Source organism: Symphalangus syndactylus, chromosome 11 (assembly GCF_028878055.3).
Source record: "Symphalangus syndactylus isolate Jambi chromosome 11, NHGRI_mSymSyn1-v2.1_pri, whole genome shotgun sequence".
Taxonomy (NCBI): domain Eukaryota; kingdom Metazoa; phylum Chordata; class Mammalia; order Primates; family Hylobatidae; genus Symphalangus; species Symphalangus syndactylus.
Window position 1 is genome coordinate 21,475,355 of NC_072433.2, and position 144,179 is coordinate 21,619,533.

Genomic DNA, 144,179 nt, shown 5'->3' on the forward strand with positions numbered 1-144,179 from the left:
TTACAGTTTTCATTGTACAAGTCTTTTACTGCCTTGGTTAATTCCCAGGTATTTGTTTATTTTTGATGCTATTATAAATGAAATTATTTTTATAATTTCCTTTTCAGATTATTAATTGTTGTTATGTAAACCTGCAACTCATTTTTGTGTGTTGACTTTGTATCCTGTTACTTTGCTGAATTCATTATTAGTTCTACCAGGCTTTTTTTTTGGGGGGGGGGGGATGGTCTGTAGACTCTTTAGGGTTTTTTACATATAAGATCTGTGAACACAGATAATTTTACTTCTTCCTTTCCAATTTGAATCCCTTTTATTTCTCTGTCTTGCCTAATTGCTCTGGCTAGAACTGCCAGTACGATGCTGAATAGAAGTGGCAAAGTAGATGTTCTTGCCTTATTCCTGATCTTAGAGGAAAAGCTTTCAGTCTTTCACCATTGAGTACAATGTTTATTCTGGGTTTTTCATATGTGGTTTTATTATGCTGAGGTAGTTTCCTTCTAATCCTCATTTTTTGAATGCTTTTTAAAAAAATTCATAAAAGAGTGTTGTTGTAACCATTTCTTTTTAATATCAGCTGTTCGAACTACTTTTTAGGAACTCAATTCCTTGGTTATTTCTTAACAAATTATAGGCAGGCAACACTCAGTTTCCCTGCCCTTCCTCCTGTCTTTAGAGAAACTGAACTTCTCTAAGTCCATTCCCTGTACTCAGCCAGGTCTTCTGCCTGGCTGGGCTGTCAAAGTCAGATGGCTGGGTAATATGTCGATGTTTTTCTGGCTCTGCTACCAATTGGCTCTCCATAACTGACTACCTGCTTTGCTCTGGTGTAATCACTCCACAGGAAGTGAAAGATAACTTTGGAAAGATGTACAACATTCAAAGAAACCAGAGATTGTCATTTTGGCCAACATATACGAAATATTTTGGTAAATTATAGAGATAAAATCCCTTTCTAGTATACTAGGCTGGGGATTTTAATGGCCTTGAACTTTAGTTTGAATAAAGTAAGCCACAGGCTAGATTAGTACTAGACTTTTCAATCTTTGTTTTCTCTAGAAAACAAACCCATATTCTAAACCACATGGGGGAACATAGTTCAAAGAGCTTAAACAGACAACAACTATCATAACAGAAACTACCAGAGATGCCTGTCACTCCTAGCTCACACTGCATTTCTGGAACTGCCCTTCCCAAGTTCTGTCAGGGGCATCCTATGTAACATGTTAGTGTTCCTATTAGCAGTGAATTTGCTTGGCCTTTATTAGACCCAGGAAGAATATTGAAGAATCATTGTTAACCAGTGGGTTTCTTCCTTCACTTTTACTGCCCCCCTCAGAAGTGTAAGATCTTTCATTTCTTTCTCTTATATTAATATTACCCTAGTAGTGAGTTGTCTCCACTTCCTATAGACTAGAAATATAAATTCTAGACATGTACTCAGTTTAACAAAATCCTACCAGAATAAACTATTAGCTGTCCTTGGAGTTTGTCATAATGGAATTTCACTTGTATTGAGGTGGCTGGGGAGGAAAATAAAATTGTTAGAAGGAGGAATGGAATGTGGAGCCCGGTGGTGGGGTGGGGGCAGGTGGTGTGCTCTTGCTCCCGCATTTGGAAAATACAGCCCTTACTGCTCTTCCTTTCTTTGGGGTCTCAGGATTACTTCCTTTTTGGAGTTTTTAGACTTTCTCTTTTTAAGTTTCGGATAGTAATGGAAAGAAAAAAAAAGGAGCTACTTATCACTTTTGTTGGTTTAAAAACAAATCCAGAAGCTTGCATTGGGGATTATGGCTTCCCCATATATGGAAGAGACCAATATCTCTTACAATCCAGAGAAAACAGGATGAGCATGTTGCTGGGGGATTGTGGGGCAGAAATGTCTGCAAGACACCAAGAGCTCACCACAACTGCTGTGCTCATGCTCATGTCTTTATTTCAGAGTTTGGGCCTGGAGATGGTAGTATGGTTCTAAAGCTCACTCCATGGCAGGAAGTGGACAAAACTCAATAAAAGTTAGTGCCTTGCAAAATAGGCTGGGACCGTGATATATTCCTGTAAGAGCTGATCCAGGTCAAGAGAGAGGGAGGGCTGGGAACTCACTGTCCTCTGAAGAAACACGCGTGGAAATGCTGCTCAGGGTTAGATGTGGATTCTAGCAATACGAGGAACCTGAGGGAACAGGGAGGAAATGAGAGTTTTGATTGGAGGAGAAATTAACGAGGTGATTCCTCAAGGGCTGGCTGCATGGCCAGGCAGCTCTGCCGCAGGGTGACTTCTTGCCTCTGGGGTAACATGGAGTTTACAGGTGGCAGGAAAGGTGGCTGTGGACCCAGGCTGGGTAGGTGGCTGGGGTGCTCTTACAGGGTTTCCAGACATAGAAGGAAGATACCACTTCTACCTGTTCCCTAAAAATGGGCCTGGGTCAGGGGAGGGGACAGGTCTGAGATGTGAGGCACTTGGGTATGCTTCAGATGTTCTTAGATCAGAAGGGGTCTTAATTTGCCTCCTCCCTTTACAGATGTGAAAACAATGATCTTTGGTCCAAATTAGCTAAGAAAATGACTTGAGGTCAGAAAAGGCCTATTTTCTTCTTCTTACTTGAATTCTCAATCCAGTGATTTAAAGAAAAAAAACACACTTTTTTTTTTGACAAATGGCAGATATACCTGGGCAGTGAGGCATCCCGATGTACTTGGTGAGGTCCATTCTTTGACCCACATCCTGGGGCAACCCCTTCCAGCCCAAGGCGCTGCACACTTTCTCCCTCTGTGTGGACTCCGTTCTGCTCAGGCCTAGGGCTTTGGTGCATAGCCTTGTGTTCTCAGCTTTCGTCTTCTTCTCTTCTATCTCCTTCTTCAGCTTCTTGTTTTCCTGCTGCAGGTGGACGATTACATTGTGGAGGTGGCTGTGGGAAGGAGAGGAAGGACAGGTTGTGTGGGGCTGCTGGCTCTGCTTGGTTCCCTGCTAGAAAGGACAGATAAAGGTGTCACAGGGAAGACAGCACAGATGCCCAGGTCTGTTCAGAGCTGGCCTGTTACACATGCTCTGTAGAAATGGAGGCCTATGTGTGTCCTGTGAAAGAAGCCCAGGCCTGGGGTCCGAGTGGACCAGGAGCTGGTACTCCTGCCCAACTCTGCCAGCTCTGGGCCTGTTTTCTTATCTGTCAGACGGGGACAGTCAGGCCTGGCCTGACTGATGGGATTCATACGAGGATCTGGTTTGATAAATGATAGAAATTTGACTTGAAGAGCCAGAAGGCTGGTCGCGACAACTGTGAGCATGTGTCATCGGGTTCTCATGGCCGTGCCTTGGAAACACTCTCACCCAGCACCAATGCCAAAGCCCGCGTTCTCTCTGCTTCCCTTCGCTGAAGAGTCGGGAGCACAGGAGATCCCAGCTCTGTCAAGAACTTGGGTAAGTTACTTATCCCATTTTACAGATGAGGAAATGGAGGTTGCTATGTAGAGGAGGGGAAAGATAATTTAGCGCATTCCCTGTGGTTCAATAAATGGCAACTTTTATTATCACTGTTGTGTGTCTCCAAACTAATGTTAAGGGCAGTGGGTGAAAGTGGGCTCTGAAACCAGACTTCCCACGTTGGAAGTCACGTTGTGACTCTGCCACTGATTAGTTTTGAGACCAAGGGCAAGTTACTCAGTTTCCCAGGTCCTCTCTTTCCTCATCCATAAATGGGGATCACGACTATACTGAATGCAGGAGGTCTTATGAAGATGAAATGAGCTCGTATGTGTCAACACTTAGTACCTCACACACAGCAAATAATATGTATTAGTTGAGCTACTATCATCATTAAAAGATGGTTTTCTTTCAAATAAGAATAGGAAACCTCAAGAGTGAGTTCTTTGTGAAAGAGAACTTCCTGGACTTGGCACAATAGAAGACAAAGACTGAAGTTATCTGTTACCTTCAGAATCTGACAACTTTTCTTTTAGTTACACCCTGGTAAAAAGTTTCATGGTCTTTTCTAGAGGAAATCAAGTAGAGAATTCATCCTCAACCTCTTCTCTGGGCATATGCTCTACTCTTTTGCTCTCTACAAAGCCGGCCAACCTTAAGGACGCCTCTTCCCCCACCCAGTAGCCCCTCACTCCCAGTGCTGCTGGGTCTGGAGAGGGGGTCTCAGCAGTGCCCTCCTTCCCTGGCTCTCTGGCTCCCTCCTGTCAGCGTCCCCAAAGCCTTCAATATCCCATACAGCTCATCCATATCCTGGCTTCTCAATTCATTGGCCTCCTTATTCCAAAGGTCTCATCCTTCTCTTCAACTCAGCCATGTACCTAAGACCAAAGCCTAGAATAGGGCTTTCCACCTGGGGTGCCACGAATGGATTCCAGGTGTTCAGAGATGTCCACAGCCCTTGGGGGCAGGCTCTGAGGCAGCCACTGCTTGGTCAGCTTTGTCACAAGTATGCCAAACAAATGTGGTTACTTTTATCCTTTTTTATAGACGGGGTCTCATTCTGTCACCCAGGCCAGAGTACAGTGGTGTGAACATAGGTCACTGCAGCCTCAACCTCTTGGGCTCAAGCAATCCTCCCACCCAGCCGCCCAATTAGCTGAGACTGTACGTGTGCACCACCATGCCTAGTTAGGCTAATTTTTAAATTTTTTGTAGAGACAGGGCCCTGCTGTCGCCCAGGCTAGTCTTAAACTCCTGGCCTCAAGTGATCCTAAACTGTGGTCATTTTCTTTTTCACTTTTATTTTATTTTCACTTTTATTTTAGGTTCAGGGGTACATGTTACATCAGTAAACTCATGTCACAGGAGTTTGTTGTACATATTATTTCATCACCCAGGAATTAAGCCCAGTACCCAATAGTTATCTTTTCTGCTCCTCTCCCTCCTCCCACCCTCCACCCTCAGACAGACCCCAGTGTCTGTTGTTTCCTTCTTTGTGTTCATAAGTTCTCATCATTTAGCTTCCACTTACAAGTGAGAACATGTGGTACTTGGTTTTCTATTCCTGTGTCAGTTTGCTAAGGATAATAGCCTCTAGCTCCATCCATATTCCCACAAAGACATGACCTCATTCTTTTTGATAGCTGCATAATATCCATGGTGTTACGTAAGGCATGGTCGTTTTCTAAGTGTTCCCTGAGAAAAGGTTGGGAAGTGCTGTCCTAAGGCTTGTTGTTACTTGTTACTTTGCCACCTCCAAAATCTCAGTTTTAGACCTTCATACCTTCACCTCCATTCTCAAACTGGGAACAATCCTTACATACCTCCCTCTTAGTGGACCCAGCTTTGACCATGAGGGGAAGCAAGACCACAGGCCCCCAGATGACCAGGTGGAAGAGAAGGGCTTCTCCAACCTGGCCTGCTCACCTGATGACTTCATGAAGAGATGTTCCTTGTTTGTTCCTTCACTTGGGATCTGTTAGAACATGTCAGCCCCTGCCCTAAATAATTCAGTCTGCCTTTCAGTGCCTGTTCCCTGCTTAGCACCCTTGACCTCTGAGAACCATGAGAGCAGGAAGGAGCAAAAAGACTACTAAACTCCCCTTGGATTTTTGGTGAGAGAACTAACACCCTGAGAGGTCAAGTGATATGCCCAAGGTCACATAGATGCAGATTCGGGACCTGGGGGTCTTTCCAAAGCACCAGGCCTTTCCTGGGCTGATCCCCCTATCAAGGGCTAAAGCCAGCCCTGGCTCCCTGCTGACCCTTCTTGTCAGCTCCCAGGAAGCAGCCAGGGTGGTGTAAGATGACTTACTCCTTTTCACCACTCAGCTTGGCGATGTATTTCATCTGCTCTTGGAGCTTGTTTTCTAGTTTCTCATTGGCGACCCTATAATAAAATCACAGGAGAAAAGAGCAGCCAGTCGCCAGCCTCCCATAAGCAAGGGTGCAGCTGGCTGTATGGGATGCTTGGTTCTCAGCAAGACTGCTGCTGCATCCCAGGTCCCCCACGCATCACCCTGTCCCCAGAGCTAGGGCCTTCCTAGCACCTGGGAATTCAGAGGACTCTCTGAACTCAACTCCTATGCAAAATCCCTGTGAGCCCCAGGTGAGTTCAAGGGAAGGAGTTCAAGTTGGCCAGGCAGTGAAGCTGGATCCCAGGACGGGAGGAGGACATCTGAGCCAATGTCCCCCTTCCTTCTTGCTGCTGAGCAAAGCACCCCTTCCTTCTTGCCGCCGCTGTTTCCAGGTCAGCAGAGGGCTTTCCAGACCTGCCTGAAGGGTTGAGCCCTCCTCTCCATCTTATTTCCATCCCTTGGGTGTGGGCTGAGACTGGATCTGTTTTCCAGGAGTGCAGGGGTGTGTGTGACTAATCTTTGGCACCCATGTGGCTCCTCGGCTCAGTCCAGGCCTCGGACTCTGCCTTTCTTTTTCCTCCCATACTCACTTCTGCTGTTTTGCCCATTGCTCCAAGTTGGTCATAATCTGATCGTTCTCTCGGTAGAGCCTACAGGTGTCTTTGGGCACAGACTGCTGGGGCAGGCAGCAGGGCTTGGGTACAAGAAGAAAACGAGACAGTCAGAAGTGGGAGCACAGGTCTGTCACCCCTCCTTCCGAGTCAGGCCTCCTCTATCTTCCTGGGAAAAGAAAACTTGACTCTGCTGTCCAACCCGAGGCCAGAGTTGTGGAGTTGCCACTAGGCCTCCCCCTCTGGCTTGTGCGGGTGGCATCTCACACAAAGGTGACATCTCTGAGAAGGCACCATTTATGGCAGAGACAGATTTGTATACTTATAATCACGGTTTTCAATGTGAAGTCATTAAAGTGACACCTAAAAAAGAAGTATGCTAAGCCAATTTTCTAACAGATGGAAGAAAAACATCTGGAGGAAGAGGAAGAGATGCCTTCTTTTTCTCTCTCTCTTCTTTTTTTTTTGACAGTCTTGCTCTGTCATTCAGGCTGGAGTACAGTGGTGTGATCACAGCTCACGGCAGCTTAACCTCCCCCCGGCTCAAGCTATCCTCCCACTCAGCCTGCCGAGTAGCTGGGACCACAGGCATAGGCCACCATGCCCAGCTAACATTTAAACTTATTGTAGAGATGAGGTCTTGCTATGTTGCCCAGGCTGGTCTCAAACTCCTGGACTCAAGCGATCCTCCTGTCTTGGCCTCCCAAAGTGTAGGGATTGCAGGCGTGAGCCACTGTGCCTGGCCTAAGATGCCTTCTTTGTAATTTGAGCAAAGGCCCAGTGGCCACCTGAGCTGTCCAGTGGCTTCCTGCCATGAACTTCACTGCTCAGGGAGGTGGGCCTGGGACAAGCCCAGAAGGTCACTTAGCCCATTCTACTGTAGGGTCCAGGGCTGCCAAAAGTGTCAGGATGTACTCTGGAAGGGCACCCAGTGGACTAGGTCAGGGGTAGCTGGTGTACCTGACAGTCTCTTCTCTAGAATGGGGCCTTCGCTCTGCTCAGTATCTATCAACAAAGCCACAAGAACACAGGTGGGTTGAACCAGCAGCTGTGGCCCTTGCTTTGTGCTAAATGGAGGGGGTGAACTTTCCTTTGCTTCCAGGCTCTCCCACCCCCACCAAGGGCTGTCTGGCATTTGGGTGGTCATAGGATGTGCCTGGAGGCACTGAGAGGAGGCACGCAGAAGCCGAGGCATGCCCACCTCCTTATCATCCTCAAGGAGGTTCTCTTTCAGGGCGGCCATCTCCTCCTGGAACTCCCTGAGCTGCTTGTCTTTGGCTGCCAGCATCTTGAGGTCATTCTGGTGTTGCTTCTGCCACTGCAGCACCTGGCAGCTCATCTCCTCTAGCTTCTTGTCGAAGGCGTGCACCTACTCAGGAGAGCAAAGTGAGGAGGGGGACTCCAGCTGGCCTCCCTGACCCCAGGACCCACAAGGCCAGAGGGTGCTTCCTGGGCGTTGGCAGACGTGTTGGGGGTATTTTCTTCCCAGCGGCCAGCAGAGGGCACCCATGCTCCGATCTTTGCTGTAGCTGAAGTTCAGGGAGCCAAGAAAGTGGAGGGAACCTATCACCCCAAGGTAATGGCTTAGTGCTAACTAATTCTGGATGCAAGAGATGACCTTCTGGACCCCTACCAGGAAGGCAGCCCAAGCCCCTGGCAGCTCCTCACCTCCAGCTCACTCTCCTGGTGGAAGCCCCGCAGTTTTCTTAATTCCGTATTGAGCTTTTTCATCCTTTCCTGATAAGCAATGATTTCCTTTTCCAGCTGAGCTTTCTTCTCTTGGGTCTGTGTCAAGCTTTGCTGCAGGCTCTTTGTCTCTGAGGTCACATGATTGAGCTTCCGGGAAAGACAAAGAGGACGAATGGCTGTCAGAGCCTTTGACCCTCTCTGCTGAGTCCTGAATGGAGGAAGGTTCCAGTCCCTTCCTGTCCTCTGCCCAGGGTGACACAGACGGTCACCTTGTCTAGTCTCCCAGAGAGGGGTGGGAAATGGCAGTGGTTGGTTTTCTGCACCGTGCTTTCTCCTCCCTACCCACTCCCTCCATTTCTTCTCTTTCCAACCCCATGAATGGATGGGCCAGCCATGATCAGCACAGGATGGGGCATGAATTTCCCTGACAATCCAGACTTTGGGAAAACCTTGCCCTCGAGTCACCCATGGGCAGAAAGGCTTGCTAGATTTGGTTTTGATCTTTGTCCTCTTCCTCCGCCCTCCACCCAACTCCAAGCCTCACAAAGAGGAAGCAGGCCTTCTCTGCACAGACATCCCAGCCCACACAAGGGTTTGAGATGGCCCCATTGACAGTCAATAGGCAGGAAATTGACTCCTGTGCCTCTCCTGCTACCTTGACATTTCCTTGCCTGAAAACAGCCCTGGAGACTAGAGGGTGTGGCCTCACCTTCTCGAGGGCTGCTGTCAGGTCGTCCTGGCAGGCGGCTGACTTCCGGGATAACGCATCATAGGCTTCTTTGGTAATGGTGGTCTGGAGATAGTGCTTCTCCTTCTGCAGAGCTTTGTCCAGCTGGGCCTGCAGGCTCATTAAGGACTCCTTCTGAAGGGCTATCTTTAAGGAGGGAGAGCAGAACTGTCAGGGTGCCAGCTCAGGGTCATAGAGGCATTCTCTGTGCCTACAGGAAATGAACAAGAGCTAGGCTCTCTCCTGTCTGCAGCAACCTGCAGAGTCCGTGTTAACACTCACATCTTCACTTCACCACTGTAAAAGGTAGAGCTGTCTTTCCAGGCTCTTTTGCACCCCCAGCCACATTTCCCTTTCTAGTTAGCATTTCCCTCAAACACCAGGAGTACCAGCGGTGCTGGGGCATGATATGCCAAGTACACAAAAAAGTCCCTTTCACATACTCTGCAGCCTTTGATAAAGACCTGGAATCTGATTTGAGGTTAGTGGACATGATAACAACGTTTCCTTTGTGTTTTATGCCTCACTTAGTTCCTGATGTAATTCACCAGACTTGATGTGCCATGAAAGCAGGACTGTTCCTGTGTTTTGTTTCCTGCTGTTTTCCCATTACTGTAATTCAGGGCATGGCATGTGACAGAGGTTCAGGAAATGCTCAAAAATGGTCTTTGTTCTGTCACGTGAAATATTGCATTTTTGGAGTTAGGGATCAATTGATCAACATGTTAGGGAACATGTAGTTCTGGTAGAAGTGTGTTTAAAAACTGAAGTCTGTTTTCAACTTCATAATGAGTATTCATGGTATAGTTAAAAGGAAGTTGAGATCTGGAGTCAGAAAAATCTGGGTTGAGGTCCAGGTTCTATCATTTACTTATTTCTCCGGCCCCAGTTTCTGCTTCCACAAATTGAAATCATTTGAACTGTTTCATGGAGTTTTTATGATGATCAAATGAGGTGATATGTGTAAAAAGGGCTTTGTTTTACTATACGACTATGAGTTATTGTCATAGACACACAGAGAAACTAGCCTTCTTATATACTTTAAGTACAGGACAGAGATCTGCTTCTGAGTCTGGAAGCCGGAGGGAGACCTCAGAAATTCATATGCCTGACTTGTATTCTTTGGTATGCTAGCACAACTGCATCTGAAAGTGGCCATGAACACAGAAACACATTCTTTTGGGTTTTCTTGTTTTATCTCCAGTAACTGTTCAGTGCTGCAAGTTTACTACTTTCTCAGATAGAATTTTGAGTACCTTTGGCCCTGGGAATTAGTGAGATGAAAAGTGGTAGATTGGACTTCTGACTCTACATTTTACGTGCCCTGGTGGTGAAACTATTCCTAAAGGTGAAATAATTTGGTCTTCTGAAAACAGAAGTGCATCTTTTCTGGGGACTTCTGAAAAACATGGAGTCAGCATGGTCTGCCCAGTAAACCAGAGGAATCACTGGAGAAACTATAATTCACTGTCAGTGCTTGGTAAGTGATGGCTGAACTGAGAAATGCCAGTATAAAGGTAAGACACTAAAACTGACGATGGTGAAAAAAAATTACAGTGAAGCTAGAAGCTAAAATGGAAGCTTTAAAAATTTTTGCTAACATGAGTGGTTTAGCTTGGAGAAAGATTCTAAAAATCTACATATAGACATATGTAAATTATAGAACCAAGAAGTTCTAGTAAAAGTTCTAACAAAAGACCTACTCTCTCTGCTGTCAATGGTATTAGGTCTAGATGGTTTTATAGGTGAATTTCATGAAGTCATCATTGATTCCTCACTTTCTCTCACATTCATTCCATCAGCCAGACTGGTCAATTCTAGCTAGACCTCCAAAACACATCCTGAATTTGCTCCCTTCCTTCTTCACTGATACCACTCTAGCCTGGACAGCAATAGCTTCCTAAATAGTCTCTTCACTTCCATACCTACCACTCCCTCCAATCCATTTCCACACAGTAGTCAAAGTTATATTTTGAAAACTTAGATCAAATCACCTCCCCTGTCCCTTTGAGGAAATCCATCAATGGCTTTCTGTTGCTTTTAGAATAAAACCCCAGATTTCTTAACAGAGGCCATAACGTCTGTCTCTGCTTCCTTTCTAATCTCATTCTATACCAATATCTCCCTTGATCAATGCATTCCTATCATACTGACCTTATTTCACTTCTTAGAATGTGCCAAATGTTATATTAAAAGAATGAGACATGATGCACAATCAGGACTCATACTAGGAATGCAAGGGTAGGCCAAAATCAGGATCAATTACTTAATTTTATTCACCACATTATTTATTTAACTTATTTCCCATTTTCCCCAAGAATACTGCACTAGCAGGAGCTGCACTTTTTTTTCGTTCTAAATGGGAAGTGGGTTAAGAAGGATGATATAATCATCTAATAGTTTTTTTTAAAAAGCATTTGATAAAATTCAACATCCATATTAATAAAACTCTTAGTAATGTGGAACTGAAAAAAACCTGCTAAAGGCAGCAACAAGAAGACTACAGGGAATATCATACTAAAAAGGAGGCATTCCTTTAAGTTAAGATCCAGAAAAAAATGCCTGCTAACACTGCTGCTGTTGAACATCAAACTGTAGGTACTGTCCAATGCAATAAGGCAAGAAAAAGTAAGTAAATATAAATATTGCAAGGAATACTTGCAATATTTATTGCAGTATTCCTTGTTGTTGTTGTTGCTTGCAAATAATATAATCATCTACTTAAAAAAATCCATGAGAGGTAACTAAAAAACAATTACAACTTATAAGTGAATTCAATAAAATGTCCAAATACAGACTGAATACGTAAAAAATAAATGAGCTTTCCTATTATTGAAAGTAATTAATTTATAAAATACTGTGGAAATATTCTAGAATCAAAGAGATGAAAAAGATATCAAGGTATATTGCCTTGGCTTCAGATGGAAAGTTTTAAAATTAAAATATGGAATATTAATGAATGGAAGTGCATTCTAGAAAAAAAAAAAGAAGCTTCTTTCTAATGGCTGTTTCAATTAATTAAGTTTTCCATATGTGAGGTATGCTTTTTAAAAGTTGAAGATGCTTATACACACACACACACACACACACACACACACACACACAAATCCCTTAGCTTTGGCAAATATGACAACAGGTCCATACTAAACACATAGGAATCTGAGTATCCCATATATTCATGGAGGTTCCTTAGGGATCTCAGTGACTCAGACTTCAACTCTGGATCACACTCAAGGAGAGATTATTATCTCTGGAGGACAACGCTGAGAACATCAGTGGCTTAGGCCTATGCTGTATAATATAGTAGCCACTAGCCACATGAGGCTATTTACATTTAAACAAGCTTAACATTAATTACAATTACAAATTCAGTTCCTCAGTTATACTAGGCCATATTCTAATCACTCAATGGCCACATGTAGTACTGGCAGCTCAGACATACAACTTTTCCATCATCACAGAAAGGCAGCAAGTTCTACTGGCCAGTGCTATTTTTACACTTAGAAAAGTCATACTACTTTAAGATTTATTTTTTTATTATGAGGGAATAAGGGCTGCTTGGCCTTTCATTTGTAGCCCAAGAGACCATCTACCAAGGTGTTATATTTTTCTCTTACCCAGAAAGATGGAATGGATTTAGCTGGAGAAAGTATGGCTGCTTATGATGAGGGAGAAAGGGAACAGGTGTTAGAGCTGGATAATTCAGGTTCAAATAGTGGTTCTTCCCATCACTTGCTGGTCAGTGACTTTGGCCCACCATCTTTCTTTCCTCTATCATATCTCTCTTTTTGGCAGTAAAGCAGATGGAAGCCATGCAAAGAGCTTAAGTGGATGATAAATAAATGATGACTGAATTCAAGCACAGTGCTTAGCATATGTCAGATGCTATTTACTCCTTTCTGTCATTTTTACTTGTGTAATGAAAAATAACTGTCCCCCCTTTCATCTCCTTTTTGGGCTTTGTGATAAGTTTTGGAAGTGTTCCCTAGCAAATTGCCCCCCAAAATGGATTCACTCAACTCTGGTCTAAAATGTAACATTGGAAGACTTGATGCCAAAGCCCAAATAGCTTGGGGCTCCGCCAGATGTGAGATGAGACCTTCCAAATATGGAAGAAACATTTCTCTGGCTCAGCAACCAGGTGCCAATGGGGAGGGAAGTAGGGTTGCAGGTGGCCTGGGATCCGCAGTTGGCTGAGCAGTTAGCTGCATTTCTGTGTGGAGGAGAGGTGGGTACAGATTTCAGGTCAAGGATCACAGGGCTCAAATTCCTCACTCCCTTGGGGTTCCTATCTACTCACCTCTTTATTAAAGCCTTGGATGACTTGCTGGCTGGTGTTGTATTTGTTGAGAAAGGATTCCAGTTGTGTAGAACAACACTGTAGCTCTGCTCGGAGATTCTCATTTTCTTCCTCCAACTTTCTGGAATTCTCTTTCAACTGTTCCCTCATTAAAGAACAAAGCACAGCAAAGAGGTGTTAATCTCAGGTAACTATAAAAGCCCCACTTCACCCTCTCTCTCCCCCAGCTCTATCTCCACCCTGCGGGAGCTCAGGCCTTCTTGCTCCCCTCCTCGCTGGCCTTTCCCACAGTCCCCTTTCCTAAGCTCTTAGCATCCAGGGCCTCTGCATCCCCCCAGGCCCGGGTGGGGTCATGTCCCGCTCTGGATTCCTGACCCAGCTCTCCTGGGATTCTCCCACTCACCGTCTTGTCTTTCTTTTTAAATTCCTGCAGCAAAGCTTCAAGTTCTTCCTCCATCAGCTTCTCATGGTCTTTGCTCTTCTTCAACTGCTCCCGTTTGTCCTCCAGAAGCTTTGTGGCCTTCTGAAGATCTTCTTCTAACTTGCATTTGATAGAGCCTTGCTCCCTGTGCTGAAAAAATAAAGACTGAGCTGAAAGACTGTCTTAGACTATATTATATTTGGGGGAAAAATACAGACAATTGCACACAGGGCATGGCTGAGATGAAGAAGAAGACAATTCCTTAGTTATATAGCATATGTAAAATAAAAGGTTTCCTCCAACACCTGTAACATTTTTTCTTTGTTCAGTCAGGTATACCAATTTATTTTATTTATTGATCCAATTCCTAAGCACCAGCTTTCTCTCCCACTTTCTCACCAATTCTTCCCAAAGATTAGGAAGATTCCAAATCTTTATCAAAAACCTTTTTGAATGAAGTTTAAAAAATCTTAGAAGAGCACAAAAAGAGTAACTCAGAGACCAAAGACTTTAAATTGACTGACAATTATCTCCTGCTGCTGGGCACTACTTAAAAAATAAATAAATTGATAAGAATAGCTTTTGAATCCTAGAAAGAACAACATTGTCGTTAGATTAATTTTAAGGTTAACCACTGAAAATGCTTCTTACTGGTAATGGGAGCTGGTGCTGAGTGGCTGGCTTAGCATACTAACACAATTCTGGTCAGTTAATTTGCATGGATTGGTGGTGACATCTTCCCAAATAATGACGGATATATTTAATCTTCTTTTTTTTGAGACAGGGTCTCACTCTGTCACCTAGGCTGTAGTGCAGTGGTGCGATCACAGCTCACTGAAGCCTCAATCTCCCAGCCTTAAGGGATCCTCCCACCTCATCCTCCCAAGTAGCTGGGGCTACAGGCATGTGCCATTATGCCCTGATCGTGTTTGTATTTTTTTTTTTTTGTAATGCAGGGTCTTGCTATGTTGCCCAGGCTGGTCTGGAACCCCTGGGCTCAAGTGATCTGCCTGCCTTGGCCTCACAAAGAGCTGGGATTACAGGTGTGAGCCACTGCTCCTGGCATGTGTTTTATCTTAAGCAGAGCAAGCGCTTGAATGGGCCATCTGCCTGCCCATCATACCTGGTGCTGGATACGATCAAGCATGTCATTCATTTTCATATCCTGCTCAGCCACTGTCTTCTGAAGCTGCCTCTTTTCCTTGTCTGAATTTTCAAGCTTCCTCAGGGCTTCAGAGAGTTCTGATGACAGCTCCTCCACCCGTTTTCTAAAGCAAAATAACAGCCACAGGAGGACAGACTTCAGTGCCCATGTGGGCAGATTGTGGAGCTGACCCAATGGGAAGTCCTTGCTCTCCCACGCCTGGGCAGCTGCCCAGAGAGGGCCCGGCTGGCTCAAGAGGGACAGAACCTCTCTCTGGAGGTGAGCCTGGGCACCTGTTGGAGGTTTGTTCCTTCTCAGCCATCGAGGACTCCTTCTGTAGCGTCTGAAGTTCTCTCTGTAGTTCCTGGATGGTGTCTGCCTTCTGCTTGTCCAGGAGGAGGCCATTCTGCAGTTTCCTCTGGGTGTCCTCCAGGTGACAGCCTGCCAGCGCAGCCTCTTCTTTGCACTGGGCTGCTTGCTGAGCTGCAGAAGCAGGGAGATGGCCATGTGAGAAGGGAGGGTGTATGAAGATCACACTCTTATCAGCCTGGCTGAAGAGTTTTTCCTTTCATTTTGTGCCCTACTTCAATTCCCAGTCTGTCCTCATTTCTCTCCATTTCACGATCAGTCCTAAAGAGCTCTATTAAATTATCTGTCTTTGTCTCAGATGTGGACACCTTCTGGACTAAAATTAAACAAATTGGTAGAAATTTATCAGTAACTCCTGTGCGACTCATTCTGTCACTGGGGACAAATCCTGACCCTCCTGGAGTTTAGAGGCTCCTGAGGGAGGCTTACCAGCCCACCATCCTAGAGAACACTGTCATGTTAAACTTACACCAACTAGGCTCAGGAAGAGAGATCCACATGGGTTAGAACGCTTGGAGATGGATGAGTGGAGGAACAGAAGCTGAGATGTAGAAAAAGAAGTGGGAGGAAGGGAATTCCAGGGGCGGGGATTGTTAGAGCAGATGCCTGTTGAGGAGAATGGGGAAGGTGTGTGGGAGGAGGGTAGAAGACATCAGTTTGACTGGAAAGGGAAGTGAGGAGGAATGGTGGGCGATAGAGTTGAGTAAGTGGATGGATGAGGGGGGCTTTGGAGGACTTTGGAAGCCTAAGAGAAATGCTTAGATGTGGTTTAGTGGGTTCTTGAGCAGGAATCTGACATAAAAGAAAAACTGCTTCAGGAAAATTGGAATACATTAGAATGGAGAAAAACTTCCAGCAATATCCTTCTAGCCCACGCCTTTGCCTCCACTGGGTATGAGGGGAAGGCAGCTACAAAGTTAGAGCTGGGGCTTGAAGTTTTGGAGTTACCTGTAGAGAAAGGGAGCTACACAGAGGAGGGAGCTCACTGAGGAACGAGTAAGAAGGGGAGGAGAGTCTCTAGATGACTACAGTCAGAGCAGGAGAGAAAAGAGAACAATGGGGAGGTTTGTGGGAGAAAGACGGACCCGTGATGTCTCCAAAGCTGAGAAACAAACTTTGAGGCATAAGTAGCCAACAGCATCAAGGAACACAGCATTAAAGGAGGGTGAGGAAGGAAGCCAAGCTTGGATCTTATCTTATAAATTGATAAGTAATTCATATAACATAAATTTAGCCCCTCCCCCCCACTTTTTATGAGACAGAGTCTCACTCTATTGCCCAGTCTGGAGTGCACTGGTGTAATCTCAGCTCACTGCAACCTTGACCTCTCAGGCTCAAGTGATCCTCCCACCTCAGCTTCCCAAGTAGCTGGGACTACAGGTGCCCATCACCATGCCTGGCTAATTTGTGTATGTTTTGTAGAGAAAGTTTTGCCATGTTGCCCGGGCTGGTCTTGAACTCCTGGGCTCAAGTGATCTGCCCACCTTGGCCTCCAAAAGTGCTGGGTTATAGGCGTGAGCCACCGTGCCTGGCAAATTCACCCTTTAAAAGTATACAATTCAGTGTTTTTTTGGATAATCACAAAGTCATGCAACCATCACCAATATCTAATTCCAGAGCATTTTCATCACCCCCAGAGAAACCCTGTACCCAAGGCAAGAAGTTATTGGTGACCTCTGAGAGAGCAGGCTCTGTGGAGGGACAAGGACATCATCCACAGTGCAAGCTGCACAGAAAAGAATGTATTTGGGGGCAAAAAGGAGAAAGGGAATAAAAAGCCAGGGAAAGGTGAAGCGAATTGTGTGATGAGGGCCTGGAGAAGATGGAGAGGAATGTGGTGCAAAGGACAGAGCCCTGCCTCCCTGTGGCCAGGAAGGGCCAGGGTCTTCAGGCAAGACTGCTGGGAGAATGGTGGGTGGGTGACTACAGAGGGCAGGTGAGCTCGGGAGTGGGTGAAGGAATTCAAGAGGGCAGTGGCCACTGCTGTGAGGTATAGGATGAGGCCCTGAGAAGGTCTGCAGTGAGACACTGGAGGAGGGCGAGGGGAAGTGGCCACTGGGAGAGAGAAGGTGGCTGCTCTAGGGCTGCTCTAGCCCCAGAAAAGTGTGGTGGGGACAGCACCTGCAGGGGCCTCACCAGCCAGCCTCTGCTGCTGCTTGGCCTCTTCGAGACTGTTCTTCAGCTTCTGGACCTCAGCCTGCAGGGCCTTGCACTCCACCTCCTTGGACTTGTCCTGCGTAGCCTCCTTGACTGTCATTTTGAGTTCTGTGGCTATGCACTGCTGCTTCTCCAGCTCCTTCTCCTTTTTCAGGAGGCTGTTCTGAACCTGTGTCAGTTTCTTCTCCAGCTCGTGCAGCATCTCATCTTTCTCTTGGAGGAACTGAAGACAGCAAAATGCAAATGCTGGGAAAGGTCTGAGCAGCGGTGGGTGAAGGCAATGAAAGGTTGTCTCAAGCCCTCATCCAAGCCACTGGCATCCCCTGCCTGGACATTGCACGAACCTCCCTGCCTCCACTCCTGTTTCCCTCAGGCTATTCTCCAGGCAGTCGAGAGAGAGAGTCTTTATTATTATTATTGTTATTGTTTTTGAGGCTGGAGTGCAATGGCACGATCTTGGCTCACTGCAACCTCCTGTGTTCAAGCCATTTTCCTGCCTCAGCCTCCCAAGTAGTTGGGATTACAGGTGTCCCCCACCGCGCCTGGCGAATATTTGTATTTTTAGTAGAGACAGGGTTTCACCATGTTGGCCAGGCTGGTCTCAAACTCCTGACTTTAAGTGATCCACCTGCCTTGGCCTCCCAAAGTGTTGGGATTACAGGTCTGAGCCACCGTGCCCGGCCTTTTATTATCTTAGTTTAGTTTTAGTTTTTGAGGTAGTCTCACTCTGTTGCTCAGGCTGGAGTGCAGTGGCATGATCGTAGCTCAATGCAGCTATAACCTCCTAGGCTCAAGTGATCCTCCCACCTCAGCCTCCCTGTTACAGCAGGTAGCTAGTCAGGTGTGAGCAGGACAGGAGAGGGCTCCCCTGCCACATACACCAGGGTTGTCGGGCGACCATCAGGTGATGGTCAGGAGGTTGTTAATTGTCACTCTAAAGTAATAATTGGTCACGGCCGGTGCCAGGGAAAGAAAGGGTCCTAATAGATAGAAAACACCTGAAATGGTGATCAGCCGATTCCTGGGTAAGGTCTCAGGAATTGGGAGAGTGGTGAGAAGTAATGCAGGACCCCAGAAGTATGCAGGCCGAGGCAGGTGGATCACTTGAAGTTGGGAGTTAGAGACCAGCCTGGCCAACATGGTGAAACGCTGTCTCTACTAAAATACAAATATTAGCCGGGCATGGTGGCGGGCCCCTGTAATCCCAACTACTTGGGAGGCTGAGGCAGGAGAATTGATTGAACCTGGGAGGTTGCAGTAAGAAAACCCCAAGTCAAGAGGTCAAACGGCACATTTGGTCTCTCAAGTCGCCTGCTTGGCCCTCTTCCAAGTGTATCCTTTCATTACTGCTCTAAGGCTTTTAAAAAACGTTCACTCCTGCCTGCTCTAAAACTTGCCTCAGTCTCTCCTTCTGCCTTCTGCCCCTCGGTCAAATTCTTTCTTCTGAGGAGGCAAGATCTGAGGTTGCTACAGACCCATATGGATAACTACCACTGCTAACATCCTGAGTAGCTGGGACTACAGGGGTGTGCCACCACACTCAGCTAGTTTAAACATTTTTTTTTTGCAGAGGTGGGGTCTCGCCATGTTGCCCAGGCTGGTCTCAGATCCTGGGCTCAAGTGATCCTCCTAAAGTTCTGAGATCACAGGCATGGAGCCACTGCACCCAGCTAGAGAGGGGGATCTTAAAAGTGCAAGTCAGATCTTTCGCCTCAGCTCAAAACCCTCCACTGGCTTCCATCTCTTACAAAAAGGAGGGAGTCCTTACAATCACCCCATGGTCTGGTCCTAGGCTACCTGTCTGACCTCACCCCTTGCCACCCCCACCACTTTCTGCCTTCGCTGAGCTCCTGGAACACTCCAAGCAGACCCCACCTCAGGGCCTTTGCATTTGCTATTCCCTCTGCCTGGAAAATTCTCCCTCCAGACCTCTACCTGGGTGGCTCCCTCACTTCATTCAGATCTCTGCCTGAATGTCACCTTATCAGAAAGGACTTCTCTGATCACCCTGTGTAAAACTGCCACCAAGCTGTTGGAGGGATTTATCAGTGTCTGACTTGGGTATATCAGTATTATATATTAATTTTGTTTACCGGCTGTCTCCGCACACAGGAGTGCAAGCTCCATGAGAAGAGGCATGTTGCAGGTTTTGTGATATTCTTAGTGACTAGGATGGTGCTTGGCATATCCTAGGGCTCAAAAATATTTGTGGAGTGAATATACGAATGACTCAAAGCTGTTTACCCAGACTCCGTGCCTTGTCATCATCTCTCCAAATGCCTGTGTTTTGACCGGCATATCTCCTCTGTGCCTTGAAACAGGAGGTTTTCATGACTAGCCAGTCTATCAACTGGATGATGATGATGATGATTATTATTATTTGAGACAGAGTCTTGCTCTGTTGCCCAGGCTGGAGTGCAGTGGTGCAATCTTGGCTCACTGCAACCTCCCCTCCTGGCTTCAAGCCATTCTCCTGCCTCAGCCTCCCAAGTAGCTGGGATTACAGCTGTGCACCACCATGCCCGGCTAATTTTGTGTTTATTTTATTTTATTTTATATTTATTTATTTATTTATTTTAGTAGAGACGGGGTTTCACCCTGTTGGTCAGGCTGGTCTTGAACTCCTGACCTCAAGTGATCCACCCACCTCGGCCTCCCAAAGTGCTGGGATTGCAAGTGTGGGCCACCGCACCCGGCCCTCAGCTGGATTATTTTTAACAGCTCTGACGGAAGTTCAGAGTCGGAATAGTACTGATTACAAAAGCTTGCATTGGTTTCACAACCTTTCTGTTCTTGGTTCCATTTCTAGGCTTTTCCAAGAACTTGATTTATGTTGGCAGTAACAGTTCTTTTACGGCACAGCTCCATTAATATTTTCAAACTGCCTATATACATATTCATAAGACATTTGTAATTTTTATGTTTTTTTGTTTTTTTTTCTGGTTTTTTTTTTTTTTTTTTTTTGACACAGGGTCTCATTCTAGTGTCCAGGCTGGAGTGCATGGCATGATCACGACTCACTACAACCTCCACCTCCTGGGCTCAAGGGGCTCATGTGATCCTGTGACTTGAGCCTCCCAAGTAGCTGGGACTACAAGCGCACACCACCATGCCCAGATAATTTTTGTATTTTTTGTAGAGACAGGGTCTCATCATGTTACCCAGGCTGGTCTCAAACTCCTGGGCTCAAGAGATCTCCCCACCTCGGCCTCTTAAAGTGCTGGGATTACAGGCGTGAGCCACCATGCCCAGGCCGATATTTGTAATTTTAAAAGTGAAATTCACTTGAAATTCTTAGTAAGGCTATCTATTATTTTATATCATTTCCTTCCACTATCAAGCATAAAAAGAATATAAGGGAACAATGCAAGTAAGCGTGTCCCAAATGCTCTTGCTACCTTGCGGGGCTTGGGAAGAGTCAGTGCCTCTGTTTTGGTCCCTGCATAATCAGATTCATTTATTATGTGTGATGAGAAATACCAAAGAAGTGCTTAGAGTTGCGCCTGGGCCTGAAGAGCCACCGTCTCACTGTGCTTGTGTTGAGGCTCCCAAAGCAATCATGGTGGGTGAAGGCAGAACCGGTTCATGCCAGGGCATGGCCTCACACCTGCCCCACTGGGAACCCCAACCAGAGTTCCTCACTTTACCTTGTCTTTCCTCAAAGCGAGCTTTTGGGTCTCGGTGAACTCCAGCTGCAGCTCCTGCAGCCGGCACTGCAGGATAGCGATGTCCTTATCCTTCCTCTCAATGTGGGCAGATGTCTCCTCCCGCAGTCCGTGCAGGTCCAGCTCCAGCTTCATCATGTCTACCATGGGGCGGGACAGAGTCTATGCTCAGGGGAGAGTTAGGCTTCCTTCTGGCTCCCCTGCCACAGCCTGCAGCCCCGGTTTACCCTTCATGATGTTTTTCTTCTGTTCTGACACGGCCTCTAGTTCCATGTGCAGATCCTTCACCAGGTTCTGTGACTCCTCCACATGCAGGCACTGGCTGTCTTTCTGCTCCTGCAAGTGCTTCAGTATCTGGCAGATGGAAGAACAGGGCAGGATGAGGAGATGAGAGAGAATGGAGAGTGCTTTCTAAAATGCCCAGCGTCCACGCTCAACAGTAAGTAGGGACAGAGTAGTAGAGTAATGGTTGCTGGGGGCCAGGGGATGGGTGTGCGGAGTGACTGGGTTTCTTCTGGGGTGACACAAATGTTCTGGAATTAGGTAGTGGTGATGATTGCCCAACCTTGTGAATAGACTAAAAACCAATGGTGAATTTTATAATTTGTCCATTGTATCCCAATTAATTTTTTTTAAAAAAGAGAATAAAACAAAAGGATATTGCAGACTTCTCAGGCTCACACGGAATACACATAAAAGCAGCCATCCCTGTATCCCTTCCTCCCTGAGACAGACAGTTGTTTATGGAGAATCTACTGTGTGCCCGGCACTGTCCTGGGTGCTGGGCATGGCTCCATTAATATTTTCAAAGCAAATAATGTGGAGCAAAAGACACAGACAAATCCTTGTCCCCACAGAGCTGACCTAGTGGGGTGAGATGAAGAGCATAATAAGTAGTGACTTACAGAAAATGTTAACAGTGGATAAGTGCTATGGGGGAAACAGAAAAGCGAAGGGGAATGGAGGGGCATGGACGGGGGAGGCACATGTTGCAATTTTAAGTAGGAGGATGGGCTGGCCTCCCTGCGAAGGTGGCCTCTCAGCTGAGACTTGCTGGAGGTGAGCTTTCAGGCGTGGAGACTAGCCAGAGACAAGGCCTGTGGAGGGAACATGGAGGAGGCAAGTGTGGCTGGCACGGAGCAGGCAATGGGGAGAGCTGGAGGAGATGAGGTGAGGAGATGGGTGGTCACATCACCTGGGGCTTGGGTTACTTCTGCAAGACTTTTGGCTTCTACCCTGAAGGAGAGGGGATGCCTTCCTCACCAAGAGAAGGCAGGAGCATGTGGCTGGGAAGGAGCAATTTGTTGCCTGGGCATCAGGGATGTTGGGGAGAGTTATTTGTGTGATTTCAGAGCTGCTAGGAGGGAGGGCAGCAGCAGGAAGCCAGGAGGTGACAGCTGGAGAGATTCAGGGCAGCCACTGCTGGACCCAGGAGTGGGCACTGCAGGGACTCAAAGCCCCACACTGTGCCACACTGGCCGAGGGGAGGAGAGGCCTGCTGGAAAAAGCTGGCGTGGGTCTCTCGTTCCTAATGGAGCCCCAGGAAGCATAAGGGCTTTGGAAAGGAAACATAATGCAGTGGAGGAAGGTGTATTCTGCTTCTTGGGGAAGTTTGTATCACTAAAAAAATGGAGTCTTATGAGATTTTTGCTCTAGGTCAGGATGTGAATAACATGGAACTGATCTTTAAAATAAATATTGACAGATGTCCAAGGAAGAACTACAAAGTTCAATATTGATCCCTTGTTCAACCAACTTTCTGGGATTGGAAAGTCCTGGAAAGAGGAGTGTCTCCTCCTCCCCCACTAGAGAACTCCTTGGGGAGCTGACATGTGTTGTTTACTCCCTCTGCCACAACACTTTGCCTCCATTTCGGCATCAGTCTTGGGGCATGCAGGCATGCCAGCACCTGCCCAGCATGGCCTCCTGTGGCTGGCTTTGCCAGGTACCAAATTCAGTCATGGCTGACTTAACAGGACCTCACCTAAGAGGACACCTGGCCATGTTTTAACTTCTGGTTCACCAACTTTTATTTATTTATTTATTTATTTATTTATTTATTTATTTATTTAGAGATGGAGTCTCATTCTGTGGCCCAGGCTGGAGTGCAGTGGCGCGATCTCAGATCACTGCAACCTCGACCTCCTGGGTTCAAGTGATTCTCCTGCCTCAGCCTCCCTAGTAGCTGGGACTACAGGCACCCGCCACCACACCTGGCTAATTTTCATATTTTTAGTAGAGATGGGGTTTCACCAAGTTGGCCAGGTGGGTCTTTAACTCCTGACTTCAAGTGATCTGCTCACTTTGGCCTCCCAAAATTCTGGGGTTACTGGCATGAGCCACCACACCTCGCCACTCAATTCTTGCTATTTGTTTACATGGTTTAACTGCGTATTTATTATTAGAATCAACTTTTGATACTGCTTTGAATTTTGCAAACACAGAGTTCTCAAAAAAAAAAAAAAAAAAGCAGGGGGAATAAATTTGGATTAATAATCTTTCCTAAATTAGCTACTTTTCAACTCCAGCCAGACATTAGCAGGCTAGATGGTCCTTTTGAATCTGGCAAGGCAACAGAAGTATTGTCTTGTTTAGGTGTACTGTTAGAAGTGGGTTAAGAGACAGGTGCAATTCCAAAATTGAATGCTGCCTGTCTTTTGGGTTTGGCATACATTATACACAGTATCCTTGTGGCAGGGCCAACCAAGCTCGCACAGATATAAAATAAAATATAAACTATCATATGAAAATAAAAAATAAGTAGGAAAGCCCAGAATCAAACCCAGCTCAGCCCAATCCCAGTAGGCACAGATCAGCAAATTTCTCCTACCTTTTTGATGTCTTCACACTCTTCTGAGGAGCTAGGAGGGTATCTGTGGGTGGCTGTATAGGAAGCAAAATCGGCTTGTAGTTTTATCAAAGTCTTTTCACGCTCCAGAACCTGCAAATAAGCTTAGATCAGTTATGCTGGATGATCAATGGAATGTGCTTGTTACCATGACTATTATTTCAGAGTGTTCCTTTCTGCAGCATAAGTTTGTTGCAGAATTATACAATTCATCAGGCATTCCCTGTGGGGTAGGTAGGGAGAAGGAATTAAGCTCCCCATCTTACATCAAGGTTCTCTAAGGCATATGTGATCTGTCTCAAGTTCATCAATGCCCACCCTTGGACTCTCTCCTAAACCTCTGTTTGGTCCATTTGATGAGGCAGAAGAAGGTTCTTCAGGGGCTGTGATGGAGACATATACCTACTCTATCAGAGGACAGGATACAAAGTTTGAGAATTAAAGAAGGAAGTTCCTTATGGAGTGTGTGATTGTGTGCGTAATTTTTTTTCAAAAAATATAAAACATGAAATTTTGGTTTTAATTTTATGCTTTTTTGAATTTGTGGAAAATAATTCAAATAAGACCAAAACATGGAAAAGTGAAACCCCCTCTTCACTTATTCTCCCCTCTCTCACTTCCACTAAGGGAGAGGACGGTATTGAAAATTCAGTTTGTACTTATATATTGGTATTATCATTAGAGATAAAACAAAAGTCGCACTGAACTATACATGGAATTCTGCAACTTATTCTTGACAATAAGTCACAAAGCGCCTTCCATGCAGCTCTTACAGATGTGCTTAGTCCTTTTTACTGGCTGCATATTATTCCACAATAGGGATATCTCTTTAATTCTTTCTCTTAATCTCTTTAACCATTTCCCCACTGTTAGGCATTTAGGTTGCTGTGTGAGAGATTTTAAGATTCTTTAGAATCTCAAACTATGTGGGTGGGGAGAAGCATTACCATGGAGAATATGAACAAAGTGGGGGGGGGGGGCAAGTATATATCAGACATTTGAGGATTCTTGGTGAAAAAGATTAATTTAGGTGACTCTTTTTCCCTCCTTTCTCTCCCCATGTCTTGATTGAGGGTCTCCCAGAGACATGTTCTAGAAGAAGGCACTTACCAAAGCATTACTGCAGGCCAGCTTATTTCGAAGTTCTTGAATGAGATCATCCTGTTGAGAGACCTTTTGCCAGAATTCAGACAGTCGTTTCAGGGTCTCCTGATGCTCTTGAATCATGCAAGGAGAAGTGTATATCCGTACCATTGAATGATCACCGTTGTTCTCAGGCTCCTGAGAGATTTAAAAATAATGGGTTGGTTTTGCTTACAGTTTGTGAGTTACTTCAGAATTCCATGAGCATGGAAAATCTCTAGACCTATATTCTAAAGGTATATGTTCATATATGGAAATCATGGTTTCCTTAACAAAAGAAAAAATATTAACTAGTGTATATACACGGTAAAAAGTCCAAATGGTTCACAAGAGAAGACACTGAAAGATGAGTCTTCCTCCATCCTAACTATGACTCAGGTGTCCTTTTTGATGACAATCCATGTTACCAGCTTTTTGCATATCATTCAGGAATATTTTATGCATATTTGCATAAAAATAACTTTTTTTCTTACACAAATGAGTCTTTTTGTTTTTTTTTTTTTTGAGATGGAGTCTCACTCTGTCGCCCAGGCTGGAGTGCAGTGGCACTATCCTGGCTCACTGCAACCTCCGCCTTCCAGGTTCAAGCGATTCTCCTGCCTCAGCCTCCCAAATAGCTAGAATTACAGGCATGTGCCACCATGCCGGGCTAATTTTTTTGTATTTTTAGTAGAGACAAGGTTTCACCATGTTGGCCAGGCAGGTCTCAAACTGCTAACCTCAGGTGATTCACCTGCCTCAGTCTCCCAAAGTGCTGGGATTACAGGCATGAGCTACCACACCCGGCGGACAAATGAGTGTTTTATACAGTATTTAAACATTGTGTTTTCACTTGACAATTTATTTAAGATAGTTTTCATATTGTTACTTGTTGATCTATCTTACTTCTCTTTTAAAATTAATTTCAAATTACACAAGTAATTATATTCATATTGTCTCTCTAAAACATTGTAACACTACAGGCAGATCTGAATTTTTCTTCAACCATCACTTCTAATTTCATTATCTCTCTACTTTCCAGAGATGACAGTCTGTGCATATTCTAGAACTTTATACTATATTTACATAATATAAATGAATCTGTGCAATATAAATTATGTTGGCTTTTTAAAACATAAAAAATGTTTTTTTACTCAGCAAGATGTGTTAGAGATTTATCAATGCTAGTACATGTGCTTCTATCTTGTTCTTTTAAATTGCTTTTAAATGTGTTGATCTGGTCTGGTTTCCTACTGATGAGAATATAGATTGTTTCCATATTTTTTTTTCTGAAACAAAGCTGAAATAAATACTTTTGTACATAAATCTTTGAGTATTTATTCTGGTAATTGTGTAAATTAAATTCATAGAAGTAGGACTCCCAGACCATATTTAAAATTGGATATTGTACTATTGTCCTTCAAAGAAATTAACACCTAACACTGTCATCAACATGAGTATGGCTATTTTCCTTGAACCATGTTTGTTTTAAATGTCTTTCCCTAGATCGTTTGAAATCATGCATGAAGGTTACTGCCCTCTTATTGGTTCACAATCATAAGGGGGTAAACTGATATACATGGTGAAAAAAAAAAAAAGCAAAGCATTCTAGTTTAGATGGTAGATCCTTTCCCCATTAAACTTGTCTCCCTAACTGGGCTTTTTCAGGCAAAGTTGGGAATACTTCATGTTCAGTGAGCATGAAAGCCTTCTGCGAGCAAGCTGCAGGAAGGCCAGGCAGAAATCTAAAATTGACTGTAAATAATGTTCATGTAGATCATGCAGAGTCTACAGGGGCAAATGACTGGAAAACATAACAGAAAAGCTAACAAGGAAGAAGATATCTACATATCTTCTTAATACTATGGGATGAAAAATGGAAATTAATTTAGAAGGAATAGGAGAAATATTCCCTGAAGTGAAGAAAAATGTAGATCTTCAGACCAAAAGGGTTAGTGAAATGTTGAATGGCTTAACACCCCGAGCCTAAAAACCTCCAGTGTTCAAAGAGATAAAATAGGTAGTCTACGAACAATGAGAAACACATTGACATCTAACAATGCATCTCTAATACTGGGTGGTACAAGGAAATGCAGCAGTATCTTTGAAGACTTAAGGGAAGACGCTTTTGAAAGTTTGTATATCCAGCCAAACTAGCATTCGAGGATGATGACAAAACAAACCTTGCTCAGACATGGAAATATTGAGAAATTGTGCCACCCGCAATTATTTCTGAAAGAATTAAGAAGGAATTATTTACAGCAAAAGGAAAACTCCAAGAATGCAGAAGAGGTGAAGGGACTGCAGAGCACAGTAATGAGAAACAGTTGGGTTTATTTGTAATATTAAAGAAATAGATATTTCCTATGTTATATAAACAGTTCCAGAGATTTAAAAGAAGGTAAAAAGCTTTCCAGCTCATTATATTAGGATGGCATAATCTAGACACCAATATGCGAGGAAAGCACAAAAATTTAGGCCATCAAATTAATCTCATTTCTGAAAATAGATGAAAAAAATTAACTTTTAACAAATTTAGTAAAGTTCACTAAAATTATTAATAATATATTATGATCAGGTAGGGTTTATTCCGGGAACATAAAGAATGTTCTATATATGAAAATCTATTCGTGTAATGTGCTTCATTGATGGATAGATGCTAATAAAAACATCTGATAAAATTTAACATTCATTCCTAATAACAATTCTTGATAAGCTAAATATAGACAGTCATACTTACAATTTGAGAAAGGATATTGAAAAGAAGCCAAGAACAGCATTATACTTAATAGTGAAATACTAGAATTACTTCCTTTAAAGTGAGGAGCAAGGCAAAGAGGCTACAATTCCGCTTTGCTCTAGAGATGTTGGTCAATATGATAAGGTGGAAAATAAGTTGTGTAAATTTTGAAAGGGAAAGCAATTTAGGAAAATCCAAGACAGCCAAGTGAAAATCTGGTAAGAGAGCTCAGTAAGGTGGCAGGATAAGAGAGAAGTTTTCCTATACATCAGTAATAATACAATTAGGCCGGGCGTAGTGGCTCACACCTGTAATCCCAGCACTGTGGGAGGCTGAGGTGGGCAGATCACTTGAGGTCAGGAGTTCAAGACCAGCCTGGCCAACATGGTGAAACCCTGTCTCTGCAAAAATAACAAAAATTAGCTGTCTGTGGTGGCACATGCCTGTAGTCCCAGCTACTTGGAAGGCTGAGGCAGAAGAATTGCTTGAACCCAGGAGGTGGAGGTTGCAGTGAGCAGAGATTGCCTCATTGCTCTCTAGACTGGGTGACAGAGTGAGACTCCAACTCAGAAACAAAAAAAAAAATGGCTGGGCGTGGTGGCTCACGCCTGTAATCCCAGCACTTTGGGAGGCCAAGGTAGGCAGATCACCTGAGGTCAGGAGTTCGAGGCCAGCCTGACCAACATGGAGAAACACCCGTCTCTACTAAAAATACAAAATTAGCCAGGCCTGGTGGTGCATGCCTGAAATCCCAGCTACTCGGGAGGCTGAGGCAGGAGAATCGCTTGAACCTGGGAGGCGGAGGTTGCAGTGAGCCGAGATTGCACCATTGCACTCCAGCCTGGGCAACAAGAGCGAAACTCCATCTCAAAAAAAAAAAAAAAATTGATAAAATTAAATGTATAAAAGATCCCATTTATAAAACCAATAACAACTGAAATATGTCTAGGAATAAACATAGCAAGAAATATGTGAGATCTACAGAGAAAAGTATAAAATCTTACTGAAGGACACACGAGAAAACTTGCATAAAAGTAAAAATATGTCATATTCCATAGGGCATGCTAATTTCCCCCAAATTAGTACATAATTTGAAAGTCAGTCAACATAAATCTAAATTTCATTAAGAGAAGAAATTAAAAAACGGCCAAGAAAAAATAGAAAGTGTAGAAGAGTGAAGGAGGACCTGTCCTAACAGGATCTATTAAAACAAGCTACCAGTTAAAGTCACTAAAAAACTCTTGACACTGGCACAGGAACTGGCAGAAAGATAAAAAGAATACAGAGTCCAGAGAAGGTCTCCTGTACAGAAGCATTGGTCTGTGAGCTAGTACCTGAACCAGTGTGGAAGGCTTAGGATGTTCAATAAATGGTTTTGAGGCCACTGGATATCCATTTAAATAATAAAATTAGAGCCTTATGTCATTATACATATAAAATATATATTCCAGATGGACTAAAGATAAAAACATAAAAATGCAAAATTATAAAAGTGCTAAAGAAAATACACAATAAACTTTTATAATCCTGAAGGTAGTGAAGGCCTTTCTAAGCAAGACATAAAACCTAGAATTTATAAAGGACTGACAGATTCAACTCCATAAAAATTAAAATCTTCTGGCATTACATAATGGTAAAGTGATCAATGCAACAAGAAGAGCTAACTATCCTAAATATATATGCACCCAATAGAGGAGCACCCAGATTCATAAAGCAAGTTCTTAGAGACCTACAAGGAGACTTAGACTCCCACACAATAATAGTGGGAGACTTTAACACTCCACTGTCAATATTAGACAGATCAACGAGACAGAAAATTAACAAGGATATCCAGGACTTGAGCTCAGCTCTGCACCAAGCGGACCTAATAGACATCTACAGAACTCTCCACCCCAAATCAACAGAATATACATTCTTCTCAGCACCACATCGCACTTATTCTAAAATTGATCACATAATTGGAAGTAAAACACTCCTCAGCAAATGTAAAAGAACAGAAATCACAACAAACTGTCTCTCAGAACACAGTAAAATCAAATTAGAACTCAGGATTAAGAAACTCACTCAAAACCGCACAACTGCATGGAAACTGAACAACCTGCTCCTGAGTGACTACTGGGTAAGTAATGAAATGAAGGCAGAAATAAAGATGTTCTTTGAAACCAATGAGAACAAAGACAAAGCATACCGGAATCTCTGGGACACATTTAAAGCAGTGTGTAGAGGGAAATTTATAGCACTAAATCCCACAAGAGAAAGCAAGAAAGATCTAAAATCGGCACCCTAACATCACAATTAAAAGAACTAGAGAAGTAAGAGCAAACAAATTCAAAAGCTAGCAGAAGACAAGAAATAACTAAGATCAGAGCAGAACTGAAAGAGATAGAGACAGAAAAACCCTTCAAAAAATCAATGAATCCAGGAGCTGGATTTTTGAAAAGATCAACAAAATAGATAGACTGCTAGCCAGACTAATAAAGAAGAAAAGAGAGAAGAATCAAATAGATACAATAAAAAATGATAAAGGGGACATCACCACCGATCCCACAGAAATACAAACTACCATCAGAGAATACTATAAACACCTCTATGCAAATAAACTAGAAAATCTAGAAGAAATGGATAAATTCCTGGACACATACACCCTCCCAAGACTAAACCAGGAAGAAGTTGAATCTCTGAATAGACCAATAACAGGTTCTGAAGTTGAGGCAATAATTAATAGCCTGTCAACCAAAAAAGTTCAGGACCAGACAGATTCACAACTGAATTCTACAAGAGGTACAAAGAGGAGCTGGTACCATTCCTTCTGAAACTATTCCAATCAATAGAAAAAGAGGGAATCCTCCCTAACTCATTTTAAGAGGCCAGCATCATCCTGATACCAAAACCTGGTAGAGACACAACAAAAAAAGAGAATTTTAGACCAATATCCCTGATGAACATTGGTGTGAAAATCCTCAATAAAATACTGGCAAACTGAATCCAGCAGCACATCAAAAAGCTTATCTACCATGATCAAGTCGGCTTCATCTTCGGGATGCAAGGGTGGTTCAACACACACAAATCAATAAACATAACCCATCACATAAACAGAACCAATGACAAAAACCACATGATTACCTCAATAGATGCAGAAAAGCCTTCGACAAAATTCAACAGTGCTTCATGCTAAAATCTCTCAATAAAATAGGTATTGATGGAACGTATCTCAAAATAATAATAGCCATTTATGACAAACCCACAGCCAATATCATACTGAACGGGCAAAAACTGGAAGCATTCCCTTTGAAACCCAGCACAAGACAAGGATGCCCTCTCACCACTCCTATTCAGTATAGTATTGGAAGTTCTGGCCAGGGCAATCAGGCAAGAGAAAGAAATAAAGGGTATACAATTAGGAAAAGAGGAAGTCAAATTATCTCTGTTTGCAGATGACATGATGGTATATTTAGAAAACCCCATCGTCTCAACCCCAAATCTCCTTAAGCTGATAAACAACTTCAGCAAAGTCTCAGGATACAAAATCAATGTGCAAAAATCACAAGCATTCCTACACATCATTAACAGACAAACAGAGAGCCAAATCATGAGTGAACTCCCATTCACAATTGCTACAAAGAGAATAAAATACCTAGGAATCCAACTTACAAGGGATGTGAAGGACCTCTTCAAGGAGAAGTACAAACTACTGTTAAGGAAATAAAAGAGGACACAAACAAATGGAAGAACATTCCATGCTCATGGATAGGAAGAATCAATATCATGAAAATGGCCATACTGCCCAAAGTAATTTATAGATTCAATGCTATCCCCATAAAGCTACCACTGAGTTTATTCACAGAATTGGAAAAAACTACTTTAAATTTTATATGGAACCAAAAAAGAGCCCGCATAGTCAAGACAATCCTAAGCCAAAAGAACAAAGCTGGAGGCATCACGCTACCTGACTTCAAACTATATTACAAGGCTACAGTAACCAAAACAGCATGGTACTGGTACCAAAACAGATATATAGACCAATGGAACAGAACAGAGGCCTCAGAAATAACACCAGACATCTACAACCCTCTGATCTTTGACAAACCTGACAAAAACAACCAATGGGGAAAGGATTCCCTATTTAATAAATGGTGCTGGGAAAACTGGCTAGCCATATGCAGAAAGCTGAAACTGGATCCCTTCCTTACACCTTATACAAAAATTAACTCAAGATGGATTAAAGACTTAAATGTAAGACCTAAAACCATATAAACCCTAGAAGAAAACCCAGGCAATACCATTCAGGACATAGGCACGGGCAAAGACTTCATGACTAAAACACCAAAAGCAATGGCAACTAAAGCCAAAATAGACAAATGGCATCTCATTAAACTAAAGAGCTTCTGCACAGCAAAAGAAACTATCAGTGGAGTGAACAGGCAACCTACAGATTGGGAGAAAATGTTTGCAATCTATCCATCTGACAAAGGGCTAATATCCAGAATCTACAAAGAACTTAAACAAATTTACAAGAAAAAAACAACCCCATCAAAAAATGGGCAAAGGATATGAACAGACACTTCTCAAAAGAAGACATTTATGTAGCCAAGAAAGATATGAAAAAAAGTTCATCATCACTGGTCATTAGAGAAGTGCAAATCAAAACCACAATGAGATACCATCTCATGCCAGTTAGAATGGTGATCATTAAAAAGTCAGGAAACAACAGATGCTGGAGAGGATGTAGAGAAATAGGAACACTTTTACACTGCTGGTGGGAGTGTAAATTAGTTCAACCATTGTGGAAGACAGTGTGGTGATTCCTCAAGGATCTAGAACTAGAAATGCCATTTGACCCAGCAATTCCATTACTGGGTATATACCCAAAGGATTATAAATCATTCTACGATAAAGACACAGGCACACGTATGTTTACTGCCACACTGTTCACAATAGCAAAGTCTTGGAACCAACCCAAATGCCCATCAGTGTGGACCAGATAAAGAAAATGTGGCACATATACACCACGGAATACTATGCAGCCATAAGAGTTCATGTCCTTTGCAGGGACATGGATGAAACTGGAAACCATCATTCTTGGCAAAGTAACACAAGAAGAGAAAACCAAACACCGCATGTTCTCACTCATAAGTGGGAGTTGAACAATGAAAACACATGGATGCAGGGCAGGGAACATCACACACGGGGGCCTGTCGGGTGGTGGGAGGCTGGAGGAGGGATAGCATTAGGAGAAATACCTAATGTGAATGACAAGTTGATGGGTGCAGCAAACCAACATGGCACATGTTTACCTATGTAACAAACCTGCACGTTGTGCACATGTGCCCCAGAACTTAAAGTATAATAATAAAAAATAAAAAAAGTTAAAATCTTTTGTATGGTGAAAAATACCATTAATAAAGTAAAACGAAAAGTTACAGACTGGGAGAAAACATTTGCCACATATGTAATGAAGCATTATTGCCTGTAATATATTAAGAAGCTCCTATATACCAATGCAAAAAAAGACTAAAAACCCAGTAAAAAAATGAGTTAACAAGTAATGCATAAAACAGAAATCCATATGACCAATATGCTTATGAATAGTGCTCAATCCTTCATAAGCGTGGTGGAGACTGTGCTGGGCCTTCCAGATCCCCTTTGGCAATGAAGGACTTAATTGCCCTTTTGAGGGATTGTGTAGGCTGAAGAAAACTGCTTTGCCCAAGGCCAAGCACCTCTCCCTATGGGGCCCACGTCTCATAACTGATGATGACATGGAGGCTTAAAGGCCAGCTCCCTTCCCTTCAATTTAGCAAGGCTCTGAAGGTTCATCCAGCTCTGTGGGGTTGGCTGAGGCCTTTGTTGCGACTACGTCGCAGCTCGACTTCTTCCTTCGCCCAAACTTGCTTTCCTCTCCTTCCTTTCACTGGTGTTAATACCAAGAGCTCTCCCTAAAAACGTCCTGCACGCTACTCTATCTTAGAGTTGGCTTCCTGGAACCCAACCTGCAACTATTAGAACTAAGGAAATGAAAATTGTAACCAGTAAACATTATCTCCCTACCCATCAGCATTTAGCACAGCTTTAAAAGAATGAAAATGTGCAGTGTGGATGGGTGTGGGGAAATACACTCTCTTAATTATTGCTGGTAAAAGTGTAAACTGGTAGAACCTTTTTGGTATATAATTTAGAAGTATCTTTAAACAATAAAAATAAGCATATCCTTTGACCCAGCAATCACACTTCAAGAATTATCCAAAAGAAATAAGGAAGTTACAGCTCGTTTGTAAAAAAGAGGAAAAAACAGGTCAATAGGTAGTACATCCCTACTACAGAATACAAGGTAGTAAGTAAAATAAATTGTTAAGATGTGCATTTTAGGCTAGGCATGGTGGCTCACGCCTGTAATCCTAGCACTTCGGGAGGCTGAGGTGGGTGGATCACATGAGGTCAGGAGTTCGAGACCAGCCTGACTAACATGGCGAAACCATGTCTCTACTACAAATACAAAAACTGACTGGGCATGGCGGCGCGTGACTGTAGTCCCAGATACTCTGGAGGCTGAGTCAGGAGAATCGCTTGAACCTGGGAGATGGAGGCCTCAGTGAGCCGAGATTGCACCACTGTCTCAAAAAAAAAAAAATGTGCATTTTGAGAGTAAGTTTTAAAACCACATTGATAACCACTTAGGTAAAAATAACCACCTGCCTATTTACGTATGTAACTGTATATAGCACAAGCCCCGAGAGGATTCTCAACACATGATTCAAGTAATTACCTAAGAAGAGGAGGAGAATGATGGGGAAGAGGTTGAAGGCAGACTTTCATATTTAATCTCCGTACTTCTGTCTAGAGAGCCTATAATAATTGTATTACTTGTGTAATTAAAAGCAGCAGTTAAAAGAAAAAAGAAACAAATCAGGTGTTTTGACTTTTCTTTCCCATGTTTCATAGCTTTTTCCTCCTATTTGATCCTGAAGTTGTGGTTTGCATGAGTCCTGTGGCCTAGCAGAGCCCCCTGCCTGACCCCCATGAGAACTAACAAAAGATTGGACATTGTTAGGGAGAGCAGTTGGTATTAACACCTGTGAAAGGGAGCGGAAGGAAGCAGGGTTGGGCAGAGGGAGATGAGCTGTGATGCAATCTCAACAAAGGCTCAGCCAACCCCACAGGGAACTGCGGGGCTGGAGCTTATTTGGTAATTCTCTTTTGGCCTTATTTGAAGTGGTGGCTCTTTATGTTAATTAAAGAGACTCAAAATTGTGAAGAAGTGATCTTATAGGATATGTGAAAGCTGGAGGTTCAAAAGCTGAGGGCTACAAAATCAAGGGCAGGAAGTGACATCTGGGTAAAGGTTTCGGTTTCCAGTGGAGTAGGCTGGGACTGTCTGAGGGGACCACCTGGGAGCACGTGCACTTGCCTGGATTGAATGGCCTGGCTTAAGTCCTACCTGACCCATGATCCCGCCGAGCTCCCCCTGCAACATCTTCACTTGGCATTCTAGTAACTCGATGTTGCTCAGGGAAGACTGGTATTTATCCCTGTAGAGGTTTAAGCTCCTCTCTAGGAAGGCGATCTTGTCCCAGGCCAAGGCGAGTTGCTCCTGTGCCAAATGGAGCTTCTCCCCTGTGTTCTCGTTGTGATTTCCCATTTCCTCCTCATAGAGAATCACCTGTAGGTGTAGGAATAAATCCACATTGAGCCCATGGAAGCACGTAATGAGGAAAGGATGCGGTTGTAAGATTCCCTGCAGAGAAGTCTTGTATCTAAATCAGAAGACCAGATGAACAGAAGAGAGGCTGCACAGATCTAAAAGATACAGTATGTAATATCAAGATGTTAATGATTGGAAATAAAAAAAGGTGGCCCTAGTTAAGCTCCTTCAAGGCAGGACCATATCCATTTCCCATTCTGCCCGGCATGTGGCAGGAACTCAATAAATACTTGCTAGTTGATTAATAGGAATGAATTTGTATAGCTCTGTTTTTTAAGGGCTTGAAATGCTGGTATTTTTTCCTTCCCAGGCATTCTCTAGAGGTTGAACTTAGAAAATGTAGGCTTCCTCCTGCACACAGGACTATGTCAGGAAAGTTCCCAAGAGATAGGTGGGGAACATGACCCAAAGTTCCTCTGGGATTTGCACAATCCTTGTTTAGATTTATTTTCTTCCTCATCAAGTAATTAGTCAACCAACTGACAGATATTTATTGAAAGCTCATGAGCATTGTGTTAAGTGCAGAGGGGATATATACATATTAGACATATGCTCACCCCTCAAAGAGTTTAAAACTTTCACAATCTTGGGGACGTAAGATTTAAAATGAATAAACAGCTGTAGGTAGTTGAGTGTGCTAAATTGTATGGCTCGAATTTGATGTGTTGAAGGAATTAACAGCAGAAGAGTCATCAAGGATGGCTTTATATTAGTTTAAATAATCTAATGTAGAATGCTGATAGAACATGTTCCATTAGTTTAAGCTCATTATACTTGCTGCCTGTCATTTGAGATTCTTCTTAGGAAAGGATAACTTTGTGTAAGATGTCTACTATGTAAGGAGAAGAGGATAGGAATATTTTATATCCAAATATTTGTAACCGAAGCTGTCAGTGGCCAGCCCATATCCCCTGGGCACTTGCTATTTCTTTGCAAGTTAACCCCATTCCCACTGCAAGCATATTCAACTTTGCCTGAGGGCTTCTCTGATACCAGGAGCCCATTCAACCAGAGAGGCAAGACAGGGTAGGTTAGAAGTGCTGGGGAGTTAACGCCCTCAGGGGCAGCCCTCAACCAATGACTGGGGGGATGTTGGTGGGTTCACTCTGAGGCATGTTCTACACTATCTCCCAGAGTTCCCCAGAGGGACCAAGCAAGCAGTCTACTCAATACCAGTGTCCTTTATGGGCTTCCGGTCCTTCTTTGACTCACTTGCTCATGTGCATGCAGGAATCACTTCCAGAATTAGTTACTTGAATTCATATCCTCGTTCTAGGGTCTGCTGTTGAGTGAACCCAACCTTAGACAGAAGTTTGATGAGGCTGTGCAACAAGACATTGGGGGAACTTGGCAGAATGTCTAAAATAATTTTTTCAATGCTTTCTCGGTTTGGGATCTTTGACAGTGACTGTTATTTGCCGAGTCCTGTATGTATTCTCCCGCTCTTCCTTAATAATAGAACCTTGACTCTACTGGGGGCAGCAATGCACCTCCTAAAACACCACATTTCCTAGGCTTCCTAGAAACTAGCTGTTGCCACGTGACTAATTCTGGCCAGGGATATTTAAGTGAAGCTGTTGTAGCTTCCGGAAAGTGTCCTTAAAAGGAGGGGAGTGTGCCTTTCCCTTCCACCCTTGTCACCTGGTCCTCTGCCCATTTATCTGGATTATTTGGAACAAGGATGTGGCCAGGTATGGTGACTCAAGCCTGTAATCCCAGCACTTCGGGAGGCCAAGATGGGCGGATCACCTGAGGTCAGGAGTTCAAGACCAGCCTGGCCAACATGGTGAAACCCCGTCTCTACTAAAAATACAAAAATTAGCCGGGTTTGGTGGTGCGTGCCTGTAATCCCAGCTACTCAGGAGGCTGTGGCAGGAGAGTCACTTGAACTTGGGAGGCGGATGTTGCAGTGAGCCGAGATCGGGCCAAAGCACCCCAGCCTGGGCGACAGAGTGAGACTTCATCTCAACAAAAACAACGACAACAACAACAACAAAAAAGGATGTGATGGTTGAAGCTCCAGCAGGCACCTCAGGTGACTTAGAGAATGGAAGCCCTGAGCTGATGCTGGTGGAACCCAAGGATAGACCCTTAGACCTGATGACACACGCAGTTGCCATAACAGCAACAGACCACCTGTCTCTGACCTTTTTAAATATGACACAGAAATCAACTAGCTTATTTATTTTCTGTTATATGCTGCTAAATAGAATCCCAACTCATTCAGGTCGCTTTATCCAGGCTGGACCCTTTTGTTTAAGTTGTAGTGAACCAGTAAGTTTTAACACAGCCCTGTGCTATCTTTTTAAAACTATGTGTTTCTGCACAGGCTTAGTCACAGATTATATTTGTAGGATTAGAATAACCTTTCTCTGTTCCTCTCACTCTCAATTCTTTTCAGCAGATTTTCACTAAGTGACAATATTCCCTTTTTAAAAAGTCTACGGTCTTTAAGGTCCTTCCTAAAGTCCTTGAAGTTAGTCCTTAAGCAACAGCAGCATCCAAAACGCTCTTTGAAATTTTTTTTTCTTCTCCGTCCTTCCAATAGAACCTAACTCCTTGAAATTTTATCTTTAAATCTAAAGAAAGAAAATGCCAGGGGAAACCCCAGGATGGAAGAGTGTGTCTGTCCCATCACTTAGAACCCACAGTTTACTGCAGCTAGTGCTATCCTGCTCAAGTGGTTTTAGTGCTGCAGCTTTGGATCCTTGGAATTTACTTGGGAGTCTACAGGGGTGCTACTCTTTGGCTTAGAAAATACCACCCTGGAACATGAATGGGAATTAATGTCCTGAATATACTTAAGTGAAGTCTATATGACCTAAAACTCCAGTCTGAAAAAATTACCTGGTACTCTCAATGATTGACTCCCACTCAATGTCTGGTTGTCTTATCTTGTGTACAGGTGCCAGGAATTTATATATTATCAAGACTTTATTTTTCTAAAAATGGTGGATTTAATGGACCTTATACCTCTTTTATAACCCTCAGAGACCTACAGTCTTTTGCATTTAAATTGCAACGCTAATAGAATGGAGAAGATGGACTTACACACACACACACACACACACACACACGCCTGCACACGCACTCCACATATTCCACATGCATGAATACTGACGCTCTCACCGAGTTGTGCCATTCAGTTTAGTTTCCTTCTGCTCAGCTTCAAAAAGATCAAGAATTAAAGTGGGAAGGTTTATAAAACCTGCTTGGGATGTTGCAAAGCTCTCCTAAGTCCAGCGTCTGCTTTCTAGTGGGCTTGGTCTGATTTCTGCAGGTACCTAAGAATGTGGGTTATTTCCATGGTTAATCTGTCTATACCTCATCTTCTTTCAGTTTGCAGTGATGGTGCAGAAGAACCAGGTCAGAAGTCTGCTTCTCTAGGATGGACTGATACTGGCAGAGAGAACAGTAAGAAGTCTGCAACTCCTCTGTGCGAAACTCCAGTTCTTGTTGAAGGGTCAGCAATTTTTTCTTCAGTTGCTGGAATTGTCTCAGATGACACTGTTTACTGGACCCAAATTCCACCTCTGACTCCTCGAATGCTAATGCCTGTGCTTGCTTCTTGTTCTACCATAGAGACAGGATATACAGAAAAGGCTTTAGATCATCACTAACGATGTATTCATTCCAGGATTTTTTTTCATTTGTTCAATCATTCACATCCATCTATCCATCTTTTTATCTTTTCATCTACAGAGATCTTATTAAATATTTCACTCTATTCATAAGGAAATGTATCACTTAGTATTCCCACTCAGTAAGAAGAATCCAATAGAAGAAAAAAAATGGTTCTTATCCACAAAAATCTTATTATTTAGGTCAGAAGAAAAAATATACACATAAAGGACCTAGGGAGATATGTGTAATAATATGCTGAGGTGTTGCCTTCCCATATAAAGATAACACTAGTGACTTGGAAGGAAATGGATTTCTGGCCATGGTTCTTGGACTAAATTTGGTATTAAAAACACCTGGGTAAAGGAGCATTGCAATGAGTCAAGGGTGAATTCTTGGGGATTTTGAAATGCTGAAAAATGAGAGCCAGAGATATTGTTCAGGTACATCTGGGCACTGACTCTGTCTCCTTCTCCTGAAGGAAGATGTGACCTTGCGGATGCTGACTCTGTGTGCGTGTGTGTGTGTGTGTGTATGTGTGTGTATGTATGTGTGTGTGTGTGTGTATGTGTGTATATGTGTGTGTGTGGTGGGATCTCTTCTTGCTAATCCACAATCTACCTGAAATGCTGCTAGTCTCATCCTACATTTTCATTCATTCATTCATTCATTCATTCAACAGACACAGGCTAAGCACCTATGTTTTACCAGGTATTCTGCTGGTAGGATACATCCCTGAGTTGCTGATGCTTCTATATTTCCTATATTTTCCAGCATCCCTTATGACAATGACATGTGAGGGAAAGGTGGATAAAGAGGGTAGCCTGTGGGCAGTCCTTAGCATCCAACCCTGCTTATTTTCCTCCTACTCATTCTTTAAGATTCTGTTTAAATCCTGCTCTCCTTCCTGTTTTTTCCTTGCAAAGCTGTCTTTGCACCAGTACCACAGACTTTGTTAGCATGTCCTTAATGCGCTATTCTGTATTCTGTCTGTAATTATTTCTGTGCATTTTAACTTCTAATTAGATTATAAACTCCTGGAAGGCAGGGCCATGTTCGCTATTATGGGGCCTAGATTAGAGATTCATACGTATCTATGTATTGAATGAAAGAAATGAAAATAGGGTCCAAGCAATCTCATTGGCTCCTGAGGGGTTGAGCTTGAGGCCTTGGCCTCATTAACAGAGTACTTCTAATACAGTGGCTTTCAAATTTTTAAATTAACTTTTTGAAAACAGATTTATTGAGGTATACTTTGCATATCATGAAATGCAACCATTGTTAAGTGTGCAACTCAATGACTTGTAATAAACTTATAGAATTGTGTGACCATCATTACAATCCAGTTTTAGAACATTTCTCTCAACCCCCCACGTTTCCTCATGCCCATTTTCAGTCACTCCTGCTCCTTCCTCCAGCTCCAGGCAACCACAAATCTGCTTTCTGCCTCTACGGATTTTCTGCCTTTTCTAGACGTTTCACATATGGAATTGTATAATATGTCATTTTCTGGCTTCTTTAATTTAGCATATGTATATTTTGAGACAGAGTCTCGCTTTGTCACCCAGGCTGGAGTGTAGTGGTGTGATCTTGGCTCGCTGCAACCTCCACCTCCCCAGTTCAAGCGATTCTCATGCCTCAGCCTCCCAAGCAGCTGGGATTACAGGTGTGTGCCACCACACCCAGCTAATTTTTGTATTTTTAGTAGAGATGGGGTTTTGCCATGCTGGCCAAGTTGGTCTCGAACTCCTAAGCTCATGTGATCTGCCCGCCTTGACTTCCCAAAGTGCTGAGATTACAGGTGTGAGCCACTGTGCCTGGCTGCATAATGTTTTTGAGGTTCATCTAGGTTGCAGCAAGAATCAGTATTGGAGGCCAGCCGCAGTGGCTCACGCCTGTAATCCCAGCACTTTGGGAGGCCGAGGTGGGTGAATCATGAGGTCAGGAGATTGAGACCATCCTGGCTAACACAGTGAAACCCTGTCTCTACTAAAAATACAAAAAATTAACCAGGTGTGGTGGCAGGCACCTGTAGTCCCAGCTACTCAGGAGGCTGAGGCAGGAGAATGGCATGAACCCAGGAGGTAGAGCTTGCATTGAGCTGAGATCGCGCCACTGCACTCCAGCCTGGGTGACAGAGTGAGACTCTGTCTCAGAAAAAAAAAAAAAAAAAAAGAATCAGTATTTGATTCCTTTTTATTGCTGGATAGTATTCCATTGTATAAATATACCGTATTTGGTTTACCTGTTCACCAGTTGATGGATATTTGGGTCGTTTCAGTTTTTGGCAATTACGAATATTGCTGCTATGAACATTAACCATATTAGCCTTTGTGTGGGTATGATATTTTCATTTAATTAATGTGCTCAGCAAATGATGTGGTACACCTACTATATCAAGCATTACACTAGGTAATGGGGATATAGCAGTACATAAAATGGACAAAATTGGCTGGGGGCGGTGGCTCACGCCTGTAATACCAGCACTTTGGGAGGCCAAGGCGGGCACATCACGAGGTCAGGAGATCGAGACCATCTTGGCTAACACGGTGAAACACCGTCTCTACTAAAAATACAAAAAAAATTAGCCGGGCATGGTGGCGGGCGCCTGTAGTCCCAGCTACTTGGGAGGTTGAGGCAGGAGAATGGCGTGAACCTGGGAGGCAGAGCCTGCAGTGAGCTGAGATCGCACCACTGCACTCCAGCCTGGGTGACACAGCGAGACTCCGTCTCAAAAAAACAAAAACAAAAACAAAAACAGACAAAATCCCGACTTTGTGGAGTTTGCATCTAGTATGGGGAGAGAGAAAACTAAGCAAGTATATATGTAGTGTATTAGAAGGACAAAATGCAATAGGGCAGAGTAAAACGGGAGGAAGATGAGGAATGCCAGGATGGAAGAGGTTACATTTTTGAATTAAATGTTTGCATGGAGGACCACATTGAGAAGCTGACATTTGAACCAAAACTTGAAGGGGCAAAAGAAGGCATCTGGAATGCTCCAGGGAGAGATGGCCTTGGAGGTGGAAGCATGCCTGGTGGTATTTGAGGAGCCCCAGGGGTTGCAGTCACTTTTTTTTTCTGGCTGGAGCAGAGACAGTAAGGGGGAAAGTTGTGCCTGATGGAGTGAGATAGGAAAAGGAGGTGAGGTCTTTAGGATCGTATAGCCATTCTCGAGACTTTAACTTCTTTTGGGGAGATGAAAGGCCTTTGGAGGGTACTGAGCAGAGGAGCAACATGATCTCACTGAGCTTTTATGAAGAACACACTGGCTGTTTATTGGAAATCAACTCTAGGCAGGCAAAGACAGAAAGACCAGATAGGAGGCTACTGCAATAATCCAGACAAAGGATGATGGCGTGGACCAAGATGGTAGCAATGGAGGGTGGGAGAAGTGGTTGGGTTCTAGATGTATCTTGAAATGACAGGACACAGGATTTGCTGCTGGGTTACAGGTTAGATGGTGGGACATGATGGTCATCCATAACAGATGATGCCAGGGTTTTGGTCTGAGTAACTGGGGGGATGGAATTTTAATGAGATTAATTCAGTAACAGCTGGGACCTGAAAGACAAAAAAACTCTACTGAGAGTGGTGGTGGCAGCACAGAGAAGGTAAAGGAGGCTCAACCCAGTCCAGAACCAGAAAGATGATAGCTGATTGTGTCAGTGCAATCCAAATGACCCTTTCCAGGCTCTCTTGGAAGTGTCACATCCTAAGTGCCTCAGAATTGAGAAGACAGAGAAAACGGACCCACTATGGTCACCAGGCAAAAGAAATCCCAGGCAAAGACACGCCAGTATATGTGGCTGGAGGAAAGTTGATGAGACCTCTTTTCTAAGTTGTTCTAAGTTGGACAAAGCTAAATTTTGTATTTACTCTGTGTAGGTATAATTGCCAGTAATTATATTAAATATTGTTGTTAAGGGCTTTCATTCTTTTCAAGATAAAAACACTGCTATTCTCACAACTCATCTATGAATGAGGTTTGGAGAGAAGAGAGTTAGGAGTAGCGTGTGTGGTGTGCTCATGTATGTGTGTGTACATGCACATACATGGATAGAGGGGCTTCTGAAGAGCCTGAGTCCTCCTGCTTACACAGTAAGTTAGGAGGGTGGGGAGCTACCTGGAAAAAAACATGATCACAAATAAGTACTTAAGGTGGACAGAATTAATGCAAAGGAGTGAACATCCTGTGGTAGGGTTAATTCAGAAGGGCTTATTTTAGTATAAATCAATAAAATTCTTATCAGGGCAGGCATGGTGGCTCATCCCTATAATCCCAGCACTTTGGGAGGCCAAAGTGGGTGAATGGCTTGAGATGAGGAGTTCAAGACCAGCCTGGGCAACATAGCGAGACCACCATCTCTATAAAAAAATAAAAAAATTAGCCATGCATGTTGGCACGTGCCTGTAGTCCCAGCTACTTGGGAGGCTGAGGCAAGAGAATCACTTGAGCCCTGGAGTTTCAGGCTTCAGTGAGCTATGATCACACCACTGCACCTCAGCCTGGGCAACAGAGCAAGACACTGTCTCAAAAAATATCCTTATCAGATTTTGCCAAAATCCTTTTTCTTTTGGCTTCGTAAGCATCTGTCCACTGCTGAGTGTGTATGACCCTGCTGAAAACTAACCGTGGTCTCCTTCATTCTTTGCTTCTCTTTCCTTCCACGTCCCTATTTTTTCTTCACTGCCCAGAAGAATGAGAGAAATGCTCTTCTTTTAAAAGAAGTCAAACTCTCTGTCTCTTTAGGGCTTCCCCTCTAGTACTCGGTACCCCCATCTATACTTAGGTGTGCTCAGAATTGCTCTTTGGCCTTAAATCTTCCAATGGGAAATAAATGCCTTTTTCTAAATGATGTGTATAAAGCTTAGCAGCCTGGCAGGGATACTGGTGAAATGTCAATGCTTTATCTTCCCTAGAGGTCATCTTGGATCTTCTGGGTTTAATTTTGGTCTGAGGCAACATGATGGGCTAGCCAGATGATGAGATTTTATGCAACTCTTCCAGTACAGGACAAATATAGGACCCAACCTAATTTGCCTGGTTATAAAGATCCAAGGAGTGCTTCTATCTGCAGAGAAACTAGAGTTCTTTGGATAGGAATTTTAAACATTTGCACACTATAGACATCAATGGGTTTAGGGGAATCAAATTTCAAAGACTTGGAGAAATGCCTAGACTTATTTGAGACCTATTAAATTTCTACTTATTTATCCTTATGCATTCAAAAGTTTATTCTTCTAAATTCTAAAGGAATAGAAAAAGACACACTATGGATGAAGCCTACATTTCACTTACAAATGTGCTGAAGAGCAGTATCACAAAGGCACCAACTTATTTCCTATTGCTTCTTTGTCTTTTTTTTTTTTTAAAAAAAAAAACATTCTTCCTAATGAAGACATAGATATTTTATTAGAGTCTTCTATGACTTTTAAACTGAGATCTGACGAAAATAAGCACGTTGGAAATGATTTTACAGAGGTAAGACTAGTTCTTAAAATGACCATCTGGAGTGAGATGTGATTCTGGAGGCCATCTGGTGTACCAGGTTTCTCAGCTGGATTTCTATCCAGGTCTCAGCTGCTTGAAAAGATGGGGACTGCTGGCTGTCCATAGGAACCTGTTTCCATATTTAGTCAACCTTTCAGCCCTACTTGTGGTCAAAGAGATTATAGCTATTGCTCCTTCCTTGCCTATGTGGCCACTTGATCACAGAAGGAAATTAATTGGCCTGGCACGATTTGCCTTTTGAAAAGTCACGTTGGTTTCCACCCAATACTTTATGCTTTTCAAGTTGATGCTAATTGATTGATGTTAAGTTCTGTATTTTCCTTGTATTGAAGTTAAGCTGACAGGTCTATAATTACTGGGATTGTCCTTTTTCCCTTTTTAAAAAGATGAGCACTTCATTTACCCTTTTTCAGTCTACAGGGACTTTCTTTATACTTTTGAGTTCTCAAAAATAATCACTAGCAGCTATGTAATAACACCTGCCAATTCCTTAAGTACTCTTCGAAGTATGTCATCAAGCCCTGCTGATTTGCCTAAAGCTGGCTTTTCAAATAGTTTTTAACCATTTTATTCCCTGTTCTAGTTTGCGCTGACTAGGTTGGCATTGTTCTGATAACCGAATCCCTAATGATTTTTTTTTTTTCATTTAAGAACAAAAAGTCTCACTATCTTTTTTTATTGGAGATTTTTTTTCTTTATTGAGAAACTTAAGACTTGGATACATCAAACCGAATTAATTTCCTGGGGAGAGGACCAAAACCCACAATAGAAAAAGGAAGTTAACACTGTCCAGGCCATAGCAGAACCCAGAGAATACATTTGTATAGTTGAAAAATTCTCAGTGCTTCATATTTGACGTTTTGATACAGCATGATCTATTAAATTTGTGATATGTATTCTTGGTGTTGAGGTCCATAGAACAATCTAGGAAGTTTTCAAACTTTGAGCTGAATTGCATGAGGGGTTATTTGGCTTTTGAATCAGTTTCTCCTTGTTCACAAGGTAGCAGCAGCAACCACTAGCACCGATGAGGACTAACTCACTTTTTCAGTCATTGTCATCAACTTCTTTCCCTATCTTTGAGGTAGGTGAGATACTTCCTTTGAACTCTAGTTTAGCCTTATATCACTGGATGGGTTTATCTGTTGCTTTTTTTTTTTTTTTTTTATTTGAGCTGGAGTCTCACTCTGTTGCCGAGGCTGGAGTGAAGTGGCATGATCTCAGCTCACTGCAACCTCTGTCCCCTGGATTCAAGCAATTCTCTTGCCTCAGCCTCCCAAGTAGCTGGGATTATAGGCGCCTGCTACCATGCCTGGCTAATTTTTGTATTTTTAGTAGACATGGGGTTCATCATGTTGGCCAGGCTGGTGTCAAACTCCTGACCTCAGGTGATCCACCCGCCTCAGCCTCCCAAAGTGCTGGGATTACAGGCATGAGCCACCGTGCCCAGACTTATCTGTTATTTTTTATGTCTTCTACAAATTGCATTTCTTGTACTTCCTTGTACTAGTAGAGCATAGAACTGTGTGTTTAAGTGACATGAATTAATTTTAGATGCATCTTTCTGATGCTGACATTCTTCTCACTAGTGACTTCTGCTTGCCTGAGATTCACTTTAAAAAAAGTATTTTAGAATAATTTTTGATTTACTGAAAAATTGCAAAAGTAGCCCAGAGAGTTCCCATATGTTCTTCATACAGCTTTCCCTAAGGTTAACTTCTTAAATAACTGGGTACATCTGTCTAAACTAAGAAATTAATGTTGGAAGATTATTATGAACTATACTTTATTGGATTTCACCAGTTTTTCCACTAATGTGGTTTTTTCTGTTCCAATATCCAATCCAGGATTTCACATTGCATTTAGAAGATTCAGTGAAGTATTTTTTTCATTCCCAATGATTCAAAACGATACTGTGTAATAATGCCCATCAAGATTCTACTAATCTTTACATCTTCAACAAATTACTTTTATCCGCAGGAATCAAACTTGCCTTATATAGTTTTATGCTAAAAATAGTGTCCTCTGTACACTTCAAAGATGAGTTTGGCACTCTGAGCTCTACTGAATCTCAGGGCATGCACCCTATGCCACCATCAGGGAATGGAGCCTGGGAAAATTGCTCAAAAGGCCCTTTCTTTTCTGGTTTGATCATTTTATTATGATATCTCTGTTGTTCTTTTCTCCTTTCACTTTGAGATGCTCTTTTGATTCCTGGGCAGGGCCAGGACTACAGCGAGGCAAGTGAGGTGCAAATTTAAGGAGGCACTCAGTCTCAGGGTGGAGCACATGCAGGTTGGCACCTGAAGAGCTTGTGCCCATGAATTTTGCACCTTAGCCCCCTCATTTGCTTCACCCTATTTCCTGCTCTGTTCCTGGGATTGGGAGCATAACGTAGTTTTGATTTGCAAGGTCATGCCATTTTCTTTTCTATCACTTGCCCCTTCCCTGCCGCTCCTTTTGTTATACATGACATCTAATGTAACATTTTAATCTTCTTGGATAATTGTGGTTGTAAACTATGACCTCCTGCTTGTTTCCCCAGCTCCTTGTTAGAGAGTAGTCAGAATTTCAGAAAGTCTTGGTTTCCCTTTTGTTCCCATATTACATTTCCATGTGGAAGGCAGATCTTAAAGGGATTTTCCGAGCCGATGAGTGTAAGTCTACATCTAATTGTGTATTTGTATGCGTAGTCTGCTATTTAAATTCTGCACTAAGTGCTAGGGGAAAAAAGAGCCCGCTTTAAAGCTTGTTTCAAGCTGTTAGACCTTCTTCTGGGCAATTAGAATAATAAAATGCAATTTAATGCCTTTCTCCTTCCAAGTTGCCAGGTACCTTTATAAGCCACATGGCTTTTCCTGACTGGGGGAATAAGTAAACTCATGACAGCAATGGTGAAAATATCCTAAAATGTTAATATTTAGAAAGAAGTAAATTATGATAATCTTCTTCCTGAGATCCATTTAGGAAACCAGTGGATTTTTCTCTATTTGTGACTTCCTGAGGAAAGCAATGCTTACAAGATGAAGTAGAAATGCTTTGTTGGTAGTATTTTTAGGGCAGTGCAGAGGAACAATTTGTGGTTTCAATAGTGAGGTGGTAAGTCCTGGGAGAACTCTAATAGATGCAATGAAAAGAGGCCAGATCCTTGACCACAAACAGTGAAGAACACAGTGGCGGCTTCACAGCCTCCCAGAGGCTAAATTTGGGTGTCCAGCAACAGGTCTGTGCAGCTAGGACCTTCTTTATGTTTACTGAGAACTCAAGTCACTAAATGGAAATGAAGACCGCAAGTAAAGAATTCTTGGAAACCCAAAGTGTTAGGGAGCTGTGGGAAAATATCTCCCAGCTGGCTCCCCAGCTTATGTGGATAAATTTAGAGACTGACTTAAAGACCTTAGATTTAGAGCTTCCAAAGAAAGCAAACCTCAGGCTAAAATGAAATTACCTCAGCTGATGAACAGCCTAGACTCTAGATAAGTATTAGTTGAAAATCACAGTCTCAAGAAAGATGCTCATGCCAGGAGGTCTGCATGTTCACACATGTGTAGGATCAGTGCTACTGAGTGTCTTGACTTGGGCACCCCTGAAAGCAGGCTCTGTGACAAGGAACTGAGGGTCAAGTAGTAGTTGATGTGGGAGGTGGTCTTAGGAAACTCTGGTTGGGGAGTGGGAGACTGAAACAAGGAAGGGAAGGAAGCAGATAAAAGGTGTGTCCACTCATTGGTTGACGGGCATTTGACTGGTTCCATATTTTCGCATGTGGTATATATATACAATGGAATACTACTCAGCCATAAAAAGGAATGAATTAACGGCATTCACAGCAACCTGGATGGAACTGGAGACTATTATTCTAAGTGAAGTAACTCAGGAATGGGAAACCAAACATCATATGTTCTTACTTATAAGTGAGAGCTAAGCTATGAGGATGCAAAGGCATAAGAGTGAAACAATGAACTTTGCGGACTCTGGGGAAAGGGTGGGGGGGGTGAGGGATAAAAGACTACAAATTGGGTTCAGTGTATACTGCTTGGGTGATGGGTGCACCAAAATCTCACAAGTCACCACTAAAGAACTTACTCATGTAACAACAACAACAACAACAACAAAAACAACATTGGGTTAAAAAAAAAAAGGTGTGTCATCAAGTCAGGTACCACTGTGAGCAACTGGGCTCAGGTCCATTGAGGAAGTCTGTGAGACAGCATGCCTCGGGTTACCTCTGATTAGGGAGAAAGGAAGGTGGGAGATGTAATCTACCATCTCCCCATCTGACATTGCTTGAGGGTTGCTTCTAGGGGCATTAACTCTTGAGAACCTGAGCTTGTCCTATGATCAGTTTCCTGCATCCAGAAGAAAAGCTTGCAGGCAGTGAGACACAAGTGCAGCAATAAAGATCCCTTGCTACCCCGATGGCCACTGATACCTTAGAGCAGGTGTGATGGTTTTTATTTTCATGGTTGACTTAGAAGTTTGTCTGAGATCCACAGCAGATGCTGCTCCCCCTGTATCACTATGATCTGATATTTTCAGGGCAATGAGCTGTAAATACAGGTGTGAAAGGCCAGATAAGGAAAACATTGTGCCTAGGATGTACATGACCGTGGAGATAAATGGAAAAGTCCTGAAGGCAGGACTGGCATTTTCCATGTGTATGCGTGTTGCGGTGTGCGTGTTTAATTCTCTTAACTCTCTCTCATTGCTTGCTTAATAAGTACTCTTGAATGAACAGTGGAAGAACTTTCTATTATTCCTGCCCAAGGGAGCAGAGGCAGAAGTCAAGGGAGCAGGGGTGAGCGGCTGCTGCCAAGTCCCTTACGTGACTGCTGTTCATTGCCTCCTCCACGCAGAGCTGATTGTCCTGCAAGGTCTTCCTCTGTCTCTTGCAGACATCGTGCAGATTCTTGATGTCAAGCAGGCTTAACAGCTTGCTGTTCAGGCTGCTCACTTCTCTGTCTCTCTCCCCTGCCTAGGCAGCCAGAAAAACAAAAGCATCAATTATAAGCTATCAAGAAAGTGCTGCTTTCGTTCACTTAACAGGTTGACAGAGACTTGAAATTTGCTGGAAATTTGTCCATCAGCCGTTAGCTGTTATTACTCATCCTGTGTAACATTTACACAGTTTCCAGTTGCCAGGTGTCTGAGCGCTCTGCATTATTCAGACAATTACTGATTTATATTAATTAATCTTCACCACACTGTTGGGGGTGCACAACAGACAATTCCCCTGTTTTTCAAGAGGAAGCCAGTGCCTAGAATAATTCTAGGCACCTAGTGGACTGTCTATAAATATTAATGGCTCTGCCACTGATGAACATATTGAGATGTCAAATGAACTTGTCAAGACAAGTATAGTGAATCCATGATGGGCTTGATATGGGATTGTGAAGTCTCTCACCTTTCTCTTCTACCCACTAGACCAAAAGATCTCCCTCACCTATAAACCCAGTGCTTTTCTTTTCTTTTCTTTTGAGATGGAGTCTCGCTCTATTGCCCAGGCTGGAGTGCAGTGGTGCAATCTAGGCTCACTGCAAGCTCCGCTTCCTGGGTTTACTTAAACCATTCTTCTGTCTCAGCCTCCCGAGTAGTTGGGACTACAGGCACCTGCCACTACGCCCGGCTAAATTTTGTATTTTTAGTAGAGACAGGGTTTCACCGTGTTAGCCAGGATGGTCTTGATCTCCTGACCTCGTGATCTGCCCACCTTGGCCTCCCAAAGTGCTGGGATTACAGGCATGAGCCACCATGCCTGGCCAACCCAGTGCTTTTCTTTAGAGGCATTCACAATGGGAACAAAAGTGAAATCCCTGGGCTGGTGGTGTAAGATTTCTGTCTTTGATTATGAGTAAAAAGAATTAGCTAATTGTTGCTAGATGGGGGTGGAAAGTAGTGATTGAGATATAAATAGAATGTGTGGGGCATAGTAACTTGGGTGGGGGTGCAGGTGCAGAGCTGTTGTAGGAGGGTGGGGCTTTATCACACCAGGATGCCACCTCCACTCCCAGAGTTGTGGGTGGCAATGGTGTGAAAAGGAAGATGGAAGAAGTCCTGTGTGAACCTGTGTAGTGCTTCAGTTCTGTCACTGTGCTGGCTTTCTACAACAGTTGTGAGCACAGATGTTACCATTGCTGAGTTTTAAATCTAGGAACTGAGGCTGGCTCCTTCATGGTAAATACATAGTTTGGCTCTGTGTCCCCAACTAAACCTCATCTCAAATTGTAATCTCCACGTGTTGAGGGAGGGACCTGGTGGGAGGTGATTGGGTCATGGGGGTGGTTTCTCCCATGCTGTTCTTGTAACAGTGAGTGAGTTCTTACGAGATCTGATAGTTTAAAAGTGTGGCACTTCCCCTCTCTCTCTCCCTCCTGCTGCCATGTAAGATGTGCCTTGCTTCCCCTTTGCCTTCCGCTATGATTGTAAGTTTCCTGAGGCCTCCCCAGCTATGTGGAACTGTGAGTCAGTTAAACCGCTTTTCCTGATAAATTACTCAGTCTCCAGTAGCTCTTTATAGCAGTGTGAAAATGGGCTAATACAGTACCTATCTCTTAGGTTAGATTACTGAGAGGGTTCTTAAGTGAGGATTCATGGCATCTATTAAAGAAACACTCCCAAGAAAAACCAGCATGGAAGAGGGGGAAGCAGGACAGGGAAGGGGTAAAAACCAAGTATAGGTACATTTTCAGAGAGTCCTGTTGTCAGTAATTTTAGCCTGCTCATACAGGAAACTCTGAAATATGAGCTACATCTTAGATTCTGTCTTGATTGGTGTCAATGAAAGCTGGGCTGTCAAACTCAGCATCAGCCAGTCAATGGCCAATGGCCACCCCATGGGTTATAAGCTCCTAAGAACTTCCAGCTCTCTGCCCCTGTAGGCAAAGTGACTTCAATAGTCTAAAGGCAATCCTTCTAAGAGAGTTACAGCTGCAAAAGTGCATAGTAGGCAGGGGATAGGTGCATGGAAATAGTGAAGGGATCTAAGCCACAGTGTCCAAGGTCTCACATCTGGTTAGCAGTAGGGCCAGGAGAGCACATTCTTCCTGACCCTGTAGCCAGTGCTCTGCCATCATATCCGACTGACTGGCCTGTCTTTTGAAATATATGAGCTGCATAACACACATTCCCAGAGGAACTGGAGACCTGATATGGACATCGTAAATCAAATCTTACTGGACAGGTCAGTTTAAAGGACCCCTGCACAAGGCCAAGGGGGGCCAGAGGACAACGGCGAGAATTGGACATTGCAATGTCAGAGTATTTGGAATTCAGAAGGTTTCCCAGAACTGCTGCTGTCTCCGCTGATTTATTTCTTCATTTCCATTTAGTACCTGGACTTTTTTTTTTAACCACTTTACAGTTTAATTAGGTTAATGGCATGGCTCTGTCATTAAAAGGATTTCATTATCTCAAAACTCTCCCTCCTCCTCTCTTGCTCCTATCCTTCGTTCCTCACTTCCAGAAAAATAACAGTGGATGTCAACTGCCCCAAGCGTGTAATTACCATTAAGACAATTACCGGGGACTCTCTTAAGAGAATATGTGTAGAGTGGCCTTAAAAAATGGTGTACAGACACTGTTTTCTAACTTGGAAACAAAATCCATAACTCGATAAAGAGTGGTAGTTTGATTCTGGTGCTTTGGATCCCTTTCCTGTGGTTACCACACTGGGAATAGGGTAATGGAACCTCTCCAGGAAGTGGGACCCTAAGGAGCCTCTCCACTCTGACCACAGGACTGTCTTTCTTTGGCATCTATGAGCAGGTTAGGTGGCAACAAGATGCCTCCTCCACAGGAGAGCCAAATACCCTATACTCTTGCCTTGGTGCTGAATATATGCATCTTAAGGCAGGGACCCTGACACCAGATTGTTCCCCGTGGAGACTAGCACACTGAAGGCTCACTAACAAAATACCAATGATACACACTTGAGTCTCTCTAAATTAAAAGTTAAGTGCTGTCTCTCAGGCCAATAAAAATATCCTTTCTCCCTCCAGTTTTGGATGTCCTCTGAGTAGAAGACCTGACAGCCCAATTCTTTTGCACCACCAGAAGTTCAGAATTGTATCTTCAATATAGATGATCTCATCTAATTTGTACATTTAGCATTGGCTCAGAGTCTCTGAGAAAATGTCTTCATTCATGAAACAAGGTTTGGAATAAATCATCTTTCTTTGAATATTCCTTAAACCAGTTGAATAACAAATATGTTTTGATGGATGTCAAGTGAAATTTACTTTTGAAACAAAACTTAACCATTCACTCCTGAAGACCAAATTATAAAGAGGTTTTGATGCATCAGAAAAGGAGTAAAAATGCTGGGAGAGTGATCAGGTGATTTCCAGAATGATGTTCGATTTTTAATTATAGGAAGTTATTAGAAAAGGCTGTGCTCACATCAGAACCCCAGAAAAGCCAATGTTTCTGGGGTCTCAGTGAACCTAATTTCTTGCTAGTATCTCTCACAGATATTAGCTGTAAACTATAATCCTATCTACTTTATGAAGGCTAAATTCCAGGCAGATGCCTTTTGAGTATCAACATGCAATAGGGATAGATTTAATCTGACATTTCATCAATCATAGCTCTGTAACCATTACTGGGGCATGAGATGAACTGAGAGTCATAATGCTGACCCTCAGGCACCATCTGATCTTGTCCTGGATCTGAAGTCATTAACAATGGCTGAAATCACAAGTCTCCACTGCTAGGTGAGTTTTCATTTACCTAAGTCATGTACTTAGATACCCGGTTTCTCTTATATAAGGTTGGAACATGGTCACTCTGCTTTGAAACATATAACAGCAGCAGCAGCTATCAACCCACAGGCAAAATGATGAGTGCTGATACTGCAGTTGCTACCATATTCATGATAACTATTGGAAAATAGGTTATTTACTGAAGCAAATTTTCTGTAGTAATTAAATGTGTCTTTTGTCAAAAAGCATGGTATCTCAAACATGTATTTCAAAATAGGAGAAGACATTTTGTTCTAGGTTTCCAAGTATTAACAGTCTCAAGCTTCTTCTTGGGGGAAGCTAATGTTAAATTGAAGCTCGTGATTCAGTAGCATTTTCAGAGCCCAAGAGCATTGCAAAGATTCAAAATGGCAGCATTCCCAGGGATTTGGCATTCCAACATGAAAATCCGAGTAATTTTGGATTCAACCAATAACACCATAAAGGTCATCATATTTAGGATATTATCTTATTTGTCTGAGGATGAGGACAAATCTTCAATAATCAATGGGAAACCACTTTTAACCACCACTAATATCACAACCATTCAATTTATGGTGAGAGTTATGCCTTAAGAATCATGAAACCTTAAAAACTAACATTGATTCAGGAATTTTTACATTTCACTTGTGTAATAGTAGAGTTTACAGTTGTCTACAGTAATTTTAAACACTATTATTGATATTACTGACTTGATTCCCAAGTTGACTTTCCCATTTATAGAAATATTACAGTTTTTGCATTACTTATGAATGAAATTAATGGGTACTTATACAAGGTTTTGCCTGTGAACAAAAATTTAGAACCAATTATGTGCATATACTGAAGAGTGACTATATTTTATGGTGTTCTAAATTCTTTAAAAATTGGTGTATACTTATGTAACAAACCTGCACATTCTGCACATGTATCCCAGAACTTAAAGTATAATACAAAAGATTTAAAAAATAAAGAAAACATTATGAAATATAATAAGGCTAAACACACACACACACACACACACACACGCACACTTAGATTAACAAAAAAGATAGCTGAGAGATCCCCTTATCAGCTGTGTATTCAAGCACAAGTTATTTAACTTCTGTGCCTACATTTCCCCATGTATAATATAGAGATAATTATGTTTTTCTTGAGGTTGTTGCGAGGATTAAATGCATTGGTAAATACAGTGTACTTAGAACACTGTCTGACACATATCGTGGAAGGCTAGATTAGTGTTCGCCATAAAAACAAAATTGGCACACCCTGTAAGTATACAGTCTAGGATACATACATATGACATATGGTAGAGATCAGCCACCTATGGAACGTGGGCTGATTTTTATTGGCACCTGGGCAATTTTCACAGACTTTTCACTATCATATCATTTGAGAAATTATTCTACTAAGAAGGTAAGCTCCATGAGAGTAGAGATCTTTGTCTATTTTGTTCACTGCTTTATTCCCAGCTCCTAGAACAATGAATGCCTGGCACATTGAAGGTGCTCCAAAGATATAAATTAAATGAAGGAAGAGCCTTCTAGAAAATCCATACCAGATCCTTGTTCACCACAGAACTGGTATCAAGTTCTGTACGGCTCCAGTAATGCAGCAGGAAAGGAGTGGACTGCCTGTTTCAGAATATGCTCACCTCTTGGTAGGAGGTCTGTTAAAAAGCATATGGTACGTGGGACAATCCTTTACTCATCAAAACAGTCCCCTTAAATCCTTTCTGGAACAAGGTAGGGCATACATAAACATAGTTTGCTGCTGTTGTTGTTGTTTTTGAGACAGGGTCTTTGTCGCCCTGGCTGGAATGCACTGGTGTGATCATGGTTCACTGAAGCTTCAACCTGCCAGGCTCAGGTGATCCACTTGCCTCAGCCTCCTGAGTGGCTGGGACCAAAAGAGCATGCCACCACACCTGGCTAATTTTTTTAAATTTTTGTAGAGACAGGGGTCTTACCATGTTGCCCAGGCTGGTCTTAAACTCTTGGGCTCAAGCGATCCTCCTGCCTTGGCCTCCCAAAGTGCTGGGATTACAGGTTTGAGTCACTGCGCCTGGCCCCATAAACACAGTTTGACCAAAATATTAAACTAATCAGACACTCCATTTTCATATCATTCCAGATAAAGAGAGAATGTTAGCAACAATAGTTAATATCGATTAAGTGCTTTCTACATGCACTACCTTTGTTAATCCTCATATCGAGTCTTTGGAATCGGTGATCACCATTCATATTTTCTAGATACAGCAAAGGAAACTTGGAGTAGGTGATCATAATTCATATTTTCTAGATAAGGCAAAGGAAACTTAGAGTAGGCAACAAACTCAGTATCATACTGCTGGTAGATATGGACCCAGACCCACCCAGCTCGAGTCTGGGCTCTTAAACACGATGCTCTGCTGCCCACCTCTGTCCATGATATTTTTTGATGCTTATTACTGGAATTTTGAATCATAAAACAAGAAAAAAGTCCCTTGTAATGAATATTCAACTCCACGCATGTAGAGGAGTTAGGAGCCTTACCTCATCTTTCATTTCCTTGGCAGCTCTCAATTCTCCTTTAACCTTTAGTATTTTCTGAGCCTTGTTATAAACCTGAAAAAGTCCAAGTATTTAAGATGGAAAAAGTATAAATGAGCCTCTGCCCTTTAAAGATTTTCCCAGCTGGATCTATGCCCTCAGCAAGAGGTTTGGAAAATTTTCCTGAACTGTTAGCAATACCCACTTGCTTACCCATCTGTTTGTGTTTTCAAAAGGGTGTTAAAACCTCCAGATGGCAGGACCATGGTTTTACATCTTTTCCAGAAAACCACTACTTGGTGAACCAAACAGTTTCTGAATTTACCCTTCTTGGAAAGCAAAAAGTCTGAATCGAGTTTACTTTTTAGATTTCTATGTACTCTATGGCTCAGATATAGCTAATATTATGTACTTATTATGAACCAGACATGATGTGCATGACCTAATTTCATTCTCACATGAACCCTGGGAGGGAGGGACTACGACTATCCTTATTTAAAGATAAGGAAACTGAGGCCCAGAGAGGCTAAGTGACTTACCCAGGGTCACAGAGGCTGTCTTACTACTCTATGAGGAGCTTCCATTAATTTTGTAACTATTCAATGAAATATCTGATGATGTGATGTTTTTGAAGCATCAGCTTGCCAAAATGTTGATGCTCATAAAGTTAGGAAACATGTGAAGTGCTGAGACTTATCTAGCTAGAAAGCCTCCCAGGAAACCAAAGATCTTTGCATGTGTATGTGCCTGTAAGTACAGGATGATGCATTTGAGGTCATAATGCACTGAGCTTATTAAAATCATCTCATTCATTCTGTTTTTAACCCTAAGAATAGAGGTATTTCCACCAGGAACTTACCTGAGGAATAGTTCAAGGAATGAGAAGCTATCAAAATACTCATCCTTTGTAATAAACCACATCCCCTATCCCTAATATAAGCCAAGAGGAAGAAAGAATGTTGGTGATATGTGGAATCTGGAACGTTTTATGGAGCTGAATTCTGATTTCCTGCATTGGGTACCCTCTGAAGTCTTCATGCACAGAGGTGCATCATGGGAATGGAGGTGTGGCTCAGGCTCACCTGGTGGGGACAGGCTAGGTGATGGTGTAGTAACAAACAACCCCCAAGTCTCAGTGGCTTACAACCGTGAAGGTTTATTTTTTACTCATCTACATATCCTTTATGAGTCAGCTGGGGCTCTGCTCCACATTGTCCTCAATATCCTCGTAGTCCTCAGCTAGTGAACTTCTATTATCTAGTATGTTGCCTGTTGCCATGGCAGCAGAAAGGGAACTTGGTGAATCACCTACTGGTTCTTAAAGTGGAAGTGAAACACTTTGCTTCTGCTCACATTTCATTAGCCAAAACAAGTCACATGGCCATGCCTAACTTCTTCATTACCTCCTCAAAGAAATATAGGCATATGTCAGAGAGATTGCGGGTTTGGTTTCTGACCACCAAAATAAAGCGAATATTACAATGAGGCAAGTCACACAAATTTCTTGGTTTCTCAGTGCATAGAAAACTTATGATTACACTATACTGTGGTCTACTAAGTGTGCAATAGTATTATGTCTAAGAAAATAAGGTGCATAACTTAATTAAAAATACTTTGTTGCTAAAAAAATGCTGATGTGGACACAAGGCAGCACATGCTGTTGGAAAAATGGCGCCAATAGACTTGCTTGATGCAGGATTGCTACAAACCTTCAATTTGTTAAAAATGCAGTATCAGTGAAGCACAGTAAAGTGAAGAGCAGTAACACGAGGTATGCCTGTGCTGGCGAACATCACAAATGACTTCCACACTAGTCAAGCAAGAAGATTAAAAATAGCGTGGCATAAAAGAACACTCAACAGGGTTCTAGGCCACCAAGCTTCTAAACCTGGTTCAGCACCTCACTGGAGGAGTGGCCTTTGGAAAGGCCTTCATATCTCTGAGCCTTCATTTCTGCTGCTGTAAACTAGGAAGCTATAATAAGTGGCCTTTAGAAGTCTTTCCTAGCTTTAAAGTTCACTGATTCAGTGCTCTACCACGATGGACACCTTTCTTTAGGAGGAACTATGAACTCACTCAAATATCATACAAAAAGTTGTAATGGAACAAATGTACCCTTGAGAATCATACTTCTTTGCAGGCAAGCCCACTGGATTGTCAGGAGATGATTCTGAAATCAGATGAAATCTTGTCCAAAAGACAGAAAATGATTTTCTAGATTATGATGGTTTCATCCACTATGGAGTTACACAGCTGTAGTTGCAACGGCCAAGAGTGTTTCGAAGGAAAAGTAGAAGGCATAGGTTCTAACGTTTGCATGAAAATATACTGAAATTTACTAAGTAAGGTAAGCAGGAAGAAAAAAAGAGAGCTGGAGTTTGTTCCATGAAGGAGACGTCAGAATCTAGAGTCATTAACAATAGCAGTGGGCAGTTTGGAAGGGCTTATGACGAAAAAACTGGAAGTGCTATATGGTAAGTTTTTGATACATTTGACAGTAATGTTTGCCAGATGGATAGGGAAGAGTGCTTTGGGGGAGCCCCATAGGCTTTATGAAATGCCATGTGAACCTTCACAGTGCTGTCTGACTGAGGAGTATGGCTGGACAGATATTTTGTGGAGGAAGGGCTCATCCCAGAGGGAGGGACTCTCTACCAGATCCCCGGCTACTGACTCTCTGAAGCCAGGACTTTGCTCATGTCTCTCTCTTCTCGAACCCTTGTTCTTACATATTCCGTTCTGCCTCCTGCGTCTCTGTTGAGATCTTCATTTCTTCATGCCTTATCTGCTGCCATCTGCCCAGGCAACTCCTTTCTTGTATTCAAAACTCCTGCCATCCGCTTTTCAAAGTAGGCCTTCTCTTGGTGACAGCTGTGCCTAAAAAAATGATTGTAGTGAAAACAAAAACTTGGTCAGACCTTCTAGTGATGTTTTGTGCCTTCCCTCAGTCCACTCTCAGAGTACCTTGCAGATTCCCAAGAAACACCTAACACCACACCTCAAATGGGTGACTAAGGTAGCAAGTATCAAGTTAGGTGTGCAAAAAGAGAAAGTAACTCTTTCTATTACTCAGTGTTTTTGTTTAGCCCCATTTTCACCAAATGGCAGAAAACATAATCTTAGTTATTTCTGAGAAAGCACCATGACTTTCAGGTTAAAAATGAATCAGTTCATGATTCCCTCACAGTTCATGATTCTCTCAACCTCTTTAAGTCCTCTCCAGAGTCTGCCTAAGATTTTGAGGTCCCAGTTTGGATCCTGGCACCAGGGGAAGCTTGTGGTCCATGGTCATGGGCATCTCTCCCAGGTAGAGTATGCCGAGGTGTCATTGTCCTGGTCAGTAGGCCACATGTACTAATATTAGTCTGTTCTCACATTGCTATATGGAAATACCCGAAACTGGGTAATTTATAAAGAAAAGAGGTTTAATTGACTCACAGTTCTGCATGGCTGGGGAGGCCTCAGGAAACTTAAAATCATGGCAGACAGCACCTCTTCACAAGGCGGCAGGAGAGAGAATGAGTGCCAGCATGGGAAATGCCAGATGCTTATAAAACCATCAGATCTCGTGAGAACTCATTCACTATCATGAGAACAGCATGGGGGAAAACATCCCATGATTCAATTACCTCCCACCAGCTCCCTATCACAACACATGGGGATTGTGGGATTACAATTCAAGATGACACAGCCAAACCATATCACCTTATATCCTGTGTCTTCCTCATCCTAAGGGCTTTGGGTCGCCTGGCCCTTCCTCATCCTTTGAAGATGTTCCTCCCGTTTCCCATGAAGACACAAACACATGCATACACACAGACCATATGAGAATAGTTTCAGACTGTCTCTTAGACCTGTCCTATCAGCATTCTATCTTTTAACTTGAAAGGTATTGAGAGAAAGAGGACAGGATGCTCACTTTCCTGGTTTTGATCAAAAGTCCCTCTGCCCTTGGATTGCTAAACCTATGTGGGAATCTATTGTTTTCCCTCCCTTCTGCCCCATCTCATAGATCTCACCAGGGTCTAATTCTCTTGCTTATGTTCCAGTTACCCTATTCCTCCTCTTTCCTAACTCAAAGGGTCTTTGTGTGGTTTTGGAGAGAGGAAGGAAAAGGGGCATAAGTGAACAAGTTCTCAGAAATGCAGTTTTAGCAGGCCAGGATGTGAAACACATCAGTTAGTACTTCACATACCACCTGCCCACATTAGGTTACACAAATGCCGTAATCACAGATTGCTAATTTTGACTCCCTCCCCAAGGAACTGGTAGCTGCCTGGGTATATGGTTGACTCCTGGCCTTGCAGCAACCTTGTTGCTCTAAGGAACACTGACTATTCCTTTTCCTTCATGGCCTGGATGGAAGAAAATCAAGGGTCTGTTTTTCCTAATCTAAAACATGTTTCTGGGTTTTCAAGGAAAGAGATGCTTTTTTGGTTTAAAATTAAAGCTATCTTTGTGGGATAATACAAACTAACTTAGGCTTAGCTATACTAAGCCATAAGTCTTTCCTTTACTTATGCTGGGCTTTAGATTTTTCTCCAATGTTCTACCTCCTACCAATGAAAAAGAGTGTGATGAATCTTAGAGCTCTTAATTATTGAAACAATGAGAGGGAGCTAAACATTTTCTCTATTTTTAAAAATAAGTGAGCCCCATGAACAGACAGGGATACTTATTGTATACTAAATTATTTCTACCCAGAATGTACGATTGGAGCCAGTGTGCAGAGGCTTGGCGTGCAGAGGCTTGGCATGCAGAGAGTTCACCTTTTTGAATCCAAACCCGGTTCTAAAGGAGAAAATCCCTGGTAGTGCAGGGCATAACTGGTAGGGGGAGATGATGTTGGAGAATGGTTTTGCCAGGGTTTGGGGTTCTGCAGAGTAACAGTGAATAGGAACCTGACACCAATGTCACTGACTGAGCCATAGTCCAATTCCAGGACTGGAGTTCTTCTGGAGAGAAAGTAGGGCTAGTTGGATCTCCCCAGAAAGAGGCTTTTGAATGACAGAAGAAATCAGGGGCCAGGAGGAGCAGAAGAAGGAATCCAGGATTTATGAGATTCACTGTCCTAGATGAAAATGTCTCCCCCTGGCTCTCTTCTTTGCTACCTTTCACAGAGGCTGTTTGTTGTTTGTTCCAACATCCATACTCTTTATTTTCCTTAGTAACAGATGCTCATTTTATGGGGATGTGCATGCACTCATCTAAAGGACTCTATCTCCTAGCCTCTCTTGAGCTAGGTATGATTATGTGTCTAAGTTTTGGTCAATGAGACATAAAAGGAAGTATTGTGGGGACTTCCATGAAATCTTCTGAAAGAGAAGTAGTGCACAGCTCTTTGTTCTTCCCACCTTTCTAATGGCTTGCAATGCTGATTTAATGCCTGATGTTCCACCAGCCATCTGGAACACGAGGCCTTAATGCTATGGAACTACCATTGCCAGCCCTGGATAGAAAGAGCAATTTCTATCTTGCTTAAGTAATGATTTTGTTTTTAATTTTTCTGTTTCACACACCTGAATCTAATGCAAGCTGACACTGACAAAACACCCTTATTTAAGTTACTCTGAGAGATCTCTCTTTACAATTCACTCACCATTTCTAGCACCTCCACTAGTTGCTTATACTCTACATTTTGGAACCCCTGTTTCATTGTGGACCAGCTCTTCGGTGATTCCACAGATATGTTTCTCAAATGCCCCTTCCCTTTCTCGATTTGCCTTGGTTTTCTCTTGAGATATCAGTTCTTTGTGTTCACTTTCTCCTTCTCCACTTGCTGTATGGAGTAGAAAGAGCCAGGGTCAGGGAGAGAAGAACATCTCAGCCTTCCTACTGCCACCACCATTACTCCCATGCCATTTTGGAAAATTTCCCACTTTGAAGTACACAGTCCACCTAGTCTTTGTTGCCATTATCACTGACTGACATGGAGAAAATTCTCCCACTTGGTTGCTCTTTCTTTCTTTATGAGATATATTCTTTCTGCCTGTCAAAAGTCACACATCTTCAAGACCCAACCCAATTGCCATTTCTTTCAACTTCCCTAAACTACATGTCATATTAACTCTTGTATGGCAGCTACTATGTGCCAGGCAGTGTTCTGAACATAAAATAATAGAGCTAATCCTCACAGCAGCCTTGCCAGATGTGTACCCTTCCCCCCTTACAGCCCTTTTCCTGTACCTCTTTTAACACAATGATCTGCCTTTATTATGGTTGTTTGTGATTTGCTTTGTCTCTCCCCAAAGGTAGAAGTGATCTATTCTGGTGAAAGAACAGGAACACACAGACCTTTTTGAAATAATTTTAGATTTCCAGAAAAGTTGCAAAAATAGTGCAGAGAGTTCCTGTATACCCTTTCCCCAGTTTCCCCGATAGTAACGTCTTACACGATGATACGATGATCGAAATTAAGAAATTAACATGGGTCCAAAACTATGAACAAAACTACATACTTTGTTAGGATGTCACCAGTTTTTTCACTAATGTCCTTTTTCTGTTCTAGGATCTGACTCAGTATTCCACATTGCATTTAGTTGTTTTATATCTTTAGACTCCACTAATCTATGATAGTTCCTTAGTCTTTCCTTGTCTTCCATGACTTGGACACTTTTAAACAGTATTGGAAAGTTATTTCATAGAATGCCCCTCGATTTGAATTTGCCTGATTTTTTTTTTCCTTTTTGAGAAAGAGTCTTACTTTGTTGCCCAGGCTGGAGTGCAGTGGTGTGAACACAGCTCACTGCAGCCTCGACTTCCCAGGCTCAAGCAATCCTCCCACCTCAGCCTCCCAAGTAGCTGGGACTACAGGCACTCACCACCACGCCTGGCTAATTTTTGTACTTTTTTGTAGAGACAGGGTTTCACCATGTTGCCAAGGCTAGTCTCAAACTCCTGAGCTCGAGCAATCTGGCTGCTTTGGCCTCCCAAAGTGCCTGATGTTTCTCTGTGCTGAGATTGAGGCTATGCATTTTGGGCAAGTGTGTCATACACCTTCTTAGTCTGTCATGTTAGGGGATACATGATATCAATGCATCTTATCCCTGATGATGTTGACCTTGGTCACTTGGTTATGCTGGTGTCTACTGGGTTTATCTACTATAAAGTTATTACTTTTCCCCATTATAATTAATAAATATATTAAGGGAGATACTTTAAGAGCATACAAATATCCTGTTTTTCTTCAAACTGTCACCTGCTATCTTTAGCAAGGTGGATCTCATTTGCAGTAATTATTACAGTAGTATTCTAATGAGGGTCTTCTTTTTCCTTTATTTCTTCTACATTTATTCACTGGAACTCTTCTGTAAGAAAGAGCTGCTCTTTCTCACCCATTTAATTAATGTATCATTTACATCACTATGAACTCATGGATATCTATTATATGAGCTATAATCTAATACTGTTACTTATTTTGTTGCTCAAATTTTCCAGCTTTGGCCAATGGGAGCTCTTTCAGTTTGGTTCCTGAGCCCTTTCAACAATACCCATTCTTTTTTTTTTTTTTTTTTTTTTATTATACTTTAGGGTTTTAGGGTACATGTGCACAATGTGCAGGTTTGTTACATATGTATCCATGTGCCATGTTGATTTCCTGCACCCATTAACTCGTCATTTAGCATTAGGTGTATCTCCTAATGCTGTCCCTCCCCCCTCCCCCCTCCCCCCACCCCACAACAGTCCCTGGAGTGTGATGTTCCCCTTCCTGTGTCCATGAGTTCTCATTGTTCAATTCCCACCTATGAGTGAGAACATGCGGTGTTTGGTTTTTTGTCCTTGCGATAGTTTACTGAGAATGATGTTTTCCAGTTTCATCCATGTCCCTACAAAGGACACGAACTCATCATTTTTTATGGCTGCATAGTATTCCATGGTGTATATGTGCCACATTTTCTTAATCCAGTCTATTGTTGTTGGACATTTGGGTTGGTTCCAACTCTTTGCTATTGTGAATAGTGCCGCAATAAACATACGTGTGCATGTGTCTTTATAGCAGCATGATTTATAGTCCTTTGGGTATATACCCAGTAATGGGATGGCTGGGTCAAATAGTATTTCTAGTTCGAGATCCCTGAGGAATCGCCACACTGACTTCCACAATGGTTGAACTAGTTTACAGTCCCACCAACAGTGTAAAAGTGTTCCTATTTCTCCACATCCTCTCCAGCACCTGTTGTTTCCTGATTTTTTAATGATGGCCATTCTAACTGATGTGAGATGGTATCTCACTGTGGTTTTGATTTGCATTTCTCTGATGGCCAGTGATGATGAGCATTTCTTCATGTGTTTTTTGGCTGCATAAATGTCTTCTTTTGAGAAGTGTCTGTTCATGTCCTTTGCCCACTTTTTGATGGGGTTGTTTGTTTTTTTCTTGTAAATTTGTTTGAGTTCATTGTAGATTCTGGATATTAGCCCTTTGTCAGATGAGTAGGTTGCAAAAATTTTCTCCCATTCTGTAGGTTGCCTGTTCACTCTGATGGTAGTTTCTTTTGCTGTGCAGAAGCTCTTTAGTTTAATTAGATCCCATTTGTCAATTTTGGCTTTTGTTGCCATTGCTTTTGGTGTTTTAGACATGAAGTCCTTGCCCGCGCCTATGTCCTGAATGGTATTGCCTAGGTTTTCTTGTAGGATTTTAATGGTTTTAGGTCTAACATATAAGTCTTTAATCCATCTTGAATTAATTTTTGTATAAGGTGTAAGGAAGGGATCCAGTTGCAGCTTTCTACATATGGCTAGCCAGTTTTCCCAGCACCATTTATTAAATAGGGAATCCTTTCCCCATTTCTTGTTTTTGTCAGGTTTGTCAAAGATCAGATAGTTGTAGATATGCGGCATCATTTCTGAGGGCTCTGTTCTGTTCCATTGATCTATGTCTCTGTTGTGGAACAATACCCATTCTTAAGCACATCCTTACTTTCGGGTACAAGATGCTCCAGGTTCATCTTATCCTTTTCGCTGCCTCAGCCACTTCTTCATGGAGTCAGGGCTCACATTTTGACTCAGGTTAACTTCTCTGAGTCTCAATTTCCCCATTTGGAAGCAACAGGAACAATAATACCTACCTTACAGGATCGTTATGGGGATTAAATAAATAATGTAATGGGGTAATATTCAGACATTTTTAATGGGCATTTTTTCTTTGCCCTCTCCAACATAAACTCTCCAACACAGACTCTGCTTCTTGAGTTGCCCTGGGCTGCTACTATGCAACAAGACTCTTGTCTTAAGAAAAGATTTTCCAAATTCCTTTATCTTCTCTCCCCAACCCAGCCCTCCTCTACCTCCTCCCAGGTTTCAAAGGACTCAACAAAATAGTCAAGGCCTTTTGAGGGCGATATTATCAATTGGCATTCTCAGAGGTGCCTGCTCTCCAGCAGGAGAAGGGTTAAATGCTTTGTGATAACTTCAGCTCTGAACTGCCAAGTCTCTTAGGTTCAGCTCAGCAATCAAACTGCATAACCTAATAGAGCCCCTGGTGCTATGGGAAACACAAGACACTGATTTATATTTTAATATCAGTAATTTCCACAAGAGCAACATTTCTGAGTGTCATTTTACAATTTCTGTCAAACACCAGCTCAGTTTTTCTTAATTCTGTTTATTGTGTCTGAATTTGCAACCTCATCCGCAATGCAGATTCTTGACTCCCAAGAGAGAAGAACATTTCCATCTTTCTCTAGAGTGGGAGGGATGAGGATGAGGGGCAGAAATGGGCTGATAAGATAATTGAAAATGTAAATTAAGTACTGTTTATTAAGAAATGATTGTGAAGTATTTTTGTTAAAAAAAAAAAAAAAAAAAAGGCAGTCCTGAACAAACTTAGCAAAAAATGACAAACAAAAGAGACGTTTCAGATCCAAACTGGAATCTTTCCCTCCAGAAGGAAAAACTGTGTGTATACTGCAGAATCGAGAGGAGAGAACCAGTACGGGGAATATTTGGCCATGTTTACTGTACGATCGTTGCTATGGCCATTAGCACTACAGCAGGTTGTAAAGTGCTTTGGGATCCTTAAGGATCAAAGGTGCCTAGCTACATAAATGCCAGATGTTGCCATTAGGAAGAAGGAGCCTGGTTCTCTCCTGTATTCTTTGAACATCTAATAAAAGAACAAAGCTGGTGCTGCTGGCACCAAACCACTTCTCCTACATGGTGTGTTCAAGGGGTGGGGGAGCTTCCCAAAACCACTGGCTGCAGATACCTATCCTTGCATGCCCAGTCTGTCCACTAGTTCCCTGAAGGCCTGCAGCTCCAGTTTCTACATGGGTCCTTTCCCGCATAGTACATAAGCAACCTCCTGTAAGCGCTCAACATCATGGTCTTCTTTGAGGGCTGAAATGTAGCTTTGCTAGCGGGTACCTTTCCCATGGTTGCTGCAGAAAGCCAGCTAAGAGTAGGAAGCAAGGCACTTAGAGGCCAGGGAAGCTTCTGGTGCATACTCTGGGCCCTTCCTACATGGGACTGTTGTTAGTCTCCACAATCCTGATTTTCTGCAAAGCCACAGCTCTTGTAGATTGTAGTGAGCCCAGAGCCACTTGTTCTGCCTCCACTAGTGTTAAGACCTCATACTTTTCACAAGCATCCTTCAGTTTCATACACTCTAAATCCAACATCATGTCTCATTGCCAAACCTCTGGCAGAAGCCGTGTTGAGTTTCTCAGTGGAGCTATCGACCACATTGACTGAAGCCGCAGCAACGTGTTTCTCCCCATCCAAAAGGGTAAAAATAACAGGAACAAGTTGTCGGAAATGAAATTTCAATTCATCCACGCCCTTTCTACACTTCTGCTGCGACTCCCAAGCAGGGATCGATAGTGTTTAGACAGCCAAGGAGATTTTTTCCCCTCTTAAAGCACCAGATCAATAGTAAAAAAAAAAAAAAAAAAAAAAAAAAAAATTCTCCAGCCCTCTGTATGTGTTGTAGTAAATGTGAACAAATCAGAGGCCTTTGGCTAAACAGATTGACTGAAGGCAGCAGCAGTCTGGTGCTTTGTAACTAAGAGCACATCAACTGCACAAGTGGCAATGAGGGAGGAAACCCCAGTGCTCCCATGGTCCCGGTAACCAGGAGCCTTCAAAGGGAATGTCTCTCCCCAAAAATAGTGGAAGAAATGAAAAGATTCCTGTGCACTGCAGCATTTGGGTGTGACTTTTTTAAAAAAATTAAATACTCGCCGGGTGCGGTGGCTCACGCCTATAATCCCAGCACTTTGGGAGGCCAAGGCGGGAGGATCACGAGGTCAAGAGATCGAGACCATTCTGGCCAACATGGTGAAATCCCATCTCTACTAAAAATACAAAAATTAGCTGGACGTGGTGGCGTGTGCCTGTAATCCCAGCTACTCAGGAGGCTGAGGCAGGAGAATCGCTTGAACTCAGGAGGCAGAGGTTGCCGTGAGCCCAGATCGAGCCACTGCCCTCAAGCCTGGCGACAGAGCAAGACTTCATCTCAAAAAAAAAATTTTTTTTAATTAAATTAAATTCTCGATAAGGATTATGGGCCATCACAGAAGAGTATTTTATTGGAAGACATTTTGGACCTTGGGATACTGCACACTTCGTTTCCATTTTGTCTTTTGCCTCTTTTATTTTTACTTTTAAAAAAGTTCTTAGCTATCTATGGCTTTTTCTCATTGCTTCACAAGTTTTCTCCCTATACTACTGACCACTTTTCAAACATCTGAGAGTCAACTCAAACACTGAGTCCCAATCCAGGGTCTCAAAAGACTATCATGAAGCTAGCCCTTCCTTGTGGGATTAAAAAATTATTCAGGTTGCAAAACCCAAAGGTGAACTGCGACGAATATGTGAACATCGTCCTTCATTATAAAAGACTTGTTATTCTTATCAATGAGTATGGTGCTGACTTCCTTAATGAATTGATTATATTCGTTATAAAATAAAGCCTTGGCTGAATCTAGCATAGAAGCATATAAGAAGATATCATGCCAACATGTATTAGTTTAGATAATATAGTCTTTGTAGTAGGTTTAGTTAAATAAGTGTTTATAATCACAGATAAAAGAAATGATTCTTACCGATTGTGCTGTGTTTACATTTCTGTTTACAGGGGTGTCCAGTCTTTTGGCTTCCCTGGGCCACACTGGAAGAAGAAGAATTGTCTTGGGCCACATGTAAAATACACTAATGATAGCTGATGAGCTAAAAAAAAAAAAAAAAAAATCACAAAAAAATCACCTAATGTTTTAAGAAAATTTATGAATTTCTGTTGGGCCACATTCGAAGCTGTCTTGGGCTGCATGTAGCCCATGGGCCGCAGATTAGACAAGCTTGGTTTAGAAGCTTCTCATGGAGTCACTTTGCTTCGTATGAGCCCATAGTTTAGACCAGACCTATTCTCCTGGTCACTGGCATATCTCACAGGTATTCTAGAAGAGAGGTGCACCTCAGTCACTTCAAAAGTCAAGAGGTGGCTTACACCTGTAATCCCAGCACTTTGGGAGGCTAATGTGGGCAAATGGCTTTGAACTCACAAGTTCAAGACCAGCCTGGACAACATGGCAAAACGCTATCTCTACTAAAAATACAAAAGTGAGCCAGGCGTGGTAGTGCACACCTGTAATCCTAGCTACTTGAGAGGCTGAGGCACGAGAATCACTTGAGCCTGGGAGGCAGAGGTTGCAGTGAGCTGAGATCATGGCACTGCACTCCAGCCTGAGCAACAGAGTGAAACTCCTTCTCAAAAAAAAAAAAAAAAAAAAAAAAAGGCCAAGAGGTTAGGGGATAGCAGGAAATGTCTCTCTCAATGATTATTTCCAAAGATGAAAGGAGAAACAGAGACTATAAATATGAACTTACTTATTAATTCAAAAGTGCTGAGAACCCAGTATGCGTCGGGTGAAGCAGAAATGTACCATGAGAAGTGTAACTCCAAAAATACCGGTGCCCTATAATGAGCTACCTTGTGCTGTGGCCTCTCCCTCTCCAGTGGTTCTTCTTATTACCATGTTAACGTTTCAACATTTGAATATGTAACAGTCCTGTTGGTTTCAAAATGTGATAAGGAGTTGGGCTGGGTTTTCCTTTGCCCCTCACATACTCTCTGCCTCTCTCCCCTCCGCTCTGTGCCCCATGAGCTGCATCAACCAGCTCTCTTGCCCTCTGCTCTCTGGCCCCTGCTTGGTTGACCAGTGTGGAACATCAGCAGGAAGGTCAGTGGGGGAGGGGACTGGATCCTCAGATTCTGCCCTGCCAGGTCCCCAGAGGGTCTTGGGGCCTTCTCCGCTCTCCATTTCAGGTCTGCTCCCTCCCCTGGCCCCTGAGGCTTGGAGGTGGTCAAGGCCTACCCTTACTACACCTGGGCACTGCATGCCACCTTGTAGCTTCCTTATACCATGGCCACACTTTTATGCCTAGTCCCTCTATGAAGTAGTCCACAAATTACTCAGCTCGAGCATGCCATCTGCTTCCTGATGGGATCTTAGTTTATAAGGTAAATATCAGGAAGTCTCATTTGCAGGCATATTAGTTGCCTAGGGCTACTGTAACAAAATACCACACTCTAGGTGGCTCTGGAGGCTGGGAGTCCAAGATCAAGGTGTTGGTGGGGTTGGTTCCCTCTAAGGGCTGTGAGGAGAATTGGTTCCATGTCTCTCTGCTAGCTTCTGGCAGTTTGCTGGCCATCTTTGGTGCTCCTTGGCTTCTACACTCATCATCCCAGTCTCTGCCTTCATCTTTGCACGGTGTTCTCCCTATGTGCATCTCTGTCTCCAAATTTCCCTTTTATAAGGACACCAGTCATATTGGATTAGGGGGCCACCCTATTCCAGGTTGACTTCATCTTAACTAATTACATCTGCAATGATGCTGTTTCCAAATAAGCTCACATTCTCAGGTTCTGGGGGTCAGGATTTTAACATATGAATTGGGGTGGGGGCAACCCAACTAAACCCGTAAGAGTAGTTACCTATGAGCAAGTATCTTCTATTATACTGGGGAAAAAATCCTCTCCTGCCCTCCTCCAGCTACCGTCTTCTCTCTCCTCTCTGCCCCTCACTTCTCATCTTCATGGATGAATTGTTCACATTTGCTGCCTCTTGATATTTCCTCTATCCCCCTTTCCCCATATTCACCTTGTCACCCCTACCCTGGTGGCAGCAACTCTGAATGGCCAAAGTCAAAGTTTTGGTTGTCAACTCCAGGGGGCCCTTTTTGGTCCTTATTGTATCTCACAAACTTGACATCAGGGGCTACCTCTAGAAATATTTTCTAGAAGCACTTTCTCCTTCTAGAAATGCTTTCTGTCCTTGGTTTCTGAGACTCTCTCCCAGATTTCCTCCTGCTCTTCTGATGGCTCCTTCGCTTCCTTGGCAAGTCCTCTCCTTCTGGCCATTCCTGAAATGGTCCCAGGTTCTTCCTGGTCTTCCTGGTCTTGTCCTCCTCATTCTCACTCTACATCCTCCCTGGTCTTGTTCTCTCTTGTCAGATTTCAGTTATCATCCATATCAGGTTGTTCCTACAATAACATCTCCGGCACAGCTCTCCATCTGGAGCTCCAGATCTGGATAACAACTGCCTTCTACACAGGTGTGCTCCACTCATCCACAGGCTTCCGCAATTCAGTCTCTCCAACACTAAATCCGTAAGCCTCTACTCCAAACCTGCTTCTCCTCTGGTATCACCTTTTTAAGGTATGTAATAAACTTACATAACATTTATTGTGTGAGAAGGAGAGGCACAATTTCGAGCACTTCACTATTAACTTATGTAATCTGCATAACAGCCCTATGGGTTCTGTGGTTATTTTTATTGTAAATGAGAAACCAAGGCACGGAGATGTGGATAAACTTGCCCAAGATCACAGAGTAACGTGGTAAAGGTGGAATTCAAACCCAAGTAGCCCAACTCTGGAATTTGTTCTTAACCACTACTATATACTGCATCAGTGAAAGGCACTGCCATCTACTTCATTTGTTCCAGCCCAGAAATCTAAGCACCATCTTGATTCTTCTTTGTCTTTCTCTCTCACTCACTTCAACTCCCAGACCCTTCATCCCATCACTTACCATGTCCTGCCTATTGGATCTTCCCAATTAATCTTCTATATTGGTCCTCTTCTCCTCAACCCCAATACTACTGCCCACTCCTCCAACAACTAGAGATATGATCATGTCATTTGCTTGCCTAAAGCCTTTTAATAATTATCCATTGCTCTCAAGGTAAAGTACAGACTCTTAAATGGTTTAGGAGGCCTTTCTTGATCTGTGTCCTATTTTCTTTTCTTTCTTTTTTTTTTTTTTTTTTTTTGAGATGGAGTCTCGCTGTGTCACCTAGGCTGGAGTGCGGTGGTGCAATCTCAGCTCACTGCAACCTCTGCCTCCCAGGTTCAAGTGATTCTCCTGCCTCAGCCTCCTGAGTAGCTGGGATTATGGCTGTGCACCATCATGCTTGGCTAATTTTTGTATTTTTAGTAGATACGGGGCTTCACCATGTTGCCTAGGCTGGTTTTGAACTCCTGACCTCAAGTGATCCACCCAGCTTGGCCTCCCAAAGTGCTGGGATTACAGGCATGAGCCACCGCGCACAGCCTTGTGTCCTGTTTTCTGACCCTCCTCCCTGCCCTTCTTTATGTTTCCCGCCACAGCTCCAGTGAACTATGTTCAGTTTCTTGGACACACACCCAGTCCTTGGACCATTCTGCTTGTGCTACGGCTATGTGCATCATTCCATTTCTCTCCTCCCATCATCTTTGGGTTAACTCAGAACTCAGGGTAAATATCATTTCCTCTACAAAGCCTTCTCTGAATCCCCAAGCTTGGGTTCTTCCTCCAAGCACGTGCTCCCTTCCTGATCTGAATGTCCCCACCAGGGCAGTCCTCACACTATATTAGAATTGTGGGCATACTTGTGTGTATCTCCCTCTAGACTGCAAACTCCATAGATCAAGGGATTGTAAATTTTTGTTCACCAACTTATCTGAAGTGAGTAGAGAAATAACTGGCACATAGTAGATGATCAGTAATATTTATTGAAAGAATGAAGAGCCAAAGTAACTAATTTACAGTAAGAGATCACTGTCATGAGAATTGGAATACTTTTAGTCCACATGGCCAGCACACACTCTCTGTAGAGGCAGACCAATATGAGAAGCCAAAGAGAGTTTTGGGTGACAGAATCAGAAGCAAGGGATACTGAAAAAATCTGACATTGAATTATAACTGACTAGGACAGCATCTTGTAACTATCTTAGACAGCAAAGATCTTGGGGCTGATACAATCAGTCTGTTGGCTAAGGCTCCCTCTCTCCTGGACAGAGCTAGGAGGGGTCCACCCATCCTTCCCTCTGGGACTATATGTTCCCCCTGTCTGCATCATGAGATTGATAAGCTCTTTCTTACATAGACTACTCTGGTCCAGTCAAGTTTTGCAAATCTGAGATTTATCCTGTCTCTCTAAGGTGACGCTGGGTATCTCCCAGAATAACCTTTCTCTCATTTTCAAGTTCTGGAAGAAGCCCCCCCGTAATCTACTTTGAAGTTGCAGAATGTTCCAAATGGCTTCTGCTATTCAGAGGTGCAGTGGATCACTTTCTATTCAAATAATCAAGAAAGATTTTATGGAGATAGTTGCATTTGATCCTACTTTTGATTCTGACAGATGAAGATGGGCTATATTCTAAGATGTTGAGGAGAAATGAAATTTCAAGCTGAAGCTGGAAGAGAAGGAGAGGCTGGGATGGGAAGAGCTGTAGATGCTAGAATTCAGAGTCTGAAATGTATCTAAAGGCAACAGGGAGCCATGAAGGTTTTTGAGCTGGGGAGAGACACATCAACAATTGCTTCATGTACATTAGCCTGACCTCTGTGTGTGGGAGACCGAATAGACACAGATAGGAAGCAGAGCAGAAGGCCTAGAAAGCTAGACAGGAGTTAGGAGATGACTCTTTTCAAATAAAAATAGCCAGTTGAGCACAGTGACAGGTGTGAAATCTATTTCTTTAATTTGTCACTGTAATAGTATATTATATCCAAATATATAAACACATTTACAGAAGTTTATTAAGCAGCAATTAAAAGCAAGCAAACAGGCTGGGCGAGGTGGCTCACATCTGTAATCCCAGCACTCTGGGAGGCCTCAGTGGGCTGATCACCTGAGGTCAAGGGTTCGAGACAAGCCTGGCCAACATGGCAAAACCCCATCTCTACTAAAAATACAAAACTTAGCTGGGCATGGTGGCGTACGCCTGTAATCCCAGCTACTCAGGAGGCTGAGGCAGGGGAGTCACTTGAATCTGGGAGGTGGAGGTTGCAATGAGCTAAGATCACACCACTGCACTCCAGGCTGGGTGACAGAGTGAGACTCTGTCTCAAAAAAAATAAAAATATATTTTATTAAATAATAAAAGCAAGCAAACAAAGAAACTTAACTTCTGAAGAAACATTTACTAAATAAAGATTGATAGCGGATGAGATTTAAAATAATCATTAGGACAATACCACAATTTTGAATGGTCCAGTATCTTCCATCCTTAGATGAGTCTGCAGATTATAGATTTGGTTACAGTGGGCTGCAAGAGCTGTCCACATTCAACTCATTGGGTTAAAGCTGTCTGGGGTACTAGTCAAGTCATAGGGATGGGGAAGCTTTTTGGTCTAGACAATGTCTACGTGATATTATATAATATTACACTGGGATCCACCCTGTACCCTGTAGGGTGATTTGCCAAACATTTCACTTGTAACCCTAAAGAGCAAAGGTGATATGATGGTAGGGCTGATTTTGGAGTGGGAGTGGTGAGACTTCTTATATCGAACCTGTTTATATTGCAAAGTCTTTTTCCTATAGCGGTTCTTCGGTGATCAAGTCGTGGAAGGGAAGGGAGAGTGAGGTGGTTACATATGGGCACTGCTATTGTTATGTTGGAAAATACTTTCTGATGAACAGTCATTTCCTCCCACTGCCGGAGGGTGTTGATAATGAGCAAATTACCTTTTACTCCCTCTGGTGTGGATGTGAAATTGGCTGTTAATAGAGTTGCTAATGCTACCGGGTTAGCATGTGATTGTTCTATTTTAAGCCAATTTAAGTTATATTTGGGGAGTAGCCAATCAGACACCTCGCTAAGAATATGGGCCCAACTGCAGCATTTAATATCGAGAAACCTGCCTCACCCACAGATGTGGCTGTGAGCAGAAAGTGCTGAACATGCTGTCGTTAACATGAAATGTTTTAATACAATGTCTCTTTTCCTTTGTAGGTACAAGAATGGTCTCATTAGGCAAATACCAAATGTTTTCATCATAGGATAGAACCCATTTCAAACCCCAAGACTATAGGATGCCATCAGCCAAAGATGTACTTTGTTTAATATAACAATGGGTTAATATTGGTCATTTCATTACTGCTTGTTATGTAGTGAAAGCTTACTAGAAAATGAATGTTCAGAAATCAGTTGAAAGGAGCAAAAGAGGTGAGAGATTTTTCCAAGTTATATGCTCGATTGGGCTAATTAAAGGTACAGATGCATTAATGGGTTATGAACACCTTTGATTTCTAAAGATGCTTTCCTAGGAAGGGGATGGTGTATTCTAATCAGAGATAGCACTGAGAGCTTCCCAAGGCCAGGGGGCACAGTTCTTCTCTCTTACGTGCTCCCTAACTCTCTCCCTAAGCGCCTATTGCCACCTGGCACCTGGTGGGTGGATTGAGCGCATTACTTGGGAAAGTTTCTTGATTAATAGGAATATTCTTCAACAAAGCACTGTTGACTTGTGGTTTTCATGTTTTATTGGATTTTTCATGCTTTACATATAAAGCTCATAAAGTACACACAGAGAAGGAAACAGGTATGAAGGACGGAAAATAAAACTCAACTGATGGGATACAGAAAGGTACAGTGTGTGCCATTCTGGTGTGGATTAACTGGGCTTGGCATGATTATGGCTCCTGTCAGCTGATCAGTTTACTGGTCTGAAGAAGTTGTGGGAATGGAAAGCGCTGGTGCCTAACATTACCTCAACCCCACCCCCGCTAAAATACTTCCCAAGAAAACACTATGCCCATACTCCCTAATTTGCTATTAAGCTCGACGGCCATCGAAAACCCATCTGTTATGACCTCCTGCTCATTTAGCAAACATTTTCAGAGACCTGCCTTGTGCCAGGCTAGGACTTAGAGGTGACTAGGACAGGGTCCCTGACCAAGGGAGTGCAGAGTGCCCTGGGGAGGCACTTATCTGAAAAGTCTAACACATGGTGACAAACGGTTGGTAGGAGATGATTATAAAATCTTGGGCATTTGGAAAATACTTTTAGTGTTGACTGTTTTTTTTTTTTTTTTTGAACAAATACACAGTACTTAGGATGTGCCAGGCACCATGCTATGGACTTTACAAATATTAGCTCATTAATTCTCCCAATAACCTCCAGAGGCAGACAATATTATTATTTTCATTCTACAGTTGAGGAAACTAAGGCACAGAGAGGTTAAGTAATGTTCCAAAGGCTACACAGCTCATCAATGCAGAACGAGGATTTGAACTCACACCATCTTGCTCCAGAGTCCATGACCTCAGCCACCACATGCTGCCGTCCCTTTAAGCCAGTCCCTGGAAGATGAATGGGACAAGCTTGTTCAAGGGCACTGATGTGTGACCACGTGTGGCCCACAAGGAGAAATCCAGTGGACAGAGCAGTGGGATAAGAAGAGATGCTGTCTGGGGTGTGAGCGCCAATCTTGGAGGAATGGGCAGAGAAAGGGAACTGGCAAAGAGGGCTGAGAAGGAGCCCACAGAAGGAAAACCAGAGGAGGGGCCTCTCCAAAGAGGAGAAGATAAATTATGGCAGAGTCCACAGTGTCAGCTGCTACAGAAGTTCAGGTAAGATGAGGAAAACCAAGCCATTCTTTTGGAGATTAGAAGCCTCTGCTGTAATTGCCCAAGGGTTCTTCCTGCCTGCTGCAAAGATAAGACCAATTCACTGAGACCACGGTAGTGCAGTAAAGAAAGAGTTTAATTAATGCTAAGCTAGTCACATGGAAGACACATTACTTAAATCAGTCTCCCTGATAACTCAGAGGGTAGGGTTTTTAATGGATAATTTGGTGGGTAGGAGGCTAGGGAATGGGTGCTGCTGATTAGCTGAGGATAAAATCACAGGGGTGTGGAAAATGGTCCTTGTGTGCTGAGTCTGCCTCTGGGTGAGGGTCATGGGACTGGTTGAGTCATGAGTCAAGGGTCTTGGCAGGCAGTCAATCAGTTGCTACAATGTAAAAGTCTGAAAAAACATCTCAAAAAACCAATCTTAGGTTCTACATGAGCAATGTTATCTATAGGAGCAATTGGGGAAGTCACAAATCTTGTGACCTTTGGCTACATGACTCCTAAGCAGTAAGGGATTATAGAAATTATGCCTACATTTTAAGTAGAATTCAGGCCCCTCCCATAATCATAATCTCCTTACCTTTCGTTAGTTTTATTCAGTCTCTGAGCAAGGAGGGGGTTAGTTTTAGGGATGGACTATTATCATTCTTGCTTCAAAGTTAAACCATAAACAAAATCCCTCCCATGGTTAACTTGGCCTATACCCAGGAATGAGTGTGGACAGCCAGCCCATGAAGCTAGAGGCAAGATGGATTCAGCCATGCTTGATTTCTCTCACTATCATAATCTTTGCAAAGGCAATTTTGCTTCTGACCTTAGTGAACACACGGTGGGTAGAACAAAGGACTGCAGTTACACTTACTGATGAAGAACTGATGGGAGGAGAGAGTGGTGTGAATGTCTTTCTAGAAGTTTTATAATAAAGGGAAGAGGGGAGAGAGAGAAAAGAAAGGGAAAGGGAGAGACAGAGAGGGAGTGAAATGGGATGGAAGGGAAGAGAGTGAGCCTAGCTTAGGGTCAGAGGCAGGCGGTAGAACAGAGAGTTGCGGAGGTGAGAGAGAGGTGGGGTTGGGGAGGCAGACCAGATGAAGAAGACTGAGACTCAGAACTTCTCTCTGGCACACCTCAATCTGAGCACACACTCTTTGGGGCACAATGTAATTATTATTTCCTTCAGGCAGTGAAGCAAAACATTAAAAGGTTCAGTTGCAGATTTAATACAGGAAGCTTTATAGGACATCTTAGATAGTGAGGACTTTGAGGGAAGACCTATGCTTCCTTAACTGAGTACCAGGCAAAGAGAAGGTTCTTTGTGTGTTTGTTGAATGAATAAATGGGTCTTATTTACATTTTTATTGTGAATATTATGAAAAAAGACCATGGCACTGATTTTAAAACACTTGGAAATACAGTCATAAAAAATGAAAATTTTATGGCCTGCAAGTCATTTCAGGAAATGTTGCAAACACATACATCCATCCTGCCTGAGGCCTTGAGGTAATAGGGCCATTATAGGATTTCTCATTGGGTCATCAAAAAACTTTCTGCTCCTATATTCCTGCTACTTTACAGACAGATTCTGTATTTTATTAAAGGTAGGAAAAATAAATTGTTTTGGAAGCATAGGGTATAGTTAAAGGTGTTAAGAAAATGTAAAAGAATTTTACTAGTGTCTTGCCTACTAATTTGGATAAATGTTTATTCTCAAAATGTTCTAGCATTATCTTTCTTCTTCCAGAAAGGTCAGGCACATGCCACTAAAAACACATTTAGTACATTCGGGAATATTTTTCAAGTGATTTATTGGAGCAATGTATTGACTATTTATTTATATATATCTTATTTCCAGTAATGCTACAACCTCATTAGAAGCGACTTGGCTCATTGCTTAAGCAAAATGATTTAACTATTTAGGAGCTCTCCTTTAAAAATAGGCTATTTTCTCTGAATAGTTTACCAGAATTGGGGATCTATTTTTGGAAACGTACATGAGAATGGGTAAGGTCATAGCACTGAGCCTTAGGTAATTCCTTGAGAAGTTGTATCTATTGTACGTTCTGGTTCATTTTTCTCCATCCCTGGCTCTCCAGCAGGGAGGAGTTCTCCACTTGAGGTATGAGGGCACAGCCACCTCTCTGGGGAATTCTGGAATCCTCTGGAGAGGCTCTGTCCTGGCAGGCACCCAGCTAGTAAAGTATCGGGTCTGGTTTTAGCAGTGAAAAAATGCTTCCACTCTTTGGGGACATGAGAACACGATTTTACATATTGGAAAATGAAATTTGCTAACTACTGAGTGTGCAATGCATAATCCCCACTCTGTAGCTAATATATTCAGATGCTTACAGCATATACATAAGCTATGAAGCAGAATGATCAAATGCGTGTGTGTGATCCCCTGCAAGCTGAAACATTACCAATATGTGGCTTCTAAGTGTTTCTCCTTGTGGCATTCCTCTGACCCCTGCCTCTCCCCACCATCCTGAATCTTGTGTTTATTATTTATCTGTGATTAAAAAAATACTTTTATCACATATGTATCCTCCTAAGAGGAGAGAGGGAAGGAGAGAGAAAGAAAGAGATGGAAGGAGGGAGGGAAGAAGAGACACACACGTTTGAGAGGAGAGAGAGACAGAATTCCCTCAAATAGTTTAATGTCACTTTAGAAAACACACACATTTCTTCAGGTATTTTGTTTCACCTAATGGTCCCAATTCAACTGTTATAGGATGCTAAATATGTTATTGTACTGAAAAATTTAAAATGTTATTAAATCTAGTTGGTGCACATAGAAGGGAACTGACAGTTTCATGTATTGTTTGTAGAGTGTTAATTGCCTTTTTTTCTTGAAAGTAATTTAGCAATATCGATGGAATTAAAGTCCTTAAAAAAATACAATGGGCCAAGCAATACCCCTTACAAGATTTTATTCTAAGGGAAGAATAGAGTAAGTATGCAAAGATGTTTGTTTAAGGATGTTAACTGTAGGGCCGGGTGTGGTGGCTTATGCCTGTAATCTCAGCACTTTGGGAGGCTGAGGCAGGCAGATCAGGAGATCAAGACCATCTCACGTCAGGAGATCGAGACCATCCTGGCCAATATGGTGAATCCCCGTCTCTACTAAAATACAAAAAATTAGCCAGGTGTGGTATCACACACCTGTAGTCCCAGCTACTCAAGAGGCTGAGGCAGGGAAATCGCTTGAACTTGGGAGGCGAAAGTTGCAGTGAGCTGAGATCGTGCCACTGCACTCTAGCCTGGGTGACAGAGGGAGACTCCGTCTCAAAAAAAAAAAAAAAAAAAAAGAAGAAGACACAGTCCAAAAGTTATTTGTTAAATATGCAGTGATTTAAAACGATGAAAGAATGTGCATGTTACATTGAGTGGGAAAAAAGCAGCTATATAATACATAACAATTATATAATAACAACAGTTATATGGACCATCCTATATGGAGGACCCTCTAATTTTTATAGAAATAACTTCTGGCCAGCATGGTAGGTTGCGTCTGTAATCCCAGCACTATGGGAGGCTGCAGTGAGAGGATCACTTGAGGCCAGGACTTCGAGACCAGCCTGGGCAACAGAGTGAGATTCTGTCTCTACAATAAAATTTAAAAAAAATTACTTGGTGTAGTGGTGCACGCCCGTAGTCCTACCTGCTCAAGAGGCTGAGGTGAGAGGATTGCTTGAGCCCATGAGTTTGAGGCTGCAGTGAGCCATGATGGTGCCACTGCACTCCAGCCTGAGTGACACAGTGAGATTCTGTCTCTAAAAATAAATAAATAAATAAATTAATTAATTAATTAATTTATATGTATGAAAAAACTGTGAATGCAAAAACACCAAATTGTATAAACAGGGACAAGATTTTAGGTGATTATCATTATTGCTTATCTGTATTTTTTGTCTTTCTAGAAGACTAATGTATTATTTTGTGAAAATGAAAAATAGCTTGTACTAGTCTATTTATTAAAGAGAGAGCTTGGAGATTTTCTATGTGACCTATAGTATAGTCCATTATCCATCTGTGGATGGAAAATTTAAAATCATAGATTGATACCTACTATGAAGACCTTTTCTCCCTTGCTGTGCTCTCTGGGGATGCAAACTGACTTTATATCAGTGTGGGAAAAAAAAAAAAGAAACACAATTACACAACCCCCAAATGCATTCTATTGAACAAAAATTCAAACATCTGTATTACCCCAATCATATGTGCCCTGCTCCAGTCCATCAGCATGGCGCACACATACCACTGCTAGCTAACCACACCTCCCCAAGTTTTCCACAGGGTGGGTTAATATTTCTAGTTCCATTTGTCATTACAACCTCCCCATGAGGTGGAAGAGTCTATAGTGGCAGGTATGGTAATTATCAAGGCTGCTTTTTTTTTTTTTAATTTGGTAAAAGACTGGTCAAATATTTTCATTTTATAGTCCCCTGGTCTCTTGGAGCCTTTGAAAATAGTGGTCAATAGTTCAGCAAGTTCATTACCTAATTCTCTTAAGGCTGGGGAATGTGCATTCTCTGGACCGGCTGATTTACATATTGTCCCATGTTTTCAAGTATTCCCTTAACTGGTTTATTTCAACATCTATATTTAAAAGTCTTCATTACTTCCTAATTATCTATGCTCCCTTTATTTTTCTTGTTAAAGACCAGTTTAAAAACTCATTCTGCTTTCTCTGCAGCTGCTCTTATCTTTCTTTCCTCCATAAGCCTTAGAAAGAGTTGCACATTCTTTTTTTTTTGGCTCTTCCTCATCCTTTCCCTATTTCTGTAGTGGGCTTTCTTCCACCCTTAGATCTTTTCAAGATTCTTTGTCAAGCGATTCATTGCATTTTTTATTCAAGGCATCCTGGGCCTTTGTGGCTTAACTGTGATTTGAAAACTTTGTGCCCTTGCCTGTAGTGCTATCTGCATTTCTTAATTCACCCAAATTGGATTTCTGAAAATCTTTGAGCTTGAGCAAGTTCCTTAATGTTTTTAAATACGGAAATCAGGTCATATCATCTGGGCAGTGTTATCTTGTGGTCAATAGTATCAAAGACCATTCATGGGAGGGAGAGAATCGGTAGAGATGTGAGGTCACTGTTCATGCTCTGGGCAGGATATAGACATTTGCAGACCCAAATCCATCCTTGACAAAGAAGCTAAGGCACTGTTGGTGTTCCAGGTTGTTGACATTGAACTTGGTTTCCTGGGCAGAGAACACACCTCAGAAGGCAGGCCACTTGCTGTTTAAAAATCCACGCTTAATAAAGGCTGCTCAGGAGTTCCTCTTTCTGGCTTACATTAGTTAATGGTATGAGAACAAGTGCTAGATTTTACACTCATCAATTTAGATGCATCAATCCATAGTGTTCCTTCATTCCGTTTTTGTCAGTTTGTGGACTTGGGGATCTGCAGGTAAGTATGTGATTTGAGACAGCTTCCCTTCAGTCTGCAGCAGCCATGGAGGCTTGCTGTTCAGGTCTCCCTTGACAGAGAACTTGCCCCAGGGAGTGCACTTCGTGGACAGCCTCCAGCTGTCAATGTCTCCAGGGCAGCTTCCGGCCAATGACTGGGTGCAGCAATGGCACCAGGGCCCACGTTTTCTGGCCAATGCAGGACTCCTCAATAGGTGATCTTTGCACCAGATTGTCCTGTTGGGCTGGTCAAGCTGTTCTCCGAGCCGCACTGCAGTCTGAGGCTCCTCCTACCTCATCTTCCTTCCTTCCCCCTCTCCTTTTCACAGACGTCAGACCTGCACTGAAGTCTGATGGCTCTCCCTGCCCGCTTCTGCTCCCTCTCCCCTTTATCTTTCACGAAATCTCTTGCACTTCTAACGCCATCTCAGCATCTGCTTCTTGAAGGACCTGAACTGACACAAGAACCCAGCCCTGCTTTAACCTTGCTAACCCCTCCTGCCTCCCCCATCCATCCTGCCTGCATGAGCTCAGCCATACACTCTTTTATGTTACTTTATGGAAAACTCAAATGCTACATAGTCACTGAATACCTTCCAAGTTAAGTAAAAAACAGACCTGGATGTTATCTCCAGTTTGGGATTGCTGTAAATACTACTACTCTCATTCATTACTGTGGATAATTGATCTTGTTATACAGTTTGATCACATTGGAACGTTCTCAGGGAAAAGCTTGTACTTAAACCTCAGCAGCACTAGGTGATGCTGCTGTCCCACACAAAGGCTGCAGCCTGAGCTAGGCTTGGCCAGGGCGTCCTGGGCTGGGGGTCCTGCCATTCCTTGGCTGAGTAGGGCCTGCAGGTCTGCAATCCACTCCAGAATCTGAAAAAGTCATTTCTGTATTCATGATTCTGGACTCTGGGAAAGACTGTAAGTGTGTTAAATCTCTCTCTCTCTCTCTCTCTCTCTCTCTCTCAGAGCTTACAGAATGTGTGTGTGTGCGTGTGTGTGTGTATGAGAGAGAGAGAGAGAGAGACAGACAGAGAAAGAGAGAGAGAGAAGGAGTTTTCAAAAACTCTTGAACTGATTCAGAAACTAACGCTGGTTGCTCTAATTTCTGCAGGTGCCCCTGAGTCCACCTTACATGAATGCTCTTTTGGATCCACAGAAGAACTGAAAGTTCAGCAACCCCACCTCCTGCTCCCAGATATGGGAGAAAGATCAATACGAATGGTACTGACACCAAAGTCTTTACCTAGAATTCCTTCAAAGGGTTGGGTGTCCGGGCAACACTCATTTGTGTTAGACAAATAGAGTACAGGGTACAGGGGCTTCTTCTGTGCTTGGTGTCTTCTCTGTAGTACAGAACCGGCACTTCCCTGGCCAGATTTCTTTCTTTAACACTGCCATCTTTGACGCTGCCTCCCCCAACCTCACATGTGCAGTTAGCCATCAGTAAACATAACACCTGTCTTGTAAATCCTCATAGGAAAAGCTGCTGAGTGGGACTAAAAATTTAACACTACCGTTTCACTCACACTCCAAAGAGTGGTATCTGTTCTACATGCACGGCACTCCTGTTGTGGAGCAGCTGGGTAAGGCACATTGGTTAATCTGAGTTGAAGAAGTTATTTTCTTACACATGGGATGACTATTTGGTTGCATAGAGAATACATTCATATTAACAGGACTGAATTCATCCGTGCCTCCACTGGGGAATCTCTGGACGACAACCATCAATCTACTCTTTAATATTGCCCAATCTCTCATCCCATTCTGCACCAATAATGGTTAGGAATTTCCCAGAAGACCCCTGGCCCAATGCCTTATAGAGAGACATTAGGAGTATGTCAGCAAGACAATTTTTGAAAGATAGACCTAATATTGCTGATAGGCTCTACAATCCAAGTGCAGTGCGACTTACATTTGCTTGATTATAAGAATACAGATTCCCAGGTCTCTGCCCTGGAGACTCTGACTCAGTAGGTCTGAGGTCCCCTTGGGAATATGCATTTTAAACAAGCAGCCCAGTGACTCTAATGATCAAGCAAGTCCAGGAAACACTGCCCCTTTGTACAAAGTGGGTTCCAGCTACGAACCAGTGTGTGAGTCAAATCAGACTCAGCAGAAGCCACAATGCAAAAGAAGATCATGGAGATTGTAATAGCTAGAGAAAGAACCATCTGTGAGTCATGGGATGCCCTCACCAGGTAATCGGGCACCTATGGTCACTGCAGCCACCTGGAAGCTTCTGATAGAGAAAGCATTGGGGAATCTTTTATTAACATATTTAATGTGCTTGACTAAGGGAAAAAAGTATGAGAAGCCAGGAGGCCTTGTTAGCAACCCTGCATCATGCATGGTCAAGAAATAATGCTTTCTTTCTCAGGAAAGGTTTAGCTTAACCTTTGGCTGTCTTTCTCCAGGGAGAAGCCAGCGGGCATATACACACTTTAGTCTTCCTAAAAGGGCTGGGGGTCCCCGGGGCTCCATGGGCAGTGTCTGGGAGGAGTACAGAGAAAGCCACATGGAACTCTGTCATGGACAAGGTTATGGCTTCCTCGAGAGAGCAGTCTGCCACGTTATGTCCCCGGCTGCCCTCCTCCTCCACTGGGGTCAGCCGTGGAATCCCCAGGGACCCCAGAATATTGACCCACCCAGTGAGAGCTCCCTCCATGCCTTCTTTGTGGCTGAGGAGAGACTGCAGCTCTTTCCCTGCTGAGGATTGACTAAGATAAAGTGCAGAACCTTAGCAAGAAGCTGAAATTGGAGCAATGTGCCTCAGAGGGTCAAATGGAGACTCTGATCTGCAGGTTTTTAGGGCTACTTCTGTCACTCTGCATCCAGTGTGACATCACATCTGCACACCAAACCACAGCAGCTAAGATTCCAACTTGTCCCCTCCCTGACAAAGTTGGCCACCCCATGGGACATTTTTTGTTTAGTGGCAACAGCTGAGTGAAAACGCAGCATTCCCTTCTTGTTGGCAGATAAATCATTCTTCGTTGGGGGCATCTTTTTGTTTTCTATCCCTGAAAGAGTCTGGGGGTGGCTTTTCTTTTCTTTTTGCCTTTTTCATAAATAAATATTTTAACTGGAAATTTCCAAACGTATGACAGGCCTAGAATGTGAACTTGAATGTACTGTAATAGAAATCATCAGTTGCCATGGCGACGTGTTCCAAGAGCAGATCACACCAAGTCACGTGAGCAGAGAGTGCTCAGTAATACTAACACATCAGAGAGCGAGGCCACTTAACCTCAATCGCTTCCAGCTATTGTGCAGAATGCAATTGAATTTATTCCTAATTTCTGCCAGTGCTAAGGAACAAAATTTCCCTGCAGATTTTAATCTTACTCAGGCAGCCCCAGCCAGTGCTCAGACACTGTTCAGCACCAATATTCAGCAGGGCTACTCACCCACTTTACAGCTTTATTTTCTTATTCGTATTTTTAATAATAGCGTCCCTCTCCCTGCTGGATCCTGCACATCCCCCTGCCCTGGGGAGAGCTGCCCTCCTCCTTTCCGAATGGCTGCATGGTTTCTCTGGCTCCGTCTGCTAATGCAAGCAACATAGCTTTCATAATAATACCAATTAAAAAATGACAGCTCTCTACTTTTAGTAGTAGTTTTTTTCCCCCCACCCCAAAGCTGTGCTGAAATATAATTCCCAACAGCTTTGGGCTATACCTGGGGTTGACAAAATTAACAGCCCCGTCATAATAAGGCAAACCCATGGATCAGTGAATGATGGAATCACAGTGTGTATTTTCAGTCCCTGTCACAGTCACATCCCCCCACCCCCGCCCACCCCAACCAGGAGAGCAACACAGACTACCAGGAGGTACGGCCGCCAATCACAGAACACTCATTTCAAGAGCTTATCAGCTTCTATGAAGGCTGATAAATCAGAACCTCTCATATGGACAGTCTCAAGTTAGCAGCGTCATCGATCTCCCCTGCCCCTTTTAAGTTATTTGTCTTATTCACTTCCAAAGATGATATCAGAGATGCCAAATGAGGCTTTGTTTTCTGTGCTCTTGCGCTGCCTAGGGTGAGTGGCTGTGTTGTTGCAGGGAACTAGGAAGCAAGCTTACCGGGCTTAGCCCTTTGTTTCCAACCCAAGGTCACCTCTCCCCTGTCGGTTCAGGTGTTGTCAGCAGTCCGCCTGTGTTCTGATGCAGGGGGCAGCATCTTCTGTGGCTGACAGCCTTTGCATGGCCCTAGCCTTTCAGTGACCTCCCTGCTTTATGAATGTCACTTTTAAGAAGACGTAAGACTGCTTGAAGAGCTAAATGAAGACAATGCAGAGCCCAGTCCTCAGAAAGTCTATGTTGAAGATCATGCAAAAGGAACATTAAAAATGTGGCTGGGTGCGGTGGCTCATGCCCGTAATCCCAGTACTTTGGGAGGCCGAGGTGGGTGGATGGCCTGAGGTCAGGAGTTCAAGACCAGCCTGGCTAACATGGTGAAACCCTGTCTCTACTAAAAATACAAAAATTAGCTGGGCATAGTGGTGCACTCCTGGAGTCCCAGCTACTTGGGAGGCTGAGGCAGGAGAATCGCTTGAACCCGGGAGGTGGCGTTGCAGGGAGCCGAGATCATGCCATTGCACTCCAGCCTGGGAGACGGAGCAAGACTCCGTCTCAAAAAAAAAAAAAAAAAAGTAGGGAGATTATTGGAAAGGCCTTTTCAGAAAAAAAGGGTAGTTTCTGCAGTGAATTCCTTTAGCAGGTCGGTTCCTCTAGTGATAGAGGGGGGAATGTAGTTGCAAATCACTTACTCAGCTAGTTCCAGGCCATTGTTCTAATGCTGCACTGGAACAGGAAACGTGGAGAGAAGTCAAGAAGACAGGGAATGGCAGTGTGGAATTAGGATGCGGCCGCTGGTGGTCAGAACTGTACTCTACATAGAGAGCTTGATAACTATGGAAATCTTCATAGAGCCTGTGAGTGAAAAGCAGCCCGAGAGGAAATGAAGGGAAGTGTTGCAGTGAATTTTATATCAGCAGTTTGAATGTGACATTTGGATCTGCAGGGAGAAAACTACATGGCAAGCTGTTGGTAGCACACAAGGCTCTATGCCTGCCCTGCTGGGATGGAGCCTCTGAGGGGCCTTTGCCAAACAGGCTCACTCCACTGTCACCTGTCCACAGAGCAGGGGAACAGGGTGACCTCAGGTAGAGCCAGCCCTCTGACTCCTATCAGGGACTTCAACCCAGCGCAAACTCCCTCTGGCTAGGATGGGGGAAGTACTGTCCTTTAACTGGCAGAGTAAACTGTCCAGCTGTTCATGAAACAGATTATATTTTCTAATCAAAATTGGTTTGATTTATACTGGAGCAGAATTTCCACACTTACTATTCTAAAATACTTGCTGATCCTCTTACCAGAGCTGTGTAGGCAATTAGTGCCCTGGAAGGTTCTGGGAGGACATCTAATCTGCAGTGAAGCAATGGCCCTGTAGACAGTGTGGCCTTCTGGAACATTTCCTCACACAGAGGTACATTTCTGGAGAACACTGAGCCTCATAGCCTCCTACAGAGGAAAGACGGTGAGAGAATGTCAGGAAAAAGCAGGAGCATTTTATTCCTGATGAATTTCATTAAAGGGAAGGACAGTCTGTGCTATTATGCTAATATCTGCAATAGCAATTTTATTATGTTCGTTAATCTATAGTCAAGGAATAACATTATTACAATTCTTACAGCTTTTCAAAGTACTTTCATAACTATTACCTTATTTCAACTGCATAGCAACCCTGTGATGTAGGTGGGTGCATTTTAAAGATGAGAAAATTTGGATCTAGAAAGGTTGGGGTTAGAATAGAATCACACAGAGTAAGGACAGGATCTAGATCTTAGGACACCTGGTCCAGTGCTGCCAGGGGAGAAAGGGAGTTGCCTGCTGTGTATGCTGCTGGTGACATCCATAGGGACTGGCCGTGGGGGGGTCCCTGGGTGCTTTAGCCTGGTTATGACTCTCTGCCTGGACAACTGTCCACTTAATGTTTCTCCATTTATTGTTTCGCAGCCTGAATAACTCCTTGTCCCCACACCACCTATAGGACAGATTTGCAGAGCTCTCAAGACTAGTGCAGATGCATAATGTGTGACCACACCATTGCTTTCCCAGCTCTTCCCCTCTCCCCCAGCAATGCTTTAACACTGACCTGGAGGGGTCTGATGGGAAAGCTAAAATTTGGTTCTATGTGCTTGGTTCTCAGGCTTTCCTTTGAGAGGGTGATGAGATACTAATTTGAGTTCATAATTTTATGCTGAACAATTATCCTCAGAATAATGCATTTGGGATTTAAATTTCAATTGGAGTTTGAGAGGTGCAAAAGTTACAGGAACTATGTTCACATTTTCATTATACATTTTCGTCATTCCCAACAGTTATTATATCTCCAGTACTTCCCACATTACATCTTGTTTTCAATTCAGTTAAAATCCTGTATGCCTCCTCTGAATATCATAGTTAGAAACAGATAGAGATGCTCAGAGTAATTCTCCAGAATACGATGAGGAACACTTTCCCAGGTTACAGAAGGGCCTGGCTCCAAAACAAGTAACAAAGAACTCCAGCAAAGCTGCCAATCACAATCCTTTAACATTGAAGCGGATCAAGGCATTGCAGTGCATTTCCCGCTTATATTCAACCACAACATTTACCTTTCCCTCTGGGCCCATTTCCATCTCAGAAAAGGGCTAATATTGATTAATTACCCACCATATGGTTAAACACCTTTCTTTATATACATTATCTTGATTCACTAAAAAATACTTTCAAAGCTAATTATTTAAGTCAGATATAAATGAAAATATCAGATATATTGAAAACCAACAAATTCCACGAGGCCTTCACCAAGAACACTTCCTCCTCCAGGAAGGCCTCCCAGATCCTTCTCATTTTCCTCCACCAAACTGAAGTAACTGTCCCATCCTGGAATTTTCACATTACTTTATTTTACCTGCTACCTTGTACTAGAGTTATTTATTCATTCATTTATCATCATATTAGAGAGAAATTACTTTCATTCATCTCCCTGTGGACACCATGACTAGCATGGTTCATTGTATATCTTGTACACAAAAGGTGCTGAGTAGAAACCCTTGAATGAATGAATCAGTGAGTGAATGAGTCGACTTGGGACTGGAGCTGGATCTTAAAGGACAGTGTCTACAGAACTGCAGGAATCAGCAGGGTTGATTCACTTCTCAGTCACAACAGACTCTAGATTAGTCACTGTCACCTATAAATCATTCCGGCTGGCATCCTTCCTGGACTCCTCATTGATGTATCTCTTTTTAAAATTTTATTTTGTTTTTAGAGATGGGGTCTTGCTATGTTGCCCAGGCTGGTCTTGAACACCTGGGTTCAAGCCATCCTTCCTCCTTGGCCTCCCAATGTGCTGGGATTACAGGTGTGAGCCACTGCACCTGGCCCTGATGTTTTTCTCTAACCATACTAAGAATTGAGCAATTTTCCTCCCTAGGTCCCACCCCGACACTGGTTAGACTCGCTTGCCTGTAGTGTGGTCTCTGCCGACATCAACAATTCATTGGGATAGGAAGTTGGCACATTATTGCAGAGTTCCCATTATTGCCCCGTAGGAGGCTGTCACTTCCCCAAACTGCACTATCTCTGGTGCCAATCTCTCGCTCACGCATCCTCCTCCTGACTGCTGGGAGCACATAGGCATGCTGCATGTCACCTGCTCCTCGGGCTTTTGACAATCTCCTTCCTTTGTTTCCAAATCCTAAGCAAATTGCTCGGTTGACAATCAAAGCCTACTAACATCAAACAGCTGCTATAGACAGGTGTGTTCTACAGTTACCTGCTGTTTGCTTTCCTCAGCAGGGACTGATATGACAAACAAAACCAAGAGCTGGGTGCCAACTTTCAGAGTCACTCCTGCAAACTCAACCTAGTGTCTGTTTCTTTGGCTTCCCTGGTATTTTTCAGACTTGGAAATTCACCCTACCCGTGGCCTCCCTCAGTCCTACAGTGTGTGGCTGGCTAGGGTGTTGTAAAACCCTGCTGATTCTTGCAGTTCTTTGCAAAAAGCTAGGAATCACAGTGGCTGCATTGAAACAAAGAGGTTGCCCAGTTCTGGAACCTTTGGTTTATAAATGGCACCCAGTCTCCTTCAAATATTTTCCACTTTTCTTTCTTGTTAATGCACTTATATGAGTGTTGTCTCCTGATTTCTGCTTTTAGCAGAAAATATCTCAGTTTCTCACCTTTGAAAGTTGCTCTAATCACCCTGGAGTATGTCTGGTCACTTAATCCCCCACCACTGGTGGGTAGGAGGGTGTGGCAGGTTGGAGGTGAAATGGATTTCCAATTTTCCAATGTTCCTTCCTATACTTTGGAGTCTGGAAAACTAGCAACCATTGTTTTCCATATTCTTTTCTATTTTTCAGATGCATTTGTCCCTGGGTCTGTGCATGTGATTGAAGTTCTGCCAGTCAGATGTGCCCAGATGAAATGTGGAAGGGGAGGTGAGTCAGAGCTCATGTTTTCTGGGGCTGCTGTTTCTCTGGCAGCACCATCATGGTTGTGTCAGGGTTTTCTGTGGCAAGTACGGATGGTGGCCACTTTCTAATTATATCACTTCCTGATCTTGGTGGCTTCCTGATCACCAACGAGGCAGCAGTTTCCTTGGTGCCCTGGTGTTCAAGCCACACCTGAAATCTCAATCTAGCGTCTGTTTCTTCAGCTCTCCTGATAATTTTGTAAGTCATTTAATACCCTTCTTTCACTTGCTAGAGTGAACTTCCTACGACTTCCTTACGACTGACCCTTAATCAAAACAGAGGGCAATTGGGCTAGGACATTAATCCCCCACTGCTGAGCAGGGTGCACTGAGGTAATCAGTCAGTCAGCAGGGGTCCTTCCTCAGCCTCAGGCTGGATGTTCCCAGGGAGGAGAGCCACCATTCTGCCAGGGAGGACCCTGTCTGCCTCTGTGCCATGCTCATGTCCTTCCCGCTGCTTGGGATAGTTTTTCTTCCACTTCTACGTTTCTCCTTTGAAAGCTACTCCTTTTCCCAAGCTGGAAGCAGATTTTTCTTATCTGAACTCTGTGAGCACTGAGCATACTTCTCTTATGATGAAATGATCACTTTCTTCTTATGTTATTGTTACTCATGCACATTTTTTTTTTTGAGACAGGGTCTTGCTCTGTTGCCCAGGCTGGAGTGCAGTGGCAGGATCTTGGCTCACTGCGGCCTCAACATCGTGGGCTCAAGTGATTCTTCTGCCTCAGCCTTTTGAGTTGCTGGGAATACTTTTACTTTATTTTTAGAGATGGGGCGTGCACCACCGCACCTTGCTAGTTTTTTGTGTGTTTTTTGTGGAGATAGGGTTTTACTATGTTGCCCAGGCTGGTCTCAAAACTCCTGGGCTCAAGCAATCTGCCTGCGTTGGCCTCCCAAAGTGCTGGGATTACAGGCGTGAGCCACCACACCTGGCCATTGTGCACATTTATCCCCTGAACCAAAAGGTCAGTCCTTTAAGAGCAGGAGCAGAGTCTGGATCATTTTGGCAGGTCCTGAGAATGTCAACCCTGGTGTGCCTTGTGTATTCAGGTACACGACGACATTCCTGACACGAATGAATGAGCGGAGGAAAGGATGTACAGGTAGAAAAATGATATATCATTTTTCATTTTCCTCCACGTGGATTTTGGGGGCCTTTCAAAGACCTCATGCCAGTTTAAATGATGGCACTGGAGTAGCAGCACCACCCAACAAAACTTTCTGTGATGATGGAGATGTTCTATCTGTCCAGTGAGGTAGCCCTAGCCACGGGTGACTACTGAGCATTTGAAATGTGGCTAGTGTGACTGAGGAATGGAATTTTAAATTTTATTTAATTTGAATTAATTTAAATCCAAGCGGCCACTGTGGTTACTGGCTGCCATATAGGACAGTGCGCCATCAAATCACATCCTAGCCTGGCGGGCACACAGGTCCTATGTACTAACTACTCATTCTGCCATGGACAGGATGACAGGCCAGGACACTCTGGATGCCATCCTCAGTGTGTCTAGGCTGTGATTCTGACTTTCTGGCCCAGGACCAGGGCCTTACAGTGCAGGAGAAAGACAGAGATGTGGAAGCTTCATGGGGAGGCTTTAAAAACAGGTGAGTAGCTCAAAAACTCTTTTTCCTAATTTCTAAAAGCGATCTGCCTGCTTCTTGCACTCCAAAGCGCTTAAGTGTTGGTGTGGTGCTGTGGCAGCATGAGGCAGCATGTCGCTAGAAGGGCAGTTTGCCTTGTGTTGAGCAGCCTCCTGCTACCGATTGTCCCTGAATGGATAGCTCCTTTTGGAGAGCATAATGAGTTTCTCATGAGGACATCTGTCCCGCTCTGTGGCATCTCCTACAGCAACCACGTGTGTGTCCAATTGCAGCTGGACAGCAAGAATGCAAACAACCCCTGTGAGCATCCTGGATTGCTGTGGGTAGGGTGACCCCAACACATCCCAGGCCTGGCCACTTTGCTAGCTCTCCATACACATACAAAAGGGTATGATGCCAGGACAGAACTAGGATAATGATGCAAAGACAGAGCACGGCACACACACTTAGGGCACATATGTGGTCACCTGGCTGCAGAGTGGCCTCCTTTCGTGAGGTTCCTAGAGCACACATGCAGGGCCCTTTTGTTTATAGTCATCTCTTTCATAGAGTTCTTGGAGATCATCAACCACACTTTGGTCCACTCTGCTGCGCACTCATATTTTTATCCACAGAATTCAGCCCTGCCCATCACCCTTGATGCCCTTGGCATAACCTAAGCAGGTACGTTCTAGAAGCATCAAGTGTTCTGAGGGCCTCTGTCTCTTTCTGTTCTACTGCTCTAGGGTCACCGTCTATGAAAGTGGAAGCTCCAAATACAACAAACACACACAGAGAGAGCCAGAAAGAAACCTCACTGCTTTGTTTTGCTTCACTTAGGGCCCACTGAAAATGAATGAATGTCCTGACTAGATAATTGTTTGCTATTGGGAAATGGGCCAGGGGTCTGGGAAGTGAGTGAGAGTGACTTGGGAAGGCCTGGCAGAGACAGGACAGAAGCAGAGGCACGAGTTAAAATGTACAGGTAGATCTGGGCTCACATTCTAGCTGTGAGCCTTGGGCAAATTTCTTGGTTTTTCTGAGCCTCTGTTTCATTTTATGGGTTGGTGAGAAGTCGAAATGAGATCATGCCTGTGACAGTCCTCATAGAATGTTTGACAAATAGAACGAAAGGCACCTTCTTGTCAGGAGCCTCTGTGACCTGCACCTCTTTACAACTTTTGTAGGTGAGCCAAGATTTGGAGGAACCACTGGGATGCTCACTCATGGCCATGACATCAGCATTCCAGGAGAGCAGCTCCACAGATAAGTCAATTCTGATACTGCTGGCAGTTCACCATCAGGAACAATGCACTGAAATGCATACAGCCTTTGTAATGCACACTTACATTGATCTAACCACTTTCTGGGAAACTCACAACAGTCCATGGGTGTGATTATTGTTAGTTCCATATTGCAGATGATGGAGCTAAGGCCCCAGGAGGTTAACTGACTTGCCCAAGGCCATATTGCCTGTATGTGGTATAGCTGGGATTCAAATCCAGGTAGTTTGGTTTGAGAGTCCACACTGTTAATCATCGCTTTCTGGCGCACTGCTTTTAGCTGAACTCAACGTGGCAATGATTGCCGTAGCTAAAAGTAACAACAGCAAAGGAGGCTAGGAAATGCTTACCTCCCTAAAAGTTTAATAGTGAACTTCATGTGAATCATGTTTTTACCCAGAGTGCATGTGATCTCAACATTTTAAAAATATGCCTGTAGAAAGGGGATTTTAAATTAGAAAAGATGAGTCCTTCCCATTACTATATGTTTCAGAGTTGGAAGGAATACAAGCTTTCTGAGGAAGGCAGCCCTGTGGCTCCAATGGCCTAGAGCTCCATTTTGTCTTGGTAGCCACCCTGGAATGGCGGGTCGATGGTAGAGAGGCTTAGAGGTTCAGTAAAGAAGTTTGGGCTTGGCACTGAGTCACTGGAGATTTTCAAGCAGAAACAGATGGGATGAACGAATGTTCTGCTACAATCAGGCTGACAGTGCAGAGAGCAGGGTGAAGGGAGATGGAAGATGGAGAGGCCAATGAGAAGGCTGCTGCACGTAAGGAGGAGGCTGGGCTAGGGTTGAAGGAGAGGGAATGGAAAGATGGTGATGGCCTCAGAAATGAAAGGAAAAGCCACAGGGCTTGTGATTAATTGGATCCTGGGGTGGGCGAAGCAGACATGGAGGTTTTCAGCCAGAAGCAAGAGAATCAAGAAGAAAAAGGGATGGTTTTGAGAGAAACGAGATTCAGACTCATTGAATTTTAGGAGAGATAGGGGCACTAAGTTGCAAGGCTAATAGGTAGTAGGAGATCTTGTGCTGGGACACAGAGAGTAACTCAAGCTTGTGGTTTAGTAGAGAAATGGAAATTGCAGCATTGAGAATTAGAGGAGGTTGTGAGAGGAGGGCTGAGAACTAAGAGGTAACTCCAGCATCAACAAGGGTGAAGGTGGAGAGCCTCTCATAGAGCCTGGCAGGAAAACCACTGGTGACATTTGAGAGTACAGTCCAGGTTCCCCAGAGAAAGAGAACCAGTAGGGCATGTGTGTGTGTGTGTGTGTGTGTGCATGTGTGTGTGCATATTGATATACACACGCATATACATATATAAAGAAATGTATCATAAGAAATTGGCTCACATTAATGAAGGCTAAGTCCCAAGATCTACAGTCAGCAAGAAGGAGACCCAGGAGAGTCAATGTGTAATTCCAGTGAGAGTCCAAATGCCTGAGCATAGTACAAATTTCAGTCCAAAAGCTAGAGGACTTAAGACCTAAGAAGAGCCAATGTTTCAGTTCACACTCAAAGGTCAGAAAAAGCCAATGTCCCAGCTCAGATAGCCAGGCAGGAGAAGCTCCCTCTTGGCCTTTTTGGTCTGAATTTTTGGCCTTCAACTGATAGGGTGAGGCCCACTCACATTAGGGAGGACAATCTGCTTTACTCAGTCCACCAATTCAAATGCTAAACTCATCCACAAACACCCTCATACACACACCCAAGATAATGTGTGGCCAAATGTCTGGGCACCCTGTAGCCCAATCAAGCTGATACATAAAATTCATCACCACAGTGCCATGAAGTTAGCTTGTTGAAGGCTAATGAAGAAATGTGTGGTAGGGAAAAGGATGCAGGAAGACACCCACTTGAGAATGCTGTCAGCCAAAAGAAGCAGAAAAATCACAGACTAATCTGAATGGGCAGCAGAGTTAACCAACATTTCTTTACATGATAAAAGAGACCTTCTAACTTGATGCTTTTATGCTAATCCATGTAGACATTTGTTCTGTCATTCCTTTTCCCCCAGGTTATTAAATTGAATATATAATTTTCCATTCTAATTATATTTTCCCAAAGGTAACTTTAAAGTAGTTTGCATTTTTGGCAGGCATTCCAACTATTGGCAGAAGCAGGTGGCTCAGAAGGGCTCTGGGGCAAAGGAATAATCCAGTTCATAATCTAAAGTGTGCTGTGGATAAAGATGCATGCCACTCACAAAGATATTATCAAAGTTAATTTTTCTGTGTGATTCGTGGCTTTTCAACATTGATGCAGAAGAATGGATGTTTCCTGTCAGCGTCTTGACCACCTTAGCGTTTACTTAAAAGAAATACAGGGAAGTACACCTTTCAGGCATTGGTGCGAGATGGGTCAGAAAGGAGCTAAAGAACCTGCAGTTGTGTCAGCTGGGGCAGGTGGTAAGTTGGCTGAGGCAAGTGACATGTCCTTGCATTGGTCCCCATCTGATCAGTGCAATGATCACAATGGAGGACTTGAGACTCTGCAGAATGTTAAGTGTAAAGAGTGATGAAATCCTTTTTGAGCTTGCAAACTGTTTGCTAGAATCCTAGTTTCATGTTTCACCAGTGTGGCTCCCTTTTCTCCACACACCTCCGCTCTTAGACCGATCCCACATAGCCAGCGGGCCTGGGCACTCAGCCCTGGTGCCCTCTTCCTGGAAACCCCATATCTTCCATCACTTAGTCTCTTAAAGAAGAGCATACAAATAGCCCTCAAATAGCGCTTGTTTCCAGAAAGTGACATGCATAGCATGCCTGTATCTCTACTCCAAGCATCCCAGGTAGGTTGGCTTTGCATGATATGTAAGTTGCTGCCAAACATGCCCATTAGCTGTCATTTCTCACTGATTTCACTGTTTTCTTACTTTTATTTTAAAGGTCATCTCTGTATTTCCAGTTGAGATCCACTTATTAATTTACAATGATACTGCACATATATTTTCAGTTATTATATATTGTTATCATATATAGTTATCTATATATCATTTTGTATATAGATATCTGTATATATGATATTATCTGTATATATTATGCATGCATTATCTGTATATGTGTATATCTGTATATCATATTCTTAAATATACATTGTCATCATAATATATGTAAAATACAATATATGGAGACATCTATCTTCTCGATTTTTTCTAAAATATAATAACAAATTATACTCAAATAATCTAACCAGAGCATTTATTAAGCACCCATGCACTCAGTATTAGTTTAAGCCCCATGAGATACAGAACAAATACAAGACATCATATTGACCTTCAGGTTGACCACACACAAGCTGGGAAACAAGACCCATACAGGAGAAGTGACAATGAACTCTCCTGGCTATTTGGCCATGGGAGGCACACGCAGAAGATGGAAAGGCAGCAGGGCATGTCTTCCCTGTTCTTACACTGCTTCAGCCTCTCTGGGAAGGTCACATCCTTCTATGACTATAGCCACTGCTGGGCATTCCCCCAGCTCTCACTGGCTTTGGTCCTTCCATTGTTCCTTTCACCCTACGGGTAGTAACAGCTTCCTGGTGTTGTTAGTCTCTGGGTACTTTTCCTTGCTTGTTCTCATACCCCTGTCTATTCCTCTGTCAGTAGCCCCTTCCTTAAATTCCATCCATCTGTACCATTAGGAGTGAATTCTGTTTCCTCCTGGGACTCTGACAGATGCAGTGAAACTTAGGAAGTTACAGGTAGGGGGTTGATTCACTTGTTGGAAAAGATTTGAATGTGTCAACCAGAACAAATACTTGTTTGATAAAGGAGAAAGGAGTTGGCCTTCCCCAGCAGGAGAGGAGGAGGAGCTTTGAAAGCAGACAGATGACTTATAGAGAGCAAAACAAGGGCTTGAAGTGAACAAGTTGGCATTTTGGTGTAGACAAGTCTGATCCGTACAGCTAATTTTCAGACTTTAAAAAGTTAAATGAATCCTTCCTGGAGGCTTGTGCTTCCTGTCCTGTCACTTGTTTGAAGAGAGAGCAACATCAAAGCTCCGGGCACCAGAATTCCCCAGAACCCAAACTTCACAGTCCTGCTGGGGGACACCTTAGATACCCAATTAGGAGGATGGAGTGCAGGTGAGCAAGGAACCCCCTCCTACTTTAATTACTCCTGGCATAATATTCTTTTTCAAGCTTTGCTAATTGAAATTAAACAGCTGCCACATTTGGGCAGGGACAAAAAAGAATCAATTTGTCAGCTTTCTCTGATTTAATAGAGACTGACAGGCTATGAGGAAACCGGGGGCAATTTCACTCCCATGGCTACTGGGTCACCACTGGTTGACTCAAAGCAAAATAGGGTGTTGAGGAGGTGAAGTCTTCCCTAGTACAGTAAGAGTGATGCTAGCCAGGGGTTCTCAGGACAAATGACACATTAAGTTAGTCTCATGGCCACTTTTACTAAAATGATCCAGTAGCTGACTCTTTTGTAGCCCAAGATTACCAAGATCTACCATATGCCAGAAGGGGCTAGAAATAGGCCCCTGCCAAGTGGATTCTTTGCTAGGTAAGTTCTTTAACAGTTGGTGAAGGGTGGCAAGGGATGGTTTTGTCACCTTAGAGGACAGATTAGTAAAGGGAAGGTGAAGGAAAAGAGATTCTACAATGCACTTAAGGGTGTGCTGGGTGCTTTCAGAGAAGTTATCTTCGTCAGGCCCTATGGCAACATAGGGACTTAGGTCTTATGAAACAAACTAGACTTGGAGCTTGGGGGCTTAGGTTTGTGTGTGGTGAGTGTGATATGGTCAAAAGGCTTGGATAAAAATCAGTGACCAGAACAGTTGGCCTTCCTCCCACCTCCCAGTCTCAGTGCACAGAACACCAGAGGCAAGGCATCTGTCCTCCAGGCAGAAAACCAGAAGTTTCTTCTCTGAATAAACTAGATGGCCCTAGGGACTAAACTTCCCCATACGAACATTCTCTACTTAATAACCTTAAAGTGAAGCCTGTTAGTTGGCAAGCCCTGCTCCCACTCCCAAAGAAAATGCTCCCTGTTTAGAATCTCACATTTAAATACAGTGACTGGCAAGGATTTTTGAGGAAAACCTCTGAATGAAAGCAAACACAAATAGAAAGAGAAATAATGCAGAGAACAGGAAATAAACTTAAAAAAGAAAAAAAACCTTCTAGTTCATATCTTTAGAGAGATTTGAGAAGATGTTATGCAAAGGGAACAATTGGAGAATAAGAAAGAATTCTTAGAATTTAAAAATAGAATTTCTAGGGCCCGGTATATGGCTCATGCCTGTAATCCCAGCAATTTGGGAGGCTGAAGGTAGTTAGATTGCTTGAGCTCAAGAGTTCAAGAACAGTGTACGCGATGTGGTGAAACTTTGTTTCTACAAAAAATACAAAAAAATTAGCTGGGTGTGGTGGTGTGCCTCTGTAGTCCCAGCTACTAGAGAGGCTGAAGTGGGAGGACTGCTTGAGCCTGGGAGGCAGAGGTTGCAGTGAGCAGAGATCCTGCCACTGCACTTCAGTCTGGGCAAGACAGTGTGACCTTGTATCAAAAATTTTTTTTTTTCTAAAAAAAAAAAAAAAAAGTGGTAAAATAGTTGGAAGGTAACATCAAGAAAATCTCCCAGAAATTATAGCAAGATATAATAGAAAATAGGAAGCAAGCGAGAAAGCAGGATGGAAGCCAGAGTCTTTTTAAACCCTCATATTGGAAGGAACACCCTATCACTTTTATCATATTTTATTTATTAGAAGCAAGTCACTAGGTCCAGCTCGAGAGGAGGGGATTATAGAAGAAAGGACTACGGGGAGTCTGAGATCACTAGAAGTCTCTTTAGACGATGCCTACCACATCTTCAAGAAAATCTCCCAGAAATTATAGCAAGATGTAATAGAAAATAAGAGAGAATGGGTAAGATATATAGAGGATAAACCTATCTAGAATAGGGTGGCAATGAATGGTACATGTGCCAAATCCAGCCTGTGGCCTGTTTTTATATGTTCTTTAAGCTATGAGTGCTTTTAAAATTTGTAACGGGTTGTATTGAAACAAAAAAAAGGAAGAAGATGTGACAGACCACATGTGGCTCACCAAGCCTAAAACGTTTACCCTCTGGCCCTTTGCCAAAAAACTTGCTTGCTCCTGTTCTAGCAAGTCCAACATCCAACTGATAGGAATTCTAGAAAAAGAGAAGAGATAAGTGGACACAGGAAATTATCAAAGAAAATATACAAGAACAATTCCCAAAATGTAAGGACATGAATCTCAGACTGAAAAGGTGAATGGGTATCCAGCACAATAAATGAAGACTGAGCCTTAACTCAATTAATATCACTGTAAAATTTCAGAACATCTGGGGTTAAAAAAAAGATCCTGAAAGTTTCTGGGGGTATAAAAACCGGTCACTTAGAGAGGAATGAAAAATCAGACATCTTAATAGCTGCATTTGATGCTAGAAGAAAATGGAGCAACACCTTACCCATTCTGATGGAAAGTAATTTTTACCCTTGAATTTTATATCTAACCAAATGTTAGGGAACATAAATATAAAGACATTTCAGACTTGCAAAGACTTAGAACATTTATCTTCACAGTATCTTTAGTTGACAGCACTTGCTATACATGTGCTCTCCTAAAATAAGAGAGAGTAAACCAAGAAAGGAGACCATGGGGTCCAGGAAACAGACATCGACTTAAGAAAGTGGTGAAGGAAACTCTCTCACTAGAGATTAACTGGTCCAGATTAGAGCAAGAGCCCCGGGGGGTGGGGAAAGGGTGTGGTAGGCATCGTCTAAAGAGACTTCTAGTGATCTCAGACTCCCCGTAGTCCTTTCTTCTACAATCCCCTCCTCTTGAGCTGGACCTAGTGACTTGCTTCTAATACACAGAATATGATAAAAGTGATAGGGTGTTCCTTCCAATATGAGGGTTTAAAAAGACTCTGGCTTCCATCCTGCCCTCTCACTTGTTTGCTCTGATGAAGCCAGCTGTCAGGTTGTGAGCTGCCCTGTGGAGAGGCTCATGTGACAAGAAACCAAGGGAGGGCCTAGCTAAAGCCTGTGAGGAACTAATCCTGCCAACAATCACTGGAGTGGGCTTGGAAGTAGATCTTCTCCCGGTTGAACCTTGAGAGGACTACAGTCCTAGCTGACACCGTAATCGCATCCTTGTGAGACATCCTGAGTTAGAGGACCCAGCTAATCCAAGTCTGATTCTTTTCCCACAGAAATTGTAAGATAATAAATGCCCACTGTTTTAAGCTGCAACATTTTAGGGATAATTTGTCACACAGTGATAGATAACTAATACAAAAAAGTTGAGCAAAAACTGGTATGATGGAATCTTTTGGGGAAGAGATCAAGGATTAGTCGGTAGCAAATTTTACACATAAACAGCAAATGGAAACTTACAGAAAATTCCAAAGTTGCACTGGAAAGAAAATGCAATCATAGTTCACTACTTGGCTCCACAGTGAACAGTATTAACATAATCATCCTGTTGTAAATATTGAATATATAACCGAAACAAGGAGTGATAGGTGGAATGAGATAACTATGTTCTCATTTATCATAATATGCAGTCACTGAACAATTTCTAACATTGCAAAAAAATTACCAGTTTAAATATGTTGTGCATAAGTGTGGAGGTAACTATCAGAAAAAACAGCTAGAAGAGTTGAAAGTGGTTGCCCTTGTGGAGCAGAACTAGGACAGTACATGGGGGACAGGTAGAAAGGAGTCTCTTGTTTTTCATTATAAGTTTTTTTGTTTTTTGTTTTTTGTTTTTTTTTAGATGGAGTCTTGCTCTGTCACCCAGGCTGGAGTGCAGTGGCACAATCTCTGCTCATTGCAAGCTCTGCCTCCCGGGTTCACGCCATTCTCCTGCCTCAGCCTCCCGAGTAACTGGGACTACAGGTGCCCACCACCACACCCGGCTAATTTTTGGTATTTTTAGTAGAGACGGGGTTTCACCATGTTAGCCAGGATGGTCTCAATCCCCTGACCTTGTGATCCACCCGCCCAGCTTCCCAAAGTGCTGGGATTACAGGCATGAGCCACAGCGCCCAGCCCATTATAAGTTTTTGATACTATTTGAATATCTAATTTTGGGTATATTACTTTGATGTCAACTTGACCACCTAGACTGACATGCAAACACAAAGAAATGCAAAAATAAATATAAATTTAAATATTGCATACATAGGCAAAACTTAAATCAAGAAAATTAACATTCTAGGAGTCAGAAATAAAGATAATTCACAGCACATGATGTCATATGGCTCATGGAAGTAACCAGAAACCATATGTGCCTTAAGGCCTGGGATTTGATCCATCTGGGGGTGCTGAGAGGAACCTAGGAGTCTCTCTGCAAACAGTGAAAAGTTGGTGCAGTCAGAAGAACTCTGTCAGCTTCAGGATGCAGCACTGATGGGCTGCCTGTTCCAGGCACAGGGTAGAAGGAAAGATGAGAAATTAGTATTCCTAATGTATGTGAGGCCAAATTCCATTACTAATCACGCTTTATGGAAATTCAGTGTCTAGAAACTGTCATAAAAATTGGTCTGGAATGTTTGAATCCTGTAGAGTTCCCAGCATAATGATGGAAATGCATAATAAAGACACATTCACAATACAGTGCATGTGTAGGACCCCACAAAAGATAACTTATAGCAAAATAGGCTAACTGGCTAACTGACAATGTGACAAAACACAGAAATAAATCCAACATTATAAGAGATGTCAGCAGGTACATCAAAAGGGAGAAATATCAAAGAACTCACGGAAATTAGAGGAATATAAAAGGGACTTTAGCAATGTACGTAAAAGGTTCAAAAAGATAATGAAAGGAATGGAAAACTTAAGGTAAGATTAGGGCATCATAAAAAAGTAAGGCCCAATATACATTGAAAAAAATTTATAAATTCCAGAAATAAAAATCAGTCCTTGAGATATACCTTCAGTGGTGGGTGAAAAAGATTAGACATGGCTGAAGTGAGAATGAGCAAACTGGAAGAGAGACCAAAGGAAATAATAAAAAATACTATACAGTGAGGAAAATGTACAATGTGAAAGAGAAGTAATGAGAAATCCCAGAATGAAACCTGCCAATGCATGTCTAATAGAAATTCCAGAAAAAGAAAACCGAGAGACTGGAGAAGAACCAATATTTGAGAAAATAGAAGTTCCAAAATTGAAGGAGGACATGAGCCCTTAAATTAAAGAAGCATACAGAGTCCCAAACGTGACAAAACAAAGAGAAAGAAATCCAGACCTAGACACAGTGTAGTGGAGAACAGAAAGTTAAGGTAATAAATGTTTCCAGAGACAGAGAGAGAAAAAAAAAAAACAAGATTGTTTACAAAGGAATTAGTCTGACAGCTAACTTTTGTCAGAATAATCATATCAGAAGATAATAGAACAACCTTCAAAATTCTTAGGGAAAATAATTGACAATCTTGAATTTTATAGCCAACTAAATAATAATTCAAAAGTGAGGTTGTATAAGACATTTCCAGACATATAAAGATGAAGAGTTTACTTGTCTTAGACCCTTGCAGAAAGAATTAATAGAGGAAATAGTTTCAAGAAGGCAAATTATACCAGAAGAGAAGAGGACACAGGAGGCAACAGTGAACAAAGTAGGTGAAACATGTTGGCTAAATAAGTACTCCCTGTAAAAACACACAAAAACTAACCACTCACTCATCCAACAACAAAAAACTCTCATTTGGCTCATACAAAAGGTTGGGGAAACTACAATACTAGAAAATCCTAATAGGGAAGATGGGTGGAAGAAGTCAGGAGGGAAGTTCAGGCATTTTAAGATATTTGTTTTCATCAGGAAGAGGATAAATATACTACCTTTACCCCCTTTGGGTGTATATAGATGCTACTGTTCACCAATCTCTCTCTTCTTCCTTTCTCTTCTTTCTACACTACCAAAGCACATATGCTATCTTGCATGTAAGTGGGATCATGTGACTGAGTCATGGCCAATGGCCCATGAGATCGAAGTGGGATATACCCCTTCCAGGCCCGGCCCCTAAAGTACACCATATGGGCCTCCTTGCTCTTTCTTTGCTTGTTGGTCAGCTGAGTGTTGAGGGCTCTGAGGAAACCCCAGGGGACATGGAACCACTGGGTGGAAGAATCCTTTATCCCAGAATCATTACTTAGAGGAGAGTTGCCCTATGACAAGAATCTGGATGAACTTTCCATTAGGCAGAAATGATTTTATTGTGTTAAGCTGCTAGAATTTCTTTGTCATCACAGCTTAGCCTGTCCTATTTGATTAATACAGAAATGGAAGTGAAACAACGCCCCAATAAAAACCAAAAATATGTGGCATTGGTTTAATGGTCAGGCAGTAAGTGACAAGGACACCATCAGCAGCAGATCGAAAGAAAAGGCCCAGAGTATGCAGTGGTAAAACTGTCACCTGTGGTAACACACTAGATATAAGGTCTCCTCTCAAGCTGGCAGCTCTAGAGAAGGAGTCTAGAAAGCAGACTATTAGTAATGTGTGTTGGTTTTTATTGGCAGCCTTTGCTAAGCTATTAAGGAGATAAACTCAGGAGAGAATTAGCACGTTTGTAAACAGAAATAAATGGGAATACAAAGAGTCCAGACATTTGCAGAGTCAAAGGGTTGAAAAAACTTACTGCTACCAGTAGAGCATAAATGACAAAGGCCCAGAGAAACAAGCAGAGATCTGCCCCATAGGATTCCAGCATTTGTTAAGAGTGACTGGCTTCAGTGTACGCCCTTTTGGTTCTTTTTCTGACAGGGAATTTGTAATTGCAATTATTGCAGGCAGCTTGCTTCACTACAGTATAAGTAGCAGTGAAGCAAGAAAGGGAGGAAAGATAACTTCTTTTAGTTCATTGGGTGCCATGCCAAGAAGAGTCATATGACAGATCTTTGCATCATCCAGAGATCCCGGACTCTGAGCTGGAATGAAGTGACTGGATAGGACTTTGTGTTGTCTTCCCTGGGGAGAGATGAGTGTGTCCTATATATGGTTCTCTCTTTCTTGGACACACAGCTAATCTAATTGCTCTCCAGTCAGTGCATCTAGGTGAAACCACATGATTGAGTTCTGGCCAATGAAGCATAAGAAGAGGAAAGGGTATGCCGGTAAGGGTTTAACAATTGGCCCTCCAGAAAAAACATATGCATATGTATTTGAATTTATGATAAATTTGCTAATATAAGGGTTGCATAGCAAGTTATTTGTGATTAATTATAATTACATTTTAAAATACACTGTACTCTGTTGTAATTTCCATATAGCTGATTGATTCTCTCAGAATGCTTTTGTTGATTTTAATGTATGTCACAATTTACTTCTTCATCAGTAATGTGGGTAACTTCTTTGCTGAATCAGTTAACAGTTTTCAAACACTGAAAGGATATTCTCTCAATATTTTGTGCTATTCAGAATGTAATGGCTACAGACACAACATGCTTTTAGTTAATCTGGATTAACACTACTTCATAACTTTTAAAAGTCTCTAGGCCAGGTATGGTGGCTCACGTCTGTAATCCTAACACTTTGGGAAGCCAAGACGGGTGGATCACCTGATATCAAGAGTTCAAGACCAGCCTGGCCAACATGATGAAACCCAATCTCTTCTTAAAATACAAAAAATTAGCCGAGTGTGGTGGTGTGCACCTGTAATCCCAGCTACTCGGGAGGCTGAGGCAGGAGAATTGCTTGAATCCGGGAGGTAGAGGTTGCAGTGAGCCAAGATCAGCCTGGGCAACAAGAGCGAAAGTTCGTCTCCAAAACAAAACAAAACAAAACAAAACGTCTCTAGAAAATCAACAGAACAGTAAGTCAAGCGCTGATTTATAGTGTTTGCCTGTTTCCATGGTATAAATATCCCCGCCATGGTCGATTTCAAACTATCAACATGATGCCTCCAAACATGGGGTCAGGAAGAAATTCACAGTAGCTACTGCTATATAGTATTTCCTGCTTATCCATACAAGTGGCCTAAATAATCTCAAGTGTAGATAATAGCTGAATGTAGTAGAATAGGAAATGATGACGCTTGAATAGTCACAGGTTGAGCATCCTTAATTTGAAAATCTGAAATCCAAAATGCTCCACAATCTGAAACTTTTTGAGCACAGACATGGTGCCACAAGTAGAAAATTCCACACCTGACCTCATTTGATGGGTTGCAGTTAAAACACAGGTGCACAGTGTTGAAGATGACATTGTTGTGGGTTTTTTTTTTTTTTTGAGATGGAGTCTCGCCCTGTCACCGAAGCTGGAACGGAGTGGCACGATTTGAACTACAACCTCCGCTTCCTGGGTTCAAGCAGTTCTCCTGCCTCAGCCTCCTGAGTAGCTGGGACTACAGGTGCATACCCCCACACTTGGCTAATTTTTGTATTTTTAATAGAGATGGGGTTTCACCATGTTGGCCAGGCTGGTCTCGAACTCCTGACCTCAAGTGATCCACCTGCCTTAGCTTCCCAAAGTGCTGGGATTACAGGCTTCAGCCACTGTGCCCAGCCAAGATGCCATTGTTAACACTGCAGAAAAAGTGCTTAGAGACAACATGGTGAAAATGTGTGATAGGCTTCTTGAAGCACTTAAAGCAGCGTACATTCATAACAGAACAAGAAATCATGTCAGTTTATAAAGTCAAAGACAGACTTCTAAGACAAAAACCCTTGTTAATGAGGCAGATGACTCTGGAGGAAACATTTCAAAAAGCCAGCAGAATGCCTCCTCATCCCTATAGGAAACATTTCCTGGTACCTTAAGTACTTCTGATGTTTCTTCTCACCTAAAAAAAAAAATACTCTGCATGGTAACCTTGTAATCAAAACACAGCACCATAGGTGGAGGTGGAAAGCCTGCCATTGTTGGCTGCTGCTGTTGCTTCAGAGCTGATGCAGGTATTCTGGGGATGCTACTATGCTGCTTAGTTACCCTGAACACATTATTTTTTCACAGAATTAGTGGTACGTCCTATTTTTTACTGTCAAGTACTTGTGTGTGCATGAATGCAAGACAACAATTGTTTATCAATAGCATACAAAGTCAGAGTCAGGAATGATGATGACGCCAAACAACCACAGACTGTCCACATGGGTGGCCAAGATAGTGACACCTTTGCTTTCTGATAGTTCAATGTACACGAGCTTTGTTTCATGCACAAAATTACTAAAATTATTATATAAAATTACGTCCACGCTATGTGTATAGGGTATATAGGAAACATAAAGGAATAAATTCATGTTTAGACTTGGGCCCACTCCTCAAGATATTTCCTGATGCATATGCAAAAATTCCAAAATTTGAAAAAAATCTGAAATCTGAAACACTTCTGGTCCCAATCATTTCAGATAAGGGATACTCAAACTCTATTACCTTTGTTTTTCATTTAATTTTTTTACTTAATGGTATATTTATATAATTTAATTTGTAATAATGCCTATGTTTCAAAACCAGCTTGCAAAATTTAACAAGTGACTCTTGAGGGTTGTAATGAGTGAGCTCTGGCATACCACTAAGATGAAGTATGCCACTTCCATGGCTGGCCCCTGAGGTCTGCAGGATAGCCCTTCATAAACTCTCCCTTCACTCACTGGCCAGCGCACCACAGAGGATCCAGCAGAAGGCACCAAGATTGCCATAGGGGAAAGCAGAGCCTGGATCCCTGGGTCACCAGGGAGAGGCCCGGAAATGCCATCCTACTAAAATTGTCTACCTTAAACTTGGTGTGAGCAAGAAATAAACTTTTGTCATGTTAAGTCTCTGAAATTTGAGGTTATTTGTTATAGCAAAACCTATTAGGACTTTAATAGGTTATTTGTCACAGCAAAATCTATTATGACAATATATTTTGCTAGAAAATTTTAAAAATTAAAAATAAAACAAGGAATTTAATGACACTATTTTAAAAACTCTACAACATAATGGTCAATACTAGAAATAATAGTAATGCTATGTATCAGATCCAAAGCCAGTCATTTCCAACCTAATATCTAAAACCATTGATATTATCCTTGCCTTCCCATCTTGCTTTCTTCCATTGATGATCTCTGTGTAAATCCAGGGCTTAAAAATACCTCCAAAACAATGCCTCTGATGTTAGAGTTTCACTTGTAGTGTATTAATTTATTTGACAAATGTTTGGGCCAAAGGCCAGACTCACACGGTTGTAAAGGAATTGTTGCTATTGGTCAGAGGCTTTAAAAAAAATCCTTTAGCTTTAAGATAAGGCTTGAAAGATCCTGTTTGAACTCTAAGACTACTAGATATTTAGGTCCGCATCTGGATACAGAATCTTATTTGAACCAATTAGCACCTAAAGCTAAAATCTGTGCTCTTTTCTCAGGGAACCTTATGACAATACTTACACTAAGCACAAGGAATTAGTGGGAGACACTCAATAGATCCTTTAATGGAAATTAACAAATGTCCAGCAAAAAATCACTGGAATCTACGAGAAAACAGAAATGCCTTCAAAAACTATTTTTCCTAGATTGAAGGATTCTTAATACTTAAGCTTTTCTTTTCTTTTCTTTTTTTTTTTTTTTTTGAGACCAAGTCTCACTCTGTTGTCCAGGCTGGAGTGCAGTGGCGTGGTCTTGGCTCACTGCAACCTCCACCTCCTGGGTTCAAGCAATTCTCCTACTTCAGCCTCCTGAGTAGCTGGGATTACAGCCACCACGCTGGCTAATTTTTGTATTTTTAGTAGAGACAGGGGGGTCTCACCATGTTGGCCAAGCTAGTCTTGAACTCCTGACCTCAAATGATCCACCTGCCTCGGCCTCCCAAAGTGCTGGGATTACAGGTGGGAGCCACCGCACCCGGCCTAATACTTAAACATTTTAAATATAAACATCTAATCCTCAAGTAGAAAAACTCTTTAAAATTTCAAATATCAACTTCTAACCTCGTGTGCAAAACATTCCAGAAAGTACAGTGGGTAACAGCTTTGAAGGACACAAATTTCTACAGATGCCTTATCCCTACGCTCATTCACCAAAGTTCACTAGGTATCTACCATGTGTAAAATATATTCCAGGTGTGTTGAAACCACAGTGGTAAATAAACCTTCAGGGAAAAGTTTGCATGCAACTGTTCTATGGAGTATGGGAAAAAGGGCATCGCAGGCTTAGGAAGTAACCCCAACAAAGGGCTGGCATGTTTGAAAAATGTGTAATACACGAGGGGACAAATGGTATGAAAGCCCCTCGTCACGTACTGTGGATTTTTAAAAAATTAACTAAGTAATTAAGTATTTTAAATTAAGTAAAAACTATCAATTTATGATATATAACATGATGTTTTGAGACATGTATACATTGTGGCTAAAATTAAGGAGTGGCTAAATCAAGTTATTTATCATATACATTACTTCACATACTTATTTTTTTGTGGTGAGAACACTTAAAATTGACTCAGCAATTTTCAAATATACAACATATTGTTGTGAACTGTAGTCACCATGATGTATTACTGAGGATTGTGACCTGTATTCTTTATTCAAGGAGGAGAGAATCGCTGTAGGGCTTTTTACTTGTGTTAGAAAGACAGTGCCCTGGCACTGTGAAGGGCTAAGGCACATAGGGAAAGACAGCAGGCAGAAGACAGCGGGGAGACAACTTCTGCACTAGTGTAGGTGGGAGATGGGTCTGAAGCAGGACTGCAGGGATGGGAGGAAAGAGGTACCCAGGAGGGTGTGGACAGGTATATCCACAGGACTTGCTCACTGACTGAATGTGCATGTGTCGGGGGCCTGTTAAGACGGGGCCCGGCAGAAGACTGATGTCTGGTGCCTATGGGAGCTACTCAATGTGGGCGGGAGGGCTTGTTTGCTCCAGATGGAAAACATGAGTGAGGAGATGTGTACTCAGTTTTGGAAATGCTGAGCCGGACAGGTCACTGGCAGATCCAGGTGGAGGTGGGACACCCAGATGGTATGAAATTTGAGGCTGGCATTCCAGAAAAAGAAGAGGGATGAGATACAGGTTTGGAATTATCAACAGAAGGGCAGTGAGGGCAGAGAGCCTTCACAGAGGAAAGCAGGGAAGTCAAAGGAGAGATAATGTCCTCAATTTTCTGTTTTGTGGATAAGTCAATATAACACACATTTGTTTAGACTCTGCTATGCACCAAAGAATCCAGGTCTCGGCCATGTTAGGGTTCATGGCCTAGAAAGTTCTTTAGCAAAAACAGCCATCAGTTTAACTGAAACATTACCCAAAGAGGGGACTTGTGGAGAAATTAAATAAATACATTTAAAATGCCAGCTTAGCAAATGTCTTATACAATTGTGTAATACTCCATACTATCACAAGATCGAAGAAACAGACACACTCATGTATGGCAGTTGGAAATCAACTGGCATAACTCTTTGAAAAGTAACTTGGAAATATATATTAGGAGCCTTAAAAAGAATTATACTCTTTAAATCAATAATTCCTCAGGTTATTGCAAAGAAACTAATTTCTAATTTTTTTAAAAAAGCTTTCGGTACAAAGATGTTCATCACAAAGTATTTGCAAGAACAGTTTGAGAATTAGCTTAGATGCCCAACTACAGTGGAGTGGTTTAGTAAATTATGACAAATCTGCTAGATGGAATATTAAACAGCCATTAAAAACAATGTTTGAAGGAAGTATGTTATCTAATGTTATAATGTTAAATGGAAAAAAGGATATTCAGTATCATCACAAATGCATAAAATAAAAACCAAAAGCCCATGAATAGGAAAAAAATGTCTAGAAGGAAACATACCATAATTTGAATAGAGGTTGCCTTTAAGCAGTAGAGCTTGGTTTTCCCCATTTGATAAATTCTTTTGCATTTCCTAGATTTTCTATATAAACATTTAATGACTATTTAATCAGAAAAATGAGCTCCAATGAGCAAACACAGAATGAAGAATGATGAAGACTTAGTGGAGACAGGAGGTATGAGAGAGGGCTCAGAGAGAGTACTCAGGCATTTTTCTCCAGGCCTTGCAGGATGCAAGGTGGACAGTGCTGCAGTCCTATGGATCTGGTGCCCCAGGCTCTGCAGACACATTGAGGGGACCCACGGCTCTGAACAAATGGCCAGATGGTAAGAACACATCCCTCGAGTTGTTTCTTCCAGTTGCATTTTTCCCTAATCACTGTCTACTTTGGGAAAGGTCGATCAACCTAGCAAAAGTACCCCCTGGACATCTTCACTAGGGCCACTGACTGCTCCACAGAACTTTCAGTTTCCTGAGGATTGTGCCCTTTCCCTCCCTTTCCTGCTGCAGCTTCTTAGCCTAAGTGAATCTAGAGAGAGCAAGGGTGGGGAAGGAGAGCAGGGGGCATGTGATTGCGCTGAGAACACCAAAAGCCCATAAAGTCTGAAAGGTTAAGCAAAGACTGAGGCATGAAGAGTGAAAATTCTCCATTCAACAATAATCCTCGCTCCCTGCCACCCCCAACATCTCTTCTTAAAATGGAAAGAATGGGTGCATGATGACATTAGGCACTTTAAAATATGCAAAATTAGGAGCTGGTACAGACCTCATTAACACCCACCTCCAACATCATTAAGATGTTTCCAAGAAAATTAATTGAGAGACTCATTAAAAATAAATTAAGAAAAATGCGTTGCAGAGCGCCTGCACTCAGCTCATAAATCACAGCTCAGCGCTCCGGCCTGCTGCTCCGGCAATTAACTCCAACCTATTTGTTTTATCCTGACTGTGAAAATTAGAAAGCAGATGTGGAGATTAGATTAGGGACGTCTGTCAAGCGGAACTTGGAGTGAATATTTTAGGATACAAAATGGAAACCAGGAAAACAAAGACAGCAGAGATTTCATTCTGAGGAGCTTGTCTTTGAAAAGTGGCAGGCAGATGAAGGGTGCTGGAGGGAGAGTGTGGGGAAGGAGTACCTACTCTCGGGAAGGAGGAAGCGGGAGAGAAAAGAACAGATGTTTAAATTCTTCTGACCAGGAATCGTGCAATATATTTGCATTATAAATATAAACAGTTACACATCTCAGTAAAGCTGGCATTGAGACATAAAACTGATGTTCCTGATACTTCATATGTCATACTTTAATGTTTAGACATATAGTCATTTGGTTGAATCACTCGAAACAGTTACTGGTCTCTTGCATATTTCATATATCACTGATGACTACATGTTCCTCTATATGAGGTGAAATATGCCAACCTCTTCCCTGTATCTCTCACTTAACAGCAGTTATTGAGTAGCAGGGACTTTGCTGGGCTCAGGTATATGTGTCATCTCATTTAATTTTCGTAACTCCAAAAAAGAAAACCATTTTACAAGATGTGGAAACTGAAGCTCCAAGTAAAGCAATATGCATGGGAGTCGTATGGCCAGTAAGTGGCAGAGTTGGGGTTGCAATCCTGGTAGGGTTTTTTGGTTTGGTTGCGGTTTTTTTGAGTCTGGATCTTGCTATGTTGCTCAGACTGGTCTTGAATTCCTGGTCTCAAGGGACCTTCCTGCCTCAGCTTCTCAAGTAGCTGGGTTAAAGGCACTCACCACCATGCCTGGCATAACCCTGGCATGTTAAACCTAAGACCAGTGCAGCCCTCGGCTTCTTTTCATTCCAAAGTTCATTTCAGGTCACTGTATTTTCCAAGCCTCAAACTAGAAAGGCTCTTTGTTCTTCCCTCCTTCCTCCTTCTATCTCTTATTTCCACAAATATTTTATTGCATGCTTGCAATATGCCAAGCATGGTATCAGGTCTGGAGGGATACAGCAGTGGCCTTGTTGAGTTTGGGAAGACAGGTGCTGGTTAAGTCACTGAAAATGTGAGGGCCACTGCAGAGAACACAGCACAAAGGGAAACAAAGACTGTGCCCATCCCTCTGGTCATTTGTTGAATACCTGCAATGTAACGGGGCTGAGGACCCAGATGTTAGACTGCTGACTCTCCCACTTACCAGCTATGAGATGCTGGGTAAGTTATTTAACCTCTCAGTTTCCACATCTGTAAAATGGGGATAGTACTAGTACTTACCTTGGAGTTTTTTGTTTTTGTTTTTTTCTTTTTTGAGGATGAAATGAGAAATCCATGAGAAGCCCTTAGCAAAGTGCCTGGCTTAGAGTAAGCTCTGGGTAAATGTCAGCAGTTATTATTTAAACGTGACATTTAAGTTGACTGTTAAAGGAGCAGTAGGAATTCAATCAGAATTCCATTTCTGGGGACAGCTGCAGTCTTACGGGTGGTATTTAAAATTATTTGGCTCTTTCAAATAAAAAGGGGACTGAATAATCTTGGGTATTAATAAAAGGCTAGCCAGCTTGTCATAACACACAGCCTCACTGGGTCATGAATATGCTGCCCCAGGCTGCGCATGGGAGTGGGATGTGGCAGGGCAAGAACCGGGGGGAAGTTTTGCTTCCTGTTCTCCAGGACATCTCAAAGGCACTGGGGAAAAAAAGTCCCACCCTGCACAAGGAAGAAAGGTTAAAGTTGAGGGAGTGTCTCACAGCACCGAATTTCCATGGCTCTTTCCTGCCTTGCCTAGGAGACAGTTGTGGATCAGTATTAGTGGACTGGCATTACTAATCTTTGGAAATTCAGTGACAGTGCAGTGGATTGCATTTTATTTTTCATTTTGTTTTAATCTCGTTTTTAAAAGACTGGGTATAGTTCCCGATTATAGGTCTGTTGGCTCATCCTTAATTGCAAGGCTGTCGTAACCCAGAAGATGCCAATATCCAAGTGGATAGTCGGCTGGCTGTTCTGATATGGCCCTAACAGTTGTTTACAGTTAGTGTTCTCAGTGTTCCTTATGACAAGTCAGTGGCTGGGCTGTAAAATTATTCAGTGTTTTGAATACCACACTGGACCAAGGCAAAGTTTGAAATATATGAAGCATGAGAATAAAAGACTTCCTAGGTAGCAGGTCACCTGCCCAAATCACAAGTAAGGGCCAGCAAGCTAGAGCTGCTGAGTAGAGTACCCTGAACAGGAAAATGACAAAAACTAGTAGACATGACAAAGGAGGGCTGCTGCATGGTCACAGGCACCAGGAACCTATCAGAGGATGGGGCTACAGGACTTACCTTCTGAAACTTCAAGCTTATATTGAAAGGAATATAATACATGAAGAGAAACACATTGGAAAATGACTAGCTAAGAAGAGAAATTTCCTTCTTAAAGGTTCCTATCTATACCTTAAAGGCCAGAGATCTACTGAAGGGCAAATACTTGGGAAGGATAGCATTGTAAATTCTTACCTTCAGGATGAATTTCACACCCTTTCCAGATGACAGATTTGACAGTGGAAAGGAAGTAAACAGACATGACCTTGGCCTGCAGAAGAGAGGTACTGCACTGAGCTCTCCGAAGCGACAAAAAATAAAGCCAACCTATTTCAAAAATTTGTCCAGGGCTGGGCTGCTGATGGCAATACTTGAGAAGTTTCATCAGCAACTCTGTCCTCTCCTTGGCCTCATGTCCAAATCGGTGTCATGTTCTGTGGATTCTGCATTCTCCATGTCTTCTACATCCATCTCTCTTTTCCATCCCACTCCATCCTAGTTTGGCTCTTTCTTGTCTGAGCTCTTGCGAGAGCCTCTTCCTGAGTTTCCCTCCTCCAGTCTCTCCTCCTCTACTCTGTTGACTGCCAGATTGTCTTATAGCATAGATGAAACCACGTGACTTCTGTGCCCCAAGACTTTGATGTCTACAGAATAAAGTTCAAGCTTCTCAACGTTGCCACTTGGAATCTGGCCACAATTGATCTTTTCAGGCATATCTCTCCCTATCTCCTCCTTTTCTAATTACACATTTTTGATTCTTGCCCAACCCAACCACTCACTATTTCCCAAGCACACCCTATACTTTCCCATGCCTTTGACTCCCACATGATCTTTGTCACACCTGCCTCCCTTCTGCTCTGCCTGACAAATTTTAACTTCTTCTTCAAAGACCAGCCCAAATGCTCAGTTCCATAAAGCTTCTGTGACCTTGCCTCGCCTGCCTCAGAGAGAAGTAATTTGCTTTTAGAGTTCACACAGTGCCTGCGAATACTTGTTGAGTGACTGAATCAACTTGCTTATAGCAACTATCATATTGTCTCTTACACCTCAACTGGTTGCAATACGTGCACTGGTCTGTCACCTCCCAAGATTCCAGGATCCCTAAAGATAGGAACCAGGCCTTGTTTGTATCCCACACAGAAGCTGTACTTTGCACATAGTAAGGGCTTCTTAAATTTAGTTACACTCTACTAACAATAAACTGTATGTGTTTTGACACATTTTTTGTTCTGAGTTACTTATATAAACAAGCATGTAGTTCTGTCTTAATAATGAAGAATTAATGGTACCTGTAGATGAATTTACCAGTGAGACACAGTGGTGGAGCTGAGGCCACTCCCCAACTTCTGGTCCAGTGTTCTTTGCCCCACCATACTTCATCCATACATCAGCATTCCTCAAAGAACTAGAACACTTCAGAATAGTTACTTCTTTAACCACCTGAAAGAAGAACCTATCAGAGAAACAATGTCTGAGCAGGAGAAACCATGTGCTCTCCCCACACCCCAAATAATGCACAGAAGGCACATCCGTGCTGGTCATGCACAAGATGCCTGTTTCACTTAGTCTCCGAGGTCAGGCTTACCACCTTAGGTCACTCTTTTATCTCAGAACAGCAGGGAAATTAAGAAGTCAATAGACCCCACTGGCCTGGCACAGTGGCTTATGCCTATAATCCCAGCACTTAGGGAGGCCAAAGCGGGAGGATCACTTGAGCCCAGAAATTCAAGATCAGCCTGGGTAACATAGCGAGACCCCATGTCTTTACACGGGGTCTCTACAAAAACAAAACAAGACAAAAAACTAGCCAGGTGTGGTGATGCATGCCTATAGTCTCAGCTACTCAGGAGGCTGAGGTGGGAGGATCACTTGAACCTGGGAGTTCAAGGTTACAGTGAGCTATGATCATGTCACTCCACTCCAGCCGGGATGACAGAGTGAGACTGTCTCTAATAATAATAATAATAATAATAAAGCCTCACAAAATCCTAGAAGCTCTTATTTAGATATAATCCTTTTCACATGGCCCATAGATGCTAGGTGTGTAGTCACATTTGAAGAAACCAATCTAGGTCACAGATGAAAAATCGGTTAATTCTTATACCTGACATCACATGTGCATGTACACGCACACACACATGCATGCATACGCAGACACACACACACACACACACACACACGCATACACACACACACTGAGCAACAGTCTTCAGAAGCCAAAGCATCTCTAAGACACCAAACACTACTTTCTGAGATTCCCTACCCAATTCTTCCTATGAGTGCTTTATTCCCACTGAACATGGTCATCCCCAGCTGAAGACTACACCCTATGCTATGGAATCCATCCTCTCTGTCAAGCTACATATTTGTATGCTTTATTATCCAATCCAACTGGCCCAGGCTTTGTGAGCAGTGTCTGAGTATTCCTCTGGGAATTCTTTAGTTACTAGATTATTCTGGGCTGTGGTTATCTTTCAATACCTCATAGGTATTATCTAGCCTTTCCAGTGATAATAATTAGAGCAATTAGCATGGCCAGCAGCTTTGGACTGATTTATTCTCTTAAGCTCATGTGCAGGTAGGAAAGATTTAACTGCCCTGGTTCTGTCAAGGTCCAAGTGGTGCGTAGGCTTCCACTGCTTAGTCAAGCATTTCCAGGGTTAATTTTCATTAAAATGACCCTGACACTAATGACAAGTGACTGTTTCTGCCTCCATTTGCAATTTTATAATAATGTCCTTTTATTTGCTTCTCACTAAAGGATACAGACACATTGCCAAAAGCTTCCATTTGTCCCCATTATATATCGTTTTTAATTTTAATTTCAGAATTGTTTCTTTGTAAGAATTTTGTCTCTCTCTTAGAACAAAAAAATATTTGAGGGCAGAAACTGTATTTTATTTGGTACCCGGTACATAAGGTGGTTGAAATGATAAAACAAACAAACAAACAACAATTCCATATCTGAACTAACAATATTCTAGAGATTCACAAAGAAGCATTTGGATTTCAATCTCACCAAGACATGTCATGAGAGACCTTTTGCAAGTTCCTTAACCCCTTGATCTCCATCAGCAAAAATGAGGATAATAATGCTCACCTAAAAAGGTTTTAGTGAAGATGAGATGAGAAAAGTACCTGGCATTGCTTGGATGTCAAATGCATCTGAGCATATTACCATATTACCAAATAGCTGAGATCTAATAAAAAACTCACCCTCCCTAAATGCTCATGAAAATGTAACTAAACCAAGAAGAATTTAATATATTTCTTTTATGCCCCTCTGCCTGATTTCATTTGTAGTAAAAAAAAAAAAAAAAAAAGCCTATAAAATTTAGTGTTTTTAGGAATTGTAAAGACTACTTAGCTTAATGTCCTCATTTAATAGGAAAAAAAACTGAGATTCAGAGACGTTAACTTCAAGGTTATATGGCTAATAATTAGCATGCTGATTTCCCTTACATTTTGCACACAGGATAGTCTGCACTGTTATTCTGAGAGATGTGTTAAAGAGCTGATCCTTCCTCTTGAGTCTAGGGTGAGAATGACTGATGACAGCAATTCACCTTGAATGCTTTTTGTAACTTTTTGTTATGCTTCCAATGATTAAAGGGACACATGCTTATTCTAGAACATTTGGAAGAAAAGTGCAAGAAAGAAAATTAAAACTACCTACAGTTCATCACCTAGTGATAAATATTTTTAACATTTTAGCATGATTAATAAAATTGGGATGATTGCATATATACTTTTGTACTTGAGTTAAAAAAATTGACATTATTCTATTGATATTTCCCCATATTATTAAAGTCTTTGAAAATATGATTTCAAAGGGCTGTATAACATCCTTCCATGTGGATTTATCATCGCTCAGAAGGCAGAATGGTATGCCCTTAAGAGTCAGAGAGACGTGGGATAGAATTCCAACCCCCGCCCCCAACAGCTAGGTGATGCAAAACCAGCTACTTATCCTCATTAAGCCTCAGTCCTCTGCAAAATATTGATAATATTCACCACATGTGGTTTCTATCAAGGTTAAATGATGTGGCATATATATGTACTTAGCATTGTGCCCCCACACAGTAAGCACTTGGCTATTTATTGTTATTATTTTATCACATTCTTATTATTGGACATTTAGGTTATTTCCAGTTATAAGTAAACACCTAAACACCAAGTGAAATATCTTCCCCGTAGCCACCAGGGTAACCTACCTGAAATGTGTATCTGTTATGCTTACTCCTGTGCTTGAAATCTGTAGCTCCCCATCAAAGGTTTTCAAACTTTCTTTTCAGAAGTGGAAGCCTTTTGTTAAACATCTTAAGGAAAACTTCCCAGGCATCTTGGGTTGTGGCAGGGGTGGGGTTCAGAGCCTGGACCAATTCCCAGCCCTTCTCCCACCGTCGTTGACATAGGCCCCTAAAGCATTTCTGAGGAATGCTAAGGCTACTCTGAACACACTGGGAGGAACTGTGGCCGACTGGGTAAAAGGAAGGTTCTGAGTATGGTGTATGATACCTCCAAACTGCTCGTTCCTGAAAGACCCCGATGCAGTTTATTCTCTTATGATTTTGTTATGTTGTTGCTTTTGCCTGGAATGTCCTTAACTCCCATCTTCCCAAGGCTAACTAACACCTACAACGAACTCCATCTGCACATCACTTCACCCAGGAAGCCATCCCTGCTCCAGGCTGCTGAGACACTCTTCTCCCCTGTTTCCAGGATACCTGGTCAAGTTCTCCATCACTGTGGGGAACACAGAGCTGAACTGTGAGCTCTTACAGGACAGAGACTGTATCTCATTGACAGCTGTATTCCCAGTCCCCAGCATAACGTCTGGTACTGCTAAATGCTCACCAAAACTATTTGTTAAATCTACAAACTTTTGAATAAATTTGGGGTGCCTCTCTGATTATTTCTTTAGGATAGTTTTGCAGAAGCAGATTACTGGGTCAAAAGGATGACCACTTTTAGTCTTCTTTTCTTTCTTATATATTTTTTTCCTTACTTCTCTATAGATGAGTACAATATTTTTCTTGTATACTTTTTATATATTTCTTTTTCTTTCTTTCTTTTTTTTTTTTTTTACTTTCCAACTTTATTTTAGGTTCAAGGGTACATGTGCAGGATTGTCACATGAGTAAACTGGGTAGCACAGGGGTTTGGTGTACAGATTATTTCATCACCCGTAATAAGCACAGTACCCCATAGGTAGTTTCTGATCCTCATTCTCTTCCCACCCTTTAGCCTCAAGTAAGCCCAATGTCTATTGTTCCTTGCTTTATGTCCATGTGTTTTCAGTGTTTAGCTCTCACTTATAAGTGAGAACATGCAGTATTTGGTTTTCTGTTCCTGTGTTAGTTTGCTTAGGATAATGACTTCTAGCTCCATCCATGTTGCTGTAAAGTATACTATCTTATTCTTATTTATGGCTGCATAATATTCCATGGTATATATGTACCACACTTTTTAAAATCCAGTCCACCATTGATGGGCATTTAGGTTGATTGCATATCTTTGCTATTGTGAATAGTGCTGTGATGAACGTATGTGTGCATGTGTCTTTACGGTAGAACAACTTATATTCCTTTGGGTATGTAACCAGTAATGAGATTGCTGTGTTCAACAGTAGTTCTGTTTTAAGTTCTTTGAGAAATTGCCAAACTGCTTTCCACAAGGGCTGAACTAATTTACATTCCCACAGCAGTGCATAAGCATTCCTTTTTCTCCAGAACCTCATCAATATGTTTTTTTTTTCTTTTTTCTTTTTAATAATAGGCATTCTGACTGGTGTGAGATGGTATCTCACTGTGATTTAGATTTGCCTTTCTCTAATGATTAGTGACATTGAGTATTTTTTCATATGCTTGTTGCCTGTGTGTATGACTTCTTCTGAGAAGTGTCTGTTCATGTCCTTTGTCTAGGCTTCTTGATGCACTCTTGGTAAGATTTATTGCAGAAAATTATAAGACATTTAGTTGAAAGACAACTGTTTCTCCTGTGTCCATTAGGGTTTGCTATTTGTGTTTGGGAATGCAGCTAAAGAAGCCAATTTTTGAACCATAAAAATTGGCTATTTTTTTTGCGGTGCCTATTTAGTTGAGCTAAACAGAGGTACCAGTGCTTGGGGTGACCAGTACAAAGTAAGGCCCTAGAAAATGTTACTGTCCAGCAGCACATATTACCAGAGGGCTGGAGGTATACACTGCTGAAGGCTGGTGACTTTAGTCATTTTCCATCCATGTAATTTCTCTGAACCTATTTTCTCATCTGTAAATGGGTTTAACAATACCTCGTAGGGGAGCATGTGATGACTGAGTTGAATCAAATGGGCCAACACATGTAGAATCCTAACACATTCATTTGTGTGCTTTTACTAACTGGTAAGGAGGAGAGCTAGGCACTAGGATAATAGAGTTCTGAGTTTAGGAAATATTTAAACTGACCTCTCTGATTGTCTTCCCTTTTCGTAAGATCCCATAGTGTTCATACACAAACCATTAGGATAAAACCAGGTTATCCCATTTTGTCACATGGAAGATAGAGAAATCACAACTATAAAAATCTTACATTTAAAGGGAAATTGAATAGGTTGAGATGACTCTAAGACACTTTAAATTATTACACTCAATCCTATGGTTTTAATTACTTATATGCCCATGACTTCAAAAATCCAAATCTCTAGCCCAGAACTTTCTCCTGAGTTGACTCATCTATCCACCTGCCTAGATGGTCCAGGTATGGCAAACTCAGCCTGCTCAAAGCTGGATCCATCCCCACTCCCAAATATTTCTGTCCAAATTTGCTCCTCCTGCTGTAACTTCCCATATCATCACCATCCATTTTGTTACCCCAAGCCAAACACTTGGGAGTCATGATCAACACTTCCCTCTTCTCACCCCCACATCTAATTAGTCACCAAATGCTGATGTTCTAACACCTAGATGTCATTCACACCCATCCCTTCTCCTCCTCAACTGTCGCTACCCTGGATCAGCTCTTCATTATTTCTTGCCTGGATTAACACAGTGACCTCCCAACTGGTCTCCCTGATTCTGGTCTTGCTCCCTCCATTCCATCACTCACATTCCTGTCATAAGCACATAATCAATCTGGATGAAAAAGAGCTGTAAACGGCAATAGATATCAATGTCTTCAAATCGTGTTCTTTAAAAAATATGATGTCATAGGTTAAGACATAATCAGTTAAACATAGTTCTCCCGGAGACAGGTTGACTGCTTGGCTTGAGAATCAAATGAAATATAACAATGAATGATATATCAGTTCACTTTAAATAATACTCATGGAGAACTGACATTGATTGGATTGTGCAGAGATGATGTGGGGGTAGCACTGGAAGGGCACAGAGGATTAAGGTGAAGTTCTCCAGTGTCTTGAGGGCCACATGGTCTTTGTGAATGTGGCAGGCAGAGGATCATTTCTGAAAGCCTATTATAGCTTGATAATTCCAGGACTCAAAGTCACAACCAACAGGAACAAACTTTTCTCCTCTCAAAATGACAAATACATTACTACAGTCTCTAAAAGGAGGCTTTTTCAGTTTCATGACCACAATGAACCCCACATATGAGGGGCTTTAGATGAAGCTACCAGTGCCTCAAACCTTTGACACATCCATTGCCTGAAGGTTAAAGGGAAAACAGTCTAAGTTTCGCATGTTTAGAGAAAATGGCAGTGAGTATAAAATGGAATGAAGCCTGAAAATTGGAATAAGGCAAATACGACTAGCAAACAAGTAGAGATGAGACATGGTATTTTAGATTAGTGATTCTCAAACTGTGTGTGCTAAAGATCAGTTTTTAAAACATATCCAAACATTATGGACTAATATTTTTGTAAAACACAATAAAGTTAATCTTAAAAAATAAAACATCAAAGAAATATAAAACACAAGGCCTGTATTTAATGATGAGGATTGCACAGATATAGAATTACTCTGTCACACTGCTGCAAAATTTTCTAAGTGTTCATTCTTAATTTTTGTATTTATTTTATTACAAACCAGTAACAAACTGGTCCATGGACCTCACTTTGAATAGCACTGTTTTAAAGCATTTATTAAAGATAGGTGGGAAAAATTTTCCTCACAAAGATATACTTTTGGGAAGACACTAATTTGTCAACTGATATTCTTGGATTTTTCCTTCAAAGATGGAAACATTTTGGCTATTTGGGTCTTGGAGAACTTCAATTTCTGGTCAGGCCAAGTTGACACCATTTCATGAGAAAATACCTATCAAACTAGTGAGCTCCAAGTCAATCTCTGGAAAAACAATGGTTGTGTGGATTAAAAGCCCTCATTAGAGAATACATAAGCTGTGACTATAATGTTCACTGTATTGTTTAGTGATGGATTTTTCAATCAACTATAAAGAATGTCCCTCCGTGCCTTTCAGATCTCAATCAATTATCATGATGTCTGATTTGAGAGGCTGATAGCCACAGTGATAGAAACTCTAGTGATGGGGCAGGTTTTGCTTAACAATAAATATCTGTCAAGCACAAGCTATATGCAGGCTTCTTGCTATCCTTATTCTAAATACAAGGGCAGCTGTCTGTCTCTGGAAAAGACATGCATAGTCTGTGCTTAAACATCAGAAGGAAGATCTCAGCTTCTCAGACCCACTATTGCTTTAGGTTAAAAAGGCTAAGAAATGTTGGTAAAGCAGGGATAGTCAAAAGAAAGAATGAACAGAGGTATTTATTTCTTATCACTTAAAATCTTGTTTACAGATAAGCTGTCCTCATACTGTGGCTTGAAACCCCATTAGAAGACATATTTAACATGACTGTCATGGGCTGTTTCTCATTATAGCCAGTGGTGAAATAATGGTTAGTAGTAACTTTAGAAATAAGAAAATGGATATAGTGCACGAAGAGGATAAGTATTAATTTATAGATCAAACTTTAATTTGAGGGGACTGACATGAAGAGGTTGGAGGAGTGAAGACTTCAGGGAGATAGCCTTCAAGCAATGAAAAACAAATCCTATGGAAGTGGGAGTTCTGGTCAGCAAACATGCATTGAACATGTTCTAAGTGTTAGGGATGCAAGTTAATAAAACACTGTCTCCGTTTTTATAGTCTGGTGTCAGAGGCAGACGTGTATACAAATGATTGCAAAATGGTAGGAGATAGGCAGAAACAGGAATTTATATAAGATATTGATATACAGATGAGACAGTGATTAACTGTCAGAATTTTCAGAAAACATAAAAACTTACAAAGCCATTTATATTGGTAAAATGACTCTCAAAATGTTAAGGTAAATCATTTCTATAAGTTGCTAAAGGGAAAACTAAGGTTTAATTTACCTGTAGTCCAGTATGCACTTGAACCCCCCAATAGTAAGGGATTAGGTTAAAAACTCTTCATTAGGACAATTACCTTCCAGCAAAAATTATATGTACACATACCAACACCCCTAGCCCTAACCCAAACCACCTAGTAAAGCTCTTATTCAAGTAAAACAGAGTCTTTAAGAAATAACCACTCTGAGTGAGTACTGAGGGATCCACAAAAAGGCAAATAATAATGGATGAAAAGAATGAACTCTACTTGGCTTAAATCTTCAGAAGAGATGGTCATCCTACATTTTTGTTGGGCTTGGACACATTTAGATCCTCTGAACAAATATGCAACAGATAAATGCTTTGAACAGACTGAATGGAATACAGCATCTTTGTGATGGGTTGGTAACTAATAACAATAATTACCAATACTATTGTCCTTCATTATTTCTGTTTTTATAACAACTTGAGATATAATTCACATGCCACAGAATTCAACCCTTTAAAGTATACAATTCAACGATTTGTAGTACATGTACACAACATGTACAGAGCTGTGTAACTATCACCACTATCTGACTTTAGAATATTTTCATCACCCCTAAAGAAATCTTATACCTATTGGCAGTCATTCCTCATTCCCTCCTTCCCTCAGCCCCTGGAAACCATTACTTTATTTTCTACCTCCATGGATATGCCTATGCTAAACGTTTCATATAATGCAAATCATACAATATGTGGCTTTTGTGTCTGGCTTCTTTCACTTAGCATGATGTTTTCAAGGCTTATCCATGTTGTTAATAGGTATCAGTATTTCCTTCTTTTTGATGGACAAATAATATTCCATTTTATGGACATACCATATTTTGTCTGTTCATCGGTTGATTGACATTTGGGCTTTTTCCACTTTTGGCTACTATAAATAATTTTGCTATGAGGTTTCCTGTACAAGTTCTTGTGTGGACATATGTTTTCAATTTTCCTGGTTTTAAACCTAGGAGTGGAATTATTGGTCATTTGGTAACTATACATTTAACATGTTGAGAAAGTGCTACACTGTTTTCCAAAATGATTGCACCATTTTAGAATCCCACCAGCAATGTATGAAGGTTCTCTTAACCAGCATTTGTTGTCATAGCTTCCCTTAAAGGGGAACACACTTGCCAAATAGATGGAGAGAACAAATCATCTGACAACGCACAAACTATCTGGGACTTGTGATTAAAACAGCCTGTAGCAAGGAGGACAATGAGCAGAAGGGATAATCCCCAAATTCATGCAAACACAGAAACTCAGGATTAGTGTCCCTGAGTTGACCTATTCTCATTATAATAGCAAAAAACACACCCCTGGTTGGAGAATTAAGATGCTAAGGAGACATGTGATGTATGTAGCATGTACAGCAACTGGCACGTGGACCCAGGAGACTACCTGCAACATGCTTAACAGCAACGTCCAACCCCACCCTCTTACGAATAATCATGTAAGCTTCCCATAAAGGGAATTTCCCCAGTGTCACATGGGGCTGTCTTATTCTCGAGAAGCCTGCTATCAGTGTACTTTTGCTTTGCAATAAACTTCTTTGCCTATTTTACTTTGAACTCACTCTCAAATTCTTTCGTGTCATGAAGTCAAGAACCTGAATTGACCCACTGACAACTTTGTTGTTTTTTTTATTTCCCTAATGACTAATGATACTGAACATGTTTTTATGTGCTTATTGACCATTTGGATATCTTCACTGGATAAATTTTTATTCAAATCCTTTGCCCATTTAAAAATTGAATTATTTGTCTTTTTATTGTTGAGTCGTAATACTTCTTCATGTACTCTGGATACAAGTTATTTATCAGATAGATTATTTGCAAATATTTTATCCCATTCTGTGGGTTGTACTTTTACCTTCTTGATGGCGTACTTTGAAGCACAAAAGTTTTTGATTTTGATGTCCAATTTGTCTATTTTTCTTTTGTTGCTCATGCTTTTGGTGTTATAACTAAGGAACCATTGCCTAACCCAGGGTCAGATTTGCTCCTATGTTTTCTTCTGAGATTTTTATAGTTTTAGTTCTTACATTTATGTCTATGATTGATTTTGAGTTAATTTTTGTGTATGGTGTACCTTTTGCATGTGAATATCCAGTTTTTCCAGCCACATTTGTTGATCAGACTATTCTTTCCTCATTGAATTGTCATACCACAACTTTTGAAAATCAATTGACTATAACATAAGGGGAAACTTCTGGATTCTCAATTCTATTTCATTTATCTACTATTTTCTATCTTTATGCCATTACCACACTATCTTAATTACTATAGCTTTGTAGTAGTTGGGAAATAAGAAAGTGAGAGTTCTCTAACAATCCTATTTTTCATCATTGTTTTGGCCATTCCTTTTTTTTTTTTTTTTTTGCATTTCCGTATGCATATTAGTATCAGCATATCAATTTCTGAAATAAAGCACTTGGGATTTTGATAGGGATTGTGTTGAATCTGTAGATCATTTTGGGAAATACTGTCATCTTGACAGCTGTCTTCCAATCCATGACCATTTATTTAGGTCTTTAATTTCTTTCAAAATGATTTGCAGTTTTCAGTTACAAGTCTTGAACTTCTTTTATTAAATTTATTCCCAAGTTTAAAAAAATACTATTATAAATGGAATTGTTTCTTAATTTCATTTTTGGATTGTTTATTGCTACTGTATAGAAATACAATTGATTTTTTGCCTATTGATTTTGTGTTGTGCAACACTGCTGAACTTGTCCACTAGTTGTAAGTTTCTTTTATATGGATTGCTTAAGATTTTCTATGTTCAAGATCATGCCATCTAAAAATAAAGTGAGTATCCCTTCTTCCTTTCCAATCTGGAAGTTTTTAATTGTCTTTCTTGCCTCATTATCATCACTAGATCTCCAATACAAGGTTGAATAGAAATGATGAGAGTAGATGTTTTCTCTTGTTCCTGATCTTAGGGGGAATGCATTTAGTCTTTCACCACTAAATATGATATTAATTTTGGGGTTTTTGTAAATGCTGTTTTTTTGGGTTGAGGAATTTTTCTACTATTCCTAGTTTGTTGACTGTTTTTATCATGAATGGGTATTAGATTTTGTCAAATGCTTATTCTGCTATTTGTCTGTTTTTGAATTCAAAACAATGTTTTGCATTGTTTAAGTCTGTTTTTTCCAGGAAGGCAGATCATGTACTCAATGAACTTGTAAACTTAAGTGAAGAGGATAGGAAACAAAATGTTACTAGTGTGTCTTAGTTTCTGTTGGCTACATTTAACAAGGTACTACAAGAAAGAGAGAGCTCAAAGGAACTTGCTAGTTCGTAAGTGAGATTGAAAAATGTAACTATTTTTAATTTCCAACCAGCAAAAGATAAAATTGAGAAATGCCTTTAGTAATAAGGCTGATTTTTTAAAAGCCCCACACCCAAGACATGATCAAGATTAAGGCCATCATTTCTTCTGCTGTAATCTCTGAATCGATTTGGCAGTACTCACTAAATGTTTTCAGTTGGACAAAGTGACTGAAACCCCCACTTTGGGGGAAAAACAAAACAAAACAAAACAATGATCAAACCATAACACGGCTGTGTAAGCTTCTGCTGGCAAGTTGTACACCTCACTTATACCCACATTTCATTGGCAAAAGAAAGTCTTACCAAGCTTGATGTGAAAGAGACATGAAAAGGTGCTGAAAATAAAATGACAATAAGTGATATGTATAGTACTTTCACAGGAAAGGGCAGCAAATAATTGAGAAGAGTAACAAAATCTACCACACTTGGCTCTTTTAGTGATAAATATTTGTTCCCCCCTTTTATATGCAAAATACTTTCATCACTTTTCTAAAGAAGTCCCAAAGTCTTATTCAATCACATTTCAAACTCAAAACACTGGATCTCACATGACTCCTCTTCATCCAGATTTATGAATTAAAGCCAAGTTACCTGTTCCCACATGACCAACATGTAGTGGGAGAGGGACAGGGTAACTACCATAAACACTCCCACTTAGAAGGAGAAAGAAGGAAAATCATTGAGCAGTCACTGATTCACAGCCAACTCTAAATTCTTTGTGGGATGACGTGGGAAGAGACCCCTAGAGGTAGGAGGAACTGTTATTTCGTTAGGTTCTGGTTCTGCTCTCTGGGGAAAGCTTCCTATATTGCTGTTGTCCATAGCTCAGGGAGGTAACTTTTTCTCATTATCCTCCTTGGCCATATCTAAGAAAGGCACTGAAAAAAATGCTTTCCACTGTGGCTTGGCCTGCTTTCCATAGAAGACTGGAGGTTCCGGGCCATTTTTGTCTCAAATAGTCACATTAAAAAAAAATTTTAGGTGGTGGCTCTTTGGAGGAGGGTTGAAATTTTAACAAGATGAAGTCTTCCAATCCATGACCATGGGATGTCTTTCCATTTAATTAGGTCTTCAATTTCTTTTAAAAAATTTTTTTGGCATTAAATCTCTTACAAAAATGTCATTGGTTTTGTATCTACTTGATCCTAGCCAACTCTATATGTCTTTTTAAAAAAAAAACTTTCATTTTAAATTTAGGGGTACATGTGCAGGTTTGTTGTATAGGTAAACTTGTGTTATGGAGGTTTGTTCTACAGGTTATTTTGTCACCCAGGTATTAAGCCTACTATTCATTAGTTATTTTTCCTGATCCTCTCCCTCCTCCCACCTTCCACCCTCTAATAGGCCCCAGTGTTTATTGTTCCCCTAGATGTGTCCACGTGTTCTCATCACTTAGATCCCACTTATAAGTGAGAACATGTGGTATTTGGTTTTCTGTTCCTGCATTAGTTTGCTAAGGATAATGGCCTCTAGCTCCATCCATGCTCCTGCAAAGGACACAATCTCGTTATTTTTTATGGCTGCATAGTATTCTATGGTGTATATGTATCACGTTTTGTTTATCCAGTCTATCATTGATGGGCATTTAGGTTGATTCCATGTCTTTGCTATTGTGGATAGTGCTGCAATGAACATATGCGCACATGTTTCTTTGTGATAGAATGATTTATATTCCTTTGGGTATATACCCAGTAATGGGATTGCTAAGTTGAATTGTGGTTCTGTTTTTAGGTCTTTGAGGAGTCGCTATACTGCTTTCCACAAGGGTTGAACTAATTTACACTTCCACCAACAGGATATAGTGTTCCTTTTTCTCCACAACCTTGCCAGCAACTGTTATTTTTTGACTTTTTAATAATAGGCATTCTGACTGGTGTGAGATGGTATCTCATTGTGGTTTTGATTTGCATTTCTCTAATGATCAGCAATGTTGACTTTTTTTCATGTAATTGTTAGCTTCATGTATGCATGTATGCCTTCTTTTGAAAAGTGTCTGTTTATGTCCTTTGCCCACTTTTTAATGGGATTTTTTTCTTGTAAATTTGTTTAAGTTCCTTATAGTCTATATGTCAGTAATCAATTGCTCAATTCTTTTTGAAACATGCTTCCCTTTAGACTTAATTATATATCTTGAGCTTTCAGAATTCTGTGGAAGGGCCTATTCACAGGCAACATCAGGAACCATAAAGTACCCGCTATGTTTTGAGCATATTTTCAGAAACATAGTCTTTATTGCATAGATAAAGATTATCTCCAAAACATGGGACAACCAGCCTATTTTCTAAAATAACAGCCATTCACTCTAGTCTAGTGGTTTTCAACCAGAGGTGATCTTGCTCCCCATGGGGCAATGTCTAGAGACATTTTAATTGTCACAACATGGTGGGGTGGGTGTTACTGACATCTAGTGGGTAGGGGCCAGGGATGGTGCTAAACATCCTAAAATGCATAGGACAGCCCCTCCTCTGCCTCCCCTCAGCAAATAATTATCCTGCCAATTCTATGAAGAGGGTGTTGCATAATAAAATATACCCCAAAAAAACCAAAAAACAGAAAAAGGGGTTTTTCAAAAAGTAAGGAAAAAATCAAAACAAGAATTGTCTAGCCCCAAATGTTATTAGTGCCGAGATTGAGAAACTTTTCTCCTAATAGTACCATTGAAACTGAAATCTCATTAAGACTCCTGATGGCTCTCTAAGCAAAAACAATGATAACATGTTTCCATGTTTACCCCAACAGCCACATATATATTCTTCAATTTTTTCTTCCTCAGAAGCAAAAAGTAGGATCAGGAAGACTATGAAAGGCCATTTATTTTGAGACTTGAAGGAATCACAGTTTGTTCTTTTGTAACCCTTTCATTGTCTGTTGACCACCACATATTTTGTTAAGGCTTTTTACATGATACATAATCTTTTGATCCATTCCTTTATCTACCCCAAAGTTCTCTTCGATGCTAAATAAAACACATTCTCAATTTATATGCATTTTCTTTTTTACTGTTTAATTCCTAGTGTGGGCCTTTCTTTAAATCTTTTTAGAAGGAAAAGTACAGCTACTGAGAGGTACTATTTGGTTTACAATAATGTCTGGTTTATCATTACTATCATCTAGTCCCTCCAAGAATGTTCCTGTTGGCTGGGCGCAGTGGCTCGCGCCTGTAATCCCAGCACTTTGGGAGGCTGAGGTGGGCGGATCACAAGATCAGGAGATCGAGACCATCCTGGCCAACATGGTGAAACCCTGTCTGTACTAAAAATACAAAAATTAGCTGGGTGTGGTGGCATGTGCCTGTAATCCCAGCTACTTAGGAGGCACGAGAATCGCTTAAACCCAGGAGGCGGAGGTTGCAGTGAGCCAAGATCACACCACTGCACTCCAGCCTGGTGACAGAGTGAGACTCCGTCTCCAAAAAAAAAAAAATGTTCCTGTTGTCATTAGGTGTTTGTGAAGAAAACCCATGAGGTTTAATATTAAAATAGGAGACATACCCGAGGGTTTAGGGGTTTCTTACCCAGAACCTCAGGTTCCTTAAGCACCAGGGAAGTAGTTTAATAAAAATGCACAGAACATTACAGCTAGAGATTAGTCCAACAGGACGGAGGACATATCAGGAGGTAAATACAAGTTATAGATGCAAAAATACCTAACAGGTCATATCAGGTCGACTTTGGCGCAGAGGGCAAGGAGGCTGTACCTGCTAAAGACCTAGATTCTAGAAGAATAAAAGGAAATGCTGGTTTCTTTCTAGCTTCAGTTGTGTCACTAGTTTACAGAGCTTAGGCAGAATTTCAATGACTACATACTTGAATATGACCAAATTATTCTAATGTTTCAGACGAAAATATATAGAGAGAAATAAAGCATTGTGATTTTTGCAAGCAGCGCTTGCTTTCTTGGCTAATTCCAAACGTCTCTACTAAAAGTAGGACAATTCTGCCTTCCAATAGAATTCCTGACTAGGCAGATCATTTTGTTAGATAGATGTTCGTTAGCATTTTGGTTTCCTTAATTTCATACCATATTCTATTTTATTACTTTGTATCATGGTTGAAAGTGCATACGATTCTTATCTCTTCCTTAAGTTTTTATTTTTTCATTGTGACATCTGTGCTTGAATCATGGTGCAGCCAAGCTGTAGAGGCTTAATTCTTTTAACGGGAAGACAGCATGCTGTGGCAGAAAGCATGCCAGCCTGGTATCTGCTGTTCTCTGGCTGAGTGTCCTAGGACAAGTCACTTCTCTGTTATGTCAGTAAAATTAGGGCTGTACCAAAAGATCTCTAACAGGTCCCTTCCATCTCAAATATTCTTTATATTTTGAATCTTTTTATCTGTAAATATGACAGTAGTAACACAGTAACTCTGTTATCTGTGCTTATTTTGCAGTTGTGTGTCGGGTAGTATGTGTGTGAGACAGAGAGAGACAGAGGGAGAGCGTGCAAGAGAGAGAGAGAGAGAGTGGCAAAGGTGCAGGTAGAGGGGGTTAAGGAGAGGAGGGACTAGTTAACCTTGGTAGACAATATGAACGTGTAATAATCTGTAAACATAACTTGTGTTGAAGAAGATATGTAGGTATTCAAATACCTCTTGGAGGAAATATGTAAGTACTCATCATGGTTACAAAATAGCACTCTCAGAAATGTCTCTCCTCCCTCCTCCAGGACAGATAAAGCACCTGCAGGCTCTGACTGACCACTGAAACAGCCATGAAAACCCTCATGCTTTTATAAAGCAGGACAAAGCTCTGAAGCTTTGGCTTTAAATCGCTCCAGCATCTCCCCACTGTAATGAGGATAGCATTTCCCTAGTCAAAACACCCTGGTTCTATTTATAGGTGTTCACTTCTCTGAATAATAAACAAAAGTAGCAGGCTATTCTCATATTATACCATTTTCCTTCAGGTACCCTACTATTTAATATAATGCCAATAATTAAAAAAATTTCAAAGCCATCATACCTAACAGTGGGTTCAGTTAATTACCTTAGAGAAGAAACTGATTGCCATATATTTGAATAGCCGAAGCCTTGCAAGAATATTTGATTGGCCTTTGTTTACCCAGGGTTTCCAGTATCTCCCTCTCTACTTCATGGGGGTGGGGGTTCAGTTCTTTAAATGATTCCAGAAATAACCAGTCTCCCTAGTTGAAGGAAGGCTGTTTTCATCTACTAAGTAACATCCCTTCGCTGATGTTGCTTTAAATAAGGATGGCAGACAATACAGCATCCATGGAGACAGCCACAGTTCACTTCTATTCTTTTTCAAATGTAAGTTTGTATTAGGTTATTTAATGGACCACAATATATTCAGTAGGTACAGAATTCATACCCCCAAATGGCTGGTGTTTAATTCCATCCCTCCAGTCTGTTTTAACTAAGACATTTCCTCCTGTGCATATAATCTTCATTATCATAGAAGTTATTTTTAATTTATAATTAACATAGTCTCCTTCTCATTATGTATGCCTTGATCGACTTGGACCCTCCGGACACATCTTGTCTGGCATGGTGCTGGTTGTGTCCTGCAGTTCTCTCAATGTGCAGTAGGTGTCTATCTTAGCCTTCCCTTCATCCTTCCTTCTCTTCTCCTCCCTGACACCGTGATATAGTGCATAATTCCAAAATGGCAGCTTTTTGAAAATTCACCTTGATTATCAGACATTAAAAGTGACTCATCCCGCAGTGACTGTCTGGCAGAAGGGATGGGATCAGACAGCAAGACAATGAGGGGACTGGGCGAATTAGCGCACTAGATTACAGAGCCCATCAAAAATACCTTTGTTCTGTCAAAGATCCAATCATTTACTAGTTGTGTTCTGCAGAGGAGAAAGAATGAGAGGGAAAAATCCACGAAACAAATAAACAAAAAAATACATTTATGAATTTAAAACCTTCTTAGTTCTCTTTATTCTAAGAGGAAAGGAAATATCTAATTAACCTTCTCAGGAGAAGAAAAGATGGGGATTGTGATTCTGAGACAAAAATCTATAGAACCTTTTCTTTTTCACTAGCTATCAAAATTTCTACACTAGCTTCTGTTCTTTGGGTCTTGGTAAGAGGGAAATTGTCAAGTTTTCAGGGTTTGATCTTGACTACACTGCACTCAGCCTGATTTACGGCAGAATATTTAGAAGACAAACTGTTTCCCAATTAGAACGTTCATTTTCATTACAAGCAATGCTTTTGATTTCTATCTTGTCACAATATAATGCTAACCAAGAAATGTGTGGTGGATGAAAGGGGAAAAATATGTGTAAGGGCTATTATTGAGAAATACTTTATAAGCATCTAAACTGGCCCATATAAAAAGGCAGTAAGAATCTTTGAAAAGAGAGAGCACATGAATTCTTGCATCAAGCATGTGTGTGTTTGTGTGCAAAGGGGAGGAGGGAACTGGAAAAGGAGGGAGGAGAGCGATGAAGGCGTTCATATTGAGCCCTGGGTGGGTATAACAGGGTGAGATGTGTTGTATCGTCAGCATGACTGCAAGCCTGGTGAGCTTGTGATTCTCCAAGGAGACAAAATATCCAAATGGGAGGTTGGTGCCTGACTTTTTTCTTTTTATCATTTTCATCATTTGCCTATGAACTCAGAGGAGCATTTTATCAGTCATGGAAAACGCCCCCAAGGGGCCCAGATCAAAGGCAGGCTGTGAATTGTGTACTTAGGTGGATCTCCCTGCCAAAGACATTAATGTGATTAAAACACAAATTCCATAAACAATTATTTTCCATCTGTTTAGCAATAATAATAGTGATGTTATGTGCTGTCAATGGTGTCCTTCCTTACAATGAGGCATCAAGTGAATGCAAATACCCTTCTGCAGGTGGATGCTGCAGCACTTTGGGAGGATTTGGGAGGTTTCATCTGCCAGCAGGACAGGAGAGTGGCCACTGTCACCATGCAGGGGGTCTCTGGAAAAGAATGGCTGTATTTTAACTGTCATTTGCAAATAGATTCATTAAAACAACTCATCGTATTCCACCAATTGTGCAGTGTACTTGTATACTGGTGTAAATTGGAGATTTGTCATTTCTTGCCCCTGCCTCCATGTTTATTTCTACTGTCAGGTACAGAAAATGTACCCCTCTTTTTGCCCCTCTTAATTACCCCCAGTATCAATAACTCTGTTCCTTTATTAATGGAGGAAGGGAGATTCAGCAGGACTGCCAGTCCAAGTGGCTCAGTCACAGTTACACATTCAGAGACCTACTCATGTTTGTTTGGATTCACAACACATACTCTGAGTAGGGAGAAAGAGAAATCTATAAGCTTTAAAAATCTCTGCCTAAACCAGACCAAGAGATTAAAGGGGAGGGCAAAGGGGAGGGCCCAGACCGATTTCCGCACACCGGCACTCGTAACACGGGGATAGATTCCTGAAAGAGAGACCGACCGGCAAGAGAGTTTTCACCAGTGGAATTTTAATGAGCCCTAAAGGTTAGCCTTCGACTTCGTTAACAAACAGCTCTACAGATAATTTCCAATTTTCAGTGTTTATAGAATAGTGGTTCCTTGGTCATAATGAAATTCTGAGACTGTCTAGAGCCTATTCTGCATGTCCAGCTGAGGCTGAAACACAAACCATCAAAAACAATTAAACGTGTGCTCAAAATCAAATACAGAAGAAATAAAAAGAGGAAGACATTTTGCAAATTATAGTGATCACATTAACCTCCTTGGATGAAATCGGTTCAGTCAAATGAAAAATGCTTGTTAAAAAAATAAACCCTGCACAGATATTTTAGCTATTAAGAGGGTAATGATTATTCTAATATTGAAATGGACACAGACAAGAAAAAAAAGAGAGATAATAAACAAAAGAGGAAAGCTTCATTCCCAGTAGCTAGAGACCAGAGTCCTTGTTATGTGTAAGCGGGCTGTAAATGTGCAGAAAAGAATATAGATGCAAATATTGCCAAAATTGACACTAAAGGATAAAGGATAGGTCAGTTTGTTGAAAATACGTCCCCTCTCCTTCTTCTCCCCTCTCCCTGCTTCCTCAGGTTCTACTGGGTCCTTGAAGAATTGCCATAATTGCACCAGAAAGGAAACAAGTATGACTGAGATTCCAGCCACATAAAACAAGAGCAATGGGTGGTTAAGACAAAGGCCACATCTAAAGATTTCTTTTCCTCCAAAATCGGGTAGAAAATCCCTTCACTTTCTCCAAAAGGATGACCAAATCTCCTACTGGTATGGGGACCAACAGAAGATGCTTAAGCTGTAAATACTGGGAGAAATATTCTTTAGTTTATTAAAGTTAGGCTAAATTTTATTTTTTCCAGTGCAACAAATCCCTTTCACTCCCCAGGCTTGCCACTTCCCTTCTTGATTCACAGAAGAATGGAAGCGGTTAAAAAACAAAACAAAAACCAGAGCTGGCCTGAAGCTCTGCCACTCCAAGGGTGCAAGAGGTTAGCGAGCAAGGGGCCCCGCTGGGTGATGCTCTGGTCAGTTTTGGGCACTCAAGAGAGCATGGGGGGCATGAGAGTTGGGCAACTGACTTGGATTCCAGTTCCAGTTTTGCATTTACTCCTTACTCCCCATGTAACCCTGGTGGGGGCAGTCAATTCCTCAGAGTTGCAGTTTTCTCCTAGGGCTAAAAGGATTAGTGAGTTCAGGTAATGTTAGCACTGGGGGGGGGATCTCAGGGATTATTTAGTTAATTCTCCTCATTTTACAGACAGAAAACTAAATAACAGCGGTTATAATAATAAAAACAATTATAACTAATATTTTTGAGCATTTAATATGTGCTAGGCACTATTCTAAGCACTTTACAAATATTCTATTATCTCAACTACACTGCTTGGTAGATGGTACTGTTACTTCCATTTTACAGATGGGGGAACTGAGGTGCCGTGAGGTTCAATATCCAAGGTGGTACAGCTGGTAAATGGTAAAGCTGGGCTTCAAACCCGGATGGCCTGGCTACAGAGCCCATGCTCTTAAACACTGTAGTTTAGTAAACCATGAATTCCCCATGGTTTGCACAGGGGTTGCACTCTTTTCAGAAAAGGGTGCACTGCCTGAAGTCGTACTGCATATGGTCCTGAAAACACAGACCCTACAGAGACATGTTCTCAGAATCATGGCAATGACTGACGATGGCTACTCTGTTCCCTCCAGGTTCCCCGAGTTCGTGTCTTCTCTCCAGCCAAATTTTCTCCCAGCCTGCTGTCACAGGTGTAGTGCAGTACTCCCAGGATGCCCCGCTCTGTACGGTGCCCTTCGCAAGTCACACTGCCACTGCTCTTTAACTCTCTGCTAATGGCTTCTCCCTCTCCCTCTCCTTCATTCTTTCTCTCCATCCATTTCCTTGAACTTCACTTGAGCTGATATTACACTTGTATTTGAACACCCAGCATGACACTCTGTATTTCTTTGCTCCAGCATCAGTGCTTGCACATCTTTTATTAGCCATTATGGATCAAAACTGCTTCTCGGGGCAAAAATAAATGGCAGAAAGAGAGATCATGGCAGAATAAACACCACCACTGCAAAAGACAGTCTACTCTGGATAGTGTGGGAGCATGCTCATTGGGTAAGAGTGGTTGCAGAGTGGTGCACTAGGCGCAATGGGGAGGGAGGAGATTACAGTTTGCCAGATTCACTCTAGTTGGCCAACAGCACCTAGTGCCTAAGAAAAGTACATTAACAGTATATGGTAACAGACAGTTGCTGAAAGGACAATAGCATTAATATTAAATTATTGTTGCATAGAGAAGTGATAAATAGGTGATGTGTGTTCTAAGCTCAAAGAGGCCTGGTGACTTGCCTCAAGTTGACAAGTGGTAGTAGGTGGCAGAATCCTACTACAGCCTAGGTCCTCTATTTCTCAGGACACTGGTTTGCTGATGGATAACATCAGACTCCTCAGGCTACTGTGAGGAACAGGTGAAATGAAAGCGCCATATGACAAATTCCAGACACCTGGATGAGGCACACAGGTCCTTTGTGATCTGGCCTCACCTGCCATTTCAGTCACCTATTTCATGCCCTAATGTCCTCACCCCTGCTGTCCCTTCTGCTTGAGGTGACAACTTCCCCAGTCCCCTTTCATCACTCCTCTTTCTCCAGCTGTGAACACGTGTTCATCTTTCAAGATCTGGCCACAAGGTTACTTTCTCTGTGAGACTTCCTGTCTTCTCAGCATTTTCCGTAGTACACATGGTTAGAATGCTCACTGTATAGGATAATGATTGATTGGTTATTCTTCTCTCTCCCCTTCTTAACCAGGGAGCTTATTGAGGGCAGAGACTATATTTATTTCTCTTTTTATCTTCGGTGCCTAGCAAAGGGCATGGACCATCTTATTTACTCTGAATATACAAGGAAGGAAGAAAGAGAGGGAGAGAGGGAAGGAATATCCTGCTGAAACTACAAAGCAGTATAGAAATACAAAGTTTTACTAACAAGAGAAAGATGCCCACTGTTTGATGCCCTCCTACCATTCAGGAATGAGCTTACTGTTTTCACAAGCAAAATGCTCTGACACAAAATGGGGTAGGTGACAATGAAAGCAGGAAGCTGACTTCTTACTCCCCATTTACCTGCCCGATGAAGAGGTACACAATTTCCCCAGGATAGAAGGAATGCCCTTCATTAATGCCATTTGCTAGCAGTAATTTAGTTAACTGAATAATCACACAATATAAAGAACACAGAGACTTAAGGATCTCTGTCTAATGCATGATACTAAGATATTTTATAAGGTGGCATGTAGTTAAGTGTGCTTCAATGCAATCACAGAGCATTTTGTTTGGTCATTTTCATCTGGAGGTTTTACAAAAGCCAGGAGAGAAAAGCAGCCTCCTCAGGGATTTTTCCTTAGAGTACAATTTTTACAAAAAGCTGAGTGTACAACTTGCAAAATAATAAGCTTCAGTGATAACACAAGCTTCAGCTACAATTATCACAAAGAGCAAGTCTGCTGCCCAAGCTTCTAACTTATCCTTGTGACTACAGAACAGCCCAAAATGTCACATTCAAGTTGAAGTGACTGTAGCCAATTAGATAATTTCCACCAAATTGGGTCCATTAATACTTGGACATTATCTTGAGGGTGAAATAGGATTCAGTGACAAGGTGCAATGTGGCTTGTGAAATATTAGTTTTGGACAATCACAAATCAGGATCCAAGGGTATGTTAAATTATTCAGCATTCTTGACCTCATTATTAGGTGACTTCATATGGGTTTTTGCTCATATTCATATAATCTTGGGATAGAAAGAGCTTGATTTTTGTTTCCTTTCCCCAGCCATTTCTCTTTTTATGTATCAGAGATTTTATGTATATCTCTTTATTTTTATCCTGTTTAATTTTAGAATTTAAAGGGCAATGGCTGTGTTTTTATTTGGGGAACACACAATGAGGACACTTACTCATATGAAGACACATATCAGAAACATGAATATTAGTTAGAAATTTGGTTTGCAGACTTTTCTTTGCTAACACACAACTTCAGGTAACAGAACAATTTTTCCAACCAAACATCTGCCTTGGTCTGCCAAGTATCGAACAGAAAGCTGTGATTTGTAACATATGGTCTTATAAATGAGTCAGAACTTCAAGGCCAAGTCGGCTTCTGGAAGTGTTCTAAAGTGATAGCAACAATATTATTTTCCAAAATAATGGGAGAAAGCCATAAAAACACTCCAAGAAGATCGTGTACCAAAGATGTTTGTTGATTTTGTTTTGTTCCAGAGATGTTTGGAACAATGATTAGTTGGTGCTGACAGGATTTCTACAACTAGGAAATGCGTTGGACATTTAAAACTTTAAATCAGTGTTCCAGTAAGTTCTAAAGAACTTTAACCAATTGCACAATTATCCTAAGAATATGACTACCAGCTATCGCTTAAATTTACAAGTTAAAACACTTTATATCATTGGGGCAAAGCAATGATATGGACCTGGGATAGGAAAATTACCAGAGAATGTGACTGAATCAGTGAATATCTGCCAAAAAAAAAAAATAATCTCTTTGAGATGAACAAAAGAAATTAGGTAGCATTAGGCTACTCATAGGACAACTGGCTAGAGCACAGTTTCTTCTTTGAAATGTGTGTGTTTTATAATTTTGTTAAAGATTCAGACCAAAACAAATACTTTGAAAGTAGAAACACATAATTCCATTTCAGCATATCCCAACCAGATGGGATCAGAACAGGTGTGATCATTTTAGAGTGTTCTTCTCTATAAATCAACTTCTGGTTCATTCCAGAGTGGGGTTGTCAGCTTTTAGGCACCCAATGAAGTTGAGAATTTTTAGCAAATTAAACACAGCCATTAAAATAATGTTTGAATTAGTTTTAAACACAGTGACCTAGATTCTCATGCTCCCCAGGACCTCACTGTATCTCTTCCATGTGTGAGATCCATGGGAGGGCTGCACATGGGGAAGACTCACCGAGTGCAGAGCAGGAAGGAGAATTTAGGTCAATTATCTTTTGAAGTGTGATCCCTTTAAACAGCTACTCAAGGTAGTATCTTCCTAACAGAGCTGTATATAATAAAAGTGACCTGTGCTGTTTCTTTAAATACTGCTTTTTGGTTGTAAGCGATCAAAGTATTAAATTTGTGTAAGAAAAAAAAAAGATCAAGAGAAGTTTCATCGATGTTCTTTCTGGAATCTATTAGGAAGGATTAGGTATGTGGTTTACCTCTCTTAAAGTCTGGGCTTGAAAGTAGGTGCCTCCATTTCAGTCTCTTCCAGCTGAGCTTTTGTTTTCTCTGCCTGTAAGTTGAGGAGAGAAGAAGTTTAGATGTCACCTCAGGACTTTTGATAATATATTAAAAAATAAAAAATCGTGAAGCAGGCGAGTGTATGGGGAGGAGTATTTACTATGGATCCATTCCCCAAAGTTTGAAAAAAAAAAGTATTGTATGTGTGAATGTGTGTTTCCTTTCATTAGCTTTCCAGGAAACAAGAATTTTTTCCTCAAACTATAAAGAAAAATTTGTTAGTTTTTTTTTTTAACCTTTAAAAAGTAGATACCACTTTGATATGTTTATTTTTTCATTCAATAATTATTTCTGGCACCTACTGTATGTCAGGCACTTTACACGTTCTTGGGAAGATAACAGTGACCTTGATCTGATGTCTGAGTTCGGGGAAAAGAAATCATGCATCAGGCCAGGCGTGGTGTCTCACACCTGTAATCCCAACACTTTGAGATGCTGAGGCAGATGAATTACGAGGTCAGGAGATTGAGACCATCCTGGCTAACATGGTGAAACCCTGTCTCTACTAAAAATACAAAAAAAAAAAAAAAAAAAAATAGCTGGGCGTGGCGGTGGGCACCTGTAGTCCCAGCTACTTGGGAGGCTCAGGCAGGAGAATCATTTGAACCTGGGAGGCGGAGGTTGCACTGAGCCAAGATCACACCACTGCACTCCAGCCTGAGTGACACAGCAAGACTCCATCTCAAAAAAAAAAAAAAGAAAAAAAAAGAAAAAAATCATGCATCAATCAATAGTTGTTGGAATCTTAGAAAGGAATGCTTAGAAAAATAGAGTAAATGGACATATTTAAATTATGAACATCATTTTATTTTATTTTTAACATTTCAAAAATGCAGGATAATTTAAAAACCAACATCTTTGCCAATTCTACTCCTAAGCAATAATCACTATGAGCAATTTGCTGTATATCCTTTTGGATTTCTGTCTGTTTACAAACATACATACAAAACAATTTCTTGAGAACACGTAAGCAGAGTTAATCCTGATCTGTAACTTTTTCTTCTGTTTAAGGGTGTTTCATGAGCATCTTTCCCAGTCAGTAAGTGTGCTAATTTACCCCATTCTTCCCAATGACTATGGAGTATTCCATCTATGGCTCCCCAATATTATCATGGATGGCAATATGGAATGGCAGGACAGTATTAACCAAAGCAGAAGATAATTCTGCATTTAAGTTGTTGGTTTATAAATATTGTCCTATCCTGTCATAGAGAAGGCTACCAATCTTTCCTGACAAGTCATTGAACAAATAGTTTCATGACTTTTTTAAATGTATTTTTTAGCATGAATGAAAAAGTGTCTTTTAATTAGTAAAACACTTTCATTGCTTTTAGTTTTATGGTAGGGATTCAGAAAAAGCAAACAGACTCAAAGCAACATAATGAACATAGGGGAAACCTTCTGTAGATCTTCAAACAAAATGATATAAAAATTATAAACATTACTGAGAAAATTAATTGCATGGTTACAAAGTAACACACATTTACTGTAAAAAATGTGAAAAATATGCAGACATGTAAAGAGAGTATCAGTGTACAGATGGGTGGGTGGATTTTGGAAACATTTTTTAAAAAGAAAATAAAAACACCCTGAAACCTGATTCAGAAATAACAACTTCCTCGACAACTTTTCTTCTAGTATATATGTGCACATACGTACACATTGAAAAAAGTCTGAAAGGAGATAGGTAGCTTGCACATTTATGTATGTCTGTATTGAACACTTTATTGGGCTTCCTTTATTATACAGTGAGTCAACCAAAAATACAAATTTTTTAATAAAGTAAAAAAAAGTGGGTTCATTTCAGGCCTGCAAAGAATGACACCAAGGAAATGATAAGGACCTCTTTTCTTTTTCGTTTTTTGAGACGGAGTCTCACTCTGTTGTCTAGGATGGGGTACAGCGGCGCCATCTTGGCTCACTGCAACCTCTGCCTCCGGGGTTCAAGTGATTCTCCTGCTTCAGCCTCCTGAGTAGCTGGGATTACAGGCACCCACCACCACAACCAGCTGATTTTTTGTATTTTTAGTAGAGACGTGGTTTCACCATGTTGGCCAGGCTGGTCTCGAACTCCTGACCTCGTGATTCACCCGCCTTGGCCTCCCAAAGTGCTGGGATTACAGGCATGAGCCACCACGCCCGGCTAAGAGCCTCTTTTCTATCATTGCCTTTCTTCCAACAGGCTTATGGGTTATTAGAAAGTTTAAGATGGCTTTCAAAGATGAATTAGTTCCACATTGAATTTCAACAGATATCCAACAGTGAAAGCAAAGCACAAAATCCAGTAGGCCTGATGACTGTTATGAAATTCTGAATTGTAACCATCAAGAAATATAATCCAAGCTCAGAGTTATTTTGCATCCTCCAAGACTGTAAAGGCCACGTACAGCATGGACCCTGTCTTCAGGCCTAGGGGGCTTTAAGAAGACAAGAGAGGAATGAGCTCCTTGCCTTCCCCTGCAGCTCCAGTGTCCATGCTGGCCAGCACCAGGGCTTCACTCACCCTGCTTGTGGGATGGCTAGCAGAGCTGACACTCCCCTTGCTAGGTAACTAGAAGCATGTCACATCTAGCCTTTGTATACACAGAACCCCTGGTCATCTTCTCACAGCCCTACAGAGACCCTTACGGATATGAGACAAATAATATCCTGCATACTCTGATCCTGAACCATGACCCTCAATCATATAAACACCAGCCAGGTAGTTGAGGGGAGGGTTTCTTCCCACTGTTTGGTGAAAGCAGAAAGTCAGAGAGCAGAAGGAGAGATTCAGATTAATAATGTTTAAAATGAAAATCTCTAGAAGCTCATTACTGGGGCCATTGAGGAAAGAGCACAGCTTTGGAGTCAATTGAGTCTTTCATTTATTCAGACAACACTTAATGACCCCATACTATGTGCTAGGCACAGTTCTAGTAGCTGAGGAACATCAAGAACAAAACAGACAAAAATCGACGTCTTAGTGGAGCATACATTCTAGCAAGAGGAGCAGACAATAAAAATAGCATTAGCAGGTGATCAATGCTACAGGAAAAGGAAACAGATTGGGGTAAGGATGATTGGGAGTGGGGAGTGGGTTGTAGGTTGTGGTTTTAAATAGGATGATCAGAAGTCTCACTAAGAAGGTGACATTGGAGCAAAGACCCGAGAAGGTGAGGGAATAAATCATTTAGACATGTGGGGAAGGGGTTTCAGGCTGAAGGAACAGCTAGTGCAAAGGCCCTGAGGTGGGAGTAGGCTTGCAGGATTGGAGGAGTGAAGGAGAAGAGATAATAGGAATTGACATCCAAGACATGAGGTGTAGGGAGTGGGCATGCATACAAGACCTTAAAAATTACAAGGACCTTAAACATTATACGGACCTTAGCTTTCCACTTAGGTTTGAATCCTTGTACCATCATTTGCCAATAGTCACAGGTTGAGTGACTTTCTGAATTCCTATTTTGTTGTCTGTAATATGGGAATCTCATTAACTGGGCACAATTATTTTGAGGATTAAAATGGGATCATGTCTGTAAAATACCAAGTACAATGTCTGACATGTGGTATGTTTGCAACAAATGTTGGTTCCCATATTCCTCTAGGTCCAGTTGTGTGCATTTTATACCTATTTTATAAATGTACACATAAACATAGAAAGGTGATGTGACTGACCAGTAGCTACCCAGAGGTAGGAATCCAAGTAGTTTTTAACTCTGTAAATAAATAACAATTTTTTCCCAAAACAATAAATGCTGAACTATCATCAATAAAACTAATAATTGTGGAAGGTACATTGTTAGGAATTCAAGTTGACTAAGGAATGAAATCTGGATATAGCAACCATTAGTGAGGACTGATATATTAGTAGAAATGTACAGGCAAATCTCATTATTTCCCATTTCCATTGAGTGTCTATCTCAAGGTTAGAAAAAAAAATGTTATCTATCCTTCTGGGGCACATCTGAACATTCAAACAATACCAGATAGAATGGTCAGCTTGCAAACTTTTGAAAACACCATTGCCTGCAGGGTTGAAAAGACCTCTGTTAGATATCAATCTGCTCTGCGTTAACTTTTTTTATATGATGGCAGCAGTTTTTCTCTTATGTGGTGGTATCATTAGAGTTTCACTTAAGTTCACAAAAATCATTTTCTGGCTAAGTTTCCACTCAAGCCCAGTTGCTATAGAAGTTGGACATCAGTGGGGGAGGCAATTAGTTAGCTAGTTATTATGACTTAGTACATTTTTAGCAGAAGGAAAAATGACAAAAACCTAAAATAATTCTATACAAATACATGAGTGACTCTTTTTATCCACAGCTCATTAGTACAGTGGAAAGTATTTCAAAGAAGCCACCAATACCTATAACACCCTCTCCTGTTGTATGATTATGCGGTTGTCATCAGCTGATAGGGCCAACAGGAACCATTTTAATAAAAATTATTGGGTACTTACTGTTGGAGGGCTTGAAACTACGGGAAGAACCGAAGATGGATTCCTCTCTGTAGGTAAACAGCAACTGTACATAAATTCTCGCCAAGACAATTAGTTATACCACCTTTGGATATTCTGGTGGTCAAATGCCCTTTTAGAAGCTTTAAAAAATATTTGCCAGGGAATTTCTCCAGGGGGAACACCTGTCTCGACTATCTTACAAAATATTCTCTGCTCTTAAGCACTAATGAATTATTTGGCCTCTAACTCTGGTCTGGAGCTTACCAAAAATCTGCACTACCTCTGTTTAATTGGATAAGGGGTTTTCCTGACAAATGTGTCTTAAGATTTTTATACCCTTTATTAAATGCCCAATAAACATTCATTGAAAGAGTAGAAAAAAAACTCACTTTCTTTTCTTTCTACTTGCCCTGTTACAAATCAAAAATTGGCCACACACACACATAGATTTGCCTATTATATGTATATACTAAATTATATGTGTAAATGTAGATGTATATACCAATTATATGTGTATACCAAAGTATACATAGATATATGATGAAGTGTGACTATGTTGTTTTTTTTTTAACATACCGGAATTTTTAGCTCCAAATGAGAGTTGCCCTTTCTGAAGTCATGAGATGACCCATTTATTTCATGGATACAAGTGAAAATTTTGGGAACTCTACTCTGGGCAGGTCTCTCATCACCTGTTGCCTTTATTGTGAATATTATCATTGGTGGCAAATATCTACCACTTCAAAGTAGATTTCTAAAAATAGCTAAATGTCATTTGGGATCAAACTTCTAAAATACGTAAGTCAACAAGCTGGATAATATTATTTACTTAAAAATATTGGCTAGGACCATAAACTAATGAGTTAATACTATTTATAAGTATTGTTTACAACCTGCTTTAAAAAATAAAAGTTTTATTGAAAATTAATTCACATACCATCTAATCCACCCATTTCAAGTGTACAATTCAATGATTTTTAGTATAGGCACAGATATGTGCAACCATTAATACAGGCAACTTAAAAATATTTTCATTACCACAGAAAGAAACCCTATATCCTTTAGCCATTATATCCCTACTTTTCACAACCTCCTCTTTCCTCAACCCAGTCCTAAGCAACCACTAATCTACTTTCTATAGATTTGCCTATTCTAGATACTTCATGTAAACAGAACTATATAATAGGTGGTACTTTGTGACTGACTTCTTAGCAGAATGGTTTCAAGGTACATTAATTTTGTAGCATGTAGCAATCCTTTTAAAATCATTTCATTGTATGTACGTACCACATTTTGTTCACCCATTCATCTGTTGAAGGGCATACGGGTTGCTCCAAATGTCTTTTGGTTATTGTGAACAGTTCTGACATGAACATTCATTTACAAGTCCTTGTTTGAGCACCTGTTTTCAACACTTTTGTGAATATACCTAACAGTGGAATTGCTGCGGCATATGGTGATTCCATGTTTACCTTTTTAAAGAAACACCAAACTGTTTTTCACAGCTATACCATTTTACATTACACCAGCAATGTATGAGGGTTCTAATTTCTCCATATCTTCACAAACACCTATTATTTTTCATTTAAAAAGTGTGGCCATCCTACTGGATGTAAAGTGGTATTTCATGGTTTTGACTTGCATTTCCCTAATGATTAATGATGTTTTCATGTGCTCATTGGCCATTTGTATATCCTTTTTGTTATTAAAAGATTTTATAAAATTTTAATTGAGATGGAGTTTTGCCATGTTGCCCAGGCTGGTCTCAAACTCCTAGGCTCAAGTAATCCACCCATCTTGGCCTCCCAAAGTGCTGGGATTACAGGCATGAGCCACAGTGCCCAGCCTCATTTGTAGATTGTCTTTGGAAAACATGTCTATTCAAGTCCTTTGCCTATTTTAAAATTTTTAATGGGCACTTCCACAAGAGGAGACTCAAATGTTTTCAGCAGGAGCAGCCATATTGGAACAAATGCCTGGCCTCCTGGCATCACTAGG

At 41.8% G+C, this 144,179-nt stretch overlaps 1 protein-coding gene across 1 annotated transcript; it reads right to left on the reverse strand.

The window, feature by feature from the left end:
• Positions 1–1,911: 1,911 nt before the first annotated feature.
• PMFBP1 (polyamine modulated factor 1 binding protein 1) lies at positions 1,912–56,651 on the reverse strand. The gene is made up of 21 exons (XM_055233180.2): positions 56,507–56,651; positions 55,651–55,722; positions 49,225–49,374; positions 38,591–38,839; positions 35,003–35,224; positions 24,816–24,986; positions 23,688–23,798; positions 21,085–21,211; positions 20,840–20,997; positions 17,172–17,415; positions 14,960–15,149; positions 14,646–14,790; positions 13,505–13,672; positions 13,102–13,239; positions 8,784–8,948; positions 8,054–8,221; positions 7,587–7,754; positions 6,365–6,468; positions 5,732–5,806; positions 2,667–2,905; positions 1,912–2,169 (listed from the first exon to the last, which is right to left on the reverse strand). Exons 2-21 carry the CDS (start codon positions 55,660–55,662, stop codon positions 2,153–2,155), a joined length of 3,021 nt encoding a protein of 1,006 aa, XP_055089155.1. The 5' UTR covers positions 55,663–55,722; positions 56,507–56,651; the 3' UTR covers positions 1,912–2,152.
• Positions 56,652–144,179: the final 87,528 nt, after the last annotated feature.

Excerpts from the sequence above, each read along its gene's own strand:
- PMFBP1 (XM_055233180.2), bottom strand. Across the intron at positions 13,240-13,504 it reads TTAAAAAGAAAGACAAGACG|TTGAAAGAGAATTCCAGAAA; the intron begins GTGAGTGGGAGA and ends ATGAGGGAACAG. Across the intron at positions 8,222-8,783 it reads TGACAGCAGCCCTCGAGAAG|CTCAATCATGTGACCTCAGA; the intron begins GTGAGGCCACAC and ends CTTTCCCGGAAG.